Source organism: Prionailurus viverrinus, chromosome C2 (assembly GCF_022837055.1).
Source record: "Prionailurus viverrinus isolate Anna chromosome C2, UM_Priviv_1.0, whole genome shotgun sequence".
NCBI classification, from domain to species: domain Eukaryota; kingdom Metazoa; phylum Chordata; class Mammalia; order Carnivora; family Felidae; genus Prionailurus; species Prionailurus viverrinus.
Window position 1 is genome coordinate 2399360 of NC_062569.1, and position 141749 is coordinate 2541108.

Here is a 141749-nt window from a genome sequence, read left to right on the forward strand (position 1 = left end):
GCTAAGGCCAACGGCAGGGAAAACTAGAGCGGAGTCCCCGAGGGCATCACTGAGCACTAGAACCAAGGCCGACAGCTGCCTATGTATCCACTTCTCAAGCGAGAGAAAAACAGTCTTCGTTAAAATTATTAACCTATTGGGGCCCCTGGGCGGCTCCGTCGGTTGAGCACACGACTTCGCCTCAGGTCATGATCTCACGGTTTGTGGGTTCGAGCCCCGCGTCCGGCTCTGTGCTGACAGCTCAGGGCCTGGGGCCTGCTTCGGATTCTGACTCCCTCTCTCTCTGCCCCTGCCCTGCTCACGTTGTCTCTGTCTCTCAAAAATAAATAAATGTAGAAAAAAAATTAAAAAAAAAAATTAACCTATTGTGTACTAACAGCCCAATGTATTCTTTACTTAATATAGCAATATGGGGCCTCACCTGCTCACAGCTGTTCCTGCTTTCCCACAAACCAAGCGGCAAGCAAGGAAAGTTCTCTTGAGATTTATCCAAAGATGTATTGTCCTCAAGTACAATGAACAGGCCTCTTCCCATTTCACACTACCATGATCCCCTGGAATTTACCAATTTGTAAGTTCTGTGGACTCACTCTCCAGAAATGCCCAGGCCTAACAGTTCTGCCACCCTCCTGCAGCACGAGTGGGTCCCCCAGAGCTGCTGCTGATCTGGGGCTGACAGCACGGAGTCTGCTTGGGATTCTCTCTGCCCTTTACCAGCTTGCGTTTTCTCTCCCAAATAATAAACATAAAAAGTGCAGAAAGACCCCCCCCCCGCCCCGCCTCCTTCTCTGAGTCCTTTGTGGGCAATGTCTAGTTACCTCCACAAATACCTTGTTCTGGTAGATATCCCTATCTGAAGTGAGTTCAGCAACAGAGTAAGTCACATCACGTGTTGAGTAAATGATGTGCTGTTACCCAAACACTTTTCTCTCCAGGTGTGAATATGGGGAAGTACAGAGATCAGCTGGGGTGTCATACTTCCCTGTCTGAACGTGGTCTCCAAACTAGGGAACTGAAGAGGTGTAGACAGCAAGGGACACTTCCAAACAGCAAGCTTGGATGAACCTGCCAAACACGGTCTCAACCAGAAGGTCACCCAGTTTTTTCTTTTTTTTTTTTTTTAAAGATTTTAAGTAACCTTCACACCCAATGTGGGACTTGAACTCACAACCCTAAGGATCAAGAGTTGCTTGCTCCTTTGACTGAGCCAGCCAGGCGCTCCTCCCCCAATTTTTCTAAACAAGTCTGTATTACGGCTTTTTTTATCCCAAAGTTAATGTGTCGACCTTATGGACAAATTTTGGTCATGTCAATCCCATAACATATACCCGTCTCTTGAAAAGATGCAATTTTTAAAAAAATTATTCTTTCGGGGCACCCGGGTGGCTCAGTCAGTTGAGCGTCTGACTTAGGCTCAGGTCATGTTCTCACGGTCTGTGGGTTTGAGCCCAGCGTCGGGCTCTGTACTGACAGCTCAGAGCCTGGAGCCTGCTTTGGATTGTGCCTCCCCCTCTCTCCCTGCCCCTTCCCCACTCACACTCTCTCTCTTGCTCTCAAAAGTAAACATTAAAAAACTTTTTTTTAAATTTATTTTTTAATTTTTTTAATGTTTGTTTATTTCTGAGACAGAGAGAGACTGAGCATGAATGGGGGAGGGTCAGAGAGAGAGGGAGACACAGAATCTGAAGCAGGCTCCAGGCTCTGAGCTGTCAGCACAGAGCCCGATGTGGGGCTCGAACTCACAGACTGTAAGATCAGGACCTGAGCCGAAGTCTGAAGCTCAACCGACTGAGCCACCCAGGCGCCCCTAAAACACTTTTTTAAAAAAATTATTCTTTTAAGTAATGTCTACACCCAACATAGGGCTCAAACTTATAACCCGAGATCAAGAGTCACATGCTCTATGACTGGGCCAGCCAGGCACCCCAGAAAGATGCAATTTTTTAACTTTTTGTTTGCACCTGCACAGGGCTTAGCAATGAACCTGGGACTCCCTGCTGACAGCCTCCAGAAGCGGGGCCTCTGCCTGGGGGTGCAGGGGAGGTGAACAAAACCAGTGCCCTGAACCGGCTTGCTCTTCATCTCTAATCTTGAAGCAAGTGATTCCTATCAGCCCAGTTGTCTCCTCTGAAGCCAATTTTACTGGCCCCGTGGGTTTTACTGTGCATTTTCTGGTCCTTTCAGCCCCAAGGAGGCAGAAAACACATCGGTGTCCCTCCTCTCTGCCCCCAGGCCAGCTGCTGGGTTGGCTGCTCATCTACTGACAGCTGTGGCAGGTTTGAAAGCTTGAGCACTAAACCTCAGGGGCTAAGACGGTCCAACGGCTGCAAGAACAACAAAACTGTACAAGACTCTTCTGGTAAGACCGTGTTTTAATTGCCTATGACACAGATACATCACATAATGGCTCACAGTTTAAGACTAAAGAAAAACAGATGAAAATGAGTTTGTGAACCCTTAATTTTAACTAAGCTCCCTGCAAAAAGAAAACCAGGGGTTAGAATCGTTTCAAAAGCGTGTCTTCAAAACTAGCACCTTTCACCATCTTTCTTTTATTCGTTCTGCCGTGATACAACTGAAAAGGCCTGTAAATACCCCCCTGGTCTCAAGTAACAGTTTTCTGAGAGCAAAAATGTCACTTTCTGTGTGCAGTGAAAGCCGGCATTTGGATGGGCTGGACCGGGTGGACAGGCTGGAACACTGGCTTCTTTCTCATCTCAGACAGTGTTTTCACCGCAGGAAGCAGCTGATTCCTTTTGATGATCTGTAAGGCCAGCTGGGTGTTACCTGTAAAAACACTTCCCATTAACGAAGCAGCATAAACACCATCACGCACAAAGCGAGCCATCAGCAGCGTGCAAGGGAGCCAAAGGTGGTCCAGGAGAGCAGCGGTCTGCTGCCGTTGCTGCACCCTGAAGCCACATAACACATCTGTCCCATCCCCACAAACCGATTTCAGAGACACGGGGTGCGCCCTGGGCAAGAGCCCCACAGTGATTCTAAGATACAGCCCAGCTTGAGAACTGGTCTCCGAAGGTAGACTGCATGGAAGAGGGCTCTGGGACCAGTGGGCCAGCCCTAATCACATGTTTCGGGAAGCCAAGGCCAGCTGGGTACCAGGCACTTAAAAGCTGGCGAAAGCTATAAAAAGAAAGGAACCATGTAAGGATTCCCACGATCAAAAGGAGACACGACTCAGAACTCTTAGTATGTCTGTTTCTTTAATTTCTTCCACACAGGTCTCCTCTCTGCTTCACGCTGTCTTATGTAGGGCCCGCAGCCGTTCTTCCCTGAAGCCACGTCCTCAAGGGTTGTATGTGCTCAGAGGTGTGGCCTGGATTTAGGTTTGGATGATTCCAGCAAAACTGGCTTACTGTGAAACTCACTAATGACATCTATGTTCCAAATGCTACAGTGTACAACTCTTGGCAACTGGCATCCTGACTCATGTTCTCACTTCATTTGGGCTGCCTGAGAGAAAGGTCAATTAGCAGGGATTAAACCATAATTGGCTGTCAGAAGCTATGCTTCCCTGCCTTTTCACAGATTAAAAAAAGGAGCAGTTATGGCTAACTCGCAAGAAGCAGGAATTTGTAAGATACCAAAAACTCCCTAGCTCCGGTCTTTTTTTCCTAGAAGAACTTGACGGGTAATATGTTCAAGGAAGGCCGAGTTTCAAATTCAAAGAGATAAACCAGATACCAAAAACCTGGGGCTCTTTGAAAGGGTCCAGGCCTAACTAGGGAGAAGACTGACTTACCATTTTGCAGCTCCAGGTAGACTGCCAGTAAGATGGCTTCAGGGGGCACCTCCTTAGGGTGGATCATCGAAGCCGCCTTTGCTCAAAACAAAAAAGACCCCATGAAAAACCAACCGCTTGAGACAAACTCCAAAGAATGCCGAGAGGAGAAAAAAAAAGCCTACCGATGGCAAGTTAGCAAACTTGTGCAGCTCCTTCTCACAGCAGCTCCTAGGAGCTACTACAGTTCTGCTCTGACGTCTGTCCTTATCCCTACAGATTCAACTACACATGTAATTTTTAGTTCGATGATTTTCCTTACCTCGGAATTCCTTTTTAAAAATATTTTTTTTAACATTTTATTTATTTTTGAGAGAGAGAGAGAACAAGTGGGAGAGGGGCAGAGAGAGAGAGGGAGACACAGAATCCGAAGCAGGTTCCAGGCTCCGAGCCGTCAGCACAGAGCCCGACGCGGGGCTCGAACCCACAGACCGTGAGATCATGACCTGAGCCGAAGTCGGCCGCTCAACCAACTGAGCCACCCAGGCGCCCCCATCATGAATTCTTAATAGGGGAACGCTTTTCTCCCCTCTTGGTTTTTGCCTGCTTGGGGTTTTTCTCCCATGTCTTGACTCTATTTGGTTTTAACAAGGATGTCAGACATTTCTCATTCTACACTCCAGTCACTCACTGGTGCAGGTCTGTTGGTGGCTTTCACTCTACACATCGTTGCATTTATATTCAAATGTGCATGTCCATTTGTGTTCCTAAGTAACAGCTCAGTATCGTCGGCCCCAAGTTCCCGACCTAAGCAGTAAGAACTCAAACTAAAAAGAAAAAGTTGGTGACACAGGGGCACCCAGGTGGCTCAGCTGGTTAAGCATCCGACTCTAGATTTCAGTTCAGGTCATGATCTCATGGTTCATCAGTCTGAGCCCTGTGTTGGGCTCTGTGCCGACAGTGTGGAGTCTGCTTGGGATTCTCTCTCTCCCTCTCTCTCTGCCCCTCCACAACACTCGCTCTCGGGGGGGGGGGGGGGGGCGGGGACACCAAAAACTTGGAAACAAGCATACCACTAAGCATTTTCGATGTCCTCATTCTTGAGGACCGAAATAGCACAACTTTGTCAAATAAAATAATTTAACTAAGCAACACGCGGTCCTTTTCTGGACCTGAGGGTCACATCTCCAGCTAGCAGTTTCTCCCTGACCAGTCCTGAGAAAGGACGCCGGGCTTGCTCTGGGTCAGCCGTGCCGAGACCAGAGGTCTATTTCCTCAGGCTGGGCCTCTCTGGGCTGCAGCCCTTCCCCACCCGCACTGTCAACTCGTATTTCCCCATCCAGTGTCGGGTGCTCCGGTGCCAGGCTGCTCTGCCTGCTCCCTGATCAGAAAGTGCACTCGTACAGACGCTTCCTGACCAGACATGGGTGTGCGGCTAAGACACGGACTCATCCTGAGAACCACAGGCGTGCAAACGGCTAACAGTAATCCAGACAGATTTCCCCAAATGCTAGGGAGAGAGGAGAGCGAATGCACCGTGGATACACAGAGAAAAATAGGTTTCTGGGCAACGGGGAGCTTCGGGGAGGCGCCCGCCTCAGTCCCCTCTCTCTCAGAATGGAATCGGAGAAGCAGAAAATGGGGAGAGAGGACTCGCAGGCCCAGCTGTGGAGATGGGAGACGTCTGGGGGACCAGACACTTGCACAAGGTCAGCTCCCGGCAGCCCCAGGAGAAATCTCGGGTGAGCAGGGACTCGCACCCAGGGCACACGACCTAAGTTCCTCACGAGTGAAGCAGGGAGGCTTTTGTTCCTCTCACCACCTCCCTGAGGGGCAACCACTCAGTTCAGGAAACAGAGTTCACACTTCCGGGCCAAGCCTCATACGGGCAAGAGCCTCTTCACAGCATGCTGTGGGTGCTGCAACGTCCATTTTGCCTCCAGGTGGCTAGTTACCGCAGGTCATTTATCGTTCTCTGCGTGGACTACAGTCTGCAGCTTTCCCGCAGGTACGAGAATTCACAGCAGCAATTTTATGAGACTTGACGGTGCTGTGCTTACTGGCCGTTCAGAAAGGCCAGTGGTGCGCAGGGACCCTCGGAACCATCTGCGCAGAGCACGGCCCTGCCCTCCCAGGCAGGGCAGGCCTCCCAATTAACACAGGTTCAGACACTGGAGTAACCTAAACCCCAAGGGACCAAAACAACCCCGCCCCTTCAGACCCAGAGCCAGCCCTGACCCATCTGTGTCTCCCAGCGTGGCAGCCGCCTCGGCCACCTGCTGCACGAGAACCTGAGCTAGACTGTGCACTCTGCAACTTGGATCAAAGGCCCTGTTTGCTCCAGCCACTGGGGTCCATGGGCACTCTCAGAAGGGTTGTTAAATACCCTAGCCCGGCCACTAAGAGCAGTGAGTTTTTCGACTCCTTCCCCGTCAACTTGTGTGACTCAACTGCGAGATGACAGCACACACGTTTCCCTGGATAGTCCCATCACTTAACTTTTCTGATTTGGGATCAGAAGTGCCGACGAGACGCCACTAAGTTAACTAAATATCACTCTTGGCTATTTCGGCACGGTAAGGTTCTTCAATGCTACACACAATATGGTGGACTTCCTAGGAAATTTCCAGGAGCCACCATTATCTCCGGAGAACAGGTTCAGTTTCAATGTCAGTTCCCCCGACAAGCATACAGGGACGTGGGACCTCTCACGTGCTGCTGGTGAATATACCATTTGGCACAAACTCTCCGCATTTGAAGTCTTAGAATTCTGCATCGCTCTGACCTTGCAATTCCCTTCTTAGGCAGGGTCGTGGCATGCCTACCTGTTTACTGTCTTATTCCCGTGGCCTGCTGAGAAGTAAGTGCTCAGACACTTGCTTTTGAGGAATCACCCCTTTCTGAGTCTGTGACATCCCTCTGGAGCTGCCACTGGTGATACATCCTCCCCTTCTATAGGTAAGGGTCCGTGACTCATCCGGGGATGGGCGGGAATCCTAAAGAGGCTCAATCAAAGTCTTCCCGGGGTCCTAGTGATGACGCACCATCTCAGCGGTAGGATTCAGGGGTGCATTTCAGGGACAGGCTGCCAGCTCTCGGTCTGAAGTCTCTTGCTTTAGTGCTCCAGCCCCACAGTTCGTACCCTGCCACCCATGACCAGTCTCCGCAGCTTCTAGCGTGTCCTTCGACAGCTCTTTTATGCACATACAAAAGGTCCTTTCACTTAGCAGGTCTCGGATATGTCGTCATTTTGGAACACAGAGTTTACAGCTGCATGTGTTCGGCTATATGGATGCACCATTATTCAGATGATCCCTTATTTACATTGGTTTCCAGTCTTTTGACATTTTAATTATTAAAACCATCAGGAAGAACGCTCCAGTAAATGCCTAGTTCATTTTTAATAGCTGATTGGTTGTTTACCTTGCAAGGGCATTTTTAAGCCTGGGAAAGTAATATTCTGATTTTTAACAAACAAACTCAGCAACAAGACCCACAGACTGCAAACCTTTTGCTGGCCTCACCTGGTGCAGACACTTTCGAGCCTTGTCGTATTCGCTCCGCAGACAGTAGGCGCTGCCGAGATTGAACAGCATCACGGTCCTGGCAGAGGTGACGGAACTGGGGTAGCACTGGGGGGCCCGCTTCCCAGCTGGGGAAAAAGAGCGCGGACCGTGCTGAAGAGGCCAGGGCAAGGGCAAGAGCGCCACCCAATCGACCGCCCCAGCGGCTGCGCAGAATAGAGCTCAGCCCTATTTTTAGGCTGACAAATGAAGGACACAGAAGGCTTGAGTCTACATCTTTGGGGTGTGAGCCAGGCTACTTTAAGTATTTACGAAACTTCTTACTCACAGGATTCCATTGCTTCATTTTCACCTTTGTCCGATCCTACAAAGACAAGAAAACAAACCTGAGGGGGTAGGACAACACAGCGTATTTTCTAGAAACCTAGTCTGTTTATGAAATGGAAAATCCACTCTATCGAAGCAATCTCTCAGTATGTCGAGGGAGGCTCTACCGGAGGGTACCAGCAGGTAGCCCCCTCCCCCCATGCCTGCATAATAATCTCGAATACAATGAATGCCAGTCTTGCTTCCTTAAAAACTTAGCCATGATTTAAAACTCACTTTTGAATGCTTTCTACTTTTCCCTGGACTGCTGAATCCCTCCAAAGAGAAAAATACAGTATGAGAATCAAAACAAATCGTTCTAGAGGTGCCTGGGTGGCTCAGTCAGTTAAGTGTTAGATTCTTTTTTTTTTTTTAATTTTTTAAATGTTTATTTATTTCTGAGAGACAGAGAGAGAGAGAGAGTGAGCAGGGGAGGGGCAGAGAGAGAGGGAGACACAGAATCCAAAGCAGGCTCCAGGCCCTGAGCTGTTGGCACAGAGCCCGACATGGGGCTCGAACTCTTGCACTGAGATCATGACCTGAGCTGAAGTCAAACGCTCAAGCCACTGAGCCAGCCAGGTGCCCCTAAGTGTCAGATTCTTGATAATGCCTCAGGTTGATATCTTGCAGGCTGCAGGATCAGGCCCCGGGGTTGGGCTTTGCACTGAGCGTGAGGCCTGCTCGGGGTTCTCTCTCTCTCTGTGCCTGGCTCCCATTCATGCACACCCGCTTTCTCAAAATAAATACACACAAACGTTTCAAAACAAAACAAATTTTTCTAATACTACCATGCTTTCAAAAGTGAAAACTGATTTAAAATAGTCTCTCTTTTCTTTTTGGTAAGTAATCTCTACATCCAACACGGGGCTCGAACTCATGACCCCGAGATCAGAGTTGCACGTTGTACCAACTGAGCCAGCCAGGCACCCCTCTATAATGAGCATTTAGACCATATGATAATCAACTCCCAGATCTACCCAGCAAACAATTACTACAAAGTAAGTACAGCCAAATTTGTAGACGGCCAACCTAAAATCTCCTTCCCTTTCCAACTGTGCCCTTAAATTTCCACACATCCTGAGTTACAACAGGAAGGCTGTGGAAATGGTGACCAGTTCTGATCAAATGTGTCCTCACGAACCTTGGTCCTGTTCATTTGAAGAGATGCCCAAGGAAACATCAGTGACATTCTCGGGGTTCAAGTGAGTAATGGCATCAGATATCCTGTCCAGAGAGATGAGGGCTTCTGCAGCATATAAATGGCCCAAAAACCTAAATGAAATAAACAGATCACATACACACAACACCCAGTGTATAACAAGCTTTGGTGTACATATGCTTCATGTATTTCACGTCTATAAATGGATTAATTAAGGGCTAAATTTTATCTCTTTATAAAAGTATCTTAAAATATACAACAATCGTTTGTATTAGCTAAGCTGGAACAAATGACATGTGTCGATTCAGAAAGCAGCTGACAACAGGCAAACATACTGTTCTGTTTATGCAGAAAGTAACATCAACATGAAGCTCTGTTTTAGAATGAAGTTCTAAAACAGCAGCTCGGTCGAAGGATGAAGCCATCAGGCTCTGCTGCTGGACGGGTCCAGAGACAGCGGAGGGCCAGACTGGACTGAGACCAGATGTGGGTTGGACCAACTTTACTTCTATTCCAAAGGTCTCCTGCTTTGTCAAATCTATTTTATGCCCACTGAGGTCAGGACGGATACACATCCTCCTGGCTTACAACAGCCTGCTTCTTGCAGTCCTTTGCTTACGAGATGATTCTTCCCTACGGTCACCTGATTGATTTTTCAAAAATAAAACAGGATTAGATATTTTACACGCTTGCTGAAAATCTTAATGACTTTTTCTACACGAGAACAAAACAAAACTTTTATGGATTTAAAGTTCTCCAAGTTTGGTCCCACGTTTCTATATCCAGTCACTATTCCCACCCCCTCAGAGATGGCTCTCCATCCCACCAGACAGTGTCCTGGGCTGGGCACACCCACTGCTCCCCGGTGGCCTTGCCTTCTTGGGCAAGCCTGGCCTCATCCCCACAAGCCAATATCTACTCCTCTTCTTTTTTTTAAAGATTTACTTACTTAGGATTTTATTTTTAAAGTAATCTCTACATCCATGATGGGGCTTGAACTCACAACACCAAGATCAAGAGTTGCAGACTCCACTGACTGAGCCAGTCAGGGGCCCCCCCATATATTTTTTTAATATTTTTACTTACTTAATTTATTTAATCTCTATGCCCAACTCCTTTTAAATGGTTAGCTCAGGTCTCACCTACTCTAGCTAGCCTGCCCCAACTGAATCTGTCCCCATGAATCTCAAGCCCTCCAATTTTAGGCTTTTTTCAATATAATCTTTTTAGGGATTTTTTAATATGCATTAACTACTCAAGAGCTCTTTAATTTTTTATTAAGGAATTTCCTCTAAGTACCAGGAGCTGCAATGACTTTTTACTTTGCTTCTCCACCAAATACTCTAACAGAACGGACAAGTTTTTAAAAAATCAGTAACTTCAATTATATTTTGAAATTAGATAATTTGAAGTTTTTATTTAGTATCCACAAGCCAGTAATCACTGCAAAACACAAACACATATATCTAAAGAACTAGTTCAAATTGTTTTCTGTGAATTTATTTCAAGACATTTTCCGTTTTTAGCCAAATGCAACGCCTTCGTGACACCCAGAGCCAAGAAACCTTTGACTATGTGTCCAGAAAGCAACAAGGAGTGAGGGGGGTCGAGCTGCTGAGCTGCCAGATGCAGAAGGACCTACCTGTCTTTACTGGGAAGACAGACAGTGATCTCGCTGTTCACTAAGAAACCAACACTCAGGAAAGGAGAGTTAAGAGAATCAAAAAAGAAATGACCAGACACGGCTTGGCCAATCCCCTGAAAGTTGACAAATGAACTTAGAAACCCTCCAACAGAGGGCACGAACCTACTTGGGATTTATCTGAGAATAGGGACCACAATGTCAACCCAAGAATTTTAAGAAGCCGTGAGGACTTGGGTTTCATTTCCGTTGAAAAGAAAAAGAGAACACCGCACTGGCCGAGCGCGTCACAGCCGCAGCCTGAGCGCTGGATCGTGGCGAGGGCTGTGGCAGCCGACCCGGCTGGCTGGGACTTCGCTGGGGCTTCACGGAGCTGGGTGACGGAGCCTCCCCTCAGTGGGAGCCCGCCTGCCTCCAGCTGGAACTCAGGCTCCCTCCCGGCCTGGACGCTGGGTGAGGTTTTCCTACAGAAGGGCAGCTGTCTTAGGTCTGAACTGTGGCAGTCTCTTACCTCACCGGATGCTCTCTGACTCTTTTTTTTTTTTTTTTTGAAATACAAACGTGTGTTTGGGGAACACTGGCCTGAAACAGCCTTAATCGATGTTAATTTTAGATGCTTGTATACAGCGATACGTTTTCTTGAAGACAAAAATAATTACACCTTAGCAGAATTACTCCTCAGAGTACGATCTCACAATTCTAAGCACTGCACATTATAAACAAGACCACTAAAAAGCAAGAGTAAGTAATTATATTTTGGAGATCATAAGTATTTACCCACAGGATGAATGAGAAAAACAACTGTCCTAATGGTATGCAGAGTATTTGTGGCTTTGAGTAAAAGCCACATACAAAGATTCAGAGGACGCTGCTTCTCACTCAATTTCCATAAAAGGAAAGATGTGCTTTAGCAAATTTTAGAATGACAATGACACTACTAGTGAAGAGGCCTCTGCGGAGTTTGAATAAAACTCCTGTACTCAGAATGCTTGTTGGCCCCTTTAAACCGCAGTCCTTGCATCAGATTTATCCCGTTGAAGAAACTCCTTTTCGTGTGGGTCTTCTCCCTGAGGACTCCCTTTATCTTGGGGACCAATATGTGCACACGCGCTCCAGACAGGCCCAGCAGCGGACAGGAGACACTGTGCAGTTCCCACGTCCTGACGCTCCGTCCAGCAAACGCTATCGCTGTTAATCCTTGAGGTACAAGGGAAAAGAGCCTAACGCGGAATTACCAAATTAATGCTTCAATCAGTTGCCTTGTCTAGATAATATATATCCCACCGAGGGGGCAAAAAGCAGCGATATGCACCAAAAACTAACGAAAACCTCCACACAAAACAAACCCGGACGCACAGGGCAAGCCACACTTACTTAAGGGATCCTGACAGCTTGGGCTGCTGAAGAAGTTTATCTGCGTGATTCAAAGCCATAAGGTTATCACCTAAAGCCAGAGCCACGTAAGCACTGCAGGCAAGTATGGAGCATCTGGAACACAAAAGGGAAGCGCTGAAAACCTGAGTTACAAAATTGACAGCAGCTGTATTTGTTATTAAATAGGAAAGAAGGCCCTGATTATAGCTGTGACAATCTGGAAAGGAGGAAGCCACAGGTAAGCGTTAGGATGATGGAGAAACTGTCATCTAAGGCACGGTGTGCTGCTATTTACCTAAATCATCTGTAGCTTCCACCCAGCTGACTCCCATCTCTAACAAAATAACCAAAAGAGTTACAATATATATTTTGCCTGTCAAAAAAATAATGCAGTTACGGGCCTAGTGAGAACTTACTTCCCACAGAACATTTAACATCCTGGAAATACAGTTACAGAAGCAGATCTTATTTTTTCAAACCCATTTCCTGAAGAAATACAATTAAGTTACTAACAAATCCACTTAGCTTCCTGTAAAGTGTTCCTCTCTGAGCCTGTTAAGTCTACAGTTCTCCCTAAGCAACGCTATCAAGAGTAACTAAAAGAATTTCATTCGCCTACACACTTTGTGAATATTCAAGAAAGAAATCAGGCTGAAAAGCTACATGTGAAGATAAGAAAATTCAGCTTACACTGATTTTGCTAAGTTGGGCTGGAAAGCTAAATTTCTATTCGGTTTTCTACTTAACGGGGAGCTCATTTACAGCAGGTCTAGCCAAGGACTTGGCACTAATAGATCACTTGAATGTTAAACAACCGCTCTAAAAAGCAATCTTAAAATAAACCCCTGTCAAGTAGAAATGAGGTCTGAATGGCCAACCACAAGGGAACCAACGAAGATACAGGGTTTTGAGCTATGTTTACAAATTACAGTACATATGTGTATCATTAAGTGCATTCGGGTTGTGATTTCAGTCTAAGCAAAATGTAACCGCTGCACCACCGCAGTTTTCTAGTAATCTGAAATCCTCTGACTAGAAACGGCCCTTCTGAAAGCACAGTGGGGCAAATCCAGAAGTGGTCTGCAGTTTCCGCTTCACTGGATGACTCCTGGTTTCTGGAACCTTGGAAACTTGTCCACTGAAGGCAAAGTGCTCCCTCGGCATCGAAGAACACAAAAAGGTAGACTGGTCCCAGAGGAAACACAAGGAAATGGACATTTACGGCCTTAAGCCACAATGGTAGGGCTGAAAGAGTGCCTAATGAGATCCCTTGTTTTATGAAGGTAGAAACTGAAATCCAAAGTCATTAAATATATTCCCTAGCTTAGAGTGTGTGACTTGAGTCAGGACTAATGTTGATCCCCAATTCACCGCCCTTCCCATCCGATCACATTGGTACTGTATCAGTTCACAGGACAGCCTACAGATAAAACAGAAAGGAAGGATTATGTTACGATTTTTCTAATGCATGTGTACCTATGCACACATAGGTACTCAAACTCGTCTTTTTAAAAGGGAAGAAAACAGGGGTGCCTGGCTGGCTCAGTCAGTAGAGCATGTGACTCTTGATCTCAGGGCTGTGAATTCAAGCCCCACATTGGGCATGGAGCCTACTTAAAAAAAAAAAAAAAACAACAAATAAAATAATAAAATATAAATAAAATAAAATGGAAGCAACCAATGTACTCCAAACATCAGAAGTTTCAATTTTCTAACTGAACTCCTAACTTAAAATCTGAACCCTATTCACAGAAAAGAGTGAAAGCAGGCAAGGAGTGTCATTCTCAAAGGGGTATGTCTGTGTTTCCAGGAGCTGTCTGGACCAGCCAGGCTGCTCTGTGGCCACAGCCCCTGGGCAACATCCCCTTCCTCATGGGCCCAGAGGAGGGAGACCTTGGCTAGTTCTCTCCCCTGTGCAGAAGCTCCTCAGTGCCTAGCTCTGTCCTGAGATTAAGGGGGACTTAATTTCCTCTTTTGGCTTATTTGCAGTTTTTACTTTATTGTTTTTTTAAAAATTTGCCGTGAGAAAATTTTGCTTTAGGTTTATTTTGAGAGAGAGACAGCGCAAGTGGTGGTGGTGGTGGGGGGGGGATGGCAGAGAGAGAGACAGAGAGAGAGAGGGGGAGAGAGAGGGAGGGAGAGAGGGAGGGAGAGAATATCCCAAGCAGGCTCGGCGTTGCCAGCACCGAGAGCCAGAACTCACAAAATCGGGAGATCACGACCTGAGAAGAAGCCGAGAGTCAAGACGCCTCACTGACTGAGCCACCCAGGCGCCCTGTAGTTTCCATTTTAAAATGGCAACGAATACTCATTCACTAGCCAGGTACGTATGTACTGCTGATGAGGACAAATGGCTGTTAAGGCCTGAGTCTCCATCTCCAGAGGCCCAAGGCCTCCCATGGGCTTAGGGCCTATACGAATGACCATCACAAAGTTTCATGTCCATTTTCATTCATGACTCGGCCGAAGGTCAGGGCAAAACATAAGCTCCTTAAAAGCAGAAGCCCACTATCTTTTGTCTCCTGCCCAGAGACTGTGGCAACCCCTCAGCATCTGTGCAGGCCGTGTGTAACAGGTGAGGCCACAGCTTTCAGTGTTTTTTCTGACTCAGGCACCCAGACCTCTACCTGTCCTGCTGGGAGGCTGCCTCGAGGACAAAGCTCCCTCAGACAGGGGAATGTCCCGCAAGCTGTGGGGCCTGGCGTCCGGGACGGCCACACCTCGGGGCGGGCTTGCTGGGAAAAGCCTGTCCCAGCCTCTCCCGACAGTGGGGGGCTATTACTGCCCCAGCCCCCTGTCAAGCCCACTTTGGGTCCAGAAATCAGTCATGTAAGGTTGCAGCAGGTTCCTGTTGCCCGGGAAGTCCAAACTGCAGTCATGTACCAGGTACAATGTGGTTTCCTCAACTTTTACCTCTTCTCCCAGAAGGTATCGTGTCAAGTCACAACAACGATCTTTCTTGTCAAAAATACTCATGTATGTGAACGTGGAACTCTGTGGGCTGGCATTCTGATCAAGAGCTGTCAGGACTAAGCAAGCATCACTGCACGAAACTCAAGCCAACATTTATGGCTCCTCTTTCCTCGGTGCCTCACAATCTGCCCCAGCTTCTCATCCTCCTCCTTTCATCCTCCTTTGCCTCTTAGGAGTCAACACTGCACTGTGCGTAATTCCCGCAGGGCTCTAACACTGCCAACACACACAGCTCGGTGTACCAAGCCCCTGGAGAACTCACTTTACTTTTGAGAGCTGCTACTTAAAATACCGAGCCCCCCCCACCCCCACCCCTACCCCACTGCTTCCTCGAGTCACTGTCCAATCTGCTTTACCAAGCACTCAGTGGATCTGACAGGTCACCAGACTGGAAGAACTATACCTCAAGGGAAGAGACACAGAGCTTCTCCCGGCCCCTCTCCCCCTCCCACGGAGGGTCTGACACAACCCCACATTCTCTCCTCTGCATGCTGGAGGAGCTCGCTCTGGGTCCACAGACCGTCAACCCTCGGAAAGGAGAGAACAAAAAAGACAAGAAAAGAGAAAGGAAAGAAATGGGGGTGAGGACTTCCCTTAAAGCACCAAATTACAGCAACGAGCCATGTAAGACTGGGCATCAAAATCTGCCAAGCCACACACACTGTGAGTTAAATGAATGTAAAACTAATGTCTGAAATCGTTTAACCCTTATTAAGAGAGGCTAAAATGGGGGTAAACTTACTCACCATTTGTCAAAGGAAAATACATTTACAAAGCAATCTTATAGCGAACACTGTTTGAAAAATTGGCCCCAAAAAATCCAATGAAGAGGGGCGCCTGGGTGGCTCAGCTGGTTGAACGTCTGACTCTTGATTTCAGCTCAGGTCACGATTTCACAGTTTGTGGGCTCGAGTCCTGCATCAGGCTCTGCACTGACAGCACGGAGCCTGCTTGGGATTCTGCCTCCCTCTCTCTCTGCTCCTCTACTGCCTGTGCTTGCTCTCTCTCAAAAATAAACAGACAGGGGCGCCTGGGTGGCGCAGTCGGTTAAGCGTCCGACTTCAGCCAGGTCACGATCTCGCGGTCTGTGAGTTCGAGCCCCGCGTCGGGCTCTGGGCTGATGGCTCAGAGCCTGGAGCCTGTTTCCAATTCTGTGTCTCCCTCTCTCTCTGCCCCTTGCCCGTTCATGCTCTGTCTCTCTCTGTCCCAAAAATAAATAAACGTTGAAAAAAAAAAAAAAAAGACAAACATTAAACACACAGAAAATCCAACACAGAATTTCTTCTGGGTCACCTTGGGTGGCTCAGTCAGTTGAGTGTCCAACTTTTTTTTTTTTTTTAATTTTTTTTCCACGTTTATTATTTTTGAGAGAGCGAGAGCCAGAGAGCAAGCAGGGAAGGGGCAGAGACAGAGGGAGATACAAAATCGGAAGCAGGCTCCAGGCTCTGAGCTGCCAGCACAGAGCCCGATGTGGGGCTTGAACTCACAGACCACGAGATGATGACCTGAGCTGAAGTCGGCCACTTACCCGACTGAGCCAGCCAGGCGCCCCAAGTCCAACTTTGACTTAGCTCATGATCTCACGGTCGTGAGTTCAAGACCTGCATCGGGCTCTGTCAGCACAGTGCCAGCTTTGGATCCTCTGGCCCCATCTTCTGCCCCTTCCCGGCTTGCATATACTCTCTTTTTCAAAAATAAACAAACATAAAAAAAAATACAAACGGGAGCACCTGGGTGGCTCAGTCAGTTAAGGGTCCGACTTCGGCTCAGGTCATGATCTTGCAGTCTGTGAGTTCGAGCCCCGCGTTGGGCTCTGTGCTGACAGCTCGGAGCCTGGAGCCTGCTTTGGATTCTGTGTCTCCCTCTCCCTCTGCCCCTCCCCAACTTGTGCTCTGTCTCACTCTGTCTCTCAAAACTAATAAATGTTAAAAAAAAAAAAAAAAAAAAAAAAAAAAAAAGGATTTCTTCCAAGCTGATTACGGTACTAGATTTTATAATTAAAAAGAAAAAAATAATAATAATGAGGGCGCCTGGCTGGCTCAGTTGGTAGGTCACACAACTCTTGATCTTGGGGTCATGAGTTCGAGCCCGACTGTGCGTATGGAGCCTACTTAAAAAAAAAAAACTTTCAAACTATTTCCGTGTATTTACAATAATCTCCAAAATGTTAAACTTGTCAACTCTCAAATCTTAAGAAAATTTAAGAGTTAAATAAGTTTTTTACTTCATGTCTTCCATAAGCATTTTGCTTTCTAATAACAGTTTTCTGCAAAAAAGCTTACTCACACACCCCAAATCCAAAACAAACAGAAGCCCAGCACAAAGAAGCTGAAAAAAGGTTTTTTCAACCAAATCTACCATCCCAAAGGACCCAGTCCTAGCCTAGGCAGCAAATAAGATTCCTGAAGCCGCAGACACAGCATTTTATGCACAGGACCTGAAGACCACCCAACTCCATTCGCTTACTTGACAAAAAAGAACAGTAAGGCCTACAGGGGTTAAATGATTTGTTAAATGGCTCGGTGGCCCTATAGGGCTTCCACAGAATGGCAGATGACCGAAGAATTATCCGAACCCTGCTGATAATGCGAAAGAAATGTCACACAGGCATGTTCCTTCTTTGGTAGAGTTGATTCTAAATGGACACATTTCAGTAAGGACCACATACTCGGTTGTAAGAGCACCAAGAGGTTCAAAAGATTATTAGCCATAATTCCGTTTTAGGTAGGTCTCGTGAGCTAGAATATGACCACTAGACTAAAACCGAAAACAAATAGGATTCTTTTTTTGTTTATTTATTTATTGTGAGAGAAAGAGAGTGTACAAGTGGTAGGGAGGGAGGGAGGGAGGGAGGGAGGGAGAGAGAGAGAGAGAGAGAGAGAGAGAGAGAGAGAGAATCCCAAGCAGGCTCCATACAGTCAACATGGAGTCCAATGCGGGCTTGAACCCACAAACCCGGAGACCACGACCTGAGCCAAAGTCAGATGCTTAACCGACTGAGCCATCTAAGCACCCCAAAATAGGATTAAGTACACTAGAACTGTCTGTAATATTTATGTTATTACGCATTTGTTTGATTCATCTTTTTCCCAAAAAAGCTGGGTCTTAAGAGGTCCCTTTTAACTGAATGGGAAATCACTCACTTAGTATCAGAGTCTAAATGAACTCATTAAAGTTCCTTAATTTATACTTGTTAAATAACTGGGCTTAATTAAATTTGATCTGAGCACTTTCTTTTTATCCATTTTTATAGTTTCTTAAAAAAAAAAAGACAAATTGAAATTTCACTTTTATTTTGTATGCTGTAATTAGAATTTTCTCATACAGACATTTCCCATGTGGGCCCCCAAATTATTTCCTATTATTTTTCAGTTCTGTTACACTTTTTTCCCCAAGTTCTAGACAGATTCCATTTCAGTTTCAGAAATTAAAGGTTCAGCTAATATCACAATCTCAGAATGAATAACAAAGATGCCCTATTAAATGCAGACTCAGTACATACCCAAGACTGCTATTAAACCACTAAGCAATAATGAAATGTTAGTATGTGACTGATCATATGAACTTACTTCTTTACTGTTACTAAAGTATTAGTATGCAAAAGAATTAAGCTGAGACCTTACCTCTTATCATATGTAAGTTAACTCAAAATGGATCAAAGACCTAAATGTAACAGCCAAAACTATAAAAGTCTTAGAGGAAAACATAGGGGTAAACCAACATGACCTTGGGCTTGGTAAAGGATTCTGAGATACGACACAGAAAGCATGATCAAAGAAAAAAAAAAAAACAGGTAAGTTGAGCATCATTGAAATGAAAAACTTTTACCTCAGCTCTATTTTTTTTTAACCTCAATTAAAATGAAAAAGTTTTGTGATTCAAACGCTACTTTCAAAAAAGTGAGAGGACAACCCACAGAATGGGAAAAAATATCTGTAAATCACGTATCTGATAAGGGTCTTGTGTCTGAAATACGTAAAGAACTCTTACAAGTCAACAATAAAAGGGTAATAACCCAATTACAAAATAGGCAAAGGATGTGCATGAACATTTCTCCCAGGAAGATACACAAATGCCCAACGAGCACATGACAAGAAGCGCAACATCATTAGTCTTCAGGGAAAGGCAAAACTAACCCACCTCGAGACGCCAGTTCACACCCACTGCAATGTGCAATCAAACTCTGGGCAAATAACAAGTGCTGGTGAGGATGTGAACAAACTGGAATCCTCACATTCTGTTGGTGGGATTATGAAATGGTACGACCCTTTTAGGAAACAGTCTGGCAATTGCTCAAATGAGAAACAGAATTACTATGTGACCTGGCAATTCTACTTCTAGGTAAATATCCAAGAAAGGTAAAAACATACACAGAAAATTTGTACACAGAGATTTGTACACAAATGCAGAGAGCAGCATTATTCACAATAGCTTTAAGACAAATAATCCAGGGGTGCCTGGCTGGCTCAGTTGGTAGAGCACATGACTCTCGATCTCAGGGTTTTAAGTTTGAGCCCCATGTTGGGTGTGGAGATTACTTAAAAGTAAAGAAATAAAAAAAATCTTAAAAACAGACAAATAATCCAAATGTCTTCCAATGGATGAATGGATAAATAAGGTATATCCATATGATGAAATATTATTCAGCAATAAAAACGACTATGGTACATGCTACGACTTGGATGAACCCTGAAAACATTATCCTAAGTGAAAGAAGCCAGTCATAAAAGCCCACATATTACTTTGATTCCACTCATATGAATGTCCAGAACGGAAAAATCCATAGAGTTAGAAGGTACATTAATGAGGGCTGGGGAGCAGACTGGGGGCAGAGGAAGGACAGTGAAAAGGGTGCCTGGTTTCTTTCTGAGGTGATAAAGTGTTCTAAAAGTGGCTGTCGTGATGGTCGCACAACTCTGTGAATATACTAAAAACCACTGGATTGTAAATTTTAAAAGGGCAAATTGTATGATTTTTGAGTTATATCTCAATAAATCCATTTTTAAAACATAAGGTAAAGGGCACCTGGGTGGCTCAGTCAGTTGAACATCTGACTCTTGATGTCGGCTCAGGTCACGACTGGGCTCTATGCTGACAGTGTGGAGCCTACTTGGGACTCTCTCTCCCTCTCTCTCTGCCTCTCTCAAAATAAACAAACTTAACAAAAATGAAAAAAACCCATAATGTATCAGTAGACAGTAAATGTTTGGCTGTTTTGTGTTTTCTTTTAAATTAGAAAGATTAAAAGAAAAGAATGCCTTTATAACTAATTGTTTACAAGAAAATCATGATCTCTCAAATGCATGTGGAAACATTAATATTTCAATCAAAGCAGAGAGCCAAAATATCAATCCTGCACAACTGTCTTCATTCTAAGATTCATTTGGACATTAGGCCTTTTAAAGACAAAAATGTCAGACTTTAAGCTGTATTACAAAGCTGTAATCATCAAGACAGGATGGTACTGGCACAAGAACAGACACTCAGATCAACGGAACAGAAAAGAGAACCCAGAATTGGACCCACAAACGTATGGCCAACTCATCTTTGACAAAGCAGGAAAGAATATCCAATGGAATAAAGACAGTCTCTTCAGCAAGTGGTGCTGGGAAAACTGGACAGCGACATGCAGAAAAATGAACCTGGACCACTTTCTTACACCAGACACAAAAATAAACTCAAAATGGATGAAAGACCTAAACGTAAGACGGGAAGCCATCAAAATCCTCAAGGAGAAAGCAGGCAAAAACCTCTTTGATCTTGGCCACAGCAACTTCTTACTCAACACGTCTCCGGAGGCAAGGGAAACCAAAGCAAAAATGAACTACTGGGACCTCATCAAAATTAAAAGCTTCTGCACAGCGAAGGAAACAATCAGCAAAAATAAAAGGCAACTGATGGAATGGGAGAAGACATTTGCAAATGACATATCAGATAAAGGGTTAGTATCCAAAATCTATAAAGAACTTATCAAACTCAACACCCAAAAAACAAATAATCCAGTGAAGAAATGGGCAAAAGACGTGAATAGACACTTCTCCAGAGAAGACATCCAGATGGCCAACCGATACATGAAAAAATGCTCAACATCACTCATCATCAGGGAAATAGAAATCAAAACCACAATGAGATACCACCTCACACCTGTCAGGATGGCTAACAAACAGGCACCAACAGATGTTGGCGAGGATGTGGAGAAAGAGGATCTCTTTTGCATTGTTGGTGGAAATGCAAGCTGGTGCAGCCACTCTGGAAAACAGGATGGAGGTTCCTCAAAAAATTAAAAATAGAACTACCCTATGACCCAGCAATTGTACTACTAGGTATTTATCCAGGGGATACAGGTGTGCTGTTTCGAAGGAGCACATGCACCCCCATGTTTATAGCAGCACTATCCACAACAGCCAAAGTATGGAAAGAGCCCAGATGTCCATTGACGGATGAATGGATAAAGAAGATGTGGTATATACACACAATAGAGTATTACTCGGCAACCAAAAAGAATGAAATCTTGCCATTTGCAACTACGTGGATAGAACTGGAGGGTATTATGCTAAGTGAAATTAGTCAGTCAGAGAAAGACAAAAATCATATGACTTCATTCATACAAGGACTTTAAGAGACAAAACAAATGGACATAAGGGAAGGGGAAAAAAATAACATAAAAACAGGGATGGGGACAAAACAGAAGAGACTCTTAAATATGGAGAACAAATGGAGGGTTAATGGAAGGGTTGTGGGAGAGGGATGGGCTAAATGGGTTAAGAGGCATTAAGGAATCTACTCCTAAAATCATTGTTGCACTATATGCTAACTTGGATGTAAATTAAAAAAAAAATGTTTGAGATATTCAGCTAAAATAAATGGCATGTGAGGAAGCTGGCATAGAAACAGTATTACATATTTGTGAAAACCATGTGTGAATATAAACACTTCAAACACAGTTCCGAAACCTCAGAGCAGCACTGTCCAACAGAAATGTAATTGGAGCAGGGAATATACTTTTAAATTTTCTAATAGAGGGGCGCCTGGGTGGCTCAGTCGGTTGAGCGTCCGACTTCAGCTCAGGTCATGATCTCACACTCCATGAGTTCGAGCCCCATGTCGGGCTCTGTGCTGACAGCTCAGACCCTGGAGCCTGCTTCAGATTCTGTGTCTCCCTCTCTCTCTGACCCTCCCCCATTCATGCTCTGTCTCTCTCTGTCTCAAAAATAAATAAACATTAAAAAAAAAATTAAAAAAAAAATAGATAAATTTTCTAATAGAAACATTAAAGAAGGTAGAAGAAACAGGTGAAATTAGTTTTAACATATTTAAAATAACCCAATATACATAAAATATCATTTCAACATGTAATGTAAAAAAAGTTGCTGACACATTTTACGCAGTGTTGGCAGTGAGTTTCGAAACCCCTGGCATCACACATTAAACAGTGCGCCTTCCACGTGCTTGGTAGAGATGTGGGAGTGGCTGTGCCACCCCATACCACAACCGTAGGGTCTACGGAGTACGTGGCAAGAATTCTCTTTTCGTTAAGAAACTGAGCTTTCCATGACATGCCAGAATGCGGAACTGACCAGGTATGAATCATTGCTGGTTATATTTCCCAACATCATATATGTAGAATTGTATTACTTTTTGCAAAATTTCAAAATACCTTAACGTTTTAGTTTTTTTTTTCAGTCATCTCTACCCCCAATGTGGGGCTTGAACTCAGAACCCCAAGATGAAAGTCACATGCTCTACTGACTTAACCACCCATGTGCCCCAAAACCTTAAAATTTTAAGAGCGATTAATTTATATACAGCAAAATGCGTAACTTTAAGGGTACAATTTGATGAGTTTGGATGTATACATGTAACCACTAGCCCAATCAAGATACAGAACATTTCTATCACACCAGAAAGATCCTTCTAGTCAATTCTGCCCCACCACTGCTGCGATTTCTATCAACCTAAATTTGTTTTGTAGTTTTTGCCTGGCACAGAATGGCATAAATGGAACCATACAGCATGAACTTCACACTGCAGGAGAAGAAAAACAATGGTTTTTAAAAAAAATTTTGATGTTTATTTTTGAGAGGCAGAGAGAGAGAGAGATGCAGAGAGAGAGAGAGGCAGACACAGAATCGGAAGCAGGCTCCAGGCTCTGAGCTGTCAGCACAGAGCCCAAGGCAGAGCCTGAACCCACAAATCACAAGATCATGACTTCAGCTGAACACTTGACCAACTGAGCCACCCAAGCACCGCAGAAACACAGAATGTTTTGAGATTCATTCATATTGACTTAAGTATCAATAATTTGTTGTTGATGTTTTGAGAGGAGAGAGAGAGAGAAAGCGAGCGGGCGCGCAAGAGTGGGGGAGAGGGACAGAGGGAGAAAGAGAATCTCAAGCAGGTTCCACACTCAGCACGGAGCCTGACGCACAACTCAATCCCCCCACAGCTTTGGGATCATGACCTGAGCTGAAAACAAGAGGCAGACATGGGTGTCGGGGTGGCTCAGAAGGTTGAGCATCTGACTCTTGGTTTCGCCTCAGGTCATGATCTCCCGGGTCAGGAGATCAAGGCCCACACTGGACTCTGTGCTCCGGTAGAGAGCCTGTGTGGACCTCTCTCTTTGCCCCTCCCCTGCTCGCACACATGAGGGTTCTCTTTCTCTCTCAAAATAAATAAACTTTCCAAAAGAAACACATAAAAAAAGAGTTGGATGCTTAACCACACGAGCCACCCAGACACCCCATTAATTTGTTGTTTTTTTATAGCTGAGTAGTATAAAGTGGATTACAATGTAGTTACCCATTCTCCTACTAATGGTTATCTGCACTATCTCCGGTTTTTGTCTATCATGAGTAAAGCTGCTATTACTTATTGTGCAGACAAGCTTTTATTTCCCTTGGGTAAGTACCTAGAAGTAGAGTCACCTTTTATTTGAAAATGTTGTCACCGCATTTATTTAATTTAAGGCTGTAGAACGTGTGTATGCTTTCTTAACTGGATGAAACGGATGGCTCTGCAGAGCTCTGACAGATTCAGGAACTGAACAATATCCTAACAGCGTTCATCTGAGCTTCACAATTAAACTGCCTCGTTAATTTCTGACACATTTTCCTGATTTGGGGCAAATCTGTTTTAACTGAGAGAATATTTTTCTGAAAACTATCTTAATTCTAATACAGAATCTCACAATTCCTTCAAAATAGATCTGTCTGAAACTTGGTTAGAATGAGTATCTTTTGGAACCCATCTTCATTTATACAGAAATGAAAAAAAAGAAAGTACTCGAGAGGCTGTGAACCCATACTATAAGCAGCAGCCATTAGAACACTCATGATAATTTACTGCTTATTAGTTATGCTGAAAATAGGAAATGAGGGTTTACATTGGCGTCTTGGGTATTACAGAGCACCAGGGGTCAAACAGAACAGTCCATAAAAACTAAAGTATACACTAGTCACACACTTTTCCAATCACATAAAAGAATGCAGGTCAGAAGTGGATGAAATCTCTAAGAATTCCATGATCTTAACAGCAAACCAATGTGCTCAGTGCCCTTCCTTCCACAGACGACAGCTGGCCCCTGCCACGGAGCTGCCCTTTAACACGCCCAACTGCATTAGGAGCCTTTATGGCTTGGGAAATTACCCACAAATCTTTCACAACTCCTTCCCTGCACCATTTGTCTCCACATTACCATCACTGCTATCCTGCACAGCAGTTCTTTTTATGAATCTACCCTAAGGCTCCTTCCATCTTGTCCCACTTCCTCTCTCCCGTCTGCTCCATGAAAAAAAAAGGTTAACAGCTTCGCGCAAACCCATCTTTACCTCCCTTCATGATGACGGAATTCCCCAGGGAGGCCCTCTGCCCCTTTCCACAAAAATAGGGAAGTGACGTTCTTTTCTCTAGAAATCACCAGTCCTCCCACCAGGACACGTGGAAAGCCAAGAGCTGTGCCACGAGAGGTACAAAACTCTGAGAGGAAGTAGAACACCCCGCACGTACCGTTCTCTTTAATGCCACTTTAAGAATGCAAGATTAATTTACACAGCTCTGCAGCCGTTCGACCATCATGGAATAAAATACTTGCTAATCGCATGCATAAGACAACCCTAAGATTAATACAACACTCAAATAAATTTGTAAAAATTAAATCTAAAAACTGCTTAAATGCTCTCTTCATTAAGGATTCTCCTTAAGAACTGTGTCCAGTGATACTTACTGCAGCATTATTTGTAACATCAAAGACTGAAAACACTATCAACAGCTAAAAAGAATGATGCATGTCATATCCATAGAATGTAATTTTATGCCCCTATTATGAAGAGGGAAACAGAGGTTTGTCCCAATACAGAGCAATCTCTAACGACACACTGTCAAATGGGAAAAGCAGGGTACAGAACAAGGTGGACACTATACAATTGTTAGTGTGCAAAACAGCACAGGAATGCCCGGGTGGCTCGGTCGGTTAAGCGCTGGACTTTGGATTTTGGCTCAGATTGTGATCTCACAGGTCATGGGAGCAAGAAGCCTGCCTGGAATTCTCCCTCTCTCTCTCTCCGCCCTCCTCGACTCATGTGCATGCATGCACGTGAACACTCTCTCTCTTTCTCGAAATAAATGAAATAAAACTTAAAAAATCCCATATATCCATCTGCTGACACATGACTGAGAAATCTCACCGGAAGGACATAACAGAAACCAGTCACTGGTCATCCCTCTGGAAGATCTTGGAAACAGAGGACTGTGATGGGTCAAATTTTACTTTACACTATGTCATTTTTTTTTTCTTTTTAATACTTTACTTGCCCCGATGTGGGGGCTTGAACTCATGACCCTGCGGATCAAGAGTCCATGTTCTTCCAAATAAGCCAGCCAGGCACCCCTACACCATGTAACACTTTGTACTGAGATTTTTACCATACAAAACGACCTATTAAAACTAAATGAACCCTTAGACAAACATGAAATACAGGTGGCTCCATAGAGACATCTCTAGAAGACATTAAGCAGTAATACTGGGGGAAAACAGTGTATTTTCTGGCAAGAAAGCATTTTCCGAAATATTGTCCTGGCTGAATGTGACAATCCACCTCCTCACCAGCTCACTTTATACCAAATACAGTTTAGCTTTACATAACCTGCTTTGTTTTTACACATTTCTACTCAGGACAAAAATCTAGCACAGTGAGTTTTAGGTATACTGTTGGAATTTGACTGCTTTTTAAAAATTCAATTTTAGGGGCGCCTGGGTGGCTCAGTCAGCTAGGCGTCTGACTTCGGCTCAGGTCATGATCTCACGGTTTGTGAGTTCGAGCCCCGCGTCGGGCTCTGTGCTGACAGCTCAGAGCCTGGAGCCTGCTTCGGATTCTGTGTCTCCCTCTCTCTCTCTGACTCTCCCCCATTCATGCTCTGTCTCTCTCTGTCTCAAAAGTAAATAAACGTTAAAAAAAAAAAAATTCAATTTTAATTTATTCAATGGCAACCTTCTTCTGATATTTTGTTTTTGTTACAGTACTTTTATTTTCTTGCTATCTTATCACTACAAGAGAATTCAAGAAATTTTACTCTAAAGATGACTGAATAAAACATTTATCTTTGTCAAATTAAAAAAAAAAAAAAAAAAAAACAACCCCAAAACACTACTTTCAAAATGTACCTTAAATGACCAACTCCCCGTTTCTAACTAAATTTGAAATTTAAGATTTTCCTCTCTATAATCAGAGGATTAATTCTTCCCTCCTGATAATAAAACCCCGGCCAGAGAGGGCATTACTGCAAAGTGTGAATTTATGGTATACTTCAACAGAGTGAAATAAAGAGATAGAAACTTGTCGTTTAGGTGAACATGGTGCGTGGCACCCCGAGCTCACGGACAGCAATGCCCTACTGTGAACACGCCGATCTGACAACATATGATTGGAAAACGGCGCATCTTTATTTAAGTGGCGGGGGGGGGGAGGGAGAAGAGAGAAAATGGCACATCCGGCTGGCCAATCTTCCTCCCAAAACACTAGGTACGCAAGGAGGGGCATCACTAACATTAAGGAAATATCTTCCTTTCCTAAAGAGTTAGGAAAAAAACATATCCAGTAAGAAAATGAAAATCAGTTATTCCACCATTCAGGAATAACCACTACGAAGGTTTTGACACAGATCCTTCCCAGATTTTTTTTTTTTTTTTGCAAACAGACATATACATGTTATTTTATAAAAATGTAATTTTAAATGTTTGCACATAAAATCTCAACATTCATAGTTTTGTTTCATGCTTTATTTTGAAAGTTAAATTAACTTAATCAAACGGACTACTACGAAAAATTAGACACAGGTAGATTCCTATACCTTGTTCATTTAGATAAAACAAAATTCTACATGAAACAAAAATTTAGATTGGTGGTTGTGGCAGTGCTAGAACACATGTGTGAATTATTTTCTAACCCTGGGAGGCAAGAAGGCCTTTCTACACATTACATGAAATGGATAAAAAGTAAGAGCAGTGATAAATTTGATACTTAAAAAATGAAATTCTGGGTGCACCTGGGTGGCTCAGTCGGTTAAGCATCTGACTTCAGCTCAGGTCACGATCTCATGGTTTGTGGGTTTGAGCCCTACGTCTGGCTCTGTGCCTCCCTCTCTCTCTGCCCCTCCGCAACCTGCACTCTCTCTAACAATAAAGAAACATTAAAAAAAATTTAAAAAGGGGCACCTGGGTGGCTCAGTCGGTTGAGGGTCTGACTTTGGCTCAGGCCATTATCTCGTGGTTTGTGGGTTCGAGCCTTGAGTTGGGGCTCTGTGCTGACAGCCTGCTTCGGATTCTGTGTTTCCCTCTCTCTCCACCCTTGCCCTGCTCGTGCTCTTTCTCTTTCAAACATAAATAAACATTAAAAAAAATTTATAAAAAAAGATAATACATTCTGACTAGTAGGATTTATCACAAGATTGAAAGACTGGTTTAACATTTGACACTCCACCAATACCATTCACAATATCAACAAAATAAAGATTAAAAATAACATGCAGTAGCTGCTATGCTAACTTTTGTTTACATACTTACTTTAAGTTTTCTAATTCCTGTTTTCTCAATGGAGAGGAAGGTGGAGCTGGAATGAACTTATCTCCATCATGGCTTTTACTGCTAAAATAGAGACAGACTCTTAATTATAAAGAGCAAATAAGCAATTAAATATAAAATTTGGTTGCCCGATCCCCACTCCCATGCAATTTTTTATGCCAAAAATGCAAAAGAGCCAAAACAACCAATGAAAAAATGCTTAGTAACTTGGTAACACCAATGTGTTAAAGCTATACTGTATTTCAGCTTCTTTTCTCCAATACACAGTATTGCTTTCAAAAATATCTAATTGTTGGGGTGTCTGGGTGGCTCTTTCAGTTAGGTGTCTGACTTCAGCTCAGATCATGATCTCGTGGTTTGTGAGTTCGAGCCCCGTGTCGGGCCCTGTGCTGACAACTCAGAGCCTGGAGCCTGCTTCGGATTCTGTGTCTCCCTTGCTCTCTGACCCTCCCCTGCTCATGGTCTGTCTCTGTCTCAAAAATAAAACATTAAAAAAAATTTTTTTTAAATTTCTAATTGTAAACAATATCTCTACAAAGGAGTCCACTCTCGTATTTTCACACATTTCTCATTCTTCTGATTGCTTTTTTTTTTTTTTTGTATCAACTACAGTAAAAAATAACCTCTTGATGGAGGCAGAAAAAACCCCACAGTTTTATTTCAAGTTTTCTTTAATGAATGTATTTTTATAATAATCCAGAAAAAATGCTGGGAGGAAACACTTGAATTTAAAGGTACTATGTGTAAAAATAACTTTATATATGATGGTGTTTTATAATTACTAGAAACTCTCTTAGTTTCTAGAGATTGGTATAACATTTATACAAAAAAACCTACAAATTAACAGAAATATTCTAGAGGTTAGTGATTTACGGTATGTTAGGACAAAAGGCAAAGGATAGAAGGAGTGAGAAGTTTTAGGATTTAAGTATTTACTTCAATAAAAGTAAAAACAAAGCCCTATCTCTGAGTGCGGAAAGGATTTCTTTACAGCTGTATCTCCTGTCAATGAAAAGCTGTTTCTTTCCACTTTTCTCTCCCAAGGTTCTGTCCTCACTTGGCCTTCACTTTATTTCTCCCTTCCAGAAATACTTAACATTCATACTTTCCTTTCTTCTTATTCAAAACAGGGGATTTAGGAAATTCAGTCTGGAGATTTTAAGAATTCATCTGTAGGACAAAGGGGCTCCCGAATGAAGTCCTGAGGGGCTTCACCAAAGGGGGTCCAAGGGATTAGAATACCTGCAAGTTTCGCCGCTTTCGCTGCTCTCCGTGTTCCCACCTAATTGGTTACTATTTTTAGACCCATTTTCCTGCTTCGGATCTTGCTGTTCTTCCGGTAAGAGCAGCAAGGCGTTTCGGAGACAGATGGCTGCAAACTCCATGCTGGCTACAGGAATGGCTGAAGACTGTCCATCGCTTGAAAGAGTAAAACCGAATTAGCTAAGTAAATAACATAAAAAGTAGTAAGACTTTTCTGTTCTCGGGAATAAAACCAATAGAATTATGAATGAAAATGTGCCCTCTGACAGGGAAAAATTTGAAAACAAGCCACTCCAAGGGAATGCTAAAGCACCCAAATCCTAAATGGCGCATATCAAGTGTAGGAAGCATGAATAATACCCAGTTGTATCCCCAGGAATGGGACTAGGGATGGAAAACAACTTGGAGGTGATCTGCAGTGCCCATGTTAACCCAACAGAGGAGTTACAGATAAGGAAAATTGTAACAAGGGCCAGGACAGGTATAGTAAGAACTGGAAAGAAAGGTTACACCTGAGCCTTGTTTCATTTGATCCTCGTTTTCGAAAATGCTTTGTTTTGCCTTACAATATTTTTTTTGAGATTTTATGTTATTTTCTTTTATTTTTTAAAATTTATTAGTTTTTTTTAACGTTTATTTATTATTGAGACACAGAGAGACAGAGCATGAGCAGGGAAGGGACAGAGAGAGGGAGACACAGAATCCCAAGCAGGCTCCCGGCTCCGAGCTGTCAGCACAGAGCCCGACGCGGGGCTTGAGCCCACGAACCGTGAGATCATGACCTGAGTCAAAGTCGGACGCCCAACTGACTGAGCCACCCAGGCGTCCCTTTTTTGAGAATTTATATAACTTTCTATTGATACACCAAACTAAACTTTATTAGGGGGAAAAAAAAGTGAAAAGTAGTAATAATTTTGAAAATTTAAGTCTTTAAAAAAATAAATCTGCAGTATAGCTGAAATAAATTAACACGAAAATAATGTGTGCCAGATACTATTTTAAAACTTTGGGGTGGGGGCTCCTGGGTGGCTCAGTTATGCCTCCGACTCTCGATTTTGGCTCAGGTCGCGGTCTCAGGGTCTGTGAGTTTGAGTTCCGTGTCGGGCTCCATGCTGGTAGTGTGGAGACTGCTTGGGATTTTGTCTCTGTCTCTCTCTGTCTCTTTCTGTCTCTCTCAAAAATAAATAAACTTAAAAAAAAAACAAAAAAAACTTTGGAAAAACTTTTAAATGGTAGAGAACAATTTTATTTTTGGGGAAGGAAAAAAACAGCAAATTTTTTACAAAGCCTACTACTTTAAAAATAATAGCAACTCCGGGCGCCTGGGTGGCTCGGTCGGTTAAGCGCCCGACTTCGGCTCAGGTCACGATCTTGCGGTATGTGAGTTCGAGCCCCGCATCGGGCTCTGTGCTGACTGCTCAGAGCCTGGGGCCTGTTTCAGATTCTGTGTCTCCCTCTCTCTCTGCCCCTCCCCCGTTCATGCTCTGTCTCTGTCTCAAAAATAAATAAACGTTAAAAAAAAAAAATAATAATAGCAACTCCAAATTGGAATCTTTCTTTTTTTAAAAAAATTTTTTTAAACGTTTATTTTTGAGACAGAGAGAGACACAGCATGAACAGGGGAGGGGCAGAGAAAGAGGGAGACACAGAATCCGAAACAGGCCCCAGGCTCTGAGCGGTCAGCACAGAGCCCGACGCGGGGCCCGAACTCACGCGAGATCACGCGAGATCAAGACCTGAGCCAAAGCCGGCCGCTTAACCGACTGAGCCACCCAGGCGCCCCGGAATCTTTCTTTATATAAGATAAAGATGTTCATATTTAAAAGCTATTCAACTGAAGGTTCTGCATGTGACAGCTTTATATTGCTTTGGTTACTTATGTATTTGTATTTTTTCTCCTAATACTAAGAATCAGGTTTAGGGAAAATACCTAAATAAAAAGCAGCAATGATACACTATATAAAAATTTTAAGAAACATCAAGATGCCCTCTTCTGGACATTCTGAATAATGAAACTGAATAGACCGGGTTCTCTGAGCCATCAACATTCTCAGCACATACGTGACTAAACCGAAACCCTGTGTCAGATAATATACACTATGGACTTATATATGAGGCTCTGGTTGTTGAAGTAGAAATAAAACCTAGTTGCAAAGTGGTTCCTCCCATGAAAAATCTTAAGCATATTTTTATACATAAATAACATTGAGAAATAATATCAAATATCTACACTTTCTCTCTCTCTGCATAATACTTACTTATATACAGTATTCTGTATGGACTGTGATGCCAGAACTATTTTGCGATGATAGCCTTGACCAACAATAGACTGTACAATTCCTTTCTTACTTGGAAGGCCTTTAGTTTCTTGTTCAGCAGTCTGCAAAAACACAAGTAATTTCCAATTAATCAATGCAACTGTAAGACAGGATGTGAAAAATGATCTAGTATTTTTCGAAGTACTCCAAGGAAGTTCCTATGATCCACCAATGTGGAGTTTTGGTGATAAAGGAAATATGTTCAGTACTGAAGAAAAGGATGGTTAATTAGTACATGAAGCGGGAAGTCTGTCATATATGCTATATTTTAATATGAAGTCTGAGGTAATTCTAAGGAAAAAAGGCAATTCAAGAACGACTTAAGCATTTATTTAGAACGATCTAGTTAGAATATCCTACACCCCGGACACCATGCTGCATCAGAGTAAGGAAACAGGAGAGCCACAAAGACTCAGAAAGGGAAGCAACTCTGCTTCCTAGAACCCAGCGTGTCGTTCTTAATTGAAAGCATTAATTAAATTTTAACAACATATAAACTGGGACAAGCTACATGTTAACATTTACACGGGCACAATTCTTTCCTTCTAGAAAATCGAAATTCTAAAACCCTGTAAACATTAGACCGACAACAGTAAAAGCTACCTACACACACACAGTGTTGGGATGTCTCACGAACACAGCAGCATCACCTCACTACGAGAACTTAATGTGCCAGCGGCATTTACCTTCCCGTCATTCGAGGTCTCTGGGTTGCCTGCAGGTGGAATCCCACCCGTCATTTTATAAAGTCACGCAGCTCTCACGTGCAGGAATAAACTGGAGCCGACCCACGTGAACTCGCAGAGCTAAACTCTGCCCTGCAAACAGTCCTTCTCTAAGCACGTTTCTGTACCGTTACTCACTGCTCCTACTGGAACTTTACTATAGTTGTACTTCCAGCCATGACTTCTGATAAAACAGGGATTCACTGTATATTCATTTTAAAAAGAAAATATTACACAGTGCTTAAAAAATACAACAAAACTGCTCTGACTGGAAATTTTGTGTCGAGGGGGCAGCCAAGCAAGATCAATGAAAAATAACAAAAAGTGGATATTCTGAACCATTCTTGGAAGGCACTCCCATTCTGACTTCTTTTCCTATTCGTGGCGATAAATTTATGATTCATCCATACGTTCCTTCCTGATCCGTAAGGTCACACAAGATCACGCAAGGAAGATGCGGAGGTGCAACAGATGAAAACAAAGACCGAAGGGAACTAAAAATCCACAATAATAAACTTTCTTTCTTTTTCTTTAATTTTTGTTAATGTTTATTTATCTTTGAGAGAGAGAGAGCGCGAGCGAGCGAGCATGAGTGGGGGAGGGGCAGAGAGAGAGGGAGACGCAGAATCCGAAGCAGGCTCCAGGCTCTGAGCTGTCAGCACAGAGCCTGACGTGGGGCTTGAACCCACGAACTGCGAGATCATGACCTGAGCTGAAGTCGGATGCTCAACCAACAGAGCCACCCAGGCACCCCTTAACAGCCTTCTCTTAAATTGGTTCCATACTCTCCCTATAGTAAAGTCTGTGTTTTTTTTTAAATTAGCGCATCTTCTCTCATATATTACACCCATCCAAGTAAGCGTAAGCCCTACTTCTGCCAAAAGCAGTCTGAAGCAATGTCCGTCAGATAAACAGGACATAAATGATCTCCTCAGTATCACCAATTTAACAATTAAGTTGGCTCTTTTTAAAAAAGATATTTTTTCTTAACTTTTATTTTAGAGAGAGAGAGAGGGCCATTGGGGGGAGAGAGAATCTTAAGCAGGCTCCACTTAAGATCCCATGATCCTGAGATTGTGACCTGAGCCCAAATCAAGGGTTGGACACTCAACTCACTGAGCCACCCAGGTGCCCCAAGTTGTTCTTTTTATTAAAAGATGAATTTATTTCTGAAGGTACAAACTGCTTTCTTCAGCATTCCTTCTATCCCAACTCAATACATTTTATGGAATTTTATTTAGAGTTTATAATTTCTGCTTTTGGGATTTTACTCTCTGGTTTTATTGGAGAGTGTTTGGGGGTTGTCTTAACTGTCTTTTAGGGCACTTCAGCATCCTTTTAGAAGGAAGAGAGAGCACACAGACAGATAATTATTTTTGGCATATTTCCTATTTGTAGCACAAACTGAATACTCTGACATCCACCAAATTATGGCAATTAAGTCATCTCCACCATTTTTTTAAAATTAGAGATTTAGAACTTTGCAGAATGGGGTGTGACTTCATAATAAAATCCACAGAATGAAGACAGTCCGAAAAGTACTACTTCTAAAAATAACACCTTTATTGTTTTAATTTATTCTTTTTAATGTTTATTTTTTAGAGAGAGAGAGAGTGGGGCAGAGGCAGAGAGCGAGGGAGACACAGAATCCAAAGTAGACTCCTGGTTCTGAGCTGTCAGCACAGAGCCCGACAGCGGCTCACCAACTGTGAGATCATGGCCCAAGCCCAAGTCAGAAGCTCAACCGACTGAGCCACGCAGGTGCCCCTAAAAATAAGTAATTGTAAAAGAAAATATTAAGCCTTACTGTATTTCTCTACTCCCTGGTTGATGTAATTCCCTGGTTTTCAATAACTGTGCAAATGAGAGGCCTCCAATACTTAAATTCATGAATGGATTAAAGAGAATAAACCATTCCTAGAGATTTTTGTTTTCAGAAGTACACATTCTGCCTAGAATTATTTGTCAATTAATTTAAGAATTACCAAATAAGAGCGGCGCCTGAGTGGCTCAGTGAGTTGAGTGTCCGACTTCGGCTCAGGTCCTGGTCTCACTGTTCGTGAGTTCAAGTCCCACGTCAGGCCCTGTGCTGTCAGTGCAGAGCCCGCTTCAGAGCCTCTGTCTCCCTCTCTCTCTGCCCCTACCTTGCTAGCTCTCTCTCTCTCTCTCTCTCTCTCTCTCTCTCTCTCACAACGAAACAAATAAAAACATTTTAAAAATTAAAAAAAAAAAAAAAAAAGAATGCTCCAATAAGAAAGTTGTCTTTCAAAAGGCAAATTACAATCCAATAAATCCTTAAAGCCCTTCGAGGACGGCACGCTTCTCTTTCCCCAGGGGGATACATCATCAGCCACTTAAATACCACGTGTGACAACCGCCAGGCAAACATCCCTCCCCACTCGGGCTTCGGCAGCGGTTCCTCAGGAAGGGGCGAGGGCAGCCGATGCATCTCGGGTCGCCGATGGCAGGCACACCTCAGGTGCCAGGCCACCCAGTCTCCACACAGCCAAGGAGCACGGCAAGGGCCGGGGGGGGGGGGGGGGGGGGGGGGGGGGGGGGACGGGTCTTACAGGCGTCTGGCGATTCTCATCCAAGCGGTCTTGCCCCCACCCCCTGCTGACCGCTCCCCACTCCAGATTCCCAAGGCTTCCAGCAACCACCACGTGCAGAGAATCTAGGCAAGGACACCCACGTAAAGCGGCCTCTTTCGCACAGTCACGGGGGACCCTCCTGTGGGAGAGGCAGTCCGACAGTCCGTTTACCGGATCAAAAGGAAAGCGGCGTCGCACTCACGGGGTTACCGCCAGCCCTTTTCTACCCACCTGTGCAGGTGCCATTCTCACGCCCTCAGACGACACGGCCCCCGCCCCCAGCAGCCAGCGGACCACCGTCCCACCAGATACGACCCTCTCAACGACTCCACCTCTTTAATATGACAGCCGATAGAGGCTGCGATGCTTCAAGAAGCAGAAGGTCAACAAACGACTCTCGGAAACGAAATCTTTTGTCCAACTGTTAAAGGACGGACTACGTACGTTCCCCGAGACTTAGAAAGGGAACGAGGTCTCGGATGTCTCCCGGCGTTTGCTGCTTTCTATGCAACGAGTTGGGGGACGGTTCAAAACGATGCCCAAGGGGCACTCACCCCCTTGTTGGCAGCAATGCAGCATTCGGCCAGCCGTAGCCAGAGGCGGGGATTTGCGTGATAAACCTGAACAGCTTCAATCAGACACTCAAAGGCGGCAAGAGGTCTTCCAATGTGAAGAAGCTGAATTCCACAGTTATACAGCAACTCGTACCTCTTGTTGGTTAGTAATGTACACATGGGTCTTCCTGAAAACTTTTTGCCTAGTGATACAAATTAGGTTAAGAAAAAACTCATCAGGTGAAAAAAAGCAGTCACACTCAAAACATTTATCCCACGAAGTACTTGAATGCTACCTCGTGTAATATCAGTGACCCCACTGTGAAGCTGTAACAGCTCTCTCCCAGTGGTGATCGTCCCCCTCAACCCCACAAATATTCTCCAGAGTCATTTCAGTTGCCTGTGCTGGTGCAGCCAGACAGCAATCTTCCAGAAAGGCAAAGAAAAGAGACAGGACCCACGGACTCCTCTGTACCTTTTCCACCTTTTTAGAAGATTGCAGTTTTTTATTTTATTTTTCAGAGAGACAAAGTGTGAAAAGTGTGAGTGGGGTAGGGGCAGGTGCAGAGTGAGAGAAAGAAAGAAAAGAAAGAAAAGAAAGAAAAGAAAAGAAAAGAAAAGAAAAAGAAAAGAAAAGAAAAGAAAAAGAAAAGAAAAAGAAAGAGAAGAAAAGAAAAGAGAAGAAATGAAAAGAAAAGAAAAGAAAAGAAAGAAAGAAAGAAAGAAAGAAAGGAAGAAAGAAAGGAAAGAAAGAAGGAAAGAAAAGGAAAGAGGGAGAAAATCCCAAGCTGGCTCCATACTGTCAGCACGGAGCCCAATTCAGGGCTCAAACCATGAACCGAGATCATGACGTGAGCCGAAGTCGGACGCTTAACCGACTTAACCAGTCACTCAGGCCTGATTCCACTTTTTTCGTTTTTTTTAAACTTTCAGTTTGGTTAACCATTTTATTGTCATGTGCTTTCTTACCCAGAAACATGCAGCTAATGTTAGGGGGATTTAGCAACTTTTCTATGAACATAAAAATTAATACACTATACCTACAAAGACTATGCTTCGCTAACTTTTTCAAAGTTTCAGTCTATAATAAATAAAGACTACTTACAATTTTGGATACATTTTTCATCAATTAGTTTTATATTTCAATAAGGTAAATAACTGCTTGGTTTTAAGCATTCCAGGTGAAGGATTCGTATGGTATGGATATTAAATAAAAGACTTCAGGAATTTGCTCAAAAAGATTGTTAGATACTACCAATAACCGCACATGTGAAACCTTGGAAATAACCTATAATAAAACTAGGTTAGGAGGGCCTGGCTGCCTCAGTTGGTAAAGCACGGGACTCTCTATCTCTGGGTCACAAGTTCAAGCACCACACGGAATGCAGAGCTTACTTAAAACAAAAACCAAAACAAAAAAACCCAGCTTAGCAGTTGAGAACTCTCACAATCTATTTTGCTTTATCACGTTATCATACGTGATTACTCATCTCTGTATCCATGAAAAAGTGAACGTAATTTAGGTTTCCTTGATAATTACTCCTACCATCTTGTTATTTGAAGTAGCAATATCTACTAATAATCCCCAGAGTCAAACCTGTTGGGAAGGGTCAATGTTAATTTTAGGTAGGCACATGAGGCATACATTTGGACCACTTGATCTCTCATCTACCTATTTATTTTTATTTTTTCTTTAAAAAAATTATCACTTTTTAAATTCCAGTGTACATCAGGTACGGTGTTATATTAGTTTCAGGTATAAATAGAGTGATTTGACAATTGTATACGTGCCTCAGTGCTCAGCATGCCCTCCTCAGGCGGTCAAATACGAACTGTCTTCCAGCAATGAGCTCACCTGGATCAGTGCTGCCTGCACTGAGCTGTGCACAAACATTGTCGTTCTCCTGGAGGGCCTTTTTAAAGTAGAAAATTCCCAAATTGTGCTTGCTCATGGCAAAATGGATACAACCAAGATTATTCCAGAACATGCATCTCAAGCATTCACCTGAGAACACAGATAAATTTGTCCACAAGTTTTACTGTTGATACATGCCACACAAGCGTCAGCCACGCAATCACATCCGCTAGGCCCTACAGAAAAGTTCACGAGGCATTTGAAATTTAAGAAACATCTGAAAATTTTGTAAGCTCCTTTCCTTTCAAAATCTTTTCTTACAGGTGATAAACCAGCTGTGCACATCAATTTTGTTAGCCTGTTTAGTCTTCGTTTCCGATTCAACTTTTAATAATTATAGGCAAATGATACAATAACGCAAAGGACAAAAAATATGTATTAGTAACATCATGTGCATTACATCCACACAACAAAATACTATGTAGAAACTGGAAAGAACAAAGTATATGTGGAAACATTTAAAACAGAAATGTATTCGATGAATAGCAAGAATACATGAAACAGAACACATAAAATCCTGCTTTTGCTTGTTAAACTTTAAGTCTCTGCTGTTCATTTATTTTTTAAATTTATTTTGAGAAAGTGCATGCGTGTCTGTGCACATGCACGCACAAGCAGGGAAGAGGTGTAGAGGGAGAGAATCCAAAGCAGGCTCCGAGCTCTGCTCGATCCCACGATTGAGAGACGGTGACCTGAACTGAAGCCCAGAGTGGGATGTCCAACCCAGCCACCCAGGGGCCCCTCCGCTGTTTTTAGTTCCTATGTCTTTACACATCACTATGGCTCGGCCGGTTAAGCTTCCAACTCTTGATCTGAGCTCAGGTCATGATCCCAGGTTGTGGGATCAAGCCCCACGCTGGGTTTGTGCTGAGAGTGTGAGCCTGCTTGGGATTCTCTCTCGCTCTCCCTCTTCTGCTGGCACCTGCACGTCCACACCCACGCACTCTGCCAAAATAAACATTTAAAAAAAGGTATCACTATGGCTGAGCGTCTTTCTCCTCATGCTTGTTAGGCATTTGTGTCCTGTATTCTGCTTCTTTATGTTCTTTCCACTTTTTCACTTGGTTACAGACATTGTTCCTACTGGTTACCTGTTAGTATGCTACAGAAAACTTGGGTCACGTCTGTTTCAAATATTACCCATAATGTCATTGGGTCATCTGTCTTGTGACCTGGTTCAGTGTGTGTGTGTGTGTGTGTGTGTGTGTGTGTGTGTGTGTGTGGGTATGTTTTTTTTTTTTTTAAATTTTTTTAACGTTTATTCATTTTTGAGACAGAGAGAGACAGAGCATGAACGGGGGAGGGTCAGAGAGAGGGAGACACAGAATCGGAAGCAGGCTCCAGGCTCTGAGCCGTCAGCACAGAGCTGACGCGGGGCTCGAACTCAAGGACTGCGAGATCATGACCTGAGCCGAAGTTGGCCGCTTAACCAACTGAGCCACCCAGGCGTCCCGTGTGTGTTATGTTTTTAATGTTTCATGTTTTTACGTGGTTAAATTTAGTCATCTTTTTAAAATTTTTACTTATCTTTAAAGACAGAGTGTGTGAGTGGGAGAAGGGCAGAGGGAGAGAGAAAATCTTTTTTTTTTTTTTTAATATATTTTTTTTTAATGTTTATTTTCTTTTGAGAGAGAGTGAGAGACAGAGGCACGAGCAGGGGAGGGATGGAGAGAGAGGGAGACAGAATCCGAAGCAGGCTCCAGGCTCTGAGCTGTCAGCACAGAGCCTGACGTGGGGCTCGAACGCAGATGGTGAGATCATGGCTTGAGCCAAAGTCGGCCGCTCAACAGACTGAGCCCCCCAGGCGCCCCGAGAAAGAGAGAACCTGAAGCAGGCTCCAAGCCCAGTACGGAGCTCACCTTGGGGCTCCATCTCACCACAAGATCATGACCTGAGATGAAATCAAGAGTCAGATGTTTAAGTGACTGAGCCACCCAGGCGCCTCTAGTCACCTTTTCTAAACTCTATGCTTCTTGGTTTGATCAAGTCTTCCCTACCACAAAATTAAAATACTCAAGTTATTGTTGTTTTAGCTGCTTTTATAATTTTTACATTTTAATCCTTCATTTCTCTGGGGTTTGTTTTGGTGTAATGAAAGCAATCCAAGCTTCAGGATTCCTCTTCTAAATTGCTTCCCAAATGCTCCAAAACAACTCATTGACAGTCCATCTTTTCCTCAATGATATAAATGCCAGACTAGACACAGAAAATTAATAATCAGGATATTCAATACTTAATACTAAAATCTAAAGGTTTTCTTCTGACATTTTAAAATTAAGCAAGGATATTTTAAAAAGACAAAAACTAGGTTTAGGAAAAAAGACAGTAGGAAATACACTAAAATGTTTAAAGGAGAGTGCCTCTGATAGTAGCACTGTGAACACTTTAAGAAACATTCTATTCCCAAATCTCTCATGAGCATATTTTGTCAGCAGCAAAACCTAAATTTCACATGTGAGAAGAAAATGAACAATTTTGAAATTAATAACTATGAAAAATATCAATACTCAGCAAACAAAAAGAATGAAATCTTGCCACTTGCAACTACGTGGATGGAACCGAAGGGTATTACGCTAAGTGAAATTAGTCAGAGAAAGACAAATATCCTATGACTTCACTCGTATGAAGACTTTTAAGAGACAAAACAGATGAACATAAGGAAAGGGAAACAAAAATAATGTAAAACCAGGGAGGGGGACAAAACAGAAGAGACTCTTAAATATACAGAACAAACAGAGGGTTACTGGAGGGGGGGTGGGGTAAATGGGTCAGGGGCACTAAGGAATCTACTCCTGAAATCATTGTTGGCACTATATGTTAACTAACTTGGATGTAAATTAAAAAGAGAAAAGAAAAATACCAAAAAATAAAACTGCTGTATAAAAACCTTTCCTATTACATAATCTTAACCATTCACCAGTCAACCACATGCCCTGCTCCGCACTCCACTGCAGAGCCTGACAATATCAATTCTGAAATCTACATCAAGGCAATCCTAAGCAAAATTTTCTCAAGCATATTGAATTTTTAGTCTGAAAGATCATTTCAGTGTTTGGGTGTTATGGGCTTCTGAGGGGAAATTTTGGCAATAAAAACAGCAAAAATGAAAATTTAGCAGAATTAAAAATGGGTACTCAGGGGCGGCTGGGTGGCTCAGTCAGTTAAGCGTCCAACTCTCAACTTTGGCTCAGGTCACGATCTCACGCTTCTCAAGTTTGAGCCCCATGTTGGGCTCTGTGCTGGCAGCACGGAGCCTGCTTGGAATTTCTCTGTCCCTTTCTCTCTGCCCCTCCCAGACTTGCTCTCTCTCTCAAAAAATAAACCAACACAAAAGTTTAAAAAAAAAAAAAGGCGTACTCAGAATAAACGGAATATCCAAGAACATCATAATGGAGCAAACCGCTTTTCTTCGTCTTTTGCCGCCCCACCAAACAGAAGAGCTAAAAGGGCAACAGGGGTCGAGTATGTTCGCATATGCCGTCTGTGCTCAAATCTGAACAGAATCTAAAACAAAATGTATCATAAAACTCACTCATCCTTTGCATTGAAAAAAAAAATTTTTCATGTTTATTCATTTTTTTCACAGAGAGGGAGACAGAGCATGAGCAGGGGAAGGGCAGAGAGAGAGGGAGACATAGAATATAAAGCAGGATCCAGGACCCAAGCCGTCAGCACAAAGTCTGACGTGGGGCTTGAACTCACGAACCATGAGATTAGGATCTTGAGCCAAAGCTGGGCACTTAACCGACTGAGCCATCCAGGCGCCTCTTCTTTGCATTTTTATTTTTATTTTTAGAAAGAGGTGGGGGGGGGGGGTAGCGAGATGGACGCTCGAGGCACCTGGGTGGCTCGGTCGGTTGAATGTCCAACTCTTGATTTCCGCTCAGGTCATGATTCCAGGGGTTGTGGGATCGAGCCCCGCGTCGGCTCCAGGCGGAGTGTGGAGCCTACTTAAGACTGTCTCTTTCTCTATCCCTCCCCTACTCACACTCATGGTCTAAGATAAAAAATAGTAATAAAATAAAAATAAAAAATTATAAAAAATCACACTGAAGAGAAGTACAGGAGACAACAAAAGACAGAGAGCCAGAAATAAAATAGCATACTAGAATTTCATAATTTTCTTTTACCTGTTTTCATGAATCCTGGATGCTCAGCAATGTTTGAACTATTTAACAGCTTCACAGCTTTTCGATAATTGCCTCTTAAGTACTCAAAATTGCTTTTAAGAAACAGAGAGGGGGCAGACTGTAAAGAAAATATAAACTGTTTATACTCTGTCTTCACATGTGTAATGTGAGGTCACAATTGTACCACTATACTGGTATGTATTCAAGAGCGTAATTTAAGTCATGCTCACAAAAAACTATAGCTCCAAAATTTTCCATTGCTCTCACAACCCCAAAAAAGAAACCTATCAGAAAGCACCTCATAAACTCAATTCACAGTTGCCTTAAAAAATCCATACACCATATATGTATATCTATTACACCACTAACTGGAAGCCAACTTAACAGCACTAACTAGGCCTTTCGTTTCAATGACTATTACAGAGACCGACGGTCTCCCTTATTTTTTAGGATACAAATCATCAAATGCTTTTCCAAAGAGGGATCTAAAAAAGTGTCATTCTGTGGATGGAGGAACCGCCTATTTTCGAGAGTGAGTCTTGCCGTGGCAAAGATCACATTTTGGGAGGCACGCGGAGCCTCACTTCTCTGGAAGCCCCTGGGGTGGCAGGCGCACAAGCATGCCCACATCTGCAGAGCGCACATGCAGCCAGGAGGACCTCAGGCATCCTGGCCTCCTCCCACCTCACTCTAGCTTAGCTGCAGGCTTTCCAAGTCCTTGCTCACACTCTGCTGCCTCCTGGTCGCCGAGGAAACAAGGGCTTCCAGGCTCGTTCCAGGCAGCAGTGCCCCCTCCTGATTTAGGTATTACTGCTAGTCTGCAGTGTCACTGCTTCTCTTCTCGTTTCTCTCTCCCCTAGGACTATGGCATCCACTAAGGCAGAAATCATGCCTTTTACCTCAAAACAGGTTTGGTAACGGTTGGCCCGGTGGCCGGCTAGTTAGGCCTTCCCCCCTCGGCCTCCAGGCTACACCTCAGACCTGGGCTACCATTTGTTCTCCTCAAAAATCACCTGAGCAGTGACCCGGTGACTAATCTGGGTCCTGCCTGGGATTTCTAGGGTCAATTTACCTTAAGTATTCCTACTACAAACCGTATCTCCTTATGACTTCATACTTAAAATTAACACCATTCCTGAAAGCATCGAGAATGTGTACAATTCTGTTTTTTCCCTCCATAGTCCTAAAAATCATGTATCAGTGGAGTGGACGGAAGGAGCACTGTGTCTCAAGTACTCTGGCATTAGTCAAAGTGAAGGTCAGGCCAAAGACCGTTTGGAAGGGGCAGGTTTGGGCTACAACCGAACCGTTCATCTTTAGTAAGTGGTTTGAGTGTAAACTAAAAAAATCCTGAGGTATCTAATAGTAAATGTTTGCGTGAATTATGATAAACAACTCCCAGAATGCTAGACAGCTATTTAAAATGGTGGTTCTGAGGGCTGCATACGAAGGGAAAATGCAAGCTGCAATTTTACATGAGAAAAGCACCGTATTAAATTAGAGACAAGGTATGATCACTACTGCACAACTCCATGTCAAGGTTCTTATCTACTGGTAGATATACACTTATTAAGACTAAAATAAATTACTTAAAACTGGCAAATTGAAAAAAAGAAAAAAGAAAGAAAAGTCAAGAAGAAACTTACATTTCCAGCTGTGTTCATGACCGACTTGATTTCCCTTTTGCATGCTTTCAGGGACTTCATTTGGATATAAGCTCTTACTTTATACTATTAAAAGAAAACGCTAGTATGTAAGAACAATGGTAGATTTACACAGGGTGACGTAGCTTTACTTTCTACTTAAGGAAATTCAACCCAACCTGCTTACAACATAGTTACGCCAGTTACTTGCAAAAGCAAATTTTAAATGATCTTAAAGAATCTATTTTCACTGTACTCTCAGAAGACATTCTAAAAAACAAAAAAACATGGTAATGGTAGAATAAAACTTATACCCAAATTCCAAGCAAAACTCCTAACAATTCTTTTATTTTTTAAAAGTTACTTTATTTTGGGGGCACCTGGGTGGCTTAGTCGGTTGGGCGTCCGACTTCGGCTCAGGTCATGATCTCACAGTTTGCGAGTTCAAACCCTGCATCAGGCTCTGTGCGGACAGCTCGGAGCCTGGGGCCTGCTTTGGATTCTGTGTCTCCCCCTCTCTGTGCCCCTCCCCTGCTCCTGCTCTGTCTCTCTCAAAAAATAAACATTAAAAATCAGTGTTGTATTACTTTCAGGTGCACAGCACAGTGATACAGCACTCCTGTAATTCCTACCAGTTCTTACGTGCCCACAGCTAATTAAGAATGAACTTTAATAGTCTACAAACTGATTTTACCATGCAATGCACCCAGGCCATTTCTCTCAATCTTTTATCAAGGAATTAAAAGAAACGATACTGCACGATCATCTTAGGCAAATGTATTTAGAAGGATGAACATGCTTTTAAATTATAATACTCCAAAGCCAAAAAAACATACAGGCCTCGAAACATTTACTGCTTTCAATGATCTTCCACATTCTTCATCATTCCTAACTATTAGTAACTACACATGATATATGCCCTCTCTCAGAATTTACCCTACCTGATGTATCTTTGATTTTGCAGCTTCTATTAGGGCTCCACTTTCAGCTTTGTGATTAGATCCGTCTTTGTTGGTGTTGTTACCAGTCTGTAGGGTGGTGAAACAGAGTTAACGGAAATTAAATTTTTTTTTGCCATAATTTGAATCAGTGATTTCCAAGCATGCTAGTCTGAATCACTTAGAGAGCATTTCCAAACTTCAGAATCCAGACATTCAGGTGTAATAGTCTGGAGTAATAGGCAACTTTTTTTTTTTTTTTTTTTCTTAAGGAAACTCTACTTTTGAGAAGCTTGCACTGAGCATAATGATAGCCAGGTTTAAAAAGCACAGATATTACTCAAGCAAAACTTGAGGTTATCCTTCTGGAACCCAGAACAGACCATGTCGTTCCCTTCTTAAAAATTTTCTCTGGTATAAACACTGGCAACATCATACCCTAGATTCCTAGCAGTGTTCAAAAGCCTTCACAATGAGACCCATTATTTGAGTTGCCAATCTCGTCTCCTGATCTCCACTGACTTTTCAGGTATACTATGCATTTGAGGTTGCCGGAAATTCCTCCCAATATCCACTCTCACCTCTGTGCTGTTTTCTCTGCCACGACGGTTACCCTGCTCCAGCCTGCTGCTTCTGTCTACTCAAACCAAATCCTTCAAGGCCTAAATCAAACATCCAAACTTCCTTCCCCACCTTCCCCCCAGCCCCTGGACAGATGCTCCCCAGCTTTCTCCTCCCACACACTGGAGTTCCTGGAAAAGCGAAAACGTTTTCATTTTTGTCACTTTAATAGCTAGTAGAGGACACAAGCATCTGTTGAACAGAACTGCATTTTCTCAACTCTTATCAGTACTGAATATAAAAATAGAGTATTTTACCACACAGTGTTTAGGAATAATGCTAAGATGATTTAACCAAATTCTTTTTTTTTCAGTATTTTTTTAACGTTTATTTATTTATTTTTTTTTAATTTTTTTTTTCAAAGTTTATTTATTTTTGAGAGAGAGAGCGCGCATGCGAGCGGGGCAGAGGCAGAGAGAGAGAGGGAGACGGAATCCAAAGCGGGCTCCAGGCTCCAACCTGTCAACACAGAGCCCGACGCAGGGCTCAAACCTACAAACCGTGAGATCATGACCCAAGCCAAAGTCGGACGCTTAACCAACTCAGCCACCCAGGCGCCCCTGAAGTATTCCTACCAAGTCCCTTATCAGAATATGTCACAAATGTGCATTCTTTCTAAAGAACTTTCATGATGAAATATTTTCTAGTGAAAGCTGCCTGTTTATCCAGCTTTGGGGTTTCTATTGTCTTAATTCTAATCTTTACATTCTGTAAAATTAGTATCTCACACATGCCAAGATGCTAACATACTGAGACCCTCACAAGACTCTGGTAGGAATGTAAAATTGTGTGACATTTTCAGCCTCTGTACAACAGGCTGGCAGTTCCTCCTAAGATTAAACACAGAATTACCATACAATCCAGCAATTCCACTCTTGGACATGTACCCAAGAGAAATGAAAACATGCCGCCACAAAAACTTGTACACAAATGTTCACAGTAGCATCATTTATATCACCAAATGTGGAAAACAACCCAGATGACCATCATCTGATGGATAAAAACTGTGGCAAATTGATACAATGGAGTATGATCTGGCCATAAAAAGCAAAGAAATATACATGCTACAACCTGGTCAACTTTGAAAGTATCAAACTAAGTGAAAGAAACCAATCACAAAAGGCCACATATCATATGACTGCATTTATATGAAATGGCCAGGATAGTCCAAATTCACAAAAATAGAAAGTACATCAGGGGCACCTGGGTGGCTCAGTCGGTTAAGTGTCTGACTCTTGGTTTTGGCTCCGGTCACCATCTCATAGTTCAGGAATTTGAGCCCTGCATCATGCTCCCCTCTGGCAGCACAGAGCCTGCTTGGATTCTCTCTCTCTCTCGCTCTCTCTCTCTGCCCCTCCCCGCTTCCTCTTTTTTGCAAAATAAATAAACTTAAAAAAAAAAAAAAAAAAAGATTTGTGGTTGCCAGGGGCTGGGGGAAGGGGAAAAGAAAAAGTGCTAACCGGGTACGGGGTTCCTTTTTGGGGTGATGAAAATGTACACAGTGGTGATGCTTGTACAACTCAGTAAGGATACTAAAAACCACTGAATTATACACTTTAAAAAGGTAAATTTTGGGGATGCGAATTATATTTACCTTTGCTTTTTTTTAGGTCATTAATCAAAAAAAAAATTTTTTTAGTTAAATAGGCTCCATGCCCAACGTGGAGCTCAAATTCATGATCCTGAGACCATGAGCCACACACTCTACCAACTGAGCCAGCCAGACTGCCCTCATTAATAAAAAATTTAACTCATCTGTCTCTCCCTACGTAGCCTGTGGGCCACCTGAGGGTAGGCATAATTCTTTTGATTTTCATTTATTAAAAAAATTTTCATAAACAACAAAATAAGCTGTAACAAAAAAGATTTTTTTGAGGTATAATTGACATGTAACATTATGTTTTAGGTCTACAACATAACAATGAGATATCTGTATCAAGTGTGAAATAAAGAAGTCTAGCTAGGGGCGCCTGCGTGGCTCAGTCAGTTAAGTGTCTGACTTCAGCTCAGGTCATGATCTCACGGTTCACAAGTTCGAGCCCCGTGTTAGGCTCTGTGCTGACAGCTCAGAGCCTGGAACCTGCTTCAGATACTGTGTCTCCTTCTCTCTCTGTCCCACCCCTGCTCACACTCTCTGTCTCTCAAAAATAAATAACATTGCAAGGAAAAAAAAATAAGTCTAGTTAAAACATCCATCACTAGACTGTACAATTACAAAGGTCTCTTTCTTGTGCTGAGGACTTTGAATATCTACTCTCTTATCAACTTTCAAATATGTTATACAATATTATTAATGATAGCCACCATCCTGTATAATGAGTTACATTTCAATAAAGCTGTTAAAATATTTAATAACCATAAATTTTAATCTGATCACCTTACAACACTCACCTCATTCTTCCCATTTTTGTTATTGTTACCCTGTGAAATCATTTTTTCTAGGACAGCAAGAAGATGCAAAGCTTTCTCAGCTTGATAGGTTAATATATATAGGTCTACAAGCAAAAAACACACTGCTTGGGCAAATTTTTCTTCTGGGGGAAAAAAACAAGAAAAGAAAAGTTACAATCCAAAGTAAAGCAAACATTTCTGACCACTCCTCTCCCCAGATTCCTAAAGAGCAAAGCCTAAATCTTTATTTTTGTTTTGTTTTTTGTTTTTAAATGTTTATTTATGTTTCAGAGAGAATGAGAGAGAGGGCGGGCGGACATGTGTGGGAAAGGGGCAGAGAGAGAAGGAGACAGAGTATCCAAAGTGGGCTCGGTGCTCTCAGACCAGGGGTCAAACTCATGAACCGTGAGATCATAACCTGAGCCAAAGTCAGGCACTTGACTGACTGAGCCACCCGGGCACCCCCTAAGTCTCTTTATTTAAATGTGTGCTCATCCCCCAGAGCCATGAAGGGAAGCAACCTGCAATACCAACAATGCGATTGCAGTAGTCTCCATCTGAAGGCCTCCCGTCGCTGGGTTTCTACTAGCTGATCCTTCTTTGGCAAAATATCTACCAACACACCAAATGAGGAGAATCACTTCAGGTAGAAGGAAACCTCAATTCCTGTACCTGCTCAGCTACTTACTGGATATGTTACCTCTATATATCAGCGAGCTAATTTTTACACCTCAGCTGGCTGACCTGTAAAATGGGGTGAATACTTCACCTGCTTGAAGGCAGGGGAGTGAACCAGGTGATCTCTTGAGGTTCCTTCCAACTCTAACAAGGACTTCAAAGGAAGAAGGGCCCAATGAAGAGAGAAAGGGTAACCTGGCATGTCATAATACTATTTTCTTTTCCTTTCAAAAGAGAAGATAAAAGGAAAAATAAGATCTAAAAAAGGATGCTAAAATCAAGACCAGAAAAATTTAAAAGCCCTTAAGAGCCTTTTAACAAGTCTTCCCGATTCCATTCTTGTTCTTACAGAGCAGCCGGAGTGGAATCAATTGAAAACTAGAATCAACATGGTTGATGCACAAAGGTCATATATCTCTACGGGTTTCACACCACTCTTTTTAAGTTTATTTATTTTGAGAGAGAGAGAGAGAGAGAGAGAGAGAGAGAGAGAGCGAGCGCGAGCACTGTCAGCAGAGAGCCTAATGCAGGGCTCGATTCCAGGACCCTGGGATCACGACCTGAGCCTAAACCAAGAGTTGGACACTCAATTGACTAAGCCAACCGGGCACCCATCCCACCACTACTCTTAAAACACTAAGTCCTTGGGGCACCTGGGTGGCTCAGTCGGTTAAGCGTCCGACTTTAGCTCAGGTCGTGATCTCATGATCCGTGATGTGGAGACCCACATCGGGCTCTGTGCCTGGAGCCCGCTTCGGATTCTGTGTCTCCCTCTCTCTCTGCCCCTCCCCCACTCACACTCTGTCACTCTGAAAAATAAAAACATTTAAAAAAAATTTAAAAAAACAACGAAAACATTAAGTCCTTACCCAGGCCAGGCCACAGGACTTCACCTGTTCCTTACCCTGCTGCCTCTGACGTCACCTGCTACCGTTCTCCCCACCTGGCTCCAGGTCAACGACCTGCTGTTTCTCTCACTCGGCAAACTCAAGCTCATCTCAGATGCTCTGTACACAGTATCACCTCTGGCTGGAATGCCTTCCCCTCAAGAGTCATGGGGCTCACCTCCTCTCCTCACTCAGGTCTCTTTTCAAATGCTGTCTTACCCCAGGCCTTCCTCGATTGCCTCACCTAAAAACAGCGTTCCCAGTCCAGCTCTATCCTCTTACTGATTTTAGCTTTTCTTCATGGCATTTGGCTACCTCACAATACAAACTTACTGTGTCGCTCTCTCGCGCGTTAGAATATAAGCTTAACGAGAGTAAAGGCTCTCTGTTTCAGTCACTACATTATCTTCAGAACCCGGAACAGTTTGGGTCCACCGTGTATGTTCAATAAATACATGCTGTGTGAAGAACCAAGCAGCAAAGTTTTTAAAAATAACAATAACAATTTTCAAAGAAAGAAGAAAAATGGATCTGAATTCTGCCTCGGTGGCTTTATTCCACTTGGCCACCGTACAGAGGAACAAGATTTCATGAACGGTTCCCGAAATTCTAACAACCAGCTTCGTAGGGGTGCCTGGCTGGCAAGGTCGGTGCAGCGTGCGACTCCTGATTTTGGGGTCACATGTTCAAGCCCCACATCAGGTGTAGAGATTACTTTAAAAAAAAAAAAGCTTTAGAGAAAAATACATCTGAGGGGGTGTCTGGGTGGCTTAGTTGGTCGAGAGTCCAACTCTTGATTTTGGCTCAGGTCAGGCATGATCTCACAGTATGTGAGATCAAGCCCCGAGCTGGGCTCTGAGCTGACAGCACAGAGCCTGTTTGAGATTTTCTCTCTCTCTCCCTCCCTCTCCCTCTCTCTCTGTTCCTCCCCAGTTCATATGTGTGCGCACTCTCTCCCAAAATAAATTTAAAAAGAAAAATCCATCTGTGTCATCCTGGAGGTATAATTCTGATTTCCAGCTTTACAGAGAAAGGAACTGGCCGCTGTTTACACCATCTTCAGCACGGGCATCTCTCCTGCCCAATCTGTCCAGCCACCATGCCCTCAGGACGGAGGAAGAGAGGAGCACCTTGAAAATGCCTCCCTGGAGCCACAGGAAACAGCCACTCAACCAGCTGACAGCAAAAGGGGACCCTGTAACTCTTCCCAAAGCCCCACAGAGGAGCCACCACACTCTGCTTCTTATCCTGCGGGAACCACATTAGCAATCAGGTGTTTATAAATCAAGAACTGGCATTAGTGTTTTGAATTTAAAAGAAAGTAACCTGAAGAAAAAGACAAAAACATGGTCACATTGAAATCTGACTGCTTGTGGGCTGGAAACAAACAGCCCTCTCTAACAACCACCTCCTGGATCTGGCTTCGCTGCCTTGTTTGCTCCCTCTTTTTTCCCTTGCCCGTACCTTTCTTACTACGCTTACTCAAGGCTAGTAACTGCAAGATAATCGCGACACCAAAACAGAGTCTGTACTATCTACTCCACGGATTACCCACGAAACTGTCAGGGGGGCAACAGACAGGAAGATACCAGGCTGTCCGCTAACATCCCCACTCTTCACACACCGCTCAATAAAGAACGGATCAGGTACACGAAGCTGTGTTCACACAGCAAAGAAAAAAACAAAAAGCACGAAGTCTTTCCAATTAGCAACCTCATTTCTGATCACAATTTGCAAAAATCGAGGGGTAGGAGTGGGGAGGAAATGGGAGAAGAAAACCTGGGTTCATCTAAAAGCAATGTCATTCTTACCTTTTTTATCTTTAGTGGCTAAACCTGGACACAGCCTTTTTCCTTCTTTATCTTTTTTTAATTAATTTTTTTTTAATGTTTATTCATTTTAGAGACAGAGAGAGACAGAGCATGAATGGGGGAAGGTCAGAGAGAGAGGGAGACACAGAATGTGAAACAGGCTCCAGGCTCTGAGCCCTCAGCCCAGAGCCCGACGCGGGGCCCGACCTCACGCGAGATCACGACCTGAGCCGAAGTCGGCCGCCCAACCGACTGAGCCACCCAGGCGCCCCTCCTTCTTTCTTTAAATAGAGGCATGTGATTCCTTGATTTGACTGGGTAAGAAACTACCAGAGCCCCCTCTGAGTACGACAGGAAGTTCTGGACTTGAGAGAACATACCAAAAGGTTCTATGAACTGGTAGAGCTTTTCACCAACTGCTATGGCCTCTGAGTACTGCCGCAGATGATACAGAAAGACTGCCTGATTGTAATACAACATGCTGTTCTCCACGTCGTCTAAGCCATCCATTTCTTCGACAGCTGAGTGGACCTAGGGAACAGTCAGCCAGGATATGTTCTCAAAACAGTAAGAAATAAACAGAAATGAAAGAAGCTATGCGAGTAAACAGGAACACAGGCCAACATTTCTCACTCTGGATTTTTCCACATTTTCAACAGAACTTCCAGATTTTAATTATTCTTACTAAAAATTACTTTATTAATAATAAAATCCCATTAAGTAAAACATTTTCATGGGACTTTATGTAGACAAGGCAAGGCAAGTCTGTTCCTTGGCACTGTGAAGAACGTCTCAACCGCCAACATGGCTTTTGAACTGGTTCCCCACTTTGTAGCCTCCTTGGGAGCGAGCAAAACTCAAAACAATCTTTCCCATGTGCACTATGTTACGCACTCACTATGTATACATAAGCTTGATTCCATTTTGTAAAAACTAAACTAAAACTTAAACATTAACAAACAGCTAACTACTTAACTATGGGCCAGACCTGCTACATGAAACATTTTCCAGAGAATATCTCATTTAATCTTTACCATACCTCAAGGACATAGACATTATCATTCCCATTTTATAAATAAGAAGACCAGCACAAAAAGCTTAACTATCTTGCCCAAGGCCTTATAGCTAGGAAGTATATTTTCTGAATTTCCTCTTACGTTCAGGTTTTGTTCCCATAACTTAAAGAAAGCAGATTTTTTATTTTATTTGAAATTTTTTTCTCACGTTTGAGAGACAGCACATGCACGCACAAACAAGCACAAGCGGGGAATGGGCAGAGAGAGAAAGAGAATCCCAATCAGGATCTGCACTGTCAGCACAGAGATGGATGCAGGTCTCAATCCCACGAACCATGAAGTCGTGACATGACCTAAGCCAAAATCAAGAGCTAGACACGTAACTGACTTGAGCCACCCAGGAGCTCTTAAAAAAATAGAATCTTTAAATAAACAACAAAAATAGGCTATTGATGGCTTTACTAAAAACACTAACATCTACATCTGATACCAGAAGAAAAAAAAATAAGTTTGCATTGTATTATTTTTTAAATTTCTTTTTATAAGTTTATTTATTTTAAGAGTGAGAAAGCACAAGTTGGGGAGGGACAGAGAGAGAAAGAGAGAATCCAAAGCAGACTCTGCTCTGTCAGTGCACAGCCCGATGTGGGGCTCAGATGCTTAACTGACTGAGCCACCCAGGGGCCCCCACACTCTGCGTTTTAAAGCTAATGACTACCTGCTTATCCCCTCCCTAAGTTATTGCAGTAGGCTTGCAAATTTTAATAAAGTTTCATAGCCATTCTGTACTTTCATGTAATACCCAAAGCTGGAATTAGTATTAAAACTAATCTTTCTTTGTCACTATGAAGATTGGAATAAGTTACCGAGCAATGTTAAGTAATTAATTCTAAGACTGACGTTCCCCTACATTAAGCAGTGGAACTTTGATATACATGATGAACTTAACGTTTTGCTAATGACAAGGTACCAGAAGTTTCAGGACACATAGTGACCTGTAATCAGACATCTGCAGACTTCAGTCATAACGCGTAAGCCTGACAGGGAGGTGCAAATGTTACCAACTGGTCCTCTCTGACCAACAGCACGTGCATCTCAGTGAATTTGGAGCTTCTGTATAATCTTCACTTACCAAGTCACTATCTTCCAATGATTAAAAAATAGTCTCTGTAGAGAAAACTCAATTTCCAGAGAAAGACAATACTTCTTGGTAGTAATGTAATGCAGAGAGAATGAGCTAAGAAAGGGTTAATTCTTAGCCAGAAAGGAGGGTTTTGGACAAATTAAGGAATTTTGGATTCAAAAAGGATTGAACTTGTGACATATATAACCGCCACACTTTCTGTGATTCACGAAAAACATGAACTTGTTTGGCTCTAGCCAAAACAAAAACTATTCGTTAAATGAGATAAAGCATAACAGAAGTGGAATGGGTTGAAAAGGTATGTATGTAAATATGCCCAGGGCATAGGACCTTGAACAGAAGTATGATTTAGAGAAAAGTTAGGAGACACGGGTATAAACACTTCTAGGAAACACAAGACAGTGGATTGCATGAGGAATATTACTGAACCAGCCTTATTAAGAATCAAGGCTGGTGAAGGGTGCCTGGTTGGCTCAGTTGGTTAAGCGTTTGACTTCAGCTCAGGTCATGATCTCATGGTTCGTGACTTCAAGCTTCATGTCGGGCTCTGTGCTGACAGCTTAGAGCCTGGAGTCTGCTTCAGATTCTGAGTCTCCCTCTCTCTCTTCCCCTCCCCCACTCAAGCTCTGTCCCTCAAACATTAAAAAAAAAAAATAAAAAACAAAAAGGTGGATCATTGTTTAAAAAAAAAAAAACAGGGGCGCCTGGGTGGCGCAGTTGGTTAAGCGTCGGACTTCAGCCAGGTCACGATCTGGCGGCCCGTGAGTTCGAGCCCCGCGTCAGGCTCTGGGCTGATGGCTCAGAGCCTGGAGCCTGTCTCCGATTCTGTATCTCCCTCTCTCTCTGCCCCTCCCCCGTTCATGCTCTGTCTCTCTCTGTCCCAAAAATAAATAAATGTTGAAAAAAAAATTAAAAAAAAAAAAAAAAAAAAAAAAAAACAACCTCTGATTCTTGATTTTGGCTTAGGTCATGATCTCATGGTTCCTGGGATGAGCCCTGCATAGGCCTCTGCCCTGACAGGGCGGAGCCTGCTTGGGATTCTCTCTCATCTCTGTCTCTCTCTCTCAAAATAAATAAATAAACATTAAAAAAAAAAGGCTGGTGAAAGGATTTTAAAAAGCAGTTTTCTTGGCTTAACAGGAAGCTTGCAAGAGTCTCTTTCTTATTCTAAAAAAGGTTTTGGGCAGGGGCACCTGGGTGGCTCAGTTGGTTGGGCGTCCGACTTCGGCTCAGGTCATGATCTCACAGTCTGTGAGTTCAAGCCCCACATCGTGCTCTGTGCTGACAGCTCAGAGCCTGGAGCCTGCTTCAGATTCTGCATCTCCCTCTCTCTCTGCTTCTACCCTGCTCATGCTCTCTCTCTGTCTCAAAAATAAACAAGAACATTAAAAAATTAAGAAAAAAAAAAAGGTTTTGGGCAGTACATCTGGATTGCTCGTCAGTTAAGCATCCGACTCTTGATTTCAACTCAGGTCACTATCTCAAGGTTCGTGAGTCTGAGCCCCAGGTCAGGTTCTGCACTGACAATATGGAGCCTGCTTGGAATTCTGTGTCCCTCTCTTTCTGCCTCTCTCTCAAAAATAAACAAACATTTTTTTAAAAAATTAAAGGAATAAAAAAATAAAAAAGATTTTGGGGCACCTGGCTGGCTTCGTTGGTAGAGCATGAGACTCCTGATCTCAGGGTTGTGAGTTCGAACTTCACATTGGGTGTAGAGATCACTTACAATCTATAAGAAAAACTCAGGGTGCCTGGGCAGCTCAGTTGGTTAAGCGGCTGACTTCGGCTCAGGTCACGATCTCACGATTTGTCAGTTCAAGTCACATATCGGGCTAGGTGCTGTCAGTACAGAGCCCACTTGGGACTCTCTGTCCCCCAGTCTCTCTGCCCCTCCCCAGCTTGCTTGCTCTCTCTCTCTCTCTCAAAATAAATAAAGTAATTTTAAAAAGTGTTAAAAATAAAAAGAGTCAGAGGTCTGGGGGTGCCTGGATGGCTCAGTCCTTAGAGCATGCAACACTTGACCTTGGATTGTAAGTTTGAATCCCACATGTAGAGTTTACTTAAAAAACAAACAAAAAAAAGCCTGAAGGTCTGGTTTGAATCTTGGTCCTACTTTTCCTGGCCACATAAATTAAAATCATTAGGCTCTCTGAACCCCAGTTTTACAACTGCAATTACAAGGACCTATCTCAAGGGTTGAATATGAGAATTATAGGAGATAAAACATAAAACGCATTTAATATGGAATTTGGAATCACATAAGAGTTTGATAAATATTGGCCATTTTTCTTTCTTTTTTTTTCAATGTTTATTTATTTATTTTTGGGACAGAGAGAGACAGAGCATGAACGGGGGAGGGTCAAAGAGAGAGGGAGACACAGAATCGGAAACAGGCTCCAGGCTCCGAGCCATCAGCCCAGAGCCCGACGCGGGGCTGGAACTCACGGACCGCGAGATCGTGACCTGGCTGAAGTCGGACGCTTAACCGACTGCGCCACCCAGGCGCCCCTCTTTTTTTTTTTTTTTTTTAAGTTATCTCTACGCCCAACATGAGGCTTAAACTCCCAACCCTGAGATCAAGATTGATCCAGCCAGTAAATTACTTCACTCCTGTAATCAGAAAGAGCCTGAACAGGTTATTTATTTCTAACAATACCATGTATAGGGTGATACTGTAGAGTATCTTTACTCCCCCCCAAAATTACAAAGAATCTGGAGGGGTCACTTATTTCTAACTAGGTCACATTTTAGGGTGATACTCTACTGCATAATGGTACCCAGGAACACAGGACAGGGGCTCAAAAAGGTCTCAAGACCTTGAAGCAGTTCAGAGGCACAGGCCCTAGAGTCAAAGGAGACTGGGTTCATGGAGCTGTTTTCGTTTAAGGGCTTTGTGTCTTTGGACAATTTACACCAGCTATCTGTACCTCAGCTTTCCCATCTGTAAAATGAGAAACCTCATAGTGGCTGCTTTATAGGACTGCTGGAAAGAGTGAGATGCTGCATGCAAAGTTCTCAGCAGGGCCCTATTACATAGTAGGCAACAAATGTCTGCTACCCAATCCTACCATCATCGTCATCTTCGTTAGCCCTCTTGACTACCAAAGCTCTAACCCTGTGATGGGAGAGATGTTGCTGTTACGACCGATGACCGAGGCAAGCACCAAACCATATATAAATCAGGATATCTTCTATTTAATCAATTAACATCTCCTGATCCAAAATGCTAAAACAATCTCACATTATTATCATCAGATCTTTGCAGTCACAAGAAAGATAATCTCAGCAGCTAAGCTTCTTCATAGATTTCCACTTTAATTTTCCTTCAAAATTCCAAAGCTCATTCAAATTTGTAGGTTAGTCTATTCTGTTCAAATTAGAAAATAAAATTACACAACATACGTTTCATTTCCTGGAATAATAATTTTATACAAATAAAACTAATGCAAGTTGTTTTAGACACATTAGAAGTTGTGCTGCCAATAACAGACAAGTCATATTAGTTTTCCTTAAGTATTTTTACTTCACAATTCAGAGAATATCACAACATTTTTATAGCTAAATTCATTTGTGTATCACCTGATTCTTCAGTTGGTTAAGTGTTTGTCTCAAACTGTCTGTTGTCATTTGGTTACTTTTAAAAAACTCAGCCACTGCTGTATTCAAAATTATTTTATAATCATCTTTGTTCACTTCTTGTAGGCAGGCAAGGTGTTGCAGACAGGCATCATAATTTCCAGCCTAAAACAAACCAACAAACAAAACACACACACAGACAAAATTACCTATTACCTTTAAAACTAAGACATTCATTTCCAAATACGTTTCATTCGTCTCTATTTGGAAAACTTTAAAAAGACAGATCTAATTCCCCAAGTATACTAATTAAAGTCACTGAATGAAACAATATTCATGTCAATTAAGAAACTGGGATATGTCAATTATATCTCAATAAAGCTAGAAATTACAGATATTTATTTCTCAAGACTCACACTCTAACACCACTATGTGTATAAGTCATACATAGACATGTAAGTGTATCATATACCTATGTACATGTATAAAACCACGTCTCTCACACACACACACACACACACACACACACACATACACACACACACACACACACACACACACACACACACACACACACACGTATATAGGTATATATTGCTAGCACGGTATAACAGCTGAGGCTAGCCCAAGAAAGGTAATATGATTTAATTTCTAATAAATATGCTCTGAATACCCAAGTATCAAATTCTTCTGCTTACATGTATGTAACCTGATAGTCAAATAAGGTTTTCTTTCATATCGTTTAACATCAGAAAAGTTAAAGTTTTGACAAGAAACTTCTGGGGTTCCATTTTAAAGAACATGCAAGAAAGAGCACCGAACAAAGAAGTGAACTGAAAAGACTGACCCATATAATTACAAATCTAAGTTTAAAAGACTGAAAAAAAAATAACACTGTAAGAGTCAACACGTTTATGAAACACAAAAACTTGGGAATGGCTCAAACTACTCCCATTCCTTTTACCATATTTAAACTCCCAGTGTTTAAAAAATTTAAATAAAACCTACTCTCTAAACTTAATTCTTGAGTTATTACAGAACAAAAGTTACAAATTTAGAAATTCATTGTGAAAAGATTCATATTCGACAGATCCTAAAAATGGAAGCCGAAAGAAACCGCTGCTCACTGTGAAAGCCTGGAAAGCACTGGTGGACAACTCCTTCTCTTGATCGGTGATCCCAGAGGACTGACGCGTCCCTTCATGTTTCTCTGCTCCCTGATCTGCAAGCACACAAGTTTTGCAGTTCTTTAGAAATGAAGTTGTACAGTGAGTGTGCCCCTGGTTTTCTTCCTGTCTTCTTCCTAATGAAGTTGCTATCGTTAGGGCGCTCTCAATTACCATGACTTATCAGTGTTATAAGGAGTTAGAAGTCACTCCTCCAGAAACTCAAAGAAACCTTTCCCTTAGCCATGGTCTGGCCCAATGAAAACCCACCGCCACGTATGGAAGAATCACAGCTCTGTCCATCAGGACTGAGAATGTTGCATTCACTCAAAACATATTAGATCTGCCCCCGAGCAATCTATACCAAAGTCCCACATATTCAAGAAACTATGCCAGGCTCTGGAGACACAAGAAGATTATAAATGCATACACAATACCTTCAAAAAGGTTACAATCCAGCTGGAATATAATAACATTTAACAATTAGAAAACTACGTTGCTAAGAACTCATAGTTAATTTCCAGGCCAAGAATGCTTTCATAGGCTTAGAAATCCAAAAGCCAACATTAACACATTTAAAAAGCTTCCTTGGGGGGGACTGGGTGGCTCAGTCGGTTAAGCGTCCGACTTCAGCTCAGGTCATGATCTCGTGGTCCATGAGTTTGAGCCCGGCATTGGGCTCTGTGCTGACCGCTCAGAGCCTGGAGCCTGCTTCAGATTCTGTGTCTCTGTCTCTCTCTGCCTCTTCCCTGGTTGTGCTGTCTCTCAAAAATAAATAAACATTAAAAAGAAACTTTTTCTTAAAGCTTCCTTAACATGGTTAAATATCTATATACAATCTTTTTTCCCAGAAGTCTATTTTATTAAATTTTAATTTTAATTAATTTATTTTTTAATGTTTATTTGGGGGAGGAGGAGCTAAGAGAGAGGAGGACAGAGGATCCGAAGTGGCTCTGCACGGACAGCAGCAAGCCGATGCAGGACTCGAACCCACGAACCATGAGCCGAAGTTGGACACTCAACCGACTGAGCCACCCAGGCACCCCTAATTTTTGACAGAGGATGCAAGTGGGAAAGGAGGGCAGAGAGAAAGAGAGAATCCCAAGCAGGATCCACACTGAGCGCTGAGCCCAGCAGGGGGCTTGATCCCATGACCCTGGGATCATGACCTGAGTCGAAATCAAGAGTTGGACGTTCAACCCACCGAGCCACCCAGGTGCCCCAAGTATCCATATACACTCTAAGATTAATGATTCCTGCCCCACAATTTTGTATTTTCAAAATTAATTTTTTATTTGAAAACAGAATTCCAAAATAAGCATAAAAATCTCTGCTAAATCAAGTCTAAAACTACTCCAGTTCACTACTCTTAACTGCTCTGACAAATGCTTCAAAAAAATACTTTTTAACGAAAGCATGATTGATCCCAACTTTGCATGATGCGGTCACATGGTCTCAGCTCTTCTTGTTCAGCAGGGATCTGTCTCGACTAAGCCTCATCTATATATTGTGGCAGATGATTTTGGGGACAGGGACTGGCAGAAATCATGCTTTTCCTTAGGATTTGGGGCCTTGATGTCAGAGAAGTAACAAGAAGCTAAGCCATGAAATCACACTCTGGAGACAACAGAGTTTCCTCTGTAGAGTTACATAGCAGTAGCCATAAAACATAGTTCCCATTCCACACTAAGAAACAAACCTGAGCTTTTGAAATTTTTTAAAGGAAAGAACTGGCAACAAAGTTATAAAAGTTAATAGGAATAAATACTTCCAGGTAACCACATCTACAGAGCCAAAAAAAAAAAAAAAAAATTCAGCATCTAGTACATCAAGGGACCATAAAGAATGTTAAATCCTTTAACTCCATGTTTGAACAGATTTCAAAATCTTTCAGCCGTTTTCACATTTATTCAATGCCATAATAATAATTAAGCACTGGGAATGGGAACGGCAGGAAGGGGAGGAAAGAGACAGTGCCTTGAAAGCTACAGCAAACTGTAATGCTGATTATTTTAACTTCATTTAATCTCAAATCGATCACAACATTTCTTGCTTTGCCCTGAGGTACTGAGCTCAAAATACAACTTGTACTTAATAAAGATCAGTCTTTAGGGGTGCCTGGGTGGCTCAGTCGGTTAAGCATCCGACCTCGGCTGTCACGATCTCACGGTCCATGGGTTCGAGCCCCGCATCGGGCTCTGTGGTGACAGCTCAGAGCCTGGAGCCTGCTTCAGATTCTGTGTCTCCCTCTCTGTCTGCCCCTTCCCTGCTTGGGTTCTGTCTCTCTGTCTCAAAAATAAACAAACATTAAAAAAAAAAAAAAGATAAAGATCAGTCTTTAGAAACGGTCTTTTACTATTTGAAAATTTTCCCACTTAGAAAACTTTCTTTTGATTTAAAAAACTAACAAACAAACAAACAAAAAACACAAGGGTACCTGGGTGCCTCAATAGGGTAAGTGTCTGACTTTGGCTCAGGTCATGACCTCACAGTTCCTGCGTTAGACCACCGCCTTGGGCTCTGTGCTCAGAGTCTGGAGCCTCCTTCAGTTCTGTCTCCCTCTCTCTCTGCCCCTTCCCCACTCATACTCTCTCTCTCTCTCAAAATAACATTAATTTTTTTTTTTAAAAAAGGACATTCTCCTACATAACCAACTAAAATGGTCACACTAAGAAAAGTAACAATAAATCAATAATATCATCTAACAAACAATTTCCCTGATTGTTCTAAGAAATATCTTATCACTGTATTTTTCCCTCCCAATCCGGGTATCAATCAAGGCTCACATATTTCCCTTAAACAGCTTTTGTTTCTCTTACTCCAGAGCACTTCCTCACCTTCTGCTGCTCCTCAAGTCACCACTTGTTTTAAAGTCTAAGCTGGGGCACCTGCGTGGCTCAGCCGCTTAAGCCTCCAGCTCTTGGTTTTGGCTCAGGCCATGATCTCATGGTTAGTAAGATGAAGCCAAGCTGACAGCACGGAGCCTGCGTGGGATTCTCTCTCTCCTTCTCTCTCTGCCCCTCCCCCTGCTCATGTGCTGTCTCAAAATAGAGAAAGAAACTTAAAAAAAATAAATAAATAAAGAGTCTAAGATAGTTACCTTGTAGAATGTTCCATATTCTGGGTTTATCTGATTGTTTCCTCATGCATTTAGTCTAACATTTATGGCAAGAATATTATATATGGGATAATAAATATCAGTCATTTTTAACATGAATTTTTTTGAGAGACAGAGAATGGCGGGGGGCAAAGGGAGGTAGGTAGGGAGAATCTTAAGCAGGGCCCACACCCCAGAGCAGAGCCTGAGAGAATGGGGTGGGGGGTGGGCAGAGGGAGGGAGGGAAAATCTTAAGCAGGGCCCACACCCCAGAGCAGAGCCTGACGAGGGCTCCATCTCACAACCATGAGATCACAACCTGAGCGGAAGTCAAGAGTCGGACACTTAACCAACTGAGCCACCCACGTGCCCCAACATTTTAATTTTGTTTAAAAAATCTGCCTTTTGTTTTAAAAAGGTGACTTTTATGTTTCAGTCATCTCCCAAAGAATATTCTGGCTTTTTCAGTTTTACTCACCAACAAAAGCCCCACGCACCATTAACGGAATACCAACGGAAAGCATAAATAGGATGCATGGGCTGCAAACACAGGTACGTGAGGGTGATGCCATTGTTGATGACTCAGAATAAAAAATTCATCAGACTATCAAAGTCTCACAATATCTGAATTTATTTACACAAGAGTTTTTTTCAGATAGAATTTGTCGCTCCAGCCTGGAATCTAAAGACCTCCAAAGCTTGAACCGAGGTAAAAAAAAAAAAACGGAGATAAGAAAGCCCTTTTTGGAGTTATTGGGAGGCTTCACCGAGAATATACGTGAAGTGATGAGAATGTATCCGGCAGAGTAGGTCCCCCTATGTGGCATGGCGGTGCAGACTTTATTGTTCCAACACACAGATGGGACCCGGGAGCACGGGGAGGTAGAGCCAATACCTGGAACTGAAGTAAGAGGACCAAAACTCTCGTGCCACTTCTGAAATTACACAGTTGATACACAAGTGGAACTGGGGCAAATATCAGTTTTCCTAGTTACTAAAGAGCATCTGTATTAGATGGCTTTTAGGGTGCCCTCCAAGTCAGAAATTCAGCAACCCCAAACAAGCTTCTATAAAGCAGTGGATACGTCTGTGCACAAAGCAACACGATCCAACTCAAGTAGCAATGGAAGACAAATCTCCAAGTGGGGAGGTAGGGCAGATCATCTTGTCCCCCAGATTTACGACTCAATAATTCCTACAAACACTACCCTCGCCATCACCGCAAGCTTCCCAGAAGACAGTGTTCATTCCTTAACCTTGACCGTGAAGAAACGCACAACACTTGCCTGAGAGTCTTTTTTTTTTTTTTTAACTGTGACAGTATGGCTTGAATATAATAAATTCAGGCCATACATCCAATTAATAAATAGCTGAGAGACCATAAGGGTCAAGCATCATTCTAAGTGCAAGGGATCGACACATGAGCCACACAGACAGGGCTCCCGCACTTGAGAAACTCAGAGGTTCCTTGCGGAGATAAGATGCAAACCCGTGATTCCGGGTGTGACTAATGCCATGGCAATAACAAGGGCTGTGAGAGGGCACAGAGATGGCAAGTGAGGTCGGACCTAACTCAGAAGTCAGGTATGGGAAGTCCTGAGGAAACAGGGCTCCAAATGTAAACTGCTTGCAGCTTTGAAACAACCACCACTCCTTCCGGCCCCGGCTAAACCAAGTTCTAGCTTGAGATACTATCTGCGCCTCCCTTCCACACCACCTGCGACTTCTCCGCAATTGTAACAATAAAGCTAACACGCTTTGAGGGCTCACAAGGTGTTAGGCATGTAAGCACCTCAAACAGGGTAACTCATCTAATCTTCAAAGCAAGCTCTCAGGAGGGGCTTCTTTCTGGGTGTGTAAGGAGTCATTCAACTATGTACATTCATGATGTGGGCATTTTTTTTTTTTTTAACATTCCAAACACAGTACAGAAATACAAAATGCTTCGTGAATTTGCGTGTCTTCCTGCACGGGGGTGGTGCTAATCTCTGCACTGTTCCTATTTTAGTATATGTGCTGCCGAAGCAAACACAATGTGGGCATTTTTGAAACTATCTAGAAACCTATATTCCAGGAGCGTTCCAAGGAACCAGTCGTGCACAGAGCTGACTCTGGGAGCCCTGGCCTGGTACATCCTGGCCGTCAGTAAAGATTCCCAACTGCCCTCTCTCAAGAGGGCAACACGGTGCAACAAAAACTGTACAAACCTCGGAATCAGTCGCATCTTCAGTCGGCCTCCCCTTGGCCACCTAACTCTCTGCTTACAGATGCTAAGTAAGTACTGGCTCTCTCCCCTTCCTTCTGGCAAAACAACCAACAATTCTGGCAGTTTCAAAAACGGACATATATATATGTATGTATACACACACACACACACACACACACACACACAATTCTGCGCTCTAAACATACAATTAACAGTGAAAACAGCTTTAGCATGACTTGATTATGGAACGGCCTTTAGATCACCGTCAAATCCCCGGTAGACGGCACAGTCTTGAGAATCGCCACTTAACATCAAGAACAAAACATAACCTGTGCTAAGTGAACTTATCTAAGACTTAGATCTGCCCTACAAAAAAAAAAAAAAAAAGTATTCTGGTATCTGGGTCCTTCACAAGTGTTACTTCTGATACAGTTAGCAGACAAAGGGCGCCTGGCTTGCTCAGTAGGAACAGCACGCAGCTCTGGATCTCAGCGCCGTGAGTCCGGGCCCGACACTGGGTGTAGAGACTACTTACATAAAACTTAAAAAATTATATAAAATGAAACAGGGAAAAAAGTTAGCAGATAAATTAACATTTCGCTTCTACTTCAGCATACAGATAAATAAGAATTGAGTCCTAATGGGGGGAGGAAAGCTAACAGTTTATTGGAGAAAAGTTTAAAAGGACATCGTTAAACAGTTTTTTCTTTAGAAAGCCAAACAATGAGTTATTGTTAACCCAACTGTTTACACAATACATCTGTTTTGCAAAATTTTCAGGTGCACAAGAACAGTAAGGAGCCATTACTTTTAAATGTGTAAAAATGGGACCCAGGATTTCAAAGCTCCAGAAAGAATGAGTTTAGATTAAAGCAGAACACTATACCACATATGTATCTGTCATAAAATTTTAACAATGAATACAAAACTTTAAAAACGTTTAGGAAAACCAGAGTGTTTAAAACATTTATCTTCCCTCCCAAGGAAGTGCATTAAATTTAGACCAAATGTCAAAATTTCTTAGTTGGCCATTGAGTTCTCCCCGCAGCTTCTTCTAAAATGTATGCTCTCGGGGCACCTGGGAGACTCAGTCAGCTAAGCGTCTGACACTGAGCTCAGGGGACAGCTGAGACGGAGCCCCGTGCCGGGCTCTATGCTGGCAGCGCTAAGCCTGCTTGGGATTCTCTCTCTCCCGCTCTCTCTGCCCCTCCGCCGCTCACACATGCACGTCTTCTCCCTCAAAATAAATAAATGAACTTTAAGAAATAAAAAAATCATAAAAAATAAGATACACCGTCTCTAGGTTACTTTTTAAGTTTTTTTTAAGTTTATTCATTCATTCTGAGAGAGACTGAGAGAGCACACAAGCTGGAGAAGGGTGGAGGGAGAGAATCCCAAGCAGGCTTGGTCGTCCACACTGAGCCGGTCGAGGGGCTCGATCCCACGAACCCTGAGATCACAAACTGAGCCGAAATCAAGAGTCGGATGCTTAACCGACTGAGCCACCCAGGCACCCCTCTAGGTTACATTCTTTGACAGGCCCAACTGCCAAAAAGTGATTTATAAATACTGTAAAGCAAGGGGAAATACCCAACAAGTCACCAACGCACTGAAGAGTTTAGGCTTCTACTCTGCATCATCGTTACCCTCTAGGAACTATAAAAGTCTCCTATAATCTTCCTGAGAAAGAGAAGCCAGCTTGAAGATAAACAAACTAGACTCTAAGGCTTACAAGAGAGTCTGAAATTCCCATTTCTACAGACGTTTTGGAGAACAGAGCTCAAGAAACAGCCTTTTACCAGTTAACCATTATTTTATCTGCATTTTAACTTCAAGATAAAACTGTGAAACAAAAACACTCCAATGGGATCACTATTTTTGTTTTCTTTGTTATCTTTCTCTACTTTTCAAGTTTCCTATAAGGCATGGGTGTTATTTTTGTAGTCAGGTTTTTAAAACCTAGATTATTTGTGACTGCGGAGTTCTTACCAGAAAGAGTCTGCACATAATTCCACAACATGTCTTTATTTGTCCAAAAGTAGTCTCCGTTGCCGATTGTAAGAGAAAATGGCCCTTCATCCTTAAACCTGACTTTCCTTCGACTCTGGCCTAACGAACATGGCTGAGCTTCTAGGCGTACAGGGCTCTTAGGCACACAAACCCGGACACCCTTTAAGCCAACAGGCTTCATTTTGAACCAAACAATTGCCTTTAGGTCTGAACTAAGTCGAAAAGAAACACACTGCTTTTTCAAAACTGAAAAGTCAGTTAACTGAACGCACAGATACATTCCAATACAGAATGTTAACAATTCAAATCTGACTGCAGGAGGTTCTTCCACACAAGCTACCTTTTCAAAATATAGCTCAATGATTTTCAAGAAAGGACATTTTTTCCTAAGGAAAAAATAATGTTAAGGCCTAAGGAAACCCACTGGTACACTCACAAAATAGTGCTGATTCCTTTGTGAAGGCAAGTTTTAAAAAAGGACGCCATCCAAAAGAAAAATAATTCACATCTGCCAAGGTCACCATAAAGTTCACACACCCTGTGTGGTTTCCTATCACTTGGACAAGCGTCTCTGATTTATCAAAACCCTATATATAACAGCTGATTAGTATACAGCTCAGAGAAACACTATGTGACCAGCACTGCCTCAGACTTGAGCACTCTGTCCAGCACTACAGAAATAAAGGAAGAGAATATCAACGATCAGTAACAACATGCTTTGGGGAAGACAGACAAAGCAGATCTCTACCACTGCTGAGTATCTTGGTTTTTATTTTTAATGTTTTTTAATGTCTATTATTTATTTTTTTAACGTTTATTTATTTTTGAGACAGAGACAGAGCATGAACGGGGGAGGGTCAGAGAGAGACGGAGACACAGGATCCGAAACAGGCTCCAGGCTCTGAGCTGTCAGCACAGAGCCCGACGCGGGGCTTGAACTCACGGACCGTGAGATCATGACCTGAGCCGAAGTCGGACGCTCAACCGACTGAGCCACCCAGGCACCCCTAATGTTTATTATTTTTGAGAGAGAGAGAGAGAGAGAGAGAGAGAGAGAGACAGATCGTGAATGGGGGGAGGGGCAGAGAGAGAGAGGGAGACACAGAATCCAAAGCAGACTCCAGGCTCTCAGCTGTCGGCACAGAGCCCGAAGCGGGGCTCAAACTCACAAACTGTAAGATCATGACCTGAGCCGAAGTCCAACGCTAAACTGACTGAGCCACCCAGGCGCCCAAGATTTATTTGTTAAGTAATCTCTGCACCCAACCTGGGGCTCGAACTCACAACCCCAAGATCAAGAGCTGCATGCTCCACTGAATGAGCCAGCCAGATGCCCCTGCTGAGGAGTATGTTTTTATTTTCGTATCTGAGACTAGTATTTATTTATTTGCTTTTTTTTTTAATCTTCATTTATTTTTGAGAGAGAGACAGAGTATGAGTAGGGGAGGGGCAGAGAGAAAGAGGGAAACACGGACTTGGAAACAGGCTCCAGGTTCTGAGCTGTCAGCACAGAGCCTGATGTGGGGATCGAACTCACAAACCAGAGATCCTGACCTGAGCCGAAGTCAGACCCTCAACCACCGAGCCACCCAGGTACCCCTTTATTTGCTTGTTTTTGAGAGTAGTTTTTATATACAGAAAAGAGACCGTTTTTTAAATATTAATACTTGATTTATTAATGTTACAAATTCAGAAAGTGTAGATTTTCCTCAAACTTTTATATTCAACTTACACTTTTCTTTTTAAGATTTTATTTTTTATAATATTTTAAAGTTTATTTATTTTGAAAGAGAGCAAAAGCGCGTGCGTGAGCAGGGGAGGGGCACAGAGAGAATCCCAAGCCGACTCTGCAGGGCCAGCACAGAGCCTGACATGGGGCTCAAACTCATGAAACTGTGAGATCATGACCTGAGCTGAAATCAAGACTTGGACGTTCAACTGACTAAACCACCCAGGTGCCCTTAAGATTTTATTTTTAGGGGCGCCTGGGTGGCTCAGTTTAGCTATCCGACTTCGGCTCAGGTCATGATCTCGCGGTTTGTGGGTTCAAGCCCCGCGTCCGGCTCTGTGTTAATAGCTCAGAGCCTGGAGCCTGCTTCGGATTCTGTGTCTCCCTCTCTCTCTGCCCCTCCTCCGCTTGTGTTCTGTCTCTCTCTCAAAAATGAATAAATGTAAAAACAAAATTTTTTTAAAAATTAAAGAAAAAAAAAGATTTTATTTTTAAGTCATCTCTTTACCCAACGTGGGGCTCAAAGTCACGATCGGAGATCAAGAGTCTCATGCTCCTCCGAGTGAGCCAGCCAGGAGTCCCTCAACTTAGACGTTCTATTTGGAGTTCTAATTTTAAAGGGATGTGATGAATGTTTGATCGCCTTTACAACGTTAAACACTCTTCAGACATAAAATTTTAACTACCTTAAATATTTCATACATTCAATTTTAAGTACAGTTGACTTAAAAAGATAATTTTCTGAGAACTTAAATCTAAAAATTAAACTTATGAAAATAGTGACTGAGGTATTCTTTAATGTCCATGCAATAATATAGTTAAAATTAAAATGAAAGTTCACAAGTATAAATCAACTATTCACTCAACTATACATTTAAAATTGGAGAAGCACCTGGTTGGCTCAGTTGGTTAAGCATCTGACTCTTGGTTTTGGCTCAGGTCACGATCTCACGGTTTGTGAGATAAGCCCCACATTGGGCTCTGTGCCGACAGCACAGAGTCTGCTTGGGATTCTGTTTCTCTCTGCCCCTCCCCTGCTTGCACTCTTTCTCAAAATAAAGTAATAAAAAAAAAAAAATTGGAATCCTAAGACCAATATATTACTCTAAATTCCTAAACATTAAGGACACTTAAAAGCATGAAATGTAGGTCACTATTACATCAACTCCTTATCCTAAAAACTAGTAAATGCAAAGGATGAATTTTCAAGTTTTTAACATTTAACATGCCTTTCTGGGAAGAATTATAGTTCATCCCCAGATAATTAATACAGGAGAGCTGTTCTTTACAGAATATCAGCAAATAAATGTCAGCAGTAATGGAACTAGAAAAAGTACCACCTTGCAGCCCCCCCCCATGATACAACTGATCACCAATGGTGGATGTTTATATTATTCTAAATTATTATCCATTAGATTACTTCTAATTATAATTGGAAAAAGATGTTCCTATCACTACCTTACCAAATTGACCAAACTTGGCATCACCAATGGTGGACAAATCGAAACTGACATCATGTAGTGTATATAAAGTATACAGAATCACCTAAAAATATACAAATATGGTAAATCTAAATCTAACCAAGCCTGAGAAGTAACTTTCAGTTCACAGAAAATATAGAAGACAAGGACCAAGGACAAGGATACCAGGAAGAAACAATCAGACAAATCCGGAATGTGGGGTATTATACAAGACAACTGACTTCGTCTCTTCAAAAGATCACTGTCATGCAACAAAACAAAACAAAACAAAAAGGGAGATAGTGGGAATGAAGACACTGAAGAGACCTAAAAAATATAATGTGTGAATCTTGACTGGATCTTAGTTTGAAAAGCACAGGTGGTTTTTGTAACTGATTAGTTTCAGGTGCACAACACGTTGATTCAACTCTGTATTACTTGGCACTCACCACAGTAAGTGTGGTCACTGTATTGTTGACTCTCTTCCCTGGGCTGTACTTTTCATCATTTTGCCTTATTATTACCTTATTAACTGATACTTTGTCAGGTAAGTACAGCTTACTTTGGGGAAGTTCAGTGTATTTAAATAGTAATTTTCTAAAGTATGACAACGGTTATATCGGTGAAAGGCCTTATTTAAAAAAAGTGCATGGTGAAATATTTAGAGATGAAGTATCTGTAACGATTCAACATTGGGGCGCCCGGGTGGCCCAGGTGGTTGAGCGTCCAACTTTTGATTTCAGCTCAGGTCACGAGATGGAGCCCCGCATCCGGCTCTCGCTTTCAACACTGAGCCTGCTCGGGATTCTCTCTCTCCTCTCTGCCCCTCCCCCCAACTCATGCTCTCTCAACATAAATAAACTTAAAAACAAAAGAAATATTCAACATTAAGAATTTTAGCTAGATAAAGAAGAAGTAACTACTGCAAAATGTAACAATTGTTAAACTAGGTGGTGGGTATATGGATACTCATTTTTTCAATTTTTTTGGATGTTTGAAATCACTTGTAATACGAAGCTGAAAAAATACCAAATATGCGGATTCTCTACTGAACCCTGAAGAAAGCAAACGGCAGGACAGTACCACGTCATCTGCACATATATTTTATTTTTATTTTTTGATTTTAGAGAGAGAGAAAGCATGAAGCAGGGTAGAGAAGCAGAGGGAGAAAAGAGAAAATCTTAACCCATGACCCTGGGATCATGACCTGAGCCCAAATCAAGAGTCGGATGTTCAAATGACTGAGCCATATATATTTTTAAGTCAGTGTGAGCTTGGGTAGGTGTAGACAAGTCTGGAAGAACACACAAACTCAGTATTGGCTACCTGGAGACAGGAATTGGGTAGGGGCAATAGAGGACTTAATAGTTTTTTACCTTATACATTTAATAATAATAATAATAATAATCAGTTTTGGGTGTCTTTAATAAAATAAAAATAGCCTTGGCTTAAAATCTTCCCATTCGTTTGTTCTTCTTATCATTTTTATGGCCATCCTGGCTTAAAATTTTAAAGCTATCTTTGAAAGCTGATTTCATATTACCCATCAGGTCAGGCTCTACCTTTCCCTTATTCATAATATTATCAACCTTTTTCTACGAAGCCTACTACAGCCATGCCCACGGTCCAAATTCCCAGATAAATTCAAATCTAGGATTTTGTGTCCTAATTCCAGCCACTTTCTCCTCTCAGATGACCATAAAAATCAAAGTCAAATAAATCACCCTAAAACACTGTTGGTACTTCCTTAGTAAAAAATGAAACCAGTTTCACACCACTTTTATATGTCATACAGGGACACGGACCTCGTGAGCCCCCCACTGCCCCCTTGAGCCTTTGTCTTTGGTTGGTCTCCATCCGTCCTCCCTCTACAATTTGGTCTCATACAAATCAGGGTGGGAGAACTGCTGGCCGATCAGTCACTGAGAAGCCATACAATCCAGAAGCAAGGGTAAATGTGTCTCCCGCGGAATGAGTCTTTACCAACTAGAAACAGGAAACAGGAGGAAGCTGGACCGCTAAGCTATCCCTTTCCTCTCTCTCATATGGACTACCCTGAAGTGCAGTGTCTCCCTGCAGCCCTTTCAGAAAAACCCCACATGCAAGCGGCCTGCTCTCTCTCAGCTCAGGGAGGAACAGGAGCCAAGTATGTAACAGACTGCACCTCCCTCGGCCTGGCCTTCTCCTCTCTCACCTCTACCACTCTGCGTTTGCACCTTCCAAACGGAGAGCACTCGAGTTAGGTTCTGCTTCTCAAAGGATGTGAGCTAAAACAAACACCTGACCCCAGGTGAGGCACACAAGCAACAACCCTGTGAGTAGATAAACTAAAACGCTATTAAAAGTTAGAGGGCGCCTGGCTGGCACAGTCGGTGGAACACGCGACCCTGATCTCAGGGTTGTAAGTTCGAGGCCCACATTGGGTGCAGAGCCTACTTAGAAATGAAATCTCACGGGCGCCTGGGTGGCTCAGTCGGTTAAGCATCGGACTTCGGCTCAGGTCAGGATCTCGTGGTCCGTGGTTTCGAGACCTGCTTTGGGCTCTTGCGCTGACAGCTCAGAGCCTGGAGCCTGATTCAGATTCTCTCTCTCTCTCTGCCCCTCCCCTACTTGTTTTCTATCTCATCTCTCAAAAATAAACAAACGTAAAAGAATTTTTTTAATAAAATGTTAAAAAAATACACGAGTAAGTTGGAAAACTGTTAGGACCCCCATTTTGCAAATGAGAAACTGAGGTTCAACTAAGAACCTTGCGTAAAGAGGAAGCCTTTCTGCTTACCTACTATACCCAATCAGTCACAAAATGTTACCTCTAAGAGAGTGATTCCTTTTCTACCCAATCCATTCTTAACAGGGTCCTTGCTCTCAGTTATCCTTGGTCCTCTTACTTCCTTTTCTTACAATATTCATCACAACTTAAACTCACAAGTATTTTTTTAGTTTACGTGTTTGTCTTTCATACCATAAGCTCCATGATTACAGAGATTATGTCAGTGCCTGGCAAGGCAGGCCATGGGTAAATATTTACTGAATAAATTACTATAGCACTAGCCGCTTTTAGCTAGTCTTTGGGCTTCCGGTCTCGTTTCACTTTAACCTCCCCCTTCCCACGCTGTGATCAGGTCACTTTCTTACGTGCTTTCACGGGTCTCTTTTCTTACCCTCCGTGACAAGGGCCCTGAGCTCAGGAGCTCAGAGATGAAGCAGCATGTAAGCTAGACCATGAGGGGCACCCGGGTGGTTCAGCCGGTTAAGCGTCTGACTGTCGATCTTGGCTCAGGTCCTGGTCTCATGGTTGGTGACTTTGAGCCCCACATCTCATTAGGCTCTGTGCTGACAGTGCGGAGCCTGCTTGGGATTCTCTCACCCCTTGCCCCCCTCCACCCTTCCCCTGCTCGGCCCTCTCTCTCTCTCTCAAAATAAATCAACTTATAAAAAACGTTACTAATGGAGCGCCTGGGTGGCGCAGTCGGTTAAGCGTCCGACTTCGGCCAGGTCACGATCTCGCGGTCCGTGAGTTCGAGCCCCGCGTCGGGCTCTGGGCTGATGGCTCAGAGCCTGGAGCCTGTTTCCGATTCTGTGTCTCCCTCTCTCTCTGCCCCTCCCCCGTTCATGCTCTGTCTCTGTCCCAAAAATAAATAAATGTTGAAAAAAAAATTTAAAAAAAAAAAAGCAAAAATCCTTTAAAAACAAAAAACAAAAAACGTTACTAATGGGGCGCCTGGGTGGCGCGGTCGGTTAAGCGTCCGACTTCAGCCAGGTCACGATCTCGCGGTCCGTGAGTTCGAGCCCCGCGTCGGGCTCTGGGCTGATGGCTCGGAGCCTGGAGCCTGTTTCCGATTCTGTGCCTCCCTCTCTCTCTGCCCCTCCCCCGTTCATGCTCTGTCTCTGTCCCAAAAATAAATAAACGTTGAAAAAAAAAAAATTAAAAAGCCCATTCCAAGCAAGCGCAGGGATATGGCCAAGTAGGAACCGTAAACCCGGGACGCAGAGACGCTGCCTTCAGTTAAGGACGGAAGATGTCGGACAGCTTGGTCCGGCCCTGGACAAGCCACGCTGATTTCCCGCCTGGAACATTCTCGCTATCCAGCCTGCCCCATTCCATACGGTCACTCTGTCATTTCATGGGAGTTTCTGCTCAGTTACCACCCCCACCAGAAGCCTCCTGGGACCAGCCTACCTAACATTCTACAGCACACTCTATTATCCTCAATTTGTAAACTTTTTCTCTATGGTTTTCCTTCTCAGCAGACTGCTGCAGAGATCTTTTAACAAATTTCCGATAGCAGGACTGGCTCACTTTCGTTTCAAATCTAGTCCGACCATCAGTCATTGAGATCAAAACCTTCAGAATACTGAGATGAGCTTTTTACAGTGAAATCTTTAGAAAAGACAAAGTGTTGACCACTTCTAAGACCTGCGAGTGAAGTTCTTCCAATGAACCTGGATGCCACAGAGAACATTCACTTCTTACAGGAAACATACGGCAGACCCTCCCGGAGGCAGGCAGGAAAGAATTTTATACACCTTAACGGAGAAGACTCTAGGAATGGGGTACTAATCCATAAAGAAATCAGTCGAAATTAAATGAGCTAACCTTGAGGAACTAGGGGAAAATAGGTCCTAAGCTCAAAGTATTAGCACAGAACGAAGAGAGACACTTCAGTTTTAGGACTATTTAAACAGTTTTCACAAAGCTAACTTCATAGGACATCGCTGACCAGAGGCAGTCTCACGTGGGCGAAATAGCCCAGGTGAGCCCTATCCTGAGCCAGGGGACATAAGGCACCCGTGTGCTGCGGGGTGATCCGCCTTCCCCCCTGGAAAACCGAAAAGCCCGTGAAGTGGCCACACAAATGTAAGTCCGATATTCCGGCGAGCGGGGCAAAGGCGGTCGGTGGCGGCTTCATACTGCACTTACGTAAAAAAAAACTACCGGCCTTGGGGCCCAAAGACTCACGTTAGGGGCGGCCAAGGGAGAGGACGGGGGAGAGGAACGCACACCCAAATTAAAGTCACCCTCGGGTCCCCACCCCCTAGTCCCCACCTACTCAGCGCCAGGGTCCGCCCGCCCCGGGCGTGGGCGCCTCACCTGCAGGCTTGTCTGCAGCCATCTTCCCACTCCAGCTTGGGTTCTTCCCCGCGGGTGGCGTGGCCTCGACTCCAGCTGCCGAGCGGGCCGCGGTCCTGGGCCTCGGAGAACGACTCTGTGCCCACCGCGGCTCCGGGCCCCCGAGTTCCGGCCTGGGGAGTGGGTAGACGGCGGGCTGAGGAAGTGACGAAGGCTAGTTCGCGTCGTCTAGCAACAGGAGACAGCGTCTCCAGCCGGCCTCCCGCCACACTCGGCTTCCGCTCCGCGACATCCCCAGACACGCCACTTCCGGGGGCCGCCGCCCGTGTGGGAACGGCGGCCAGCCCCGCCCCACGCTGGCGTCGTCCTGCGCGCTCCGCCCCCGGCGGCCAGTGCGTCTGCGTGCGTGCGCGCCCGGCCGGAAGTGCGCTCGCGTGGAGTTGTGGGCGCGTGGTGGGTTTGCCGGTTGGGATCGTGGGGTGAGTGCCTCTTGCTTATCGTGATTAAAATACCTTGGTGTCGGGGCTCTCGTCCCTCCCGCAGTTTACGTAAAATAGCACTAGTAACACCTGTCATCTGTGCGCTAAGCATTGCCCCTTGCACTTGGCCTGTAAGCTCTCGCTGATTTCTCACAATTCTGTGAGAAGGCACTGTTGCAGTTGCCGTTTGAAAAGAAAACATTTTAGAATAGTTTTAGCTTTACAGAAGATTGCAACGGCGATGCATAGAGTTCCTGCATACTCCTGACCTAGAGTCCCCTGTTGTGAGCCTCTTAAATTTTGACTAAGTTACCATGGTACGTCTGTCACATCTAAGAAACCACCTTGACTGGTACATTACTATATGAATTTCACCAGTTTTCCCCGATGTCTCTTTTCTGTTCCAGTATCCTGTCAAAAGACACGACATTACACATATTCATTATGTCTTCTTAGGCCATGCTTGGCTGATAGTTTCTCAGGTTTTTCTTGTTCTTGACAATCTTGACAGCTTTAAGGAGTACTGGTCAGGATTTTTGAAGAATGCTCTTTGATTTGGGTTTCCCAATATTTTGTTCATGGTTATGAAGCTGGCACCCAGACCTCCAACTTGTCAATTCAAAACGTTAATGGTCATATTGATGAAGTTTTGGGGCGATGGTGGGGTCTGGAGCCGACGGCCAAGAAAGTCCTTGAAGACGTCTTTGGTGCAAAAAGGTGATTTTACTAAAACATGGGGAGAGGACCCGTGGGCAGAAAGAGCTGCCCTGGGGTTGTGACGGGTGACTGATTATATATCGTCAGGTAGGGAGGAGGTTAGGGATAGGTTAAGACTCTAAGGAATTTCAGAAGCAAGGTTTCCAGGACCTTGAGAGGCTAGGTGCTGTTGGGAAAACACCATTTATTACCATTTAGTAAAACCTCAGTCATGAGACCCAGATATACATCTGTATATCAGGGGGCCATAAGCTTAGAATATGATTGCCAGCTTATATCTTGGGGGTGTTGAGATACAGGAAGTCTCCAAAGGAATTTTTGTAACGTTAAAGTGGACTTACAGGTTCCTGGGGGTCAGGATGATGCTAAGCCAAGATTCCCTTTTGTCCCTAGCAAAGTGTCGTCACGGAGGCAGCTGAGATCCTAGAGGGAGGCCACTCTGCCTGTTTCAAGCACTTGTCAATGGGCTGTAGGCAGTAAGGGAATTTAAAATTTCGTTTGCCTTAGTTTCCCACATCACCATGGCCAGCACTTAAGCCCCTTTCCTTTGTTCTTGGGTAGCCAGGAGTGTCCAAGAAATAGCACACACATTCCACCTGGGGGCCCGGGGGTGCTGTTAGCCTGTACTTTGCCCTCAGTTTGTCTTACGCTCCCTCATCAATGTGTACCCAGGCGCGGCCGGACCAACCGAGGAACACATAGGCTTCGGCTCCAGGGGTATGAATGCCTGCTTTATCATTCAAAGCAATTTGTGGGACAAGTAGTTAATCCGCACTACACTACAGATGGATACAATTACCAAATGTACCTAGTGAAATCTTAAACATGAAGAATCAAGGCGTTTTTTAGATTCCAAGTCTCTTGACATGGAAAAGACCTCCAGGAGACCAGATAAAGCGGCACCAGGACACCTGCTAGTATGACTTCATGGGCCTCCGATCAGTGGGGTCTGCCATTTCAGGATACCCCTGCCCCTGTTAGCTAGGACCCAGCAGAGGAGTTACTCAGATCAGAGTGTTCAAAGCTCTCAGCAGAAGGGAGGAGGGGAAGGGACAAAAACAGGGAAGGAATGTGTTTCGTCTTGCAGAACCAGGAATTCCAGCCAAGGAGACTGCCCAGCTAGGTGTTTCACCGGATAGCCCCTTAGGTGAGCCAGTTTGAGCTGGACTGGAGCTGAGGATCTTACACAGAAGACCCCCTGCATTGTCTTTTTTTTTTTTTAAGATTTTATTTTGAAGTAATTTCTACATCCAACATGGGGCTCGAACTCACAACCCCCAGATCAAGAGTCACATGCTCTACCGATTGAGCCGGCCAGGCACCCCATTTTTTTATTCATTATTATTTGTGTCCCCCTGAATTGTTTTGAAGTTACTTTTAGCTCGTTATAATACTAAGATTTCCTCCTATAGGTGGGGTTTTCTGCCATTTTTTGAGCATCCCAATATGCACCAGCCCGTTAGCATGTTAGGCATGCACAGTTGGGGCAAAGAGCCTGAGAGAATATGTGTAAGTTCTTTAATGTATATGCAAGCTCCCTGCCCTGCCCCCTGAAAGCCTGAAGAAAAACATCCTGTGCTAATCCCACAGGAAGACAGTGCTTTGAGAACTATCGGTCTCCTTCCATGTAACAAGTGATAAAAAGTTCTTTGCCTTCAGCACTTCTTTGGGTGGTATTCAAGTTGATGCACCCCAAGGGCGGCACCCCTTGAGTTCAGCTACAGCTAGACTAAAATTATGGGTTTTTAGGTGGAAAACCACAGAGGTGACGTGTTGTTCTCATGTCAAATGGAGAGAGCATCCTAGCAAAATGACGATGTTACCCTTGATCACCGGGCTCGGGGTGTCTGCCAGGCTTCTCCGCTGTAAAGTTACCCCCACACTTTACTCTTGGGAAGCAAGTCATTACGTGCAGTTGGACACTCTGGTGGGGGAGTGGAGGACAGTTTAGAACGTCCTGCCTCCTGCAGTAAGGCGTGTATGTAGATAGATTACCTTCTCTGAGGGAGATCTGTCTCTTCTCCCGCATTCAGTTACTTATTCAGTCATAAACTTTATCATTATGGACCCATGAATATTTATTTTCTATTGTGTTTACGATTCAATATTATGCTATTTTGTTGCTGAAATTGTTTCAGCTTTCTTATTAAAAAAAAATTTTTTTAACGTCTATTTTTTGAGAGATTGACAGAGTGTGAGCAGGGGAGGGGCAGAGAGAGAGGAAGACACAGAATCTGAAGCAGGCTCCAGGCTCTGAGCCGTCAGCACAGAGCCCGACGTGGGGCTTGAACCCACAACACCGAGATCAAAAGTCACATGTTCGGGGCACCTGGGTGGCGCAGTCGGTTAGGCGTCCGACTTCAGTCAGGTCACGATCTCGCGGTCCGTGAGTTCGAGCCCCGCGTCGGGCTCTGGGCTGATGGCTCAGAGCCTGGAGCCTGTTTCCGACTCTGTGTCTCCCTCTCTCTCTGCCCCTCCCCCGTTCATGCTCTGTCTCTCTCTGTCCCAAAAATAAATAAACGTTGAAAAAAAAAATTAAAAAAAAAAAAGTCACATGTTCTTCCAACTCAGCCAGCCAGGTGCCCTTCTTTATATTGTTAATTATAAAAGTCATATTTTATCATATATATAATTTGCACGTATCTTCTCCCATCTATGACTTGTCTTTTTCTTGATTGAGTCCTTTGAAGCAGAAAAGTTTTTAACTTTGATGAAGTCCAACTTATCTATTTTTTCTTTTGTCAACTCTGCTTTTTGTATCATATCTAATAAACCAGGTCATGAAGATTTATTCTTGCTTTCCCTAAGAATTTTATAATTTTTTAACTCTTTTTAAATTTTATTATTTTTTTAATGTTTTTTTTTTTGAGAGAGAGAGAGTGAGCAGCGGAGGGGCGGGGTGGGGGAAGGATAGAGGATCCGAAGCAGGCTCCATACTGACAGCAGAGAGCTGAATGCTGGGCTTGAACTCCTAAATGGTGAGATCATGACCTGAGTGAAAGTCAGACACGTCACTTAAGCAAATGAGCCACCCAGGTGCCCCTCTTTTTTTTTTAATATATATATTTTAATGTTTATTTTTGAGAGAGAGAGACAGAGTGCAAGCAGGGGAGGGGCAGAAAGAGAGGGAGACACAGAATCCAAAGCAGGATCCAGGCTCTGAGCTGTCGGCACAGGGCCCAATGTGGGCCTCAAACCCATAAACTGTGAGATCATGACCTGAGCTGAAGTTGGACGCTTAACTGACTGAGCCCCCCAGGTGCCCCTAAATGTGTTTTTTTTTTTTAATGTTTGTTTGTTTATGGGGTGGGGAGAGACTGAGACTGGAAGAGGGGCAGAGAGAGGGAGAGAGAGAGTCTCAAGCAGGCTCTGTGCTCGGTGCAGAGCCCAATGCACGACTTGATCCCACATCTTCGAGATCACGACCTGAGCCCAAATCAAGAGTCGGATGCTTAACTGACTGAGCCACTGGGCTCCTCTTGGCTCTTTTTTAAAAAAAATCGTTTTAGCTCTTACATTTAGGTCTTTGACGCATTTTGAATTAATTTTTATACATCATGCCAGCTAGGGGGCCAACTTCATCCTTTTGCATGTGGATATACAAGTTGTTCTTTTAAACTGCTACATTTGGGGTGCTTATCATATAGCAATAAATAACTGCAAACCATCTCCCGATTCTTCATCCCCCATCTTGTTCAACCAACCAACCAACCAACCAACCAACCAACCAACCAACCAACCGAGTCCGTGGATTTTACCTCCTCCGTTTGATGGATCCTTCCATTCTCACTGCCACTCTCCCAGGTCACTATCACCTCTGACTGAGACAAGAGCCACAGCAGCCTTCTCGTCCAGTCTCTCCACTCTAGAATGCCTTCATTTAGCCAGAGATAGGTTCTTAATGCTAATCTGATCATGTCCACTTCCGTTTAAAACACTTCACTGCTCTTAGCACCAAGTCCAAACTCCTGAAAATGGGTTAAGACCCTTCATGACCTGCCTATAATCCCTTTTCAGCTTCCACCCCATCCACACCCTCCCTCCCTTACAGCCAGTCCCCATTTCCTTCCCTGAAAACACGGGCATCATCTCTCCTCAAGAAGACGTTCCTGACTACCCACGGCTGTATTAGTAATTTTCTTTTTTTTTTTTTTTAATGTTTATTCTTGAGACAGAGAGAGACAGCATGAATGAGGGAGGGGCAGAGAGAGGGAGACACAGAATCCGAAGCAGGCTCCAGGCTCTGAGCCATGGAGCTATCAGCACAGAGCCAGACGCGGGGCTCGAACTCACAGACTGTGAGATCATGACCTGAGGCAAAGTCGAATGCTTAACCAACTGAGCCACTAGGCACCCCTGTACTAGTAATTTTCAAGTCTTCTATTCCCCTATGGAAACAATCTCTTGTATGAATCCCCTCTCCATCACCTCAGCTGTCATCTCCAAACACTGTCTTTAAATATCATCATTGTACTTATGTTTACCAAACATGCCAGTATCCACGAATGCAGCATGACTTAGACAATGAGAATTCCTCAGTGTATTCGGGGTAGTGACCCTTTTCTATGGTCTTTTACAGTTTCATAAAGAGGTTTTGCGTTGTTCCTTTTCGTCCTCAACATCCTCGTGATATGGATGTGGATACTCAAACCTATTTTTTGGATGAGAAAACTGAGGCTCCAAGAAGTAAACCAACTCGCTCAGCTAGTAAGTGTCAGAACGGGCACTTGAAAAGAGTTCTTGGACTCTTGATCTGGCTTTTTTTAAGGGTGCAAAGAGTTAAATGTCGTTATTCCCATAATCAAACTTCTGATGGAAACTACAAATTATTTTGCAACCGACTCATCACAGTGAATCGTAATTGCCAAGAAGTACCACAGAGATGTGAAAGCATAAATTTCTGCTGGTTTTGCACCAAAGCAGTGACATCCACAGGGATGGACATCAAGCTCCCATCCCAGCTTCACTTCTTATTCACTGGATATTCAAATCAAGCTTCTAAGGGAAAACTATTTGCTAACTGAAAGTGTGCCACTAACCTTTGATCCAAATCTGGTAAATTTTGTGTGACCCTGAAATGGTTCCAAACAGTGCTAAACACTCACTTCAGGTGCAAAAATTTAACGAAGTGCCAAGAAATTGAGTAATCAAGACAAATAACGTTTTAAGGCAATATTTTTAAGTTGATTTATTTTGAGAGAGCGTGCGTGTGTGCATGCACAAGTGGCTGGCAGGGGAGACGTAGGGACAGAGGGAGAAAGAAAGAGAGAATCCCAAGTAGGCTTCATGCCCAGCGTGGACCCTGACGTAGGGCTTGATCCCACAACCCTGGGATCATGACCTGAGCTGAAATCAAGGGTCCGACACTTAACCAACTGAGTCACCCAGGAGCCCCTAAGGCAATATTTTTAAAAATCAGGAATTAATATATTCATGTTGAATAATATGTCAATATTTTAAGTAAAGATGGGATCAGTATTACCCATTTTTCCTTTTGCCTCAGGTTCCAATGTATCTCAGCACAGCGTTGTTACTGATCCAGTCATACTAAAATTTTTGATATTTTCTTCCTTGTGGATTTTTTGCATTCATTTTTATTTAAAAATATTGTATTAAGCTATTATTTATCTTGATTACTTACTGAGTTTTTTGGTACCCCATTAAATTTTGCACTGCCTCCGTCTGGCCCCATATCCAAAGCCTATGTCGCCAGAGTGGAACAGAGTGGCATCATCCACTTCTGTGAAATAGTCTTTCCTACTCCCTTACACATGTGCAAGCTAGGATACATTTTGTTTTTTGTAGAGTTGGATGTACAAGTTTTATTTTTAAAGCATTTCATTTAGAGTTATACCTAGTATATGGTGTACAAGGTGTGTACCACACAGGATGCCCAGTTAAATTTGAATTTCAGATAAATACTAAAAACTTTTGTTATGTGTATTCCAAATTTTGCATTGTTTATCTGAAATTCAGATTCAGTTGGCATCTAGGGTCTCTCCCTCCCACCCCCCAAACCTGACGACTCTAGGTATACCGGAGTTGAGAAGCATTTTAAAAATAAATACGAGGAGGACACCTGGGTGGCTCAGTCGCTTGAGCATACAGCTTTTGATTTTGGCTCAGGTCATGATCTCGGGGCCGTGGGCATCAGGCTTCGTGGGAAGCCTGCTTAGGATTCTCTCTCTCTCTCTCTCTCTCTCTCTCTCTCTCTCTCTCCCCTTTGGCTCCTCTCCCCCACTCGCACATGCTCTCTCTTTCTCTCTCTAAAATAACATAAATAAATATGAGGAAAAAAATGAGAAACAAGAAAGGTTTTTTTTGGAGAGTGAGCACTTGCGCACACACATGCGCATGGGGGTGGGTGCAGAGAGGGACAAGGGGCAGAGGGAGAGAGAATCTGTTTTTTTAATGTTTATTTTTGAGAAAGAGAGGGGGGAGAAGTGGAGGTGGGGGAGAGGTAGGGTCAGGGAGAGAGGGACAGAGTTTCTGAAGCTGGCTCTGTGCTGATCGCCCAGAGCCCCATGGGATGGAACTCGGGAATCCCGAGATCACAACCTGAGCCAAAGTCCAACGCTTAAGCCACTGAGCCACCCAGGTGCCCCAAGAAAGTTTAACTATAACTAATGAAGGTTACAACCAGTGGATCGGATCCTCTCTCCCTCAGATCTCATTTTTGCTCTTGGCTCTGCTCTGCTCTGTATCACGGGCTCGCTCCTACAGGCTGTTTCCCAGGCTCCCAGGTGAGCTGACTCCTGGCTAAGCCCAGCCAATGAGAGGCATCATTGGGGAATCAGAAGGCAATCAGGTAGTCTTTCTGGCAAAGGCTTCATCCCCAAACGGGCTTGGGTAGTTCTGGTTTTGCTCAGTGACCCCTTGGACTCCATGAACACCCCCCACCCCCCTTACCCTTCCCCGCTTGCTCCAGGAGGAGGCAGTACTGGGCCCTGCTCTTGCTAAGGTCTGGGTTGCCTCACTCCCTTGCCAGGTTTCTCTGCTCCTCCATCCAATTCCTTGTATTAGATTCCCTCTGGGGTTTCCTCCCCTGTTTTAAATGCTTAGAGTGGTTTCTCTTTTCCTGCTTAGACCCTGGCCAGTATAAATCCTTTGGCAAAAGACTTGGAAACAACCTATTAAGTCAGTCGTCCCCTCTCCTCCCATGCCCTCCTGAAGGAGGTCCTTTACTCCTTTGGGAGGAGTTCTACAAAGGTTGTTGGCATTTAGATTTGTATCTTTATCCTGGATTCTAAGCCACTGATATGTAAATGTCAGCTATTGCTGGTAGAAGTCTTAATAGCATACATGGAATTTTCACAATTCTGTCTGGTACCTTTCTTGAAGAGAATTAATTCTGGCAACAGCCTAGTGTTTTTCATGACTCTGGCGCCATCTGCAGTGAACATTTCTAATTTAAAAGTGAAGAAAAAATATATGTATGTTCAGCATATTTTTATTATGCCCTACAATGTGAATTTGAGATTATTTCAATTATAAACATGTGAAAATTGAGTAATGAGAGTTTTATCATCACCATCATAATTGTATTTCATAACACACACACAAATGAAGAATATGACAAGTTTATTTACCAGTTGGATTTAACAAAGTTAATATTTGCCACATTTGCTTTGGATATTTTTTTGAAAAATATGCAAATCATTATTGGTGCAGATGAGTCCCATTTATATTCCCGTCCTGATTGCGTTTCCCTTACTCTCTTCCCACTGGTATCGACTACGCTGAAGATGTGTCCTTCTCGTCCGTGTATCCACGTATTGTAGTCCGTGTTTAAAACACATACACGACACTGAATTAGTCATTTAACTTTATATAAGTATTGCACATGTGATATTATTCTGAAACTTCCTTTTTTTTTTTAAAGATTTAAAAAAAATTTTTTTACATTGATTTATTTTTGAGAAACAGAGTGAGACAAAGCGTGAGCAGGGGAGGGGCAGAGAGAGAAGGAGACACAGAATCTGAAGCAGGCTCCAGGCTCTACGCAAGCAGTTAGCACAGAGCCTGATGCGGGGCTCGAACTCACAAACTGTGAGGTCATGACCTGAGCCGAAGTCGGACGCTCAACCGACTGAGCCACCCAGGCGCCCCTGAAACTTCCTTTTTAAAAAATTTATTAAAAAAATTTTTTTCTTAACATTTTATTTAGGGGCGCCTGGGTGGCGCAGTCGGTTAAGCGTCCGACTTCAGCCAGGTCACGATCTCGCGGTCCGGGAGTTCGAGCCCCGCGTCAGGCTCTGGGCTGATGGCTCAGAGCCTGGAGCCTGTTTCCGATGCTGTGTCTCCCTCTCTCTCTGCCCCTCCCCCGTTCATGCTCTGTCTCTCTCTGTCCCAAAAATAAATAAACGTTAAAAAAAAAATTAAAAAAAAAAAAAAAATTTTATTTATTTTTGAGACAGGGAGAGACAGAGCATGAACAGGGGAGGGTCAGAGAGAGGGAGACACAGAATATGAAACAGGCTCCAGGCTCTGAGCTGTCAGCACAGAGCCCGATGCGGGGCTTGAGCTCACGGACCGCGAGATCATGACTTGAGCCAAAGTCGGCCGCTCAACCGACTGAGCCACCCAGGCGCCCCTAAAATTTATTTTAGAGAGAGTGTGTGAGATGGAGAGATGGGCAGAGGTAGTGAGAGAGAGAGAATCTTAAGCAGGCTCCACGATCAGCGTGGAACCCAGTGATGGGGCTCCATCCCCAACCCCGGGATCGTGACCTGAGCTGAAATCAACAGTTGGACGCTAAACTGACTAAGCCACCCAAGCGTCCCTGAAACTTGCTTTTTTTTTTTAAAAAAAAAACTCAATATTTTTGAGATAGAAATGTATATATGTTTATAAAATATACAGTATTCATGTAAAATATGTTTATATCTAGATAAAATATATTTTTAAATATACAAAATATTTATATTCAATTATATTGTGTATTTCAAACTGCTCAGTACTCTACTAGATAATTGTTAATTCAGTATAGTTTTGTAGCATGATTCCGAAGTAAAAGTCTCATAAGTGATACAGGCATTAATTACCTCATTGATGGAAATCTGCAGGTACGATGTTCCATTGCTAGATTAGTGACTCAGCAATGTCAGGATGCAATTTGGCCCCCCTGGGATCCTTTTTGTCTTCCCCTGGTGGTCCCAAGATAACTGCCACAGCTGTGCCCTGGCCTGACACTATCCAGAGCAGGAAGGGGATGGAGGGGGCAAAGAAGAATTTCCCCTTTCTAGCCTTCTTTTCTTTAACAAAATTTTTCTTTATGTTTATTTTTGAGAGAGAGAGCACGAGTGGGGAAAGGGCAGAGAGAGGGGGAGACACAGAATCCGAGGCAGACCCAGGCTCTGAGCTGTCAGCACAGAGCCCGACGTGGGGCTCGAACTCACAAACTGCAAGATCCTAAGCTGAGTCAAAGTCAGACGCTTAACTGACTGAGCCACCCAAGCTCCCCAGCCTTCTTTTCTTTTCTTTCTTTCTTTTTTTTTTTAACCTTCAAAAGAATTTTTTATTAATTATGAATTGGCCTGTCTGTTGAAAGCTTTTATTATTTTTTTAAATTTTATTTTGTGTAATTTACATCCAAATTAGCATACAGTGCAAGAATGATTTCAGGAGTAGATTCCTTAGTGTCCCTTACCCATTTAGCCCATCCCCCCTCCCAGCACCCCTCCAGTAACCCTGTTTGTTCTCCATATTTAAGAGTCTCTTCTGTTTTGTTCCCCTCCCTGTTTTTATATTATTTTTGCTTCCTTTCCCTTAATGTTCATCTGTTTTGTATCTTAAATTCCACGTATGAGTGAAGTCATATGACTTTTGTCTTTCTCTGACTAATTTCACTTAGCATAATACCCTCCAGTTCCATCCAAGTAGTTGCCAATGGCAAGATTTCATTCTTTATGGTTGCCGAGTAATACTCCATTGTATGTATATACCACATCTTCTTTATCCACTCTTTGGACATTGGGCTCTTTGGACATCTGGGCTCTTTGATGGCTTGTTGGTGGACATCTGGGCTCTTTCCATACTTTGGCTGTTGTCGATAGTGCTGCTATAAACATGGGGGTGCACATGTCCCTTCGAAACAGCACACCTGTATTCTTTGGATAAATGCCTAGTAGTGCAATTGCTGGGTCGTAGGGTAGTTCTATGTTTAGTTTTTTGAGGAACCTCCATACTGTTTTCCAGAGTGGCTGCACCAGCTTGCATTCCCAACAAGCCTTATTTCCTAATAGAGAGGTACCTCATTTCATCAATTGTAAAGCACACTTTTTTTTAAGTTCTAAAAAAACAAAAATTCCGACATTTAAACTGGCAATGCTTTCTTATCCCTTAGAAGTTTTGTTTTATACTCTTAAAAATGGCCCTTTTAAACTTAGACATAAATCTTTTTTTAAAATAAAGTTTATTTATGGGGTGAGAATCCCAAGCAGGCTCTGCACTGTCAGCTCAGACCAGGATGTGGGGCTCGAACCCACAAACCTCGAGACCATGACCTGAGCCGAAACCAAGAGTCGAACGGTTTAACTGATTGAGCCACCCAGACGCCCCAAACTTTGACATAAATCTTTAAAAATTATCCTGGGTGTACAAAACAGGAAAATAGAAATGAAAGAAATTGGTGTTTTCAGAAGGCCTTGTCACCAGAGTTCTATTCTAAATCACTTTTTAAATCAGCACCTTCCATGTCCGTGTTCTCCCCCAAGATGTTACCCTCTGTGCCATCAGGAACACGGCCAGTGCAGCATCTCCTCACAGAGTGTGCCGTGTTGTCTCAAGAAGACCCATTCTGGGGACACCTGGCTGGCTCAGTCAGTGGAGCGAGGGACTCTTCACCTCGGAGTTGTAAGTTTGAGCCGCATGTTGGGTACAGAGATTACTTAAAAATAAAATCTTAAGAAGAAGAAGGAGGAGGAGGAGGAGGAGGAGGAGGAGGAGGAGGAGGAGGAGGAGAAGAAGAAGAAGAAGAAGAAGAAGAAGAAGAAGAAGAAAGAGGAGGGCGAAGAAGACCCACTCTAAAAGTTGTAATTCTCGTACTTTCTGGATCTTACCAGAAGATGTCACAAAGGATATGTTTTCAGATCATGTTTGTACACACACACACACACACACACACACACACACACACACGGAGTGACAAACACACTACAACAGCCATCCAATGACAGTGCTTGTGAGATGCTATCAATTGTGAGAAATCTGCCAATTTCAGAAATGAAAGCTTGTGTGCCTTAGAATCAATGAAGTGTGGGGATCTTCCTAGACTCTCACCCAGTTGCCCTGAGCTCTCTTTGGCACAGGTGGTTGCCTCCCTGCCACTGCATCAATTACTGGTGGAAAGACAGGAGCTTCCAGAGCGTGCCTTGGATCCATCACGTTGCATTCACAAGACATTTCTGTGAGGGATAAAGAAAATCAGGATTTTATTAACTAGGAGGAACAGGGAGTGGCTGCTGACAGGACAGCCTCTTATCACTTTACCTCTATCTGTTCTTTTCCTGGCAGACATTGAACTCATCTCCAATTTTCATTTTACAAAGCAGAACTCACTTTTGAACATACGTACGATAAGAGCTCCTCTAGGACACATACTCCACAGTGGGTTTTAGTTGAATAATGGTGTACCCATATTTTTGGAATTTTTACTGTGAAACTTTCCAAACTTCCCCAAAGCTAGAGAGTACAACAAACCCCATGTGGCCATCCCCTAGCTTCATTTAACCACAGACTTGTTTCATCTGCCCCTTCCCCCTCGTTAGGTTTTTTTTGCTGGAATATTTTAAAGCAAATCCCAGCCATGGTTCCATTCACCTCTAAACACTTCAGTATGCAACTCAAAAAGAAATCTCCGAGTATTTTCTTGCATGACCACAATGCCATTATCACATCTAACAAAATGCAAATGATTATTTAATATCATTCAATTACCAAGCCCTACTCAAATTTCCTCAGCTGTATAAAAAATTCTTTTTGTGATTTCTGTTTAGAATCAAGATCAAACAGGATCTGTTTTATTTGGTTGTTATGACTCTTGTGTTTCCTTTAAGTCTTTTAAGTCTTATGTTTCTCTTAATCTAGAACACTCCCCTCCCCTCTTATTTTTCCTTTCATTGGCTTGTTGATGAAATTAGAGTCTAATATAAAGTCCCTCCTTTGAGATCTTGTATATTGCTTCCTTGTGGACTGAATCCTTTATGCTCAATATTTCTTGCAGACTAGGGGTCAGTTTTAAAGGTTTGAATGCATTATTATCCTGATTATTATTTAAAGATTTTATTTTTGGGGTGCCTGGGTGGTTAAGTGTCGGTTAAGTGTCTGACTTGGGCTCAGGTTCATGAGTTCGAGTCCTGCATCAGGCACTGTGCTGACAGTTCGGAGCCTGGAGCTTGCTTTGGAGTCTGTGTCTTCCTCTCTCTCTGACCCTCTCCTGCTCACACTCTGTGTCTCTCTCAAAAATAAATAAACATTAAAAGCATTTTTTTAAAGACTTTGTTTTTTAAGTAATCTCTACACCCAACGTGGGGCTCAAACTCATAATCCTGAGGTCAAGAGTTCCATGCTCCACAAGACTGAGCCAACCAGCCAGGTTACCCCAGTTTCGTTGTGTTATGATTCAAATTTTTTTTTTCCTGAAAATCCTGAGTGGTGCTGTGTACTTTCTGTACCCTTGCCAGGAGGCACGTGATGTTGGTTGTCTCACTTCTCATGCCATGAAGATTGATCACTGGATTCAGATAGTGACAACCTGATTTTTGTACATTTCCTATCAGTTTTTCTTGTAGTTATTTTAGCCGCACTAATGACTACTGCCTGAGTCAGTTATTTCACCAATGGTTGAAACAATTTTCTAACTTGGACGCTGCTGTGTTTGTTAACTAGAATCAGGGCTAGGTGAGTGACTGCTTAAATTTTCTGCCCTGGGCACGACTCGCCTTACCCTAGCCCCAGCTCTAGCTAGAATTCTTCTATACTGAAACACGTTCCCTTACACATGGGGATATCGGGTCACCTTGGAGTTCTACTTACATTAGAAAAGCAGAAGTGTTTAGTTCTTTCCCTGTAATTAACAATTTTCAGAGGAATAAGTTGATATCCTGGCTATCTCCAGGACTGTTTCCTTTCTAAAAAATTATTCTCAAATCATGACTTTTTATATACCCAATATGTCTGAGGTGCCTGAGTGGCTCAGTCAGTTGGGCGTCCGACTTCGGCTCCGGTCATGATCTCGCGGTTTGTGGGTTCGAGCCCCGCGTCAGCACAGAGCCTGGAACCTGCTTCGGATTCTGTGTCTCCTCCTCTCTCTGCCCCTCCCCTGCTCATGCTCTGTCTCTCTCCATCTCTCAAAAATAAATAAATGTAAAAATAAAAAAGTTATATACACAATGTCTTAATCAACTGCAATCCTTAACCTTTTTTTTTTTTTAACGTTTATTCATTTTTGAGACAGAGAGAGACAGAGCATGAATGGGGGAAGGTCAGAGAGAGAGGGAGACACAGAATCCGAAACAGGCTCCAGGCTCTGAGCTGTCAGCACAGAGCCCGACGTGGGGCTCGAACTCACGGACTGCGAGATCATGACCCGAGCCAAAGTCGGACGCCCGACTGACTGAGCCACCCAGCTGCCCCAATCCTTAACCTTTTTGAAATTAAAATTTTTCCATGTGTGTCTGTGGGAGTACAGGTCCCCAATGATCGTTTGTTGTTATAATTTACCACACCTTGAATTCCCTAATTTAGCTTTGTTGTGTATGTGTTTTAGATACACCTTCACGGTCACCAGTTTCTTTGCTCATTCTTGCTTCTTTTTTTAAAGAAACAGGTATATTGAGATATAATTCATACATCATGCAATCCACCCACTTAAAGTGTACAGTTTGTTGTGTTCTAGTATATTCACAAAGTTGTGCACCCATCACACTCTCGAATTCCACAACATTTTCCTCACTACTCACAGAGACGCTGCACCTGTTACTAGCTCTTTCCTGCTCCTCCCACACCTCCAGGCAGTCACTAATCTGCCTTGTATCTCAAACCGACTATTTGAGGATTTGCCTATTCTGGACATCTCATATGAAGAGAATCGTACAACGTATGCCTTCTGTTACCGGCTTTTTTCCACTTAGCATAACGTTTTCAAGGTTCATCCAAGTTGCAGCCTGTATCAGCACTCCATTCCTTTTCACAGCCAACTAATATTCCACTGTTTGTAAATACCATGTTGCTTTATTAATTCATCACGTGATGGCCATTTGATTATTTCTACTCTGAGGCTCTTATGAATAAAGCTACCATGACTATCGATGGGCAAGTATTTCTGTGGACGTACGTTTCCATTTCTCTTGGGTGTATACCTAGGAGTGCAATTGCTCAGACTCAAATGCTGAATCTTTTCAGGAACTTCCAAATCGCATCCAAAGTAGCTGCACCATTTTACACTCCCTCCAACATCGTGGGAGGGTTCTGCTCTTTTCATATCCTCGTCAACACTTGTTATTATCTCTTATTTTATATCTTACAGTTTTGATTGTCAAGTCTGTGATGACTAATGATGTTGAGCATCTTTTTATGTGCCTATTGACTGCACATCTTTCTTGGAAAAATGTCTGTTCAGATCCTTTGTGCATTTTATTTTTTATTTTATTATTATTTTTTTTTCAATTAATCTCCATGTCCAACATGGGGCTCGACACCACGAGTCACGTGCTCCACCAACTGAGCCAGCCGGATGCCCCTCTTTGCTCATTTTTATGTTTTTTAATTAAAAAAATTTTTAATATTTTATTAAATTTTTTTAAAATTTATTTTGAGAGAGAGGGAGTGTGGGAGCAGGGGAGGAGCAGAGAGAGGGAGAGAGAGGTTCCCAAGCAGGCTCCATGTCATTAGCACAGAGCCCTACACGGAACTCGATCCCAGGAACCATGAGATCATGACCCAAGTCAAAACCAAGAGTCGGTTGTTTAACCAACTGGGCCACCCAGGTGCCCCTAAAAAATGTTTTAATGTAATCTCTACCCCCGATGTGGGACTTGAACTTACAACCTCAAGATCAAGAGTCACATGTTCTACCGGCTGAGCCAGCCAGGTATCCCCTCTTTGCCCATTTTAAAATCGTCTTTTTGGGGCGCCTGGGTGGTGCAGTCGGTTAAGCGTCCGACTTCAGCCAGGTCACGATCTCGCGGTCTGTGAGTTCGAGCCCCGCGTCAGGCTCTGGGCTGATGGCTCAGAGCCTGGAGCCTGCTTCCGATTCTGTGTCTCCCTCTCTCTCTGCCCCTCCCCTGTTCATGCTCTCTCTCTCTCTCTGTCCCAAAAATAAATAAAAGTTGAAAAAAAAATTTAAAAAAAATTGTCTTTTTATTATTGAGTTGTATAAATTACTTAAATATTCTTCACACAAGTCTTTTATCAAAAATATGATTTGCAAATATTTGCTCCCATAGTGTGGTTATCTTTTCACTTTCTTGATAGTGTCCTTTGAAGTACAGAAGTTTTAAAGTTTTAAAGATTGGGATATAATTGGCATATAACATTATGTTAGTTTCAGGTATACAGTATAATGATTTGATATTTGCATATACTGCATACTGATTACTACTACAAGTGTTGTTAATATCCGTCATACACAGTTACAGACTTTTCACTTATAATGAGAACTTTTAAGATCTACTCTCTTAGAAACCTTCAAATATGCAACATATTATTAACTAACACCATGCTATACATTATATACCCAGAACTTATTATTTATTTTATAACTCGAAGTATGCACCTTTTGACCACGTTCACCCATTTCGCCCATCCTCAACCTCTGACAGCCACCAATCTGTTTTCTGTACCTGTGAGTTACATTTATCTTTGAAGATTCCACATATAAGAGGTACCTGGGTTGGTTGGTTAAGCATTTGACTCTTGATTTCGGTTCAGGCTGTGATCTCATGGTTTCTGGGATAGAGTCCTGAGTTGGGCTCTGTGCTTAAGGTGCGGAGCCTGCTTGGAATTCTCTCTCTTTCCCTTTCTCTCTCTCTCTGCCCCTCCCCTGCTTGTGCTCTCTCTCTCTCTCTCTCTCTCTCTCTCTCTCTCTCAAAATAAATAAATAAACTTGAAAAAAAGATTACATATATAAGTGAGGTCATACAGTATGTGTCTTTCTTTCCGATGTTTCACTTAGCATAATGCTATTAGGGTCTACCCATGTTGTAAAAGTTTTTAATTTTGAAGCAGCTTCATTTATCCATTTTTTCTTTGTTGCTAATGTTTTTTGTGTTATATCCAAGAGTACGTTGTGAAATCCAAGGTTATGAAGATATACCTCTGTGTTCTTCTAAGAGTTTTGTAGTTATAGATCTTACATTTAAGTTTTTGCTTCATCTTGAGTTAATGTTTATATATGGTCTGCATGTGGATATCCAGTTTTGCCAGCACCAATGTTTGAAAGAACTATTCTTTCCTCAATGAATAGTCTCGGTGTTTTTGTAAAAAATTGACCCTAGGGGCGCATGGATGGCTCAGTCGGTTAAGCTTCTGACTCTTGATTTCAGCTCAGGTCATGATCCCACAGTTAGTGGGATTGAGCCCCGTGGCTGGCTCACTGACAGCGAGGTGCTTGCTTAGGATTCTCTCTCTTTTCACACTCTGCTCCTCCCCCTGCTCTCTGTCTCTATCTCAAGATAACACAGTTTTCCTTAGACACATGGGTTTGTTTCTGGGCTCTCGATTCTGTTCATAGACATTTGTGTCTGACCTTAAGCCGGGACCATACTGTCTCGATTACCATTGCTTTGTACTGCATTTTGAAATAAGGACGTGCGAGTCTTCCAAGGTTGTTCTTTTTCAAGATTGTTTTGGGCTTTTCAGAAGTTCTTGTGATGCTATATACATTTTATTTTTTTTAAGTTTTATTTATTTATTTTTGAGAGAGAGAGAGTGCACTTGCACAAGTGGGGGAGGGGGAGAGAGAGAGGAGAGGGAGAGAATCCCAAGCAGGCTCAGCTCCGATCCTGATGCAGGACTCGAACCCATAAACCATGAGATCATGAGCTGAGCAGAAGTTGGACGATTAGCCAACTGAGCCACACATGTGCCCCAATGCTATATGCATTTTAGAATCAGCTTGTAAGTTCCCATAAAGATATCAGCTGGTTATTCTGATAGAGATTGCATTGAATCTTAGATCAATTTGGGGAGAATTGCTACCCTTATAATATTAAGTCTTCTGACCCATAAATATGGGATTCCCCCCCCCCCCATTTATTTAGATATCCTTTCAACAATATTTTGTAGTTTTCAGAGTATAATATTATACTTGTTTTGTTAAGTGTATTTCAAAGTATTATATTCTTTTTGATGCTATTTCAAATGGAATTATTTTCTTAATTTCATTTCTAGATTATTCATTGAAAGTATATAGAAAAAACTGACTTTTGTATTCTGCAACTTTGTATTGGCAATTTTGATCCAAAATTGACCTTTGTAGTCTGCAATTCTTGCATTCTGCAACTTTCATGAAAATTGAAAGTAGTTTTCCATGTAATTCCTTAGGATTTTCTATATACAAGGTCACATTGATGAGGTTTTGGAATGGTGGGGGTTCGAAGCTGACGGCTAAGAAAGAATTCTTGAAGACCTCCTTGGTGCAAAAAGGTGATTTTATTAAAGCCCGGGGGACAGGACCCGTGGGCAGAAAGAGCTGCACTGGGGCTGTGAAGCGTGGCCCATTATATACCATGGAGCTGGGGGAGGTAAAGTCAAGAGAAAGTTTCCTTTTTATTAAAAAAAAAATTTTTTTTAATGTTTATTTTTGAGAGACAGAGCATGCATGGGGGAGGGACAGACAAAGATGGAGACAGAATCTGAAGCAGGCTTCAGGCTCTGACTGTCAGCACAGAGCCTGAACTGAGGCTCCAACTGAGGAACTGAGAGATCATGACCTGAAACCAAGTCAGACGCTTAACCGACTGAGCCACCCAGACACCCCAAGAGGAAGTTTCTTAAAGGGGTTAAAAGAAATTTTTGTTTATTACTGATTTATTTTTGAGAGAGAGCGAAAGAGACAGAGTGCAAGCGGGGGAAGAGCAGAGAGAGAGAGAGAGAGAGGGAGACACAGAATCTGAAACAGGCTCCAGGCTCTGAGCTATCCGCACAGAGCCCGATGCGGGGCTCGAACTCACGAACCGTGAGATCATGACCTGAGCTGAAATCAGACTGAGCCACCCAGGTGCCCCAAAGAGATTTTCACAAGTTAAAGGAGACTCACAGGATCCTGGAGGCCTAGCTATGGCCAAACTAAGGTTGTTTTTCCCTCCAGCAAAGCATTAACATGAAGACAGTAGGGAGTTCCTGGAGATTAGGGTATTGATAAGATTACCGTTTTCTTGTAATTTTTAAAGATATTGTAAACTGATGGAGACTCAGGTCCCATCATGACAGTTAGCTCTATAAGTTAACTGTTGGTTTTCTTTCCCTCTCCTTTGTCCTTGGGCAGCCAGTAGTGCCTGAGGAATATCTCACATGCCCCACCTGGTGGAGGGTGTGTGGTACTTTGCACTCGGCCCCTAGTTTGCCGTGTGCTCCCGCATTTACTTCATCTGTGGATTAGACACAGTTTTGCTTCTTCCTTTCCAACCTGGATGCCTTTTTTTCCTGCCTAATTTCCCTTACTAGAACTTCTGTTGTAACTTTGAACAGAAATAGCAAGGGTGGACATCCTTGTCTTATTCCTGATTTTAGGGGGAAAACGTCCAATCTTTCACTGTTAGATATTATGTTATCTGTTGAGCCGAAGTCGGACGCTCAACCGACTGAGCCACCCAGGCGCCCCTGTTTGTGAATTTTTTTTAAAAAAAGTTTTAATGTTTATTTTTGAGAGAGAGAGTGTGAGCGGGGGAGGGCAGAGAGGTAGGGACAGAGTCTGAAGCAGGCTCCAGGCTCTGAGCTGTCAGCACACAGCCCGATGTGGGGCTCGAACTCACTGACCATGAGATCACCACCTGAGCTGAAGTTGGACGTTTAACCAACTGAGCCACCCAGGTGTCCCATTTGTGAGTTTTTTATAGACACTCTTGTCAGGTTCCCTTCTGTTCCTAGTTTGTTGAGTGTTGTTTTTTTTTTTTTTTTCATTAAAAGGTATTAAATTTTATCAAATGCTTTTTTGTGTCTATTGAGATGATCCTGTAATTCTGTTTTCATTTTAGTGACATGATATATTAAAATAATTGTTTTTCAGGTGTTAAACCAAACTTGCATTCCTAGGATAAATCTCTCTTGGTCATGGTGCATAATTTTTATATGTTGCTGAAGTTAGTGTGCTGGTATTTGAGTGACATTTTTTCCTCTTCACACACTTTAATTCCCACTTTTATGTTTTCTTTTGTTTTTTTAAGAGAGAGGGTGCACGTGAGTGAGGGGCAGAGAGGGAGGGAGAGAGAGAGAATCCTCAGCAGGCTGTGCACTGTCAGCACAGAGCCCGACGCGGGGCTCGAACTCAAGAACCACGAGACCATGACCTGAGCCAAAGCTGGACACTTAATGACTGAGTCACCTAGGCACCCCAGAAACTGGACATTATTAAGTTTATTTATTTATTTAAGTAACCCTTACACCCAACATGGGGCTTGAACTCACATGCCCCTGAGATCAAGAGTCGCATGCCCTACCGACTGAGCCAGCCAGGCACCCTGAAACTGGACGTTTCATCTTATTTCGATTAATTGATTAATGTTTAAGGCTTTCTTTATAGAGAGAGAGACAGCAGGTGTGTTCATGTGTTTGTGCAAGCTGGGGAGGGGGCAGAGAGAGAGAGGGAGAGAGAGAATCCCAAGCAGCCTCCGAGCTGTCACTATGAACCTCTACACGGAGCTCGATCCCATGAACCATGAGATCATGACCTGAGCTCAAACCAAGAGTCGGAGCTTAACCGGGACATTTTAGATAATACTGTAGCAACATTTCCGGTAGGGCTTGTTGTTGTTATTTGCTTATTTGTTTAGTGACCGGCTGGATTGTTTTACTGTAGTCTGTTCCCTCTCCTTCCTCCCCCTTCCCTGTGGTAGCCTCGACTGTCACCCTGGGGCTGGGGGAAGCCTGCTTGTCTACACTTGTCCTGGATGTGGAGGGCCTGGGGGGGCTTTCTTTGATGTCTCTTCCTTGGGCCACACCACTGTTAAACTCCACTAAGCGTCCACTGGCTACTCTATTATTTTCAGACCTGGTGCAAAAATTGTTCCCCAGACTAAACCAATGAATTTCAGGCTCCTTTGGGTAGTTTTTGAGCGCAGTATTTGAGTTTATTCTGATCCCAGGCAGGTTCCTCCCAGCTCTCTTTCCCAGGGTTTCTCAGGGAAACCAGATGCCCTATACTTTGCCTATATGTCCAATAAATGTGTCAGTCTCCCCCCAGTTGCCTTTCACCACAATCTCCCCTGTTTTTCAGAGAACCCTCAGGCTTGAACTTCTCCACATTGGTAGCAGATGAAGTCAGTTCCTTTGGAAGAGAATAAGAGCTTTCTTTTTCCAGCCTGCTTCTCCCCTTAGGCAAAATCTCTGAGCCCTCACTCTGAAGGGGGGGATGGGGACAGCAGCACACTTCTCTCCCAGTGACACTGTTGCCTTGGGAATTGGGCGCTCAGTAGAGAGGGGGCAGCAACATCACGTTTTCTCTCGCCTCTTCCAGCATGGAACCACCACCTGGTGAGCGGAGGCGGGACAATCAGAGCCCTACGGATTCTCAGTGGTGCCACATCGGAGGTAGAGCCTCAGTACTGGGTGTGGGATCTGGGCCGAAGAAAGGAGCCCTCGTTTCTCAGCCACACTCACAGGAGGTTAGCCTCAGCATTAGGTTGATGGGGACAAGATGAAACTGGTGATGTCCTGCCCCAGGTAGGAAATAGCCCTCCAACCGGGAGCTGGGGGGCAAGGGAGCCCTGTGATCTTTGTTGGCTGTGCTAGTCTTGAGTGTTCATCTCGCTGAGTTGCGAGTGGGCGGGGGGGGGAAGATGGTATATAGGTTTCACCTTAAATACCATATACTCTTGGAGCGCCTGGCTGGCTCAGTCAGTAGTGGAGCATGCGGCCCTTGATCTCAGGGTTCTGAGTTCAAGCCCCATACTGGGTGTGGAGCCTACTTAAAAAAATTATAAATACGGTAGTGTTTGTATTTATTAAGTTTTTTGTTTGTTTTTGTTTTTTTAGTAAATGTTTCTTCATAGACTATATGTCCTTGGGACCATTTCTAGAGATTAAAAAAAATTTTTTTTAATGTTTATTTCCTTTTGAGAGAGAGAGAGAGAGAGAGAGAGAGAGAGAGAGAGAGAGACAGAGCATGAGCGGGTGAGGGGCAGAGAGAGAGGGAGACCCAGAATCCAAAGCAGGTTCCAGGCTCTGAGCTGTCAGCACAGAGCCCCACACGGGGCTCGAACTCACAGACCGTGAGATCATGACCTGAGCCGTAGTCCGGATGCTTAACCAACTGAGCCACCCAGGTGCCCCACCAATTTTTTCTTTAAGTTTATTTATTTATTTTGAGGAGGGGGAGGGCAGACAAAGAGAGGGAGAGAGAGAGGGAATCCCAAGCAGGCTCCTCACTGTCAGCTTGGAGCCCGATGTGGGACTCGAACCCATCAATGGTGAGCTCATGATCTGAAGCAAAATCAAGAGTCCAATGCCCAGCCCACGCCCAGCCAGCTGAGCCACCCAAGAACTGCGTTTTTTTTATTTGTTCCTTTCTTGCATTTGAAGTATTCCTCGCGAATGTCCTTGTCTGAGCCTCTTTGCCCTGGTCCCTAACCACCACAACTGCAACCAACCCTTCATAGCATTGTCCCTCTCTGTCAGTGTTACAGAGGCCCACCCATCCCCCTAGTTTCTTGTCATCAGCCTGAATTAGACTAATTTTGGTGTCTGGAACAAAGGGCCTCCACCAACTTGACCTGCATAGGCTCATCTCAGGTGGATGCAAGCGGACAGAGACGGGTTTGGTGCTTGACTAAGGCTTTGGCAGCTGGTGCCAACCCCACGGGCCGGGCCACGGTGGGTGAGGGCGGTCTTCAGCGCCTCTGGCAAAGCAGTAGGGTCGCCCATCACCCCCCCCCCCCCCAAAGCAATTGCCTTCTGTGGTTTAGGGTGGAGCCGAACCTTGCGTGAGCGTGAGCTCGCGGCTGGTCAACTCCAGGGCAGCGGCAGGGAAAAAGTAGACGATTTCATGGGTTTTTTGTTATTTATATATATATTTTTTTCTTTAAAAAAAAAATTTTTTTTTTACGTTTATTTATTTTTGAGACAGAGAGAGACAGAGCATGAACGGAGGAGAGGCAGAGAGAGAGGGAGACACAGAATTGGAAGCAGGCTCCAGGCTCTGAGCCATCGGCCCAGAGCCCGATGCGGGGCTCTAACTCACGGACCGCGAGATCGTGCCCTGAGCTGAAGTCGGACGCTCAACTGACTGAGCCACCCAGGCGCCCCTGTTATTTATATTTAAAATAATTTCCACCGGCTTTACTGGTGAGTGGGTCCCCGGTGTCTTTACGTTGCTTGTGCGATTCTTCCTCTCCACCCCAGTTTCGTGCACTACACCCCTACTTTCTTTGTTCTGTTTCCTTATTCTAAAAGCCCAGCGTATGTTTTAGTTATCACTTTGTTAAATTAACCTTTGTTGAAGAAATGCAGACACACAGGTGATGAGCTGTGGTTCGACAAAAGATCAGGAAAGAAATTGAAATAGGGAACGTTGTTACTCACAAGGCCCGGGGGACCTGCACAGCACGTGTCGAGGGGCCACTTGGGAAGGCCAAGGTCAGGTACAGGCAGAGAGCGACAGGACCTGGGCCACACACGTTTATCTCTGCCCGTGGGTGGGGAGGCTTCAGGGGTCCTGGGTAAGGCCGGATCTTGGTCAACTCAAACACCAAAAGCTCCGTGGGGAGTCTTTTTTTTTTTTTTTAATCTTTTTTAATGTTAATTTTTTTAAACATTTATTTCTTTTTGAAAGACAGAGCCTGAGCAGAGAAGGGGCAGAGAGAGGGAGACACAGAATCCGAAGTAGGCTCCAAGCTCTGAGCTGTCACCACAGAGCCAGCCAGACTTGAACCTACGAACTGTGAGATCATGACCTGAGCCGAAGTCGGACGTTCAACCGACTGAGCCAACCAGGAGCCCCATGACTCTTTTTTTAATGTTTACTTTTGAGGTAGGGAGACAGAGAGTGGGGGGAAGGGGCAGAGGAAGTGGGAGACACAGAATCTGAAGCAGGCTCCAGACTCCAAGCTGCCAGCACAAAGCCCCACGGTGGGACACGAACCCAACTGCAATGCAAGATCATGACGTGAGCTGGAGTGGGAGTCTTAACCCCAGGTGCTCCTTCACAAGGAATCTTATCTAAGGGGTGCACAAGGGGAAGGCTCTGGAGAGAGGAGAGACTGTGGGTCACAAGCGCTGTTGAGGAAGTCATGTCAGGAACTTATAGTGGCTTGTGACTCTTCAGGTCATTATCTAGGGCATGTGGTTGTATGGGGGGCTAATGACAGTTAGGCTCCCTTGCAGGCAGCTTGGTTAAACAAAATAAATGCCAAGGCAGTGATAGCATGGATAGCTTAGCTAAACTCTTGACATATTTCTTATTAAAACATAATGCAACAATTTTTGCATTTATGTATTTATTTTTATTTGAGAGAGAGAGAGAGAGCATGACTGGGGGAGAGGGGCAGAGGAATAGAGAGAGAGAGAGAGAGAATCTCAAGCCAGATGCAGTGCTCGGTCTCAGGACCCTGGGATCATGACCCAAGGGTAAATCAAGAGTCCATTGCTTAACTGTCTGAGCCACCCAGGTGCCCCAATGCAATAATTTTAAACTGCTTCCCTTTAAAACAGTATGAAGTATATTTAATAACAACTGTTAGATATGATAATTTATTCACACCAAAATATATTATTTCTTACACCAAATCTCACATTTACAGAACCACACCTTTTATTTTATTTTATCCTTTTTTTTTTTTTAAGTTTATTTATTTATTTTGAGAGAGAGAGAGAGAGAGAGAGAGAGAGACAAGAAGAGAGAGAGAATCCCAAGCAGGCTCCACACTGTCAGCACAGAGTCTGACTCGGGGCCCGAACCCATGAACCATGAGATCATGATCTGGGCAGAAACCGAGTTAGACGCTTAACTGACTGAGCCACTCGGGCGCCTATCCTATTCTATTTTTCAAGTAAGGTCTAGGCCCAAAGTGGGGCTTGAACTCATAACCCCAAGGTCAAGGGTGGCATGCTGTATGAACTGAGCCAGCCAGGCACCCCAGAACCGTACCTTTAAAATAAGACTTCATTTTTAACCAGTTTTAGGCTTATATGGAAAAGTTGCAAAAATAACTCAAAGTTCCCACGTATTTCCCACTTAGTTTCTTATCTAACACCTTGTATAACCCAAGTACAGTGGTTAAAACCAGGAAATTAAACTTGGTGTAATACTATTGTGTAAAGTACGGAACTTAATAGAATTTCAGCAGTGTTTCACTGCTGTCCTTTTCCTGTTTGGGGATTTCACAGAGCATTGAGCTGTTATTCTCCACAGATTCTTGTAATCTGTGACGATTCCATAATCTTTCCTTATTTTCCAGAACCTTGACATTTTAAAGAGTGTTGGTCACGAATTCTGTAAGATATCCATCAATTTGGGCTTGTCTGATGTTCTCTCATGATTAGAAGGAGGTTATACGGTTTGGGCAAGAAGACCATAAAATGACTTTTGTCCTTCTCAGTGTAACATATTTAGAGTTTATGACATTGTTACATGCTAACCTTGACCATTTGGTTAAACCTGTGAAGTTTCTCCACGTGAAATACTGTCTTCCTCTCCTGTTCAGAACTATCTTGGAGTAGATACTGCAAGGTTATCTAAATATCCTTTTTCTCCTCAAATTTTGCCTGCTAATTTTACCATCCACCTTGTCTGCAAGGAATGAATACAGTGGTACTTGCCTACTATTGATTTTTCTGTTTCCCTCTTCTTTCTACATCCATCAACTGGATTTTTCCGTAAGAATTTTTTCTCATTTATTTATGTCAGTCTAGATTCATAATAGTTATGTTATGGGTTATAATCCAGCACCATCATTTATTTATTTTAATGCTCAAATTATTCTAGCTTTGGCCATTCAGAACTTGTTCTGTTTGGTTCCTGCGTCTTCTTGAGAATTCCCTTCCAGTTTTCAGCACTTCCTTACTCCTGGCACCACAGAATAATCCGGATTCATCTTTTTTTTTCCCTGCCGCAAACCTTGAATCAACCACTCTCCAAGGAATCCTGGTCCTTTTACTGAAGAATGCTGTATAGAGACCGATATCTGCGTGCTAAGTGTGCTCATTGCTACTGGGATCTCATTGCTTCTAGGCTCTTTCCATGGAAAAAGATGTAGGAAATTCATGTATCTCTACTAACCCATGCACACACACATATCTGTATGACCCTATCTGTGTCTGTATTTTAAGGGGTGCCCGAGTGGCTTAGCTGGCTCAGCACCTGACTTTGGCTCAGGTCATGATCTCACAAATTTCAGAGTTCGAGCCCCACACCTGGCTGTCTGCTGTCAGTGTGGGGGCTGCTTGGGATTCTCTGTCTCCCTCTCTCTCTGCCCATCCCCCACTTGTGTTTTTTCTCTCTCTCTCTCTCTCAAAAATAAATAAACGTTTAAAAAAACCCACATGATTTTATGCTGATACTTCTGATTCCAATCCAAAACTAGAGGGTTTCTTATTTGTAACTTTTTTTTTTTCCAGTGGTGGGAAACCAGGCTCTCCCTTGTATACGATATTCTTACTTATTTACTCATAAAGTACACATAAAGTTGTGTCAGAATTGTTAACCCACCTTTGAAAAGCCCATTTATTATCTAGATGACAGCATTTATGTGGTTCTTTTTTGTCTTTAACCTTGTATGTTGCAGACAAGATCCTGTTTTCCAAGGTTCTTTTCTTCCTCCCCCCTTCAGTGGGATTTTGTGTTTTATTTACAACACAGGTTCACGCGTTACTGCTTGCATCGCACCTTGGATTCCCACCACATCCTCATTATCACTTGTTTATTTTTTGGAGGGGAAAACGTGAAGGGCTTGTGAAGCATTGCTATCGTTCTGTAACAAAAAGATGTTCTCGAAGGAGTATAACTCTGTCCTAATCTGTATTACTCCATTCCCGTTCCTCTCTCCTTTTTACCCCTTTCCAATCACCCCTTGTAGCCAATTTCTTTCTTTTTTTTCTTCATGCAGCTGTTTTTTTAAAATAATATTTCTATGTTTAAAGTTTATTTATTTTGAGAGAGAGAGAGTGTGTGCAAGAGGGGAGGGACAGAGAGAGAGAGGGAGGGAGGGAGAGAGAGAATCCCAAGCAGGCTCTGCACTGTTAGCACAGACCCCAATGTGGGGCTCAAACTCACGAACCCTGAGACCGTGACCTGAGCCGAGATCCGGCATCAGACACTTAGCTGACTGAGCTCCCGAGGTGCCCCTAATTTCTTAAATTTCTACACATTCCCTCCCATTTAAAGAGTGTAATATGTGAATGCGTCTGAGGTAGACTGTTAGCCACCTCTCCCAACTTGTCTTCATCTTCCAAAGTCATATAATTTCTGATTTTAGCTTATCATAAAACTGCTTGGATCAAACATTCCCATTTTCCCAGTCTCCCATGCAGCTAGATACAGTCACATGACTAAGTTCTTGCCAATGAGATGCAAGGAGTTCAAGTCATATGCCAGTTTTTGGAAAACTGCTTTAAAAGACTGATACATGTTTCTCTCTCTCTCTCCCTCTCTTTTCACCCAGTATTTTATCCTTGTGCCCAGAATGTCAATGTGATGGCTGGAACTCCAACAGCCATTTTATACCATGAAGACAAAAGTCTTGGGATGGAGGAGTGAAAAGCTTGAAGAGCCTGTGTTCCTGATGATACCTTAGAGTCTCTAGACTGCATTTGTGTATAGATGTATATGTTCGATGATGAAACCTTATCACATGCAAGGCTTATGATTCATTTTTTTTTTTTTTTTTTTTTTTTTTTTAAATTTTTTTTTTCAGCCTTTATTTATTTTTGGGACAGAGAGTGACAGAGCATGAACAGGGGAGGGGCAGAGAGAGAGGGAGACACAGAATCGGAAACTGGCTCCAGGCTCTGAGCCATCAGCCCAGAGCCCGACGCGGGGCTCGAACTCACGGACTGCAAGATCGTGACCTGGCTGAAGTCGGACGCTTAACCGACTGCGCCACCCAGGCGCCCCATGATTCATTTTTTTAAAGAGTTTATTTTTTTATTAAATTTTTTTAATGTTTATTTTTGAGAGAGAGACAGAGCATGAGCGGGGGAGGGGTAGAGACAGAGGGAGACAGAGAATCCGACGCAGGCTCCAGGCTCCGAGCCGTCAGCACAGAGCCCGACGTGGGGCTCAAACTCACGAGCTGTGAGATCGTGACCTCAGCCGAAGTCGGACGCCTAACCGACTGAGCCACCCAGGTGCCCCGGTTATGTAACTGTCTTCAATGTTCCTGCACAATCAATGATAGTTGAGAAGTTCCGTGAACCTTCCACAACAAAGCAGGCTGTTCTGCCCAACGTACACATGAGTTCTGGGGCCTCATTTTCTCACCCACTGCTTGTCAGGTGTGTTGGTGAATGTCAATAGTTGGTTCCAAATGAAGGAAAGCCAATCATCCCACTAGGCAAATCCAACAGTTTTTGTTTTTTTTTTTTTAACATATCCAGGGGGTCCAGAAGGATATGAGTTGAGTCTGGAAATAGCACATTGATCAGCAGCATTCTTTGGGATAGAGTGAGGTGCTAGCTTCAGAACCTAAACAATCTGAGGATAGATGCGTGTGCTGGTGGGTTGCCAATGGAAAAGTGCCGGTAAGTCAAGGTCACATTAGGCCTTCCAGAAGCTCCACTGCCCCTCCTAGGCCCATGCCTCCTGTGTGTATATATTGGCCTGGATATGTGCAGGGCCAGGTGACCCTAATTAAACGTGGGGTTAAACGATATACACTAGGGCTCTGGGGCACTCCTCAAGTACCCTCAGCACAAATAGTCTTCATTCATGACCCTTTCTGACCTCAGGTCAATACAGCTGGTCCAAAACATTCCTGAATTAAGAGCTGGGGGCCAGAATAAGGCTCAGTGCCTGTGGCCTCTGGATCATCCAACAGATTCTTAGGCCAGAAGAATGGCCTGGTTGCAGGGATGCGGGGTCAAACCTAGAATCATCACTCATGATCTCTACTCTCAAGACATGCCTCCCACAACCTTTGTTCATTTCTACAGAAACTGCTAACACCCGCATGGTCCTCAGCTGTCTACATACTTCCCACATATGTGGCTCTCGTGGCAGATGCATTGGACAATACCAGTGTAGACCTTTGACTTTGCCTACCCACCCCTAACTTGAAAACATAAATTACCATCGACCACTAGGTGGCACCCTATCCCAAACTACCGTATACCACACCAAGGGTAGGCATTTTAAGACCCCATTGAGAATGCCTGATCTGACCTCCCTCTGGAGTGTCAAGTTTAAACAAGAGCCTTATAACAAGTAACCATCTAGTGAAACTGGTTGTGGTCTCTCACTCTGTTCCTCCCTTATTCGTTCTGTATTGTTTACTATATGACTTTTTTTTTTCCTTATGACTTACTTCTATCTGGACTCATCCACACCAATCTCACGTGTGTCCTCCTTCGTTCAGCTGGTTTAGTGTCAGAACTTTGCCAACTGGGAGTGGCCTTCTACCTTTTGCCCTTTCGTTTGTCAGTAAAACAGAAGAAAGAACAACAGGACCACAAATCTTTTCCCTTAGGCAAGTATAGGGAGGCCAACGCCATACTATTTAGAGCAAGCAATGCCAACCGAAATGAATCAAGGTACTTTCTCTTGTAGGTAACTTTGAATGTTCTGGCTCCTTGTTACTTTTTAACTTCCTTGGATGATTGTCACCATGTTTCCTAAGCCCTACAAGCAGCTGGACCTTGCTCAGGTGCACCATAGGCTGGGAAATCTGACCCAATGGTCCGCCATCTTGTCCCATTGCACTTGCAGACTGAGAAGCCTTGCCGTCTGATTTCCTGTTTGTTTCATGTCCCTGTCATTCTTGACTCAAGGCATTTTCAGCCCACGGAATATATCAAGACCCCTGTTTGAACTGTACACTCTGGGAAGGCAGACTTCTTTTTTTTAATTTTTTAAATGTTTTTATTTGTTTTTGAGAGAGAGAGAGAGAGCACACGCATGAGCCAGGGAGGGATAGAGAGAGAGAGAGAGGGAGAACCAGAATGTGAAGCAGTTGTCAGCACAGAGCCCGACATGAGGCTCAAACCCAAGAACTGTGAGATGATGACCTGAGCCAAAGTCAGACGCTCAACCGACTGAACCACCCAGATGCCCCTTTAAAAATTTTTTTTAACGTTTGTTTATTGTTAGACAGAGAGTGTGTGCAAGTCAGGGAGGAACAGAGAGAAAGGGAGACACAGAATCTGAAGCATGCTCCAGGCTCTGAGCTGTTATGACAGCATAGAGCCTGACACGGGGCTCAAACCCACGAACTGTGAGGTCACGACCTGAGCTGAAGTCGGACGCTTAACCGACTGAGCCACCCAGGCGCCCCTCCCTTTAGCTCTTTTGAGAGAAGACTGAAACTGAGAAACCAGCAAGCTAACGAAAAGATACTTAAGGTTCATCTACTTTTGGTTTGTGGGATTCAAAGCAATTCTTGTTTTCTGATCGCAAACCTCAGGTTTATCTGTAGATAGTCATTGGTACCCACGATGCAGGAACAACATAAGGCTCTGCTTTGTTCAAAGTTTGGCAAATAAAATGACAGTGGCTGAGGTCAGGTATGTGAAGTCACTAGGCAAACTAGCCTGTCACCTTGACCCAGGGCAAGAACAAGGTTGGCCCAGTGATGATATTAGGAAATGAAAAGCAACAGGTCAACTAAAGGAACCGTGGAAATAAAACAACAAAGGGAATGCAGGAAGATTGGGAAGTAACGGCCAGAAGGACACGTCCAGAGGCGCCTGGGTGGCTCAGTCGGTTAACTGTCCTACTTGGGCTCAGGTCCTGATCTCACTGTTCGTGGGACTGAGCCCTGTGTTGGGCTCTGTGCTGACAGTGTGAAGCCTGCTTCAGATTCTCTCTCCCTGTCTTTGACCCTCCCCCATTCATGCGCTCTCTCTCTCTCTCTCTCTCTCTCTCTCTCTCTCTCTCTCATAAATAAATAAACATTAAAAAGAAACCAAAAAATTACAGGTTCAGCATAGTCCCGGAGAAGCAAATGTCCCAGATCCTCCGATGTGGTTGCCCTTCTTTGTGGCCGATACGTTGTTACGGCTGCTATTTTCACCTAGGCCTCCTTTTCTTTATCTGTGAAATAAGGGGGTTAAACCGGACAATGTAGGGAGAGATGTGAAAGACGGTTGAACCAGAGCAAAACGATCACTGGGCGCGTTCAATGGAAAAACAGGCAGGTGGGGTCTAAACCCCCTTCTGGGTTATCCAAGTCTGTGAAGTGTCTGTGCTTTTCATTGTCCTTGAGCTCTTTTGTGTCTGTGAATTGTAGATGGCTGGGAACAGTGCCAATGGCTCTTGTCCACACACACGCAGATACATTTTGAGACGTGGAAATACCATAGAATTCCCTTTCTCTTTGAGTTTTTCCAACTTTGCACCACATGTATCCATCTCAGCGTTATTTATATGTGTGTGGATGTTTGAATTTGAACCACCCGTAAGGTCTTAGTCGTCCGACTTGTCAATGAGTTCACGATCATCTCTGACCTATTCTAGTCTACTGCATGACAGCCATGAATTTATCCTGCTTCAAAAACGATCCATTGGGGCGCCTGGGCGGCTCAGTCGGTTAAGCGCCTGACTCCTGATTTCGGCTCAGGTCGCGGTCTCACGGTTACTGAGTGCGAGCCCCGCGTCAGGCTCTGCACTGGTGATGCAGAGCCTGCTTGGGATTCTCTCTCTCCCTCTCCTCCCTGCCCCTTCCTCACGTGTGTGCTCTCTCTGTCTCTCAAAGTAAATAAATAAATAAACTTCAAAAAATAAATAGATGAAAAACCATCCGTTAACAATTGCCCGGAAGTCCAATGATCACAAGTTATTTGGTCAAGAAACCACACATCCACTTTGTGCACGGTTATAAATACAACTATAATTTTAATTGTCACCGGGAATATGGACACAAAAGATTAAGTGCTAAAGAGCAGTGGGTTTGCCAGATACTTTAGGTGTCTGCCTTGAGTCGTGTACAAGCTCATGGTTCAAGGTGCTTTCCAAACCGAAGTTTTTTAGGCCCGGCTTGTACCTGAGATTATTCAGGGTGAAAAGCCTCTTCCATCACGGAAACTCTTTGCCTCAGCCACGCTTTAGTAAGATGCCTTTGCCACGTGCCATCCGTGTCCGCGTGGGGCTTTCTGCAGAGAGAAGTGACTGTGGCTTACTGCCCGGAGCGGTCTCAACCAAGACGTTGCAAGAAACGATGGTGGAGTGGGATTTGGGGTGGGCGGGCTTGACAGGATGTGTACACGCGGGAGAAGGAATTCTGACGGGAGTCTTCACAAATCTGGAATAAATCTTAACTCCTTAGCTGATTCTATAATCTGAAGTGAAAGAATTTTTATAGACGCTGGGTATCTCAGCCTGATTCCCCTGAAGTCAGGCTTTGTCATTAAAACTTATGTGTACGTCATTTATTTGGGAATGTGATCCTAGGCGACTTGAGTAAAAACAGGGATGGAGGAAAAGCCAATACCTGTGCTCATCTGTGCATGTTAGGGCTTGGAACTGGACAGATGGGACCGTTCTGTGCAAGGGCCCCCCACTCCCAGCCCTAGCAAGACAGCCGAGATTTCTCCAGCTTTCTCTTCAGAGGGAATATGTGCATTTGTGTGGCTTATGGCTTGAATCAGGCAGGTGCTCAGTTGTGGGCCCACTAGCCCGTTCTGCAACTAAGCCTCTCCCTGTAGCTGCCCTACTTCAGATGCTTGGCCCACCCTGCCACCATGCGTGCCCGGTCACGTGCATGCCCAACTAGCCTTGGGCTCTCAGGGCCCTCCAGGCATCTGGGGCTCAGACAATCCTCCAAAACCACCTAGCTTCTGGGGAGGTGGGTGCTCCCACCCAGAGAATATTTCTGAGGCAGCAGCTTTAAGTGGTGATCGTCAGTCCCCATTTGGACTCCCGCTCCCAAGCTTCCCCAGGCATCGAGGCTCCTGGATGTCTGTTACTAGAGGGTACTTGAGTATCTCTCCTGCCCAGCCTTAAAAGGCAGTCCAGACTCCTCCAGCTATGTCTGCAGGGGAATATACACATGTGGGTAGGTTAAGGCATGAAGCCAGGTACCCCTCACAGCCCCCTTCATTAGCTGGCCTCAAGATACACGGTCCTGTTCCAGGACCCTGGATGCCCTAACCTGTGCGGCTTGTACATGCACAGTATGTATTCCGTTAGTCTGGCCAGGGAGCTAGGACCCTCCAGACCTGTGCACCTCGTGTCAGTCGAGAATCACCTGCACACCTCCAGGGCGAAGAAAATGTGCACTAAGCTATTTTGTTTGGATGGTTCTGTATATATCACGTGGGTCCATCTGGTCTCATGTGTCATTCGAGGCCAAGGTGTCCTCATTGATTTTCTGTCTGCACGATCTATCCACTGATGTGAGTGGGGTGTTAAAGCCCCTACTATTATTGTGTTAATGTCGATCTCTCCCTGTATGCCTGTTAATATTTGTTACAAATTTATGTAATCACACGCTCCTGTATTCGGTACATTGATACTTAAATTGTTATATCCTCATGTTGGCTTGACCCCTTTGTCATTAGGTACTGCCCCTCTTCATCTCTTGTCTTTATCTCCAAGTCTATTCTGTCTGATAGAAGTACTGCTACCCTGGCTTTTTTTTTTTTTTTTTTTTTTTTTACTTCCATTTCCATGGACTGTCTTTTTCTGTCCCTTTACTTTCAGTCAGTATGTGTCTTTACGTCTGAAGTGAGTCTCTTATAAGCATCGTACGGATGGGTCTTGGTTTTTATTTTTTAATCCATTCGGTTACCCTCTGTTCTTTCATTGGAACATTTAGACCATTCGCATTGAAAGTGACTATCGATGGGTACGTACTTATTGCCATTTTGGTAATTTTTTTCCTGGTTGGTTTTGTCGTTCTCCTCTGTTTCTTCCCTTGTGATTGATGACGTTCTCTAGTGTTATGCTCAGATTCCTTTCTCTTTATTTTTTTGTATATCCACTATGGGTTTTTGATTTGTGTTCCCTTGAAGTTTATATATAACGTCCTCACTATATAGCAGGCTAAATTAAGTGGACGGTTGCTTACATTCAAACACATTCTGAAACCACTACATTTTTACTGCCCCTTCCATGTTTTATGTTTATGATGTCATGTTTTATATTATTTTGTGAATCCCCTAATATTTTTTTTTAATTTTTTTTCAACGTTTTTATTTATTTTTGGGACAGAGAGAGACAGAGCATGAACGGGGGAGGGGCAGAGAGAGAGGGAGACACAGAATCGGAAGCAGCCTCCAGGCTCTGAGCCGTCAGCCCAGAGCCTGACGCGGGGCTCGAACTCACGGACCGCGAGATCGTGACCTGGCTGAAGTCGGACGCTTAACTGACTGCGCCACCCAGGCGCCCCAATCCCCTAATATTTTAGACATAACTGATTTTACTACTTTTGTCTTTTTATCCTTATATTAGTTTTGTATGTTTTTGATCTACTACTTAACTGTTTGCTTTTACTCATGCAATTTTTTTCATTTCACAATTTTCTTCTAATTATGGCCTTTTCCTCTTAAAAAAAACTCTCTCTGACATTTCTTGTAAGGCTGGTTTAGTGGTGATGAACTCCTTTAACCTTTACTTGTCTGGGAAACTCTTTCCTTCAATTCTTTTTTTTTTTTTTTTAAGTTTATTTTTAAGTAACCTCTACTCCCAACGTGGGGCTCAAACTCATGACACTGAGATCAAGAGTCACACACTCCCCACACTGAGCCACCCCGACAGTCCTCCCTTTCAATTCTGAATAATTTTGAGGTGCGTGGGTGGCTCAGTTGCTTAAACTTCTGACTTCGGCTCAGGTCGTGATCTCATGGCTTGTGAGTTTGAGCCCCGCGTCGGGGGTCTGTGCCATCAGCGCAGAACCCGCTTTGGGTCTTCACTCTCCCTCTCTTTCTGTACCCCCCCCCCCAACTTGTTCTCTCTCTCTCAAAAAATAAACTTAAAAAAAAAACCCTCTCAATTCTGAATAACCTTGCCAAGAAGAGTATTCTTGGTTCTATTTTTGTTTTTGTTTTCCCATTCAGCACTTTGTCTGATCTTTTTTTTTTTTTTCAAGTAGGCTCTACGCCCAACGTGGGGCTCAAACCCACGACCCCAAGATCAAGAGTTGCAGGCTCTACCAACTGAGCCAACCAGGCGCTCCCTCCCCCACCCCATTCCGCACATTGAATATATCATGCTGCTCATTTCTGGCCTCCAAAGTTTCCGCTTAAAAATTAGCTAACAGCTTTATGGGGTTTTCCTTGTACACAAGTAGCTGCTTTTCTTTGGCTGCTTTAAAGATCCCCTCTCTCGAATCTTCGACATTTTAATTATTGCGTGTTGTGGTGCGGTCCTCCTTGGATTCATCTTGTTTGGGGTTCTCTGTGCTTCCTGGACCCGGATGTCTGTTTCCTTCTGCAGGTTAGGGAAGTTTTCAGCTATTGTTTCTTCAAGTAAGTTTTCTGTCCCTTTGTCCCTTTTTTCTCCTTCTGGGACCCCTATAATTACAAATGTTAACATACTTGATGTTGTCTCATTTAAAAATGATTACTTATTATTTTGGGCTGTGTACCTTGATACCTTCCATTACCCTGTCTTCCAGATGGTTGGTCCACTTTTCTGCCTCCTTTCCTCTGCCGCTGATTCCCTCTAATGTATTTTTCATTTTAGTTATTGTGCTCTTCAACTCTGGTTGAGCCTGCTTGGGATTCTCTCTCTCCCTTTCTCTTTGCCTATCTCCTGCTCTCACACTCTCTCTCTTTCAAAATAAGTAAATAAACATTAAAAAAACCCTGTTAGGCTAATATGACAATGGAGATCTTTCTACAAATAACATAACCAATTTAAAGGATCCATCATCTGGCCATTAACAAGTAGGACCTTATTAATCTCATTAGTGACTCAAAGTAATAAGCTTTTTTTTTTTTTTTTTTTTTTTTTTATGGGAATGCCCAGATGCAAATTTCCAGACTTAGACCATTGCTGCAAGAGGTGTCTCTGGAGAGGGCATAGGGGATGCAACCCTCATGATCCAAAAGTTTACTCCCCCAAAGAGCATACAAAAATGAAGGCCTTTGGGGCACCTGGGTGCCCAGTCCGTTAAGCATCCAACTCTTGATTTTGACTCAGTCATGATCTCACAGTTTATGGGTTTGAGCCCCGTTGTCAGGCTCTGTGCCTGACAGCACGGAGCCTGCTTGGGATTCTGTCTCTCTCCCTCTCTCTCTGCCCCTCCCCTGCTCATGCTTGCAAATCTCTCTCCCTCCCCTGCTCATGTCTTGCAAAAATAAATAAATAAACCTAAAAAAAAAGATAACGAAGGTCTTCTTTACAAAGGCAGTAAGGATGATGCATTGAAAATGGTATCTCTGGTCGCCCATGAAAATGTGAGACACCTCCAGTCACAGACCTGCTAATATATGTCACTGAGCAGGTGCTACTGGAATGGGACTTTCCAGTACTAACAAGCAACAAATGCTGAAGTGACAAAGGTGCCTTATGGGCTGGGACCTCTTATGACAGACTCCCCTGAGAGTTGGCACAGCCAGGCGAAGACAGTGCTGTGTTTAACTGCACATCTTGGAACCCTAGTCTATTGACAGGCCACTAAGGTGCATCGCACTAAGTGCACCCCACTAAATACCCCCCACAGATGGTAGAGACAAGAGGGAATATTTCCACTGGTCACAAAGCCAAGCTTTTAGGACATGAAACAAGATGAAAGGAAACACCTCGTCTGATTTTCACATAGAGGAGCCACTGCAATGTTTACCTAAACAGATGCTGCTCTGATGAGAACTGTAAATGCACCTGTGTGTGAAGCCAGCTTGAACATCAGGTTTGTAGGTCACATGCCTATGTTTTCCCCCTCTGGTAGTTCCTTTTCATGACAAATATACAGAAGACAAAAACAAAGAAAAATGGTGACCATTGCTGGGAGGGAATGGGTTAAGTTAAACCAAGAGTATTCTCCCAAACTTACCAGAGTCACTAAGCCCAAGGAACTAGTTATGCAATTATTTTTTCCTACTAATCTAAATTCAGAAATTGAGGGGGGAAAAGTCTCTCACCAATCTTGCCCCATTAGACCCTCAGGCTGACATCTCGGAGGCTGACACGATAAGGATTCTTACCTTCTGCTTTTGTCAGATGTCCTGGGTCTCTCAGCTACAGCAGTGTTAAATTCATCCCGCTGACTATGCCATCTGTTGGGGAAGAAAATTTTTCTCTACTCTTCTAGATCCTTCTAGTTGATCTATGAATCAAATTGACATAAAACAAATTAAGAGAAGAAAAAAAAACATTTTAAATACCTGTGCACAGAAGCGCAATATTAAAACTGAGACCTAAAGAAATGACCAAGGCAGGCAAAATTCCTACTTTTAGACAGAGAACCAATAGAATTGTGAGTAATTAACAGGACAAAGAAAACTTACATTCAAGAGCTCAATTAGTAAGGGAATCAAGGGCGGTGCCTGGATGGCTTAGTCAGTTAAGCATTTGACTTTGGGTCGGGTCATGGTCTCCCAGTTCATGAGACTGAGCCCCACATCAGGCTCTGTACCATCAGCACAGAGCCCCACATGTGCGGAGCCTGCTTTGGATCCTCTGTCTCCCTCTCTCTGCCCCTTCACCCCCCTCAAAAATAAATAAGCATGAAAAAAAAGAAGGGAATCTAGGGGGGCCTGGTGGCTCGGTAGGTGAAGCCTCCAACTCTTGATTTTTGGCTCAGGCCGTGATCACACAGTAGTGAGACTGAGCCCTGTGTCGGGCTCCACACCAGCCATGGATCCTGCCTAGGATCCTCTCTCATTCCCTCTGCCCCTCCCCGACTCATGCTCACTTGCTCATGCACGTGCATGCTCTCTCTTTCTCTCTCGCAAAAAAGAAAGGGAATCTAAACTGGGTTTGGGATGGGATAATAAATTAGTAAAAGTGATAAGGTTTGTTTATCTAGCCTTCTCAGCTCTGAGTGCTCTATCTCTGGAAATAAGGATGTGTCTTTACCTCTTGGTACAGGAAGGGTACGTTTCACAGGGGAGAGTCATTTCCTGCTTTCTAGAGAAAAGGGGGGCAGAGGGTATTCTTGCATTGACTGTGTGAGTAACTTTAATTCAAAATAATATGCCATCGTGGCATATTCTAGGGTGCCCTGCCATCGGCCCCCACGTAGGCGTTTGTGGAGGTTAGGGCTTGGAATTATCCAGATTCCTTGGACCCACAATACACCACTCCTGTGTCTGGTTCTCTCAGCACTTGCCCTGTTTCAGGTCCCTTGCTGAACCAATCCAAGTGGCCCATGCTTACAGAATATACATCAGCCACCCTTGGCAGCATGGACACTCCAGGCCTCTGGAGCTCAGGCTGGTTCCCACCAACCGCATAGCCTCCAACCGGGAGAGAGCCCAACTCCACAAAAATCTTTTTAAGGCAGAAGCTTTATTTATTTATTTAATTAAAAAAATTTATTTATTTTTGAGAGTGGGAGAGAGAGAGAGAGAGAGAGAGAGAGAGAGAAAGACAGAGTGTGAGTGGGGGAGGGGCAGAGAAAGAGGGAGACACAGAATCCGAAGCAGGCTCCAGGCTCTGAGCTGTCGGTACAGAGCCCGTCGCGGGGCTTGAACCCACGGACTGTGAGATCATGACCTGAGCTGAAGTCGGACACTGGACTGACTGCACCACCCAGGCACCCCTTTTTTTTCTTTTTTAAAAAAATTTTTAGGGGTGCCTGGGTGGCTCAATCAGTTGAACGTCTGATTCTTGATTTTGGCTCAGGTCATGATCCTGGAGTCATGGGATTGAGCCCTGCATCAGACTCTGCACTGAGTATGGAGCCTGCTTGGGACTCATTCTCTCTCTCTCTTGCTCTCTCTCTCTCTCTTCCTCCCACCCCCCTCTCTAAAATAAGGTGAAAAATTTAAAAACTATTAAAAAAAATTTTAAAGCTCTCTGCCCAGCATGGGGTTTGAACTCGTGACCCTGAGGTCAGGAGTTACATACTGTATGGCCTGAGCCAGCCAGGTGCCCCTACCCTGAACTATTGATGCACACATGTGAAGAATGTACCCCATCAGCCAACCTTAGGTAACCAGGACACGACAGACCCGTGGAGTTCAGACTGGTCCTCATCTGCCTGCCTAGCCTCCAGGGGAGAGAGAGCACAACCCCCAAACCTTTCAGAGACGTTAGCTTTAAACTAGCAACAGTAGAATCATTTTGCCGGCTACCTGATGAATTCCTATGCTAACCAGTCATGAAGGTTCCCAGGTGTCTCATAGTGAAGGATACCTCAGCAGCAAGAGAGGCCCCATCTGAGCAAGGCAGTCCAGACTCTTAAGCTTTACCTTCAGGTACAATGTACATATTTGTGTAGGTTAGGGTTTGGAATGGGCATATGTCTTGTATCCCCGATTACGACCAACTGTGACCTAGTCTCTTCTGACACTTGCCCTGTTTCTGGGCAATAGATGTAGGAAAAACATTCGATAAAATTCCACATCAATTATGATAAAAACTCAGCAATCTAGGAATAGAGGGGAACTTGCTCAATTTAAGAGCATCTGCAAGAAATGTGCAAATGTTATTATACTTAAATGGTGAGAAACTCAGAGTTTTCTTACTATGATCAGGAATGAGGCAAAGATGTCCCCCATCATCATACTTTTCAACATCACCATGGGAGATGTCAACAACATTATGGAAGATGGAAAGTGGATAAGCAATGATAACTGACTTAGAGAGGAAATCCAAGCTAATACACTTAGAGAAGAAACAAATCTCAGTTACATCCCAGCAAGTTATTATGTGGATATCAACAAAGTGATCCTTAAATTTACACGGAGGGCAGAAGATCCAGAATAGCCCACTCAATATTAAAGGGGAAGAATGACGTTAGAATACAGACACTACCCAACAACTTTAAGACTTAATGTAAGTCTACAGTGATCAAGACAGTATGGTATTGGTGAAAGAACAGATCAGTGGAACAGAATAGAGAGCCCAGAAAATGACCCACATAGTCAGTTGATCTTTGACAAAGGAGGAAAGACAATACAATAGAGGAAAGAGTGTCTCCTCCATAAATGGTGCTGGAACAGCAGGGTATCTATGTGCAGAAAAATATGTCTAGACACGGACCTTACACACTTCACAAAATTAATCAAAAAATGGAACATGGAACTAAATGTAACTATAGGCATACCTCATTGTATTGCTCGTTGCTTTATTGTGCTTGGCAGACATTGCATTTAAAGAAATTTTTTTTCATGTTTTTATTTATTTTGCAGACAGAGAGAGACAGAGCATGAGCAGGGGAGGGGCAGAGAGAGAGGGAGACACAGAATCCGAAGCAGGCTCCAGGCTCCGAGCTGTCAGCACAGAGCCCGACGCGGGGCTCGAACTCACGGACTGTGCGATCACGACCTGAGCTCAGGAGTCGGACGCTCGACCGACTGAGCCACCCAGGCTCCCCAACATTGCATTTTTTATAGATTGAAAATTTGTGGCAACGTTGCCTAACCAAGTCTATCAGTACTTTTTCCCCAAAGCGTTTGCTCACTTTGTGTCTCTGTGTCACATTTTAGTAATTCTCACGATATTACAATCTTTTCTGTTGTTACTATATCTGTTACGGTGATCTGTGATCAGCGATATTTGATGTTACTATTTTAATTGTTCTGGGGACCAGAATATAAGAAGGTGAACTTAATAAATGTTGTGCGTGTCGTGACCGCTCCAACAGCCAGCCACTCCTCATTTCCCTCTCTCTCTCTCTCTCTCTCTCTCTCTCTCGCCCCTCAGGTCTCCTGTTCCTCCAGGCACAACAGTTTGGAAATGAGGCCAACGAATAACCCTACAGTGGCCTCTAAGTGTTCAAGTAAGAGGAAGAGTTGCTGTCTCTCACTTGAACTCAAAAGCTAGAAATGATTAAGCTTAGTGAGGAAGGCATCTCAAAAGCCGAGAACAAACAAAAGCTAGGCCTCTTGCACTGGCTAGCCAAGCCACGGCTGCAGGGGAAAAGTTCTTGAGAGAAATTCAAAGTGCCACTCCAGTGAACACACACGCTAAGAAAGTGAGACAGCCGAACTGCTGACGCGGAGAGAAATTGCCAGCGGTCTGGACAAGATATCAAAGCAGCCACAACCTTCCCTTAAGCCAAAGCCTCATCCGGAGCAAGGCTTCAACTCTCTTCGATTCTAGGAAGGCCGAGAGAGGTGAGGAAGCCGCAGAAGGGAAGTCTGCAGCCGGCAGAGGGAGGTCCATGAGGTTTAAGGAAGCGAGTGGAGTCCATAACCTCAGAGTGCAAGGAGGGAAGCAGCGGGTGCTGAGGTGGAGCTGTAGCAAGGGACCCAGAGATGGATCTAGCAGGCAGGGCTGGGCCTCACAGCCTCAGAGGACGCGCCGACTCTCCTGCTAGGGGCTGATGCAGCTGGTGACTGTAAGTGGAAGGCAGCGCCCGCTCACCATCCTGAAAATTCTGCGGCCCTGGAGAATGACGCTCAGCCACACCGCCTGTGCCGTAGAAATGGGGCAACAAAGCCTAGATGACGGTACATCTGCGTACAATCTGATTGGTTGAAGATTTGAAGCCTACTGTTGAGAACTGCTCTGCAGGAAGGATTTATTTCGCAATGCTCCTTGACAGTGTACCTGGTCACCCAAGAGTTCTGATGGAGGCATAGCAAGAGATTTTAATTTTTTTCTTGCCTGCTAGCTAACACAACGTCCCTTCTGCAGGCCATGGAAAAAGGAGTAATTCTGACTTTCAAGTTTTCTTATTTAAGTAATACATGTTGGGGCGCCTGGGTGGCTCAGTCGGTTGAGCGTCCGACTTCGGCTCAGGTCATGATCTCGCGGTTTGTGACTTCGAGCCCCGCGTCGGGCTCTGTGCTGACAGCTCGGAGCCTGGAGCCTGCTTCGGATTCTGTGTCTCCTCCTCTCTCTGCCCCTCCCCTGCTCATGCTCTGTCTCTCTCCATCTCTCAATAATAAATAAACATTAAAGAAATTAAAAAAAAAAAAAGTAACACATGTTGTAGCTTGCCAGAGTCGCCATAGTGATTCCTCTGATGGACCAGGGTAAAGTAAACTGGAAAGGATTCACCGTTTTTTTGTTGTTGTTTTGTTTTGTTCTAAAGTAAGCTCTAGGCCCAACATGGGGCTTGAACTCATGACCCTGAGATCAGGAGTCACGTGCTCTACAGACTGAGCCAGCCAGGTGCCGCAGGATTCACCTTTTTTTTTTTTTTTTAATGCCACTAAGAACATTCGTGATTCGTGGGAAGAGGTCAAAATATCAACACAAACAAAGAGCTTGGAAGAAGTTGATTCTAACCCGCAGGGGTGACTTTGAGGAATTCAAGACTTCAGCGGAGGACATGACTGCAGTTGTGGTGGAAACAGCAAAAGAACTAGAATTAGAACTGGAGCCTGAGAGGGGCCCTTTTGCACTGCTGGTGGGAATGCAAGCTGGTGCAGCCACTCTGGAAAACAGGATGGAAGTTCCTCAAACAACTAAAAATAGAACTACCCTACGGGCCCAGCAATTGCACTACTAGGCATTTATCCAAGGGATACAGGTGTGCTCTTTCGAAGGGACACATGCACCCCCATGTTGATAGCAGCACTATCCACAATAGCCAAAGTGTGGAAAGAGCCCAAATGTCCATCGATGGATGAACGGATAAAGAAGATGTGGTATATATATACAGTGGAGTGTTACTCGGCAACCAAAAAGGATGAAATCTTGCCATTTGCAATAGCATGGATGGAACTAGAGTGTATTATGCTAAGCGAAATTAGCCAGTCTGAGAAAGACAAATATCATATGACTTCACTCATACGTGGAATTTAAGATACAAAACAGATGAACATTAAGGGAAAGGAAGCCAAAATCACATAAAAACAGGGAGGGGGACAAAACATAAAAGACTCTTAAATACAGAGAATAAACTGAGGGTTGCTGGAGGGGTTTTTGGTGGGGGTATGGGCTAAATGGGCAAGGGGCATTAAGGAAGACACTTGTTGGTAGGGCACATGGTGGCTCAGTGGGTTAAGCATCTGACTTCGGCTCAGGTGATGATCTTGCGGTTTGTGAGTTCACGTCCCACGTCAGGCTCTGTGCTGACAGCTTGGAGCCTGGAGCCTGCTTCGGATTCTGTGTCTCCCTCTGTCTCTCTCTGCCTCTCCTCAACTCACATTCTGTCTCTCTCTCAAGAATAAATAAACATTGGGGCGCCTGGGTGGCGCAGTCGGTTAAGCGTCCGACTTCAGCTCAGGTCACGATCTCACACTCTGTGAGTTCGAGCCCCGTGTCGGGCTCTGGGCTGATGGCTCAGAGCCTGGAGCCTGCTTCCGATTCTGTGTCTCCCTCTCTCTCTGCCCCTCTCCCGTTCATGCTCTGTCTCTCTCTGTCTCAAAAATAAATAAACGTTAAAAAAAATTTTAAAAAAAAGAATAAATAAACATTAAAAAATTTTTTTTAATAAAAAAGAAAAGAGGAGGACACTTGTTGGGATGAGCACTGGGTGTTATAGGTAGGGGATGAATCATTGGATTCTACTCGTGAAATCATTATTGCATTATACGCTGACTAACATGGATGTAAATTACAAAGAAAGAAAGAGAAGAAGAAGAAAGAAATGGAGCCTGAAGACAGGACTGACTTCCTGCCTGCAATCTCATGATAAAACTTGAGCCGATGAGGCGTTGCTTCTGATGGATGAGCCAAGAAAGCGGTTTCTTGAGATGGGATCCTCTCCTGGTGAAGAGATGCCGTGAACACTGTTGAAATGACAGCAAGGGATTGAGACTATCACAGAGGCTTGGTTGATAAAGCAGTGACAGGGTTTGGGGGGATGGACTCCAATTTTGAAAGGAGTTCAAAATTGTGGGTAAAGTGCTATCAAGCAGCGTCCCGTGCTATGGAGAAGTCATTTGTGGAAGGTCGTGGCACACTCCCCTGTTGTCTTAGTTTAAGAAATTGCCACAGCCTCCCGGCCTTCGGCGAGCACCACCCCGATCAGTCAGCAGCCATCAGCACTGAGACGGGATCCTCCACCAGCAAAAAGATTGTGACTCACTGGGAACTCAGATGCTCTGCAGCATTTTTCTTGTTTTTTGGCAGTAAAGGTATGTAGACTGTTTCTTTGGATATCATGCTCTTGCATAGGCCGCAATATAGCGTAAACAAATCTGTTATATGCACTGGGAAGCCATAGATTCTTTTGACTACCTTTACTGTGATATTTGCTTTATTGCAGTGATATGGAATGGAACCCACGCTACCTCTCAGGTATGCCTGTAGATAAAACCGTATCTAGTCAGTCCCCAAAGTGAGAACCTACGCCAGCCCAGAAATGACAGGAAATTCGAACAGAATTCCAGCAAACTGATCTGGACACAGAAACCCCAAGCCTGTTAGATTTATGGACCAGAGGAGGAGAGAATTTGATCCTCCAGAAGCAGAAACTACATCTTGGGCCCCTTACCACTGATGTTAAAACTTAACACCTTAGATCATCGGGAGAAAATAATACTAATTTCAAAGGGTTTTACTTGACCAATAGCAACAAAGTGGACAGGACGATGGCCTACACTTCACATATCATACCTTAAAATACCTCCATGGAAAACACCAGGAGGAGTAGTACTATAATAATGAAATTAGGACTATTAACTATTACGACAGGGACAGACACATTCACCGCTACCTGCAGAAGGGACAGAACAGTTTTTAAAAGGCAGTCTAAATGTACTGCAGTCTTCTGTACTGTATTTACAGGCCATAGAAACATAGAAGTGACTGACAAGAACAGCTGAGGAAATAAGTCAAGATTCCATTTGTGTACATAAAGATAACAGGCCTCCACCGAATGTACATAGACCGTGGCAATCACCTTAGACCACACAGACCTGAGGCCACAAGGTGCTACCGTCAGGCGAAACCATCTAGGACACCACCTTGCGAAACAAATTATGAAAAGACAAACCCAGTAGAAACCCCAGAAACTGCTTACAGTGGCAGAGAAATAGAAACAACCAATCTTTTAATGTAAATAGGCCTAAAGAAAAAAGAAACACCTGCCAACCCAGCAATCCATTTACTGTAAATACTAACCCCTTTATAAAGCCAAATCCCACTAACAGATAAGTCACCAATAACCGAAGGAGAGAAAACCCCAGGGGACCCTCAAAGGGACTCAGCGTCTGTGTCTCCTGGCTAAAGCCAGAAACATCCGTCCGTGTTACAGTAACCGTATCAATAGAAAACCCTCTTGTAAATAAAATTCCTGCTTATACCACTATGCCGTTAGATACGGGGCCCAAGTAACAATGACACAGGATATCCTACTGATTTAGAACATTTTACCAATAAAAATGAAATACCTAAAGGACTGAGAGGTATTTAGTGACAGATTTGATTCCTAACAATTGATGACAGAGCTCCATTAAGGCTAAACGCCTTAGAGGTCCCAATTTAGGAAACATCCTTGGAAAGCATGTAATAGGACATATTTAAATTAAGGAAAAAAGTAGTGTGCCTACAACTTCCCCATAGAACAACCCGGCTGGCCTGTGAAAAAGCCAGATGGGTCCTATTGGTTGACAGTAGCTTATATGATTTTAAACAAATGCTCTCCCCAAATTGGAGGAGTACCCCCGGGTGCAGGTGCTATCATAACCAAGATCACCGCTGGATCTGGAACTTACTACAGGGTGATATGATAGGAAAAGATAGGATAAAATAGAGAGGGAAAGGATAGGAGCTGAGGTCCCAGGTGGGGAAAAACACCTATTTTGGAACAGTGCTGGGAGTAGGTCTGAACACAGGAAACCCCCTCAGGCTTAAGGTTCCTCTTCAGAATGTAACAGGCCCCACCTACTCCCCCTGAGGTTTCCCTCAGGAATTTGACAAAAGACCTAAGAGTGGTCTTAGGCCACCTCTCGTCATGGAATTGAGCCAATCAGGGATGGACCAGCCAGCACCTCGAGCTACCAGGCCAATAAGGGTAGGACCTGAGAGGGAAGGGGGGGGGGGGGGCTAAGGGGTGAGGGGTGAGGGGTGGGCTACCCAAAACCTTGTAAAACAAGGGCCCTTGGTTAATGTCCTGGGCATTCAAAAGAGCTTTCCTACTCTTCTTGCTTTTTTTTTTTTTAATTTTTTTTTTAATGTTTCTTCATTTTTGAGAGATATTGGGAGACAGAGCACGAGTGGGGGAGTGGCAGAGAGAGAGGCAGACACAGAATCCAAAGCAGGCTCTAGGCTCCGAGCTGTCAGCCCAGAGCCCGACGCGGGGCTTGAGCTCACGAACTGTGAGATCATGACCTCAGCTGAAGTCTGACACCCAACCGACTGAGCCACCCAGGCGCCCCTATTCTTACTTTCTAATCTTACACCCTAATAAACTTCTGCCTGCTGCTCATTTTATGTCCACCTGTTCATTCTTCGAAGGAGCGAGACAATGAATCCCAAGTATCATGGCAAAAATCATCCTGCAACAGTGATAGACTTCTCTGACATGCTGTTTGCTGTTGTGGTTGATGAGAAGAGCCAACCCATGACTAATCACATGGGAAGGCAGACAACGTGGGTTTACGAGGTTGCCTCAAGGACACCTTAACAGCCCAGTAATAAGCCACAATTTCTAACACGACATCCTACGGTTCTCCTAAAAATACAACAGACACACACACCAATATTTCCTATTTGATGACGTTCCTATTTATGGTGATAACTTGGAAGAACAGACTAGGGTCAAAACCGTTAATTGAATTTCTTACGGTAGCAAGATGGACCATCGAGCCAGGTAGGTACAAGGACCCCACACTAGAGTAAAATTTCTAGGTATAATTTAGTTCTCTGAAGGCAGAAAAATATCAGTCTAGTCATAGGCCCAAATGATAGAAACATTTGGAGATTGGAAACAGCACACACTACATATGAGGGTAATATTAAAACACATTTATGAAAAAACTAGGAAAGGTAGGGTATTTAGGGGAATATTCAAGAGCCGGACTTGCTTTTCAAATGATAGCATTTGAAAAATGCTATCAGACCTTTAATACACCGGCCCCAGCTAATGAGGATTCTAAACATCCACTGGAGTGCCTATACTCTTACTTGGGGGCGGGGGAGGGGGAGGAGGAGAAGGAGGGGAGAGAGAGAGAGAGAGAGAGAGAGAGAGAGAGAGAGAGAGTCTGCAACATGGAGGCTACGGACTAAAACACGCCAGAGCTTCAAATGTTACCAAATTGGGTTTGGGTTTGAGAAGTTTCAAGTGGAGCCCTCTTCCAGGGACGGCATTCTATCAGCATTCAGAATGATCCAGCATTTGACATCTGGTTGTGGGTTGTCCTACAGAATAGCCTCTAACAAAACTAGGCTGTCCCAAACCGCTGGTAATGGAGTCATTTACCTTCCTATCAAGAAGATTGGGAAAGCACCCGAATCCCCATGGGGTGTGCTGCCCAGACCGACTTGGAGGAGTTCATGCCTTGTGAGACCCTCAGTTATTTTGAGGTTGTCTAAAATGAAAAAACCTGGGGCGCCTGGGTGGCTCAGTCGGTTGGGTGTCCGACTTCGGCTCAGTTCATGATCTCACACTCCGTGAGTTCGAGCCCCGCATCGGGCTCTGTGCTGACGGCTCGGAGCCTGGAGCCCGCTTCGGATTCTGTGTCTCCCTCTTTCTCTCTGCCCCTCCCCTGCTCATGCTCTGTCTCTCTCTGTCTCAAAAATAAATAAAAACATTAAAAAAATGAAGGAAATAAAATAAAATGAAAAAACCTGTCAATAAGGTCTTTGGTGGTTCAATGTGTGCTAAGTGTGTTTGCGACAGGATCAAGTGTGCTTCCTTTATTTATTTTATTTATTTATTTATTTTTATTTTGAGATAGAGAGAGTGCAAGTAGGGGAGGGGCAGAGAGAGAGGGAGAGAGGATCCCAAGCAGGCTCCGTGCTGATCCTGACCCCGGGCTCCATCTCGGGAACCATGAGGTCATGACCTGAGCCAAAACCAAGAGTCAGATGTTTAATGGACTGAGCCGCCCAGGCGCTCCAAGGAGTTTTATTTAAATATTCTATCCAGTTGTTTTCTTTGTCTTTGGTGGCAGGGTTGTTCTGAACCACCTAGTTGTGCTATTACCAAAAGCTGAAGTCCTTAATTTTTTCCTCAATAAAAAAATATATGTTGATTGCCTTGAAATCTATTGCTTTCAACCTTTGGGGAAACATCTTTTTTTTTTTTTTTTCCTGTATACCTCTTTCCCTTTCCGTCCCTGGTGGTTACTCTGTAGACCCTCTGTGCAACCATAATCCTAGGAATTTCTTTTGATGTCAGCTTTGGATTTCCCTTTGATTTTCTTCTCAGTTAAGTTTCCTGGGTCTGTAGTCTGTGTTTACACATGTAAATGTATTCCCTGTTTTGGTGAAGCAGATCCTCTAATAGTTCCATCAAGTTAAAAATAAATGACACTGGCAGAGACATACTGAGGACCAGAGCTGACATGCCCGTCTCTCAAATCACACCATCACAATCAGGATGGCTTTTCAGTTGTTATTCGGACGTTATGACTTCACTATTTGCTGTCCTGTGAGGAATCTCCTATTTCAGCACTCTTTCTCAGATTATTCCTACGTTTTAGTGGAAACAAGGTAACCGGGTAGTGTAGCACACAGAATAATGGCTCCCCAAAGATGTCCGCATTCTAATCTCTGAAACTTGTAAATCTATATCTTTCAGTGACAAAAGAGACTGCAGATCTGAGTAAATTAAGGATCTTAGAATAGGGAGGCTGTTCTGGGTTATCCAGGTGGCTCCCATGTAATTATAGGAGGTAGGTAATTAAAAGGGAGGTAGGAGGTATGAGAGAGAGAAAGAGAGAGAAAGTGTTGGTTCTATAGATGGAGGAAGGGGCCGCAAGCCAAGAAATGCCGCAGTCTCTAGAAGCTAGGGAAGTTGAGGGCCTGATTCTCCCCCAGAGACTCTGGAAGGACAGCCCTGCCAATGCTTTTATTTGGGAATTCTGATCTCTGGAACTGTAAGAGAATAACGTCGAGTTGTTTTAAGCCACTAAATTTGTGACAATACGCTACAGCAGCAATAGAAAACTAACACAGGTGGTGGTTCTTTTCAGATCTTACAAGTCTTGAAATGTCTATATTCATTCTTCACATTGATTGCTTGGCTGATCATATCATTCTAGGTTGGAAGTCCTCTCCCTTCAACACACTGAAGACATTTTTCCACTGTCTTCTTTCTTCAAACGCTGTTGAGAAGCCCAGAGTCATTTTTATTATGATTTCTTATATGTGACCTTCCCCCTGCCCCCACCCCCAGACACTCAGAATATTTTGTTTGTAAAGCAAATATTTGTTTTACAAACAATATTTGTACAAATACAAAACAAATACAAAAATATTTGTTTGTAAAAAAAATATTTTGTTTGTAAAAACTCTTTGTTTTTAATGTTCCATCACTTCACAATGCTTGGGGCTCTAACTGTATAAAATTCTGTATGTCAGAAACCTGGTGCTTTTAAGCTCCATAAATCAATTTTGAAGGCAAAAAAAAAAAAAAACAAACTGGGGAATAAGACTATTATCATTATAATATAAATATATACTTAGAAACTCTTACAAATCAATATGAAAAAACTCAAATTCTTCAAAAGAAAAACTAAAACCAGTAATGCACAAACGAATACAATAATGGGTGGGAGACATGAAAAACCCCGTAGCCTTCCTAGAAAGAAAATACATGCAAATTAAAACTGTGAGAAATTATTTTTCACTTTTTCAATTGGTGAAGATTAAAAAAAAATACAGCCAATGTTGGTTAAGTTTTCACCACTTTTATACACCGTTGATAGAAATGTAAAGGCATACATTCTTCTGGATGGGGCGTAATTTTGCAAGTCAGATCAAAAACTGTAAAAAATGGTTATGTCCTGGGGCACCTGGGTGGCTCAGTTGGTTCAGCGTCTGACTTCAGCTCAGGTCATGATCTCATGGCTCTTGAGTTCGAGTCCCATGTCAGTCTCTGAGCAGTGACTGCTCTCAGCATCTCTGTGCCTGCTTGGAAGTTTCTGTCTTCCTCTCCCTCTGTGCCTTCCCTGCTCTCATGCTCCTTCTCTCTCTCTCCCAAAAATAAATAAATAAATAAACTTAAAAAAAGCTATGGCATAAAAATTATGGTCTAAAAAGTGGCTAGTATTGTTAAGAAGCTGACTCATGGGGAACTGAAGTGAGATTTGGTGGAAAAGAAAACGTTTTAAAAAATAATTCTCTGGACTCTATGCTTTGTTACCGGTAGGGTTGATTTCTTTCTAGGGATGAACTATTTCTCCTTCCAGGCTTTGAGAGGATACAAAGAAAGGCTTTAAGCAATGACAATAAAATAATAATTAGAGCAATAGCAGCTAGCATTGAGTACTTACTGTGCGCCAGGTAACCTGTCAAGTATCCAATATATTTTATTTAATTTCTGCAGTAAACCTTTGGGGTAGGTAGTATTACTTACCTTTAGATGTGAAGAGAGACGCTTGGAGATGTTGAACAAACGGCCCAAGGTCACACAGATAATAGATGTTGAAGTTGGAATTCAAAGTTTGTTGGCCACCGACACGTTTGTGCCGACGTTCATATGTTGAAACCCTAATCCCCAACGTGAGGGTATTTGGAGGTGGTGCTTTGGGGAAGGAACAGATCATGATGGGAGTAGTGCCTTTATAAGAAGAGACTCAGGAGACTTGCTTCTGTCTCCTCCCCACCATGTGAGGATATGAGACGGCCGTCTGCAAACTAGGAAGAGGGCTCTCGCCAAGTACGAAATATGTCGGCACCTCAGTGTGGGACTTTCCAGCCCTCAGGACTGTGAAGAATCGGGGCGCCTGGGTGGCTCAGTCCGTTAAGTGTCCGACTTCGGCTCAGGTCATGATCTCACGGTCCGTGGGTTTGAGCCCCGCATTGGCGTAGGGCTCTGCGCGGACAGCTCAGAGCCTGGAGCCTGCTTCAGATTCTGCCTCTGCCTCTCCCTCACTTGGAGTCTGCCTCTCTCTCTCTCAAAAATAAATGCACATTAAAAGAAGAAAAGAACTGTGAGGAATACATCGTTGTTTAATCCCCAGTCTATGGTATTTTTGTCATAGCAGCTGAGGCAGACTAAGACACTGGGATTCCAGACATTCTTATCCACTGGATAATGCCTCAAGTAAGTAAAGAAAACAAACTTAAGACAGTATGTGTGGGAAAATCCCATTTTGTTTGTGTTTTTTTGTTAGTAGGACCTTTTCTATTCAGGAAAAACAAAAGAAAACAGTTTTCCAACCGCACGGAGGAGGGGTATGGGTAGGGGGAGGTGTCCGTCCATCCAGCCCCAGCCCCCGGCTCATGTGGGGTAATGGCTCCCCAAATAAAAACGGTGCCTGTGTATGGGGAGGAGAGGGGTGAAAAGGCAGTAGGGAGAGGTGGGGCAGGGAGACGGACAGACGAGGTCAGTACCGGGAATGCTGACGCGTGGGAGGCCATTTCCTAACATTTCTTGTCGATCGCACCACCCTGGACACCCTTGCCCCTCAGCAGGATGGGCGTCTTGGAAGTCACGGTGACAGTGACGTTGAAAGTGGAGTTGTGCAGGTGGTCCTGGTATGAAAACCCACGGTAAGTCCCCTGTCCTGCAGCAGCGAGTCCAGATTAAAAGAACATTTCTGGCTCCCGGGTGTCAGCCTATTCACGACAAAACCTGACTGGTCCTGGCCAACCGGGACACCAGTCTCAGCTGGCATGGTGTTGACGGATGTTTGGTTTTCCCGGGACGGTGGCCCAGACCGAGGGCGACTCCTCATAGCCCACGATGGCCTTGTCCTGACTGGTGCCGCCTGCGGTGAGGTCTTGGATGTGGGTGTTCACCCACCTTGGTGCTGCTGCTGGGGCCCCCCGGGCGGGGCTCTCGCTGGGCTGGGGGGCTCCGGCTGGCAGGGGGGGAGGCTGAGAGCTCGGGACTGCCCTACCCCTACAGACCGGCTCTGCTCGTTGAGCCACAGCCCTCACACCGCCCCTGAAATCCCATTTTTGTATATAATAAGCCGCTCAGCAAGGTAGAATTTTGTTTTAATTAGTAGAGAAACTACCATTTAAAATTAACAGCCGTGGGGCACCTGGCTGGCTCAGTCGGAAGAGCATGCAACTTGTGATCTCCGGGTTGCGAGTTCGAGCCCCTCTACATTTTGTGCAGGGACTACTAAAAACAATAAGTACGCAAACTTAGAAAACAAACGGACAGCTGTATCTCTGTTAGCCGAGGTCTCCCACTACTCCTTTGTTCTGGAAGGAGGATTCCTTTCAATTAGGCGGAGCAAGGGAAGCAGGGGAAGGGTGGAGCTGGCACCCTGGGGGGTGGTCGAGGCTGCTCCTCTTGTCCTGTTCTTTGGCACAGGAGTTTGCTGGGAGAAGGTTTGCAAAGTTTCCCGAAGACTTCTGGAGGCTTCTGGGAGGTGTTCAGTGTGAGGCTTTATACGTTGCGAAAGGATCCCCACCTTCCATCGCTTTTGTGTCAGTGTGAGAACACCTACGTTCTCTCAGCAGATTTCAACTACATAACTCGGTAGTTTCAACTATAGGCATCGTGCCATCGGTAGATCCTCGGACCTTGTTCCTCTCGTAAGGGAAAGTTTGTGCCCTTTGCCAAGCTGCCCTATCTCCCCCCTTCCCAGCCTCTGGCAACCACTATTCTACTATGTTTCTATGCGTTTTGCTTTTTAATTTTTTTCCTGAGTCCACACATAAGTGATACAATGCAGTGTTTGTCCTCCTCTGTCTGGTTTATTTCACTTAGGGTGATGCCTTCCATGTTCACTCATGTTGTTGCATATGGCAGGGTTACCTTCTTTTTATGGCTGAATATATATATACATATATATGTATATATATATAAAATATAATTAAATATATTATATATTATCTTATTTAAATATATAATATATATTTATTTTATAAATATAAAATATACACAGAAAAAGGTATTTATAAACATTATAGGGCATAAAATACTAGACGCTTAGGTTGTTTCCATACCATGCTGCGATGACTATTGGGGTACAGACACCTCTTTGAGCTGATGATTTTGTTACTTTGCACACACGCCCAAAAGTAGGATTGCTGGATCACAGGGTAGTTCTACTTCTAACTTCTTGATGAAACTTCATTTGGTTTTCCAGAGTGGCTGTACCAGTTTATACCTCCAACAAATGTGCAAGGGTTGCCTTTTCTCCACATCCTTGCTAGCATTTAGTATTTCTTGTCTTTTTTTTTTTTTTTCTTTTTTTTTTTTTTTTTTTAAATTTTTTTTCAACGTTTATTTATTTTTGGGACAGAGAGAGACAGAGCATGAACGGGGGAGGGGCAGAGAGAGAGAGGGACACACAGAATCGGAAACAGGCTCCAGGCTCTGAGCCATCAGCCCAGAGCCTGACGCGGGGCTCGAACTCCCAGACCGCGAGATCGTGACCTGGCTGAAGTCGGACGCTTAACCGACTGCGCCACCCAGGCGCCCCTTGTCTTTTTGACAATAGCTGTTCTAACAGGTATGGGACGATATCTCACTGTAGTTTTGATTTGCATTTCCCTGATGATTAGTGAGCATCTTTACATGTGCCCATTGGCCATTTGTATGTTTTCTTTGGGAAAATGTCTATTCAGGTCTTCTGCCTGTTTTGTTTTTTTTTTTTTTTTAAATTTTTTTTTCAACGTTTTTATTTATTTTTGGGACAGAGAGAGACAGAGCATGAACGGGGGAGGGGCAGAGAGAGAGGGAGACACAGAATCAGAAACAGGCTCCAGGCTCTGAGCCATCAGCCCAGAGCCCGACGCGGGGCTCGAACTCACGGACCGCGAGATCGTGACCTGGCTGAAGTCGGACGCTTAACCGACTGCGCCACCCAGGCGCCCCTGTTTTTTTTTTTTTTTTATTGAGTTATCTGTTTTGCTTGTTTGTTTTTGCCATTGAGTTGATGAGTTCCTTATATATTTTGGATATTAGCCCTTATTGGACATATGGTTTGTAAATATTTTCTCCCATTCCAAAGGTTGCCTTTTAGTTTTGTTGATGGTTTCTTATTCTGTGCTTTTTAGTTTGATATAGTCTCACTTCTTTATTTTTGCTTCTGTTGCCTTTGCTCTTGGTGTCCTGTCCAAAAAATGATCACCAAGACCAACATCAAGGAGCTTATCTCCTATGTTTTCTTCTAAGAGTTTTATGGTTTCCAGTCTTTTTTTTTTTTTTTTAACATTTATTTATTTTTGAGACAGAGAGAGACAGAGCATGAATGGGGGAGGGTCAGAGAGAGAGGGAGACACAGAATCCGAAGCAGGCTCCACGCTCTGAGCTGTCAGCACAGAGCCCGACGCGGGGCTCCAACGCACGGACCGTGAGATCGTGACCTGAGCCGAAGTCGGACGCCCAACCAACTGAGCCACCCAGGCGCCCCCTATGGTTTCCGGTCTTAAATTCAAGTCTTCAATCCGTTTTGAGTTGATGTTTTTGTATAGTCTAAGATAGGGATCTAGTTTCATTCTTTTGCAGGTGGATATATGATTTTCCCAACACCATTTATTGATGGGACTATCCTTTCCTCATTATATATTCTTGGCTCCTTTGTCAAAAATTAGTTGACCAAATGCAAACAGATTTATTTCTGTGCTCTCTATTATGTTCCATTGATCTATGTATCTGGTATTTATGCCAATACTACACGGATTTGATTGCTATAGTTTTGTAATATAGCTTTAAATCAGAAACAGTGATGCCTCCAGGGGCGCCTGGGTGGCTCAGTTGGTTAAGCAACTGACTCTTGATTTCAGCTCAGGTCACGATCTCATGGGCTGGAGATCAAGACCCTGTAATTGGGCACCGAGGTGGAGCTTTCTAAGGATTCTCTCTCTCCCTCCCTCTATCTCTTAAAAGAAAAGAAAAGAGGGGCGCCTGGGTGGCTCAGTCGGTTGAGCATCGGGCTTCGGCTCAGGTCATGATCTCACAGTTTGTGGGTTCGAGCCCCACATCGGGCTCTGTGCTGACAGCTTAGAGCCTGGAGCCTGCTTTGAATTCTGTGTCTCCCTCTCTCTCTGACCCTCCCCCACTCATGCTCTGTCTCTCTGTCTCCTTCAAAAATAAATAAAAACATTTAAAAAAAGAAAAAGAAAAGAGAGAAAGAAAGAAAGAAAGCCTCCAGCTTTGTTCATTCTCCAGATTTTGGGGGCTATTTGGAGTCTTTTGTAATTTCATATGAATTTTAGGATTATTTTTTCTATTTCTGTAAAAAATGCCATTGGAATTTTGATAGATTGCATTAAATCTATAGATGGCTCTGGGCATTATGGATATTTTAATGATACAACTCTTCTAATCCATGAACACAGGCTAGCTTTACATTCTTGCATGTCTTCTTTACTGTCTTTCATTGGTGTTTTATAGTTTTGAGTGTGTAGCTTTTTCATCTCCTTGGTTAAATTTATTCCTAAGTATTTTATTATTTTTGATACTATTGTCAATGAGATTGCTTTCTTAATTTCTCTCCAATAGTTCCAATAGTGTATAGGAATGCAATTGATTTTTATAATTTTGTATCTTGCAACTTTATTAAATTGTCCATGTTTCATTCTTTTTTAATTTTTTTTAATGTTTATTCATTTTTTGATAGAGAGAGACAGAGCGTGAGTGGGGGTGGGTGGGCAGAGAGAGAGGGAGACACAGAATCCAAAGCAGGCTCCAGGCTCCGAGCTGTCAGCACAGAGCCCCACAGGGGGTTCCAACTCACAAACCGTGAGATCATGACCTGAGCTGAAGTCGGATGCTTAACCGACTGAGCCACCCAGGCGCCCCTCCATGTTTCATTCTTAAAGCCAACTATAAGCAAGGCTAATCCTTTGGGTTCTCTTCCTGAGCCTACCATGGAAGGACAGAAACATACAGTACATATGATGTACTATGTATACCCGTTAAATACATACGTAGTAGAACCTATAGTATATATATATATATACACACACACACACACACACACACACACATATATATACACACACTATATATATATATATATATACACACTATATATATATACTATATATATATATACACACTATGAGCACTTACAAGTCAATAAGAAATGGGTAACCCAATAGAAAAATGGCAAAAGGCTAAAAACAAGCAGCTAACAGAAACAACAGAAATAACTCACACTTAAAAAGAGTTTTTATTTCATTCATAAACAATTTGTTAAACATGACGATTAAAAACATAGAGAGATGCTACTTTTCATCTAACAGGTTAATAAAGAGCAGGATAAAATTGTCAAGACTGCTAAAAATTCATGAACGTTTTCCAACCTTTTTTTGTTTATATATTATTTAATTTAAGGTGGATTCATTTGTAGGTAATACAAAACCCAACTCAAACAGGTTCAAACAACGGGGATTTGCTGGGTGGTGGACCGGATCCCAGAGACAGGACGGGCTTTAGCTCTGGTTTGATTCAGCAGTGCCGTGACGTCATCGGTGTCTTTAGAGTTCTCCTCTCTGACTTCTGGCAGGTCAGTTTCATCCAAAGGCTGATTCCCCATCAAGGTCCCAAGATGGTGACCAAAAACTCCCCAAGTATGGTCGACACGTGCATTCTTTTTTTTTTTTTTAATTTTTTTTTTCAACGTTTATTTATTTTGGGGACAGAGAGAGACAGAGCATGAACGGGGGAGGGGCAGAGAGAGAGGGAGACACAGAATCGGAAACAGGCTCCAGGCTCTGAGCCATCAGCCCAGAGCCTGACGCGGGGCTCGAACTCACGGACCTCGAGATCGTGACCTGGCTGAAGGCGGACGCTCAACCGACTGCGCCACCCAGGCGCCCCGACACGTGCATTCTTTATGCCATAGGGCAACTTTGAAAACCTTTCTACAGGGAGTTCTCCTTGATCGGCAAATCCTTAATTCACCAATACGGAGTCCAGAAATTCTGTTTCCCAGCCTCCCTCGCAGCTCTGCCGATGCCCTTCCAGACATTCAAGTGCAACTTAGTGACACGAGGCTGCAAGAACCATGCAGAAATCCTCCAGGTAAGGGTGGCAGCACTGGCTGCACAGGCTAGGGTTGCAGAGGCTCGGGGGGGGGGGGACCCTAGGGCCCAGCACCCCTTGCCAGTGTGGTACTTGTGCTCAGTGGGCCAGCAGTTTCTCCAAAACTCTGGAACAGTTATGCAGTAGGGTGTAGTCTGCTGTGTCCCCCTGAGGCCTGATTCTCGGGCCTTCCCAGAGACTCTCTCAACTCCCTGAAATCCTTTAACGAATTCCTTTTCTGTTTAAAGTGTCCACAGTTCATTTCTACTGTGCGAAAGGAAGAACTCTGACATACGGAGAAATGTTCCCTCATCACGTCTGGGGAAAGGAAGGTCGCAGTCAGAAATTCTCTCAAAGGAGCAAGATGTTGTGGGGCACCCGGCTGGCTGAGTGGGTTGAGTGTCCAGTTTTGGCCTAGGTCACGATCTCGCGGTTCCTGTGTTAGGCTGCCAGGTGGGGCTCTGCCCTGTGGGGCTGGCTGCACGGAGCCTGCTTCAGATTCTCTGTCTCCCTGTCTCCGCCCTCCCCTGCTTGCACTCTCTCTTTCAAAACTAAATAAACATTAAAAAAAAAAAAAAAGAGCAAAATGTTTCCTTCTCGGATGCCTCTGGCAAACCTTTTTTCTCAAAAGCCAGAATTGTGGTGGTTTTTTTTTTTTTTTTTTTTCTGAATTACTGGGGCTTGAGGACGGGATTACACTTCTGATGGAAGGCTCAAGCCACTTATCTATCCCTTAAGGCTTGAGACGAAGGACAAAGAGAGACAAAGTGAGAACAGCCAGGTGACGATCAGAATATTAAAGAAGGATGAAAAAGTGAGGGCGTAAGGGAGGGAGGCGGACCTTGAGGTCTACCGGAAAAAGCTTATCTTAAACCCCTTAGTTGTATCTGTACCCGGCCCTTCACCCATATAGTCCTCTTTGGTGCTCTCATCTCTGCCCGAACACTTGTCATGTTGCTGGTCACTGCTTGGAACTTCTGGAAACAGTCACCAGGACAGAATGCAGCTTCCTCTTTCTGTGGTCAGAAGAGGTGTGAGTGAGGGGCCAGTTCCTCGTTCCCTCCATCTCCCTTTGGGAAGAATTGGGGCAACAAAAAGAATGACAACGCCTTTCTCCCTAGTTTAACGGAACGGTCCTCATGAAAGTCAATGCTCACTGTTATACTCTATTTCCTAATTCTTGCCCCCCATTTTTAGGCACCAATCTCTGTCAACAATGCTTCTTTCTCCCCTCTCAAAGCCGGTCTTCGTTCATTCTTTGAAACAGCCCACCCCTTCCAACGGATTGGACTGTACTCCCGGCAGTATATTCCTCACAATTCGGAGCCTGTTCTGAACGGTACATTTCCCAAGAGTGAATCTCACCCTCGGGACTACTCACATTTTAGGCTGGGTCAGTTTTTGCTGTGGGGCCCAGTACTGTGCGTGTAGGTAGCATCACTGGCTTCTACTCTACCCTCCGGATGCCAGCAGCATCCCTCCCCTGTCATCCTCCGCCCCCTCGAGTTGTTAAAACCCAAAATGTCCCAGACACTGCTGAATGTTCTCTGGGGGACAGAATTACTTCTCCCTGAGAACCACGACACAAATGCCCTGGGGAGTAAGAGCAGTGAAGTCCTCTCATAGTCCGAGTGACCGTGGGGAACTTGGACTAGCCAGGCCCCACATAAACTACAAAGTGGGTGAAAGAACTCACTTCTGGGACTTGTGGATGAGTCACTTTGTTCTCTTAAAGGTGCTGGAGGTTACTGTTGAATCATCACCTCCCAAAGACGAATATTAATTTTCATAGAGTACAGCCTGACATCAAAGTGGAGTATACTTTTTCATCTGCCCTATAATTTGCAAGGCCACGTCACTCTCTCTTTTTTTTTTTTTTTAAATTTTTTTTAACGTTTATTTATTTTTGGGACAGAGAGAGACAGAGCATGAATGGGGGAGGGTCAGAGAGAGAGGGAGACACAGAATCTGAAACAGGCTCCAGGCTCTGAGCTGTCAGCACAGAGCCCGACTCGGGGCTTGAACTCACTGACCGCGAGATCATGACCTGAGCCAAAGTCGGCTGGTTAACCGACTGAGCCACCCAGGCTCCCCAAGGCCACATCTCTCTTAATGAGGCATTCCACATTATTACTTTTAATCAATCTACCTTGCTTCCAAATGTATCTTCTTCGGATCATTCCTGGGCAATATTACTTTTACTTCCCTTAGATTTGGCCCAAAGAGTTGAAATTATTACTTGCAAATTTAATCTTGTACTTTTTTTTTTTTTTTTTTTGATGGTGGTTGTTATTTGGCGTATGGTACATATGTATTTGGTACATGAATTTTAGGTTGTCTGATACACAATTATTAAAAACTTTTAATTGCAACCTTTATTTATTTTTTTTTCTGGAAAACGTCATCCTTTAGTATGATGAAGTGTCCCCCATCGTGTTTAAGTCTTTTTGGCTTGCATCGTCTGACATCAAGATAACCACCTTTGCATTCTTATTGTTTCATTTGTCTTGTGTATCTTTGTCTAGTCTTATTTATCCTTTCTGAATCACTTCGTTTAAGTGTATCGCTTCTAGGTGACTTTTGAGGCATCATAAACCATACCAGAACTTAGTGGCTTAAATCAAGAGCCATTCAGCTCATAATTCTGTTGTTTGGTTGGCGCGTGTCGTCTGGGCTGGCTCAGCTAATCTCTGCTGGGCTTGCTCATGTGTTTGAGGTCAGCAAGGGGACTGGCCGGTGGCTGGATTCTCTGAGATAGCTTTGCTCACATGTCTAACAGCTAGCTGGTTGTCGGCTAGGCCTAGGAGAGTGACTGGGCCATGTGTCTTTCATAATCCAGCAGGCTAAACTGCACACTCAGAAGTCACAGCGTTTCAAGTGCAGCACGAAGGGACCAGCCCTGATGACTGAAGGGTCACTTCAGCATTCCAACTGCTGATGCCCCACTGGCCAAAGCAATTCACAGCAACAACCCAGACTTAGGGGCTGGAGGAAAAGACTCCACAGCTTGATGGGAAAGATTTTGCACACGGCAAAGTCACAGATGAAGGGAGGGTAAGAATTTGTGGCCAATTTTATCATCTATCATATCTAGGTTTTCCTTTGTGAGTCAACATAAAAGTCTTCTCCTTTCAATGGTTGATTTAAACCCAATTACATCTATGATTGTTATGTTCAATCTCAATTTTGTCACACTTTTCAGTGCTTTACTTGTTGAGTGTATCAGTATTTTTACTGTTTTTCCCCATTTGGCCTATTTGCTCTTTTTAATTTTCTTCCTCCTTCCTTCCTTCCTTCCTTCCCTTTCTTTCCTTTTCTTTCTTTCTTCCTTTTTTTTCCTTTTCTCTTTCTTTCCTTTCTTCCTTCCTTTTTCTTTCCTTTCTTTCCTTTTCTTTCTTCCTTTTCTTTCCTTCTTTCTTTCTTTCCTCCTTCCTTCCTTCCCTTTCTTTCCTTTTCTTTCTCTTTTCTTTCTTCCTTCCTTTTCTTTCCTTTTTTTTCTCTTTCTTTCCTTTTCTTTCTCCTTCCTTCCTTCCTTCCTTCCTTCCTTCCTTCCTCCCTTCCTCCCTCCTTCTCTCTCTCTCTCTCTTTCCTTGAGAGACAGAATCTTAAGCAGGTTCCACATCCAGCCTGGGACCTGCTGTGGGGCTTGATCTCATACCATGCATGCAATCATGACTTGAGCAGAAATCAAGAGTTGGATGCCCAAATGGCTAAGCCACTCAGGTGCCCCTTCTTTTGGTGTTTATGCATATATTTTACCTTATTATATTTTGTATTACTTGATTTTATTTTACACTAGGTGGTGGGCACAAAGCAATCCTCTTAATAAAGTTGACAATTAGCTTCACTCAGAACATTTTTAATAATGCACATTAAAAAAAAGTATTCATCTTACAAATTGTTCTGCAATCCAAATATACAATAGCTTGGAAAACAACATTTAGAAAACAAAAGCCAATGTAAAAAGACAGATTAAAACAACTAGAGCAGTACAGGTTTTATATGGCTCTGATCTTCCAGTTTCCTTGCTGCATCGTCAATGTCAGAAATCTGTTCCTTCAGCTGGCTCCATTGCTCAGGATTTAAAGAAATACCTTTTCTTCCTGGTTTCATTTCACCTTCCGGATCCACCCAATATTCTCTAACATCAATTAGGACTTTCCCTTTAAAGTCTGGAACACTGACATACCTCGTTTTCCCAATCTGAAACTAGTTATCATCTCCGCTGCTGCTCTGCTTAGAGGATGACAGGGCTCTTCAAGTCTCACCAGTCTTCGGCTTTACAGGTTTTTCTGGAGTAACTTGCTTTTCCTGCTTTAACTTTTTGTCAACCTCACTGTCAGAATCAGTGCCAGAAAAGCTTGCAGAAACAAGTTCCTTTGGTTTAGGTATCGCCCCGCTCTTGCAGCCGAACAGCCTTCTGCTCGCTTGCTTGTAACTCTTTTTTAGGTAAGCTTTAGATCAGCATGGAGCCCAACGTGGGGGTTTGGGGGTTGAGCTCACGACCCTGAGATCAAGATCTGAGATCACGACCCTGAGATCAAGTGTGTATACACACTTGAAGGTTACCTTTTTACTAATGCCTTTTTCTTAATTATTTGGTCTCCTTTTTCCTTCCTTCTGCTATTTGGTTTGTCAGGTTTAAATGACATTTGATGGTATCATTTAAATATTTTTTGATTTCCATCACCCACTCACCAATCAGATTACTTATTCTACTTTTCCTTTCTGATATTTGCAATGTACTATGAAATAGATCCCAAAACTAAGATAGATTAATGGACAGATGGACAGAGGGATGATTAGATGTGTGATAAAGACAGATACATGTCATAATAAGATGTTAATGTTAGAATCTTGTGGTGGATATGTAGGTGTTCTCTTTAAAATTCTATACTGTTTGGGGCGCCTGGGTGGCTCAGTCGGTTGGGCGTCCGACTTCGGCTCAGGTCATGATCTCACCCTCCGTGAGTTTGAGCCCCGAGTCAGGCTCTTGCTGACAGCTCAGAGCCTGGAGCCTGCTTCGGATTCTGTGTCTCCTTCTCTCTCTGCCCCTCCCCCATTCATGCTCTGTCTCTCTCTGTCTCAAAATAAATAAACATTAAAAAAAAAATAAATAAAATTCTATACTGTTTAAAAATTTAAAAGTTAAAGCGTAGGGGTAAAAGAACCTAGGAGCCAGCCTGATGGTGTTTCCATTAGTCAAATCATTTTTTTTTTCTGTATCAGTAATAATTTATTTTTTTTTATTTTTTTCAATATATGAAGTTTATTGTCAAATTGGTTTCTTTTTTTTTTTTAACGTTTTATTTATTTTTTTTTTTGAGACAGAGAGAGACACAGCACGAATGGGGGAGGGGCAGAGAGAGAAGGAGACACAAAATCAGAAGCAGGCTCCAGGCTCTGAGCCATCAGCCCAGAGCCTGACAGGGGCTCGAACTCACAGACTGTGAGATCATGACCTGAGCTGAAGTCAGACGCTCAACCGACAGAGCCACCCAGGCGCCCCTCAAATTGGTTTCCATACAACACTCAGTGCTCCTCCCAAAAGGTGCCCTCCTCAATACCCATCACCCACCCTCCCCACCCTCCCGCCCCCCCCAACCCTCAGTTTGTTCTCAGTTTTTATTAAAAAAAAAATTTTTTTTTCAACGTTTTTATTTATTTTTGGGACAGAAAGAGACAGAGCATGAACGGGGGAGGGGCCGAGAGAGAGGGAGACACAGAATCGGAAACAGGCTCCAGGCTCTGAGCCATCAGCCCAGAGCCCGACGCGGGGCTCGAACTCATGGACCGCGAGATCGTGACCTGGCTGAAGTCGGACGCTTAACCGACTGCGCCACCCAGGCGCCCCATGTTCTCAGTTTTTAAGAGTCTCTTACACTTTGGCTCTCTCCCACTCTAACCTCCTTTTTCCATTGGCCAAATCTTAAACAAAATACAGTATCAAAATACATAATGATAGGAATAGAATAGATTATAATCTATGAGTCCATGATGATATGAACAAATTTATAACTGAATGAATAAGTAAATAAATGGGAAAAAAAAAGAAAACTCTCCTGTAAACTTACTTACAGAATAATGCCAACTAATAAATACGGGAGGAATGAGGGATAAGAAAATTTCCATTTTGCAATCATCATAGCAATAATAGGTTCAGGGAAGAATCATCAAAGCAAGAAAAAAAATCAGTGGAAAAATGTTTAAGGAGGAACAATATAGTTATACAGTCTCGAAGTATAGTCCCACAAATTACTTGTTAATTACAAAGAGAAAATGACTTTTCCAGGAAGAAAAATGGTGGACATCACCTTCAAAAATTAGCGTTTAGGGGTACCTGGCTGGCTCAGTCGGTAGAGCGTGCAAGTCTTGATCTTGGGGTTAAGTTTGAGCCCCATGTTGGGTGTAGAGATTTCTTATGAATAAAATCTTAAACAAATTAGGGTTTATTACGAGTGTGAAATTTGTTAATAGCATACAAAGCTATGCACTACGATGTATTTCCTTACTTGCTCAGTCTTTTTTCTTAGAGTATCACTGCCATTCTTTTCTTCTTCCTGATATACTTTTTTCTGAAAGCTCCATCATATCAGGTATTGTGTCTAATCCCACCGATCTTTCTTTCTTTTTTTTTCTCTTTGGGACCTTCCTTCTGGAGGCCTTCATCCTCCTGCTTCAGTCTGGGCTGGCTACTCTTTAGGTCTGTTGCCCCACTGCCCTTTTAGGCCTTCCCTTAACTGTTCTCTTCTTATAAACCATCCCCTGTGAGAGTAGAATCAAGACCTCTGTAAATATATACAATGCATTGATCGATTGGCTGCAGAATGCTCTTGATTTAAATTTTGCTTGGCATACAGCAGGAACTCAGAGATACTTGCTGAATGACTTAGTATGATCATCCAAATGTTACAAATGCTTTGTACCATGAAGTTTACAGGTTTGTTTTTTAACACATGGTCATAAATATTAAATAAGCAAAGACGAGAGAAATTACGCATACTTTGCGTATATGCATGATTTTCTTACAAGGAACTCAAGCTTGTTTAGCATGAAGAGGTCCTAGTAACGCTTACTGACTGCTCCCTGAATCTGAAACAGAGCTAACGAACGCTGCAGGGAACAGACGAGACACACATTGTTGTGTAGCTGTAAAAGCAAATTCACAGAGAAGTCAGGGTGACGGGGTGATGGTGTTCCTTGCTCAAGTTGAGATGCTTAAACAAAGATGGGATTTTAGTGAAAATAGGAGTCTTGAAACATGCCCTCAGTGTTCAGATACTCATAATTTTCAGCTTTCCCCAAATACTTACTTCTATTCATTTTTTTCAAAATAATTCTGATACTTTATTCTTAGAAGTTATCTTACCCACGTAAAGCGACTCTCGTCTAGGAGAGACACTAGTGGCAAGGGGCAGTAGTTATTTAAATAGCTGTGGACGGTATCAGAGAACTGGCCACTGATGGAAACACGAACAGCAGTATCTGGGATGAGAGAGAGGGCTTACCTAGGGAGTAACTCGAGATAAAAGGTTTAATAGTTTCCCTATTTCTCTTTAAAAATTTTGCTGCTATGTGGACAAAATTTACATACCCACATGTGAAAAATGAGTAATTTTCTTTTTTTGCATACGTGTTGCGTTTTTTGGAAAGTTAAATATGCAAACAGATTAAAGAGACAAATATTCTCTATTACATGTTGCAAAAAAACACCAGTGCTCCTGCCCCACACCATTTTCTGCTTTCCATTCCTTACACAGGAGACGTACGGTGACATCCTTGCTGCTCTTGATTTCATCGTCTGTTTGTTTCTACTTCTCTCCTATCCTTGAGGCCCCTGTCCCTTACCTACGCAACACCTAGAGTGTGGAGTAAGGAAGTAATGACATCTCGTTTACCTTCTGCCCTTCACCCTCTCACCCTTCCTCTCAGCCCCCAAAGGGCTTCTCTTTCTTGAAGCGCAGGAACTTTCCTTACACCAAACCCCTGTCCTATTTACTCTTTCATTCATTCATTGTAAACACTCTCCTTTGTGGCCTTATGGGCTTGGTTTATATCAGCCTCTTTCCTCCCAAACCTGGACTCCTCCCAAAATAACAAGTGCTTACTTTCAGGCTATTGTCTCAATATGGACTTCAAAAACGCTTATTTTGAAATTCAAACCTGTTTTCATCGGGTTTGCTCCTTCCAAAGATGCAAGTATTTCCACTGGTTCAATCGGTGGGGTGACGATGGGCCCACCAGAACTATAGATCATCAGGGGGGAAAATCTACTGATTTAACGTCCCCCCAAAACATTACACTGAGGCTACTGTACTCTAAGAATGTATTTTATGGAGTTTCATTACACAGATGGAAGATCAATGTTGCCACTAGCAAGTTCGGAAGCAGTGAAACTCATCCTTGGGATGCATCACCGGTGCTCCTTAACATCCAGCCCTCCCTTCCTTCCTGGGCACCAAGAAGACTAACCTTCCCAGTCCCACTGCATTTTGATGGGGCCAGGTGAGAGCTTCTAGCCAGTGAAATGTGAGTGGAAGTGACGGCTGAGGCAGTGAAAAACTGCTGTGTGATGCCATAGATTTCCTCTTCCCCTTTGAAAGTGGTGTCTCATGTTGGGATAATTGGGTTACAAGATTGAAGTAGTCTGGATCACTAAGACGCTACTTGGAGGACAGCGACCCTGGAGAGTCTACGACGTTAAGATACTGAGATTCTGGAATTGTTTTTCAGTGTTTCCAAAGCAACTTTATTGATGTGTGAACATGCTTGACAGAATATGAAGAAAAGAAAAAAATAATGAGATACAAAATTGCACACACAGAGACATGAGAATTATCCAAAGAAAATATATGTGCAGGGAGAAGGAAGTGCAAAGAACTTTGCTTAAAGAAAACATGCAGGTTGTGGAATCGCAGCGTTTTATTGTACATGTGATTCTTCAAATGTGCCAAATTTTCTAGAGAAGGCATGTTATGCTCTGAAGACGGAAAAGAGAAATGTTTTGAAATGACACTAGAAGAGCAGGGGGGGAGGAGGAGGAAAAGAAATGGATGAAAGCTGGAAAAGAGGAATGGAGGAGAACACTGGAAAGGGAGAAATTCAGGCCACCTCCCCGAACACTGCACTCACCGCAGGCTCCGTGCCAGGCACAGCACAGGCCCCGTGGCAAACAGAAAATAAGAGTCTGAGGACCACCACCACCCCTGGAGCTTTGGTCTGGGGAGAGGCTGGGAAATAGCAGCCTGTCCGAGTACCTACGCTGTGTGCCCGAGCCAAAGGGAAATTGGGGGCTGTGGGGTGTAGGGAGATGCAGGAAGGCTTCCTGTAGGAGGCAACTTGAGCTGTCTTGAATGAGCTCTAGAAGATCGCCTGGTACAGGGAGGACGATGAGAAGGAGTGAACAAGAGGAGACAGACATCCCCGAGGAGGCTAGTTGTTGAATTTTGTCACAAGAGACAGTTACGAAATTCGTTATTACCGGAACACAAGCATATGCCATCCTTCTTTGGCCACTGGCCTACTGCTTAATTAATGGTTATTGCCTAACTAACTACACTGGCTTATTATCAAATTAATGAGGGCACCCCTTATTGAGAAAGGTTGTCATTTTGATAGGAGAAATCTAAATTTTTTTTCACAAGCAGTGGAACTTATTTACTCATTCAAAAATATTTACTGAGTGCCTACCATGTGCCTAGTGCTGGATATAACAGTACTTAAAAAACAGAACAAAACATTTTTGCCCTTACAGAGCTTATATTCTAGTGGGGAAGTCAGACAAATATTAAATCAACAGCAACAAAAATACTTGCTAGTTAGGTAAGTGTTTTGAAGGAAATAAACAATGGCTGAGTTAGACAGTAACAAGGGGGGAGTAATGGGGAGGAGACATTTCAACCTACACATGAAGAAAGTGGGGAGGAAGTTGTAAGTCATATGAGGAAAGATAGATCTTCGTGATTTTGAGAACTGAAATAAGACCAATGTGACCGGGCAGTAATAAATGAGGAACAAGGGGCAACATATGAAGTTGAAGAGATACGCAGAAATAGATCATGCTGTGGTAAGGAGTTTAGATTTTATTCTAAGTTCCATCAGACAGGATCGCCTTATCTTCCCTTGACCAATGCTGAGCAGTTAACTACATCTGTGTTCATTTCCCACCTGCCTCAACAAATGATTTATCCCACATCTTTCTGACGGTTAATCCCCCCCTCTTCCACCCTCCGTGTTATGGTTGCCCTTTCCTCTCCTCTTTTCATGCACTTTGCGTCTCGGGCTCTTCTGAATCCCCAGTGCATCAGTTCTGCGACCCAACCTACAAGATAATCTATCACCTTCGGTCTTAAAAATACACCTAATCTGATACTATCCTTCCTAATTGATAGCTTCTGACCTATTTCTATTTCTTCGTGTTCCTTTATAGTCCCAGGGTTTTAAAAATCAGCTGACTGCTGATTCCCGAACAAGACCTCTCCCAGAAGCTCTAATCCCATATACCCAGTTGTCAATTTATTGACTCCACTTGAACGGCTGGGTACAAACACTCCCGATCCCCTCCCCCATCAGTGGATTATACATCAGTTTTCCTTGTATCAGTAAATGATTCTACTGACCACTCAGAAGTTCAGGCACCAAAACCAGGCGTCATCCTTGATCACTCCCTTCTCTTCACCTTCCTATCCTGTTTATCAGTAAATTCTTCAATTTGTAACTCAAAAACACATCAACTTAGCTCATTCCTGCTAATGTTACCTTTCGTGATCTCTTGCTTGGATTTCTGAAATCATCTCATGATTTACTTCTCTGCTTTCACCTTGCCTTTCTTTAATGCATTGCCTACATAGCAAAGTGGTTGTTTTATTTTAACCTAGAATCTTTTACTAAAAAGATGAAAATTGTAGGGGCGCCTGGGTGACTCAGTCGGTTAAGCATCTGACTTTGGCTCAGGTCCCGATCTCACGGTTTGTGGGTTCTAGCCCCTTATCGGGCTCTCTGCTGACAGCTCAGAGCCAGGAACCTGTTTCTGATTCTGTGTCTCCCTCTTTCTGCCCATCCCCCATTTGTGCTCTGTCTCTTCCTACCTCTCAAAAATAAATAAATGTTAAAAAGCAATAAATGAAAATTGTGGTAAAATAAACTTTTATAAAAAAGTAGTATGTACGATGGGCAAAACCCATAGATATAGAGAGCTGATGGGGGGATGGGGAAAATGGGTGAAGGGCCATGGGAGGAGAGGAGACATAGGCTTCCAGTTATGGAATGAATAAGTCACAGGGATAAAAGGTACAGCATAGGGGACAGAGTCAACGGTATGATAATCGCACTGTATGGTGACAGA

At 43.5% G+C, this 141749-nt stretch overlaps 1 protein-coding gene, 1 long non-coding RNA gene, 1 other non-coding gene and 3 pseudogenes across 7 annotated transcripts; 1 reads left to right on the forward strand and 5 right to left on the reverse strand.

Moving 5' to 3' along the window:
• Positions 1-2354: 2354 nt before the first annotated feature.
• On the reverse strand, positions 2355-73076 carry CNOT10 (CCR4-NOT transcription complex subunit 10). 5 transcript variants are annotated; one of them, XM_047875367.1, is made up of 19 exons: positions 72814-73076; positions 57181-57275; positions 56057-56218; positions 50698-50848; positions 46942-47084; positions 43933-44019; positions 42995-43078; positions 41349-41466; positions 37159-37308; positions 35304-35506; positions 31374-31495; positions 29095-29271; positions 27835-27915; positions 11805-11918; positions 8771-8901; positions 7592-7627; positions 7264-7391; positions 3761-3836; positions 2355-2787 (listed from the first exon to the last, which is right to left on the reverse strand). In XM_047875367.1, the coding sequence occupies exons 1-19, from the start codon at positions 72833-72835 to the stop codon at positions 2636-2638; spliced, it is 2232 nt and encodes a 743-aa protein (XP_047731323.1). In that variant the 5' UTR covers positions 72836-73076; the 3' UTR covers positions 2355-2635. The 5 variants fall into 5 exon arrangements, with proteins under 5 accessions (XP_047731323.1, XP_047731320.1, XP_047731317.1 ...); XM_047875364.1 differs by lacking the exon at positions 72814-73076 and adding an exon at positions 64512-64773 and having other exon boundaries at positions 27835-27912; XM_047875361.1 differs by lacking the exon at positions 72814-73076 and adding an exon at positions 64512-64773.
• LOC125175852 (U6 spliceosomal RNA) lies at positions 62246-62348 on the reverse strand. The gene has a single exon (XR_007156020.1). It is a non-coding gene; the product is annotated as a U6 spliceosomal RNA (small nuclear RNA).
• A 122-nt stretch (positions 73077-73198) lies between the features above and the next one.
• LOC125174617 (uncharacterized) lies at positions 73199-94862 on the forward strand. The gene is made up of 3 exons (XR_007155475.1): positions 73199-73271; positions 78568-78695; positions 94663-94862. It is a non-coding gene; the product is annotated as an uncharacterized LOC125174617 (long non-coding RNA).
• A 180-nt stretch (positions 94863-95042) lies between these two features.
• On the reverse strand, positions 95043-96071 carry LOC125175085 (40S ribosomal protein S12-like; annotated as a pseudogene).
• Positions 96072-114685: 18614 nt separating this feature from the next.
• Positions 114686-125844, reverse strand: LOC125175086 (profilin-1-like; annotated as a pseudogene).
• Positions 125845-134147: 8303 nt separating this feature from the next.
• Positions 134148-134866, reverse strand: LOC125174616 (activated RNA polymerase II transcriptional coactivator p15-like; annotated as a pseudogene).
• Positions 134867-141749: the final 6883 nt, after the last annotated feature.

What these genes read in the sequence shown, in the direction of transcription:
- CNOT10 (XM_047875361.1), bottom strand. Translation starts at nt 64,713, where the DNA reads ATGAAGCCTGTTGGCTTAAAGGGTGTCCGGGTTTGTGTGCCTAAGAGC. An exon ending in TGCAGGCAGCACTGATCCAG is followed by an intron (nt 35,507 to 37,158) that starts GTGAGCTCATTG and finishes TTGTATCACTAG; the next exon opens with GCAAAAAGTTTTCAGGAAGA. An exon ending in GAAAGCGGCGAAACTTGCAG is followed by an intron (nt 27,916 to 29,094) that starts GTATTCTAATCC and finishes TCTCTATTTTAG; the next exon opens with CAGTAAAAGCCATGATGGAG.